Below are 106494 nucleotides of genomic sequence, written 5' to 3'. Positions count from 1 at the left end.
AGAGGGCACTGCAGGAGCTCTCAGCCTTCCTGGCTGCTCTGAGTCACGGCCCACGGGTGAGTGAGATGACAGAAGGGAAGGAAGGAAGGAAAGAAGGAATGCCCTTTGGAGCAGTGGCTGGGGCCAAGCCTGTGTGAGTGGCAGTCTCTGCTCTGCAGCAGGTGAGGCATTCTTGAATATGTCCTGATTTGCCAGCAGTGCTTGTGGGCAGCAGCTCACATGATGGCTTCTGTCTGGCCTTGGTTCACTAAGTCCCAAGGTGTGCAGGAGCCTGATTTCACTATTGCATTTTATACCAGTGATATTCCTACATGAACACTTACAAATTCTGGCTTAGGCTAAGCTTTTATCCCTTAGCCTAAAATTCACAGCCACTAGTTTTGTGGGTACATATTTGCAGAAATTGATCTGTGCAAATGGCAGTGTCCAAACCAGATCATTGAGTGAAGTGGATGAAGACCTGTCAGAGCTGGTCACCCACTTCAGACATAGAGGAAATTTCAGGAGTTGTAATAATTGACAAAAGATGTCTGACCTCTTCAGAAGGTCTTTCCCTCATTCCACAAGGGAGGAGCAAAAGCAATTGTAATTAGTCAGACTAATGATTGCTACTTATCAGTGAAGCTGATATATGTAAGCAGTGAGCTGATCCTCCCAATGTACAAACTCTAATAGTTTATTTCCTTCATCTCTGTCTGTTGCAAGTAGTGAATTGATGTACATTTTCACCCTTGCAGAGGAAAAGGTTTGCTGACAGCCTTCTGTGCCAGGTGAGAGAGATACAGGAGATTTCCTTGTTTCTCCTGTTGTAAGGGTTTAAGTTTTAGTCTGGACCAAGTCTTTGTGAGTTGGATGGGAATTTCTGAGAGTATTAATCCTGGCTGCATCTGGGTAGTACAAGCTACATCATAGGTCTACTGGAGAGATTTGTATTTCTGTTAGCATGTGTAAATTAGGTCAAGAACAAAAAATATAGACTGATTTTCATTTTGGGGGGAGTGGGGCAATAAAGATGAACCAGAAGAACAGCTTGAAGGCTTTATGTTTAGTTGTATTTCTGGTGTTTCAGCCTGACCCTAAAAAAAGCACCCAATCGTGTTGGGTTTCCTATTAAAAACAAAACCCAATAACAACTCCCAAACCCCTAATTTTTTGTTTTGCTGTTCAGAGTTTTAGGAATTCAGTATGGTTGTACAAAATATTGTTCTCTTTTGTGGAGGGGTATTTTTTTCATTTTGTATAGGATAAAGGAGGACACAACCCCTATGACTCTTAACTGTGTTGCAATGCCTCCGGCAGTTCAATTTGGCAAGATAAAACAGTGCAGAACTTAAAAGGTAATTAATGCTTTTGAGAAAAAATATTTTTAAATGCCATGCTGATGAATTTTATTATTTTTTTTAATTGAACCTTTTTTCAACAAAAACCACTGTTGTAGATCAGGTCTACCCTTTAGTGATGTGAGTGTACTAAATGGCAGATGGGAATGTTGATGATTCACTGAATATATTTGTGTCAACACTACCTCACCAGAAAACAGCTTACCCAGAGGGATATGGAACTTAAAATTTGTTTTCAGTGAAGCCTGCTCTGTAGTACAAATACAGTGAGCTCTTGCTGTGAGAAGACAGATGGGAGAGCCCTCTGTGATGCCTGTATAATCACCTGAGAGGTGCCTTTGCGCTGCCCTTTGTGCTTTCTGGGCACTGCCCTTCCAGTCATGGCTAATAACAGCACTTACAGGCTGTGCTGGTTTCAGACATCCACTGCCCAGTCAGCCCCTGCTCACCCCTGATGTGGTTTTTCTGATTTGTGAGTTCTCACCTCTGTGTGACCACTTACCTGCTTCTGGCAGAGATGAAAATCTGCTTCTGGCAGAGATGAAAATATTCTCTGCTATGAAAAACTGCCGAGAGCTTGACATCCTCTTCCTGCTGTAAATCTTTGACCACTTCCAGCCACTTCAAGGCAGCCCAGGGAGAACTTGGCATTGACCACCTCAAATACTCTGCTATGCAATCTGAATAAATTTGAAAAATGCCACTTTTAATCTCTTGAGCTTTTACTTCCAGCTGCTTCTCTACAATCATGATAGCCATAAATCATGTTTAGCCTAATCTCATTCCTCATTTTTATTTTTAGTATTTGACTCTAGGAAGTGTGGCTTAAAAAAATAAGTTTAAAAAGAGCCAAATGCTCAGTAAAATCTGTCCTTCCGAAAAAAAAAAATAAATTCTGTCCTTTCCAACAGTATTGTTAGGCAATTCAATTCGTTTTGGTTTGACCTTCAAATGCACACCCTTGCTGGCCTGTGCCTGACATTTTGCCATTCAAGGAGTAAAGGATTATCAGCACAGGAACTTAACAACAGCTTTACAAGCCAAGTGGCTGCCACTCCATCCTGTGAGTGGGACTGGGGCAGGACTTGTGTGATGGGCAGTTGATAAAAGTCGATGGCAAATTAGCAATTAAAAAATTTATCACTGTAATTATTACCTGGTTTATTTGCTCACCTCCGCCCTTTGGAAGAGATAAAAAACCCTAGCATAATCTGGCTGTGCTCACAAAAATGATTACAAGTAATAACATTACTTACTTAGTACAGTAGAGTATAGAAACGCTGAGATCACATGTAAATAAAAACATAACACGTTTTGTCCTTTATCTTGCCTTTAGCAGGACTTTGACCGGTGCTGTAAAGCAGTGGAGCCTGGGTTAGTCACAGCAGCTCAGCTGTTTGAGCAGTGATTCATTTGTACCCTTTCCTAGTTCTAGCTGTGCTGTTGATAATGAAAAGCTGACAGCTGAAGGACAGAGGTGGAAAGGACTTTGTCCAGCAAGAGAGCAGCAATCTACAGCTGTGCTGCCTGAGATATAATTTGTTCAGCAGTGATTTGATTACTCAACAGTCTACATGGGTTCACATGCCATTCACAGGAATTGAATTTCTAAACAGAATGTAGACAAAAGTTTCCTTTAATGTAGAACAAATCCCTGTAACGCTGTAGTAGGGTTGACACAGGGCACAGGATCTCTGCCATAGTTCTGTGTTGGACTGCTGTTAAAATGAGGTGCATAATTCATGCTCAGTACAGGCAGTTGAGACCATGACTCATTTGTGCCTCTCTAAAATATTAAACTTCCAGGCCACTTCAATTACAAGCCTGGCAAGACATACAACCTGATACAGTAAAATATTTATCTGTTATCCAGGCGATGGCAAAAGAATCCAGTCATTACAAAGAATGCTACTTGTGATTAATTATTTAATTTGTTGCTTTAATCGTTTGCTACCTAGGAGTAGAAGGAGCTGCAGTTGCATGGAAATTCCACTTCCTAAAGTATTTTGGAGATGCATGAAAGCTTTGTATCTTCAGGAATATAAGCCTTTAAAGTATTTGTGCATGTGTAAGCAACTGCTACTCTGAAGGAGGGTGGAAGATAAGAGAAACTGGACAAACTTACACTTCAGTAACAGCAAAGATTAAAGATGAATTCTAAAAGAGAATCTTAAAAAGATCTTCAGGTATTTGAGTTTTGAGGAAGGGGAATTACTAACAGAGCATTTAATAAATGCACTCAAATAGCATGTGTTAAGTAATGAAACTCTACTGATTAAAGACTAATTTAAATGTTCTTGATGATTAGGTCTAATGTAACAGAATTAGTGCTTCTGAATTGCTAAAAGGAGAACCCTATCCATGAGCATTCTTTTTAATCTAGCTGGTAGCAGTAGCTAGATTTTACATGCATTGTATCACAGATTCAGAATTCAATTTTTTTGTGTTTGTATCGGCAGCCCTGTTGAGCTCTGTTTGCAGACAACAGATGTACTTAGCAGTGGACTTTGCCTGGAACTGAACACATGCAAATGGCTCTATATGTGAAACTGTAGAATGCCCTGAAAAATCTGAGTATTCCAGCTCATGTTTCCCTGCATAATGAAGTCACTGAGTAGCATGATCAGATTATAAAAAGTCATCTCTGGTGTTTATATAATACCTAGGTTCAGCTGAACTATTTTTAATCAGGAATTCAAATTGTTTACCTTGTATGTTCATTTATATCCTTTCATCATGCATTTGCCTACATTGTGATGACCTTTTGTGGAAACTGCAGGTTTTTTATATAACAGTTCAGCTGAAATTCGATGTGAACTCCATCAGCTGTTACAGGCTGGGTAGGATCTCAGCAACACAGCTCACAGGGTGAAGAGCTTCTGTGAACAAGGGTACAGAGAGTTCTTCTGTGATACCCATTGCTCTTCTACTGGAACAGAATGTTAATCCATTTATTTTGTAAGGATATTTTATTTTTCATCCGTTTTTAAAGATGGTGTCCAGAGACTGTGGGGTTTTGGCAGCTGCTGATCTCTGAGCTGCAGCATTGGAAGACTAAAGTTGCAAGTCAATGTTTTTATCTTTTTGTTTTGATCATAAAGTCAAGTAGTGGTGTTTTCTAAGGCCTCTGGCAAATATTCCTCTGGTGAAGAATGACTGCTCCTGGGTGTGTTGGTTACAGTAGTGATTTGCAAATCTTCCTGACTTTCTGCAATGCTCAAGGCTTCTTCAGAGTGTATTACACAGTGTATTTGAGCAATCTTGATCAACTTTTTTTCCTTTGATTCTCCAAATTCACAAGTGGATTCTACTCAGTTCTGTCTTCATTCAGCTGCTAGCTTGCACTTTTTCATCCATCTCCTCAAGACATAATCCACAGCTTCTCACAGGTCATCCTGCACTGCAGTGCTTGCACCCAGTCCTTCCTAATGTACCTAGAGATGCTTTCTGTAACTCCCTTGAAGTTATCTTTGCAAAAGTTGTGATGCTTGTGAGTTTCTGTCAGAGAGGAGGAGGAGCAGAATGAGCTGGGCAATGCTGTGCATGTGTGTGGTGGGGCAGCAGTACAGATCACCCTGACTGCTTTACAGTCAGTGGCAGCCTCTCCCTGACCAGGTGTCAGGGCTGCTCCCTTCCTTGCTCACTTTTCACAGGGAAAACTTAGTGGCCAGGAGCAAGTGTGAAGGTGTCTGGCTGCATAATGAATGGCAGAGATTACCCCCTGGCATGTGAGCCTTTCTGCTGTAGATTTGGACAAGTGTAATTTATGTTTGCTCGCAGTCCCGGATGCTGCTGCTGCTGCCTAGGAGAGTGGGGCCCAGGGAATGTTTTTGTGCACTCATCTAATGACTGATGTTGGTTTAGGTTTGGGGTTGGTTGGCTAGGGGTGTTGTTTGTTTGTTTTTTTTCATGTGTACCACATCCTTAGGGGAGAGATGATCAATATTTAAGGAATGTAACAATTCCTATACTACCTCCACTTGGAGACAGAAGTTACCACAATAAGAGTGTGTGTTGTAGGGAGTGGAATGTGCAATATAATTTACATATTCCAAATTACTGGCCTCCACCCCAGCTTGAGACAGCAATAGCTGCTGTGGAACCAGAGGGTGTCAAACCTCTGCTTCCATTCCTCCCTGCCTTCAGGAAAGGAAAGATTTTATCACTGGGCATGGTTGATACTCCTGGAGATGCTTGAGACATTGCCCTGGCCAGGGCTGCTCCCTGCTAGGTTGTCAGCTGGTAATCTCAGGCACCAAGATAGTCTGGAATTCAAGTACCACCCTGTGGTATGTCCTGTTTCTTCACCAGTCAAGCTTGAGAACCCTTTCTAACAAGCTGTCACAAATGCAACATAATTTGTTCTTCGGCTGTTGTTTATTTTTGTGTTCATCTTTGGTAGCTTTGCCTTGGTAAGAAGCTAAGTCAGTCATCACTAATTATTAACAATGGAAAAGACGATGCAAGGCTGGGTTTGGGAGACAAGTTCCTTGTACACAAGTACAGAGAAGAGAACATTAAATAGTAGGTTAAATACTCAAGCCTACGCTCTGCTGTATCTAGCTCTTTCCCCAGCATATTGCTGCTTTGATCCACACTTACAGTTTGCCAATCAAGACACATTTTATGACAAGATAACATTTTACTTATTTTTTCACATTCTTGCTCTGACTAGGACTTTCTGCTTCTCTGTAAATGTTTAGCCTAAAAAGTTTGAATTAATGTCTTCTCTTTAGACAGAAGCTGCCATTTAGAAATGTTATCTGAAAGACATGCAATTAATTCTTGACCTCAATTAAGTCAGTACACCATTCTCACAGCTGAGTGTGATAAGCAGTTTTGGCTCTATGATACTGAATTTGCTGTGATGTATCTTTCAGCATTAACACAAGGCACATCTTGTTTGATAATTTTTCAGAACCTCAACACATCAGCCTGTTCCATCTTCTCCTTCTTCCCCCTCTACCCAAATCTAATTATAGTGGGTTCCACTGATGTCTGTCAGTCTTGACAATTTTAAGTGGAAGCAAGTGGAAAGATTTGAGTTCTACCAATAATGAGACTTCATTTATCAATCTCAAAACTGCATTTAATGCAATTCTTCAACCCCCAAAGCTGGGGATGGATCTCCACCTGGACAACGTGGTGAGTGTCCTGCTCAGAGCCTCCAGCTCCTACTGGAAACCTTGTGTTTCCAATAGGAAACTATTGTAGGGCTGTAGAGCAGAGAAGTGAAAGCTGGAATCTTAGAGAAACTTGCATTTCAGACAGAGTGAGATGAGGCATAAAACACTGGTAGGTCAATCAGCCTCAGCCTGGGCCACATTGGATTAACAAGGGCGTGTATGGCTCCAGAGGAGCTCAGTGGAACTGGGACTACTATTATTTCTATTTGGAGAAAAAAGGGTAAGAGTTGAGCAGATGGTTGAAAGGGTTTTTATCTTCCACTTGCATCACTTCTGTTTGACAAAGGGAGTTTCTGTTGTGTTTTTATTCCAACTTTTTTTTTTCTAAATACATAGTATTACAAAAATAGTATTACAGTTATATCTATCATTAGGAAACTGTATAATTTTGAAACCTTACTTTAGTTTTCTTCTGCCTTTTTGTTATAAGACTTAGGCTGAAGAAATCAAACTATGTAATCCCTTGTGGTCTGGCTGGATTCATCCATGCCATTAGGATTGCTTTTCTTAGCCACAGTTAACAATGGTGTAATGGATTTTACAACATTTTATTAAGTTGAAATGCATCAATAGCACTAATGATAAACAATTGTGGTATTTCAGGAAGAACAATTTCCAGCTCTTACTGCACATGCCAACCTATGGAACTTTTGGGCAGCACTTGACTGTGTGACATGAGAGGAGTAATTGTCCCTTATATACATGTTTGTGCTGTGGCACAGACTTAAGTCTTGGATGTCTGTGGTAAAAAAATATATGGCAGCATTACTGTCATCTAGATGAAAATTCCTCTTTGACTGATGACTGTTGCCTAAGTCTGTGCTGTTGGCTGGTGTAAATCAGGTTAAAGGGTTTGGATTTGCTGTGGGGAGGGTGGGAAGGGGCTTTATTGTTGATGCCAGTCATAGGACAGGGTGTGGTGCCTCCTCTCTTCCTCTCTTTCCCAGCACATTGGGCCTGCCCCTGGCTTAGGATGATAAACTTCATATGAAACTACAGGTAAGATGTAGAAGGATTTTCTGGAATTCAACTTTCTCCTGCATCTATGGAAAAAAAAAAAAAAAAAAAAAAAAAAGGCTTCAGTTAAGACCTAATTGTGGCCTTGCAGTATCTGAAGGGAGCCTATGAGAAAGATGGAGAGGGACTTTTTGCAAGGGCATGTAGTGACAAGACAAGAGGGAATGGATTCAAACTGAGAGTAGGTTTAAATTAGATACTGGGGGGAAATTATTTACTGTGAGAATTGTGAGGGACTGGCACAGGCTGCCCAGAGAAGCTGTGGATGCCCCATGCCTGGAAATGTTCAAGGCCAGGTGGGATGGGGCTTTGAGCAATGTGATCTAGGGAAAGGTACAGAGCAGATGGGTTGGACTAAATGATCTTTAAGGTCTCTTCCAATCAAAGCCATTCTGTGATTCTATGATCTTTCCCTAGACAAAAAAAAAACCCCAACCAACCAGGTTACCTTTTAATGCCTAACTGATAGTGTTGTCTACATTAATTAATGATTACTCATTAACCAGTGCCAACAGTATCTTTAACTGAAGTTTTCCAAAGAAATGATTAATTGCTAATTGTTAACAGTGGACATCAGTATTCTACATTCAGCAAAGAGATAGCAACAGTGTTTTTCAGCCTGGTAGCGAAGCTGCAGAAGACGTGGGTACCTTGAATGCAAATTATAGTGTGACTTCTCCTTTTGGATTTCCCAGTGTTGCATTATTTCTTCAGTCAGCTTGAGCTTGTGCAAAAATTGTATAAGCAGCTTGCAACATGGATGTATTTATGACCTTCTTTGGGTAACCAAGATAAACATAGTCTTGAGGAAGCTCAGCAAAACAGTTGCAAAGCTGCATATGGCATCATAAGAGAAGGAGGTTGCATGCTGTGCTAAACTGAGGGAGAGAAGATGAGGAGTTTTTTAATAGATCTCTGTCCTGATCAGATTTCAATGGTATTTATTTTACAGTACTTGCTTCCTGGAAATGCACAGTGGACCTTGGATCAGACCTGATTAGTTTGTCCCCAGGTCTTCAGTCAGCTCAAATAGGGATGGATCTTTGCACTTTGACCAGTGCTGTTTGAAATCACTGGAATTCAGCACATGGACAGAGTCCCCCATAAAGGCAGCTGTTGTTGTTACATTGGACTCTTTACTTTCTTTTTCAACTCAAAACTCCCCACTTTCCTGAAACATCAATATTAATTTTAGATTGTAACAATATAGAATTCAACAAACATAAGAAGGATAAAGTAGTGTGAATAACTCTTTAGTTTTCTAAGAAGCTGTTCACTAAGGATTTAAGAGTGATAATCACATTTAATAACAGTGATAAGTATTTATTTAGTTCTCTTGTATTTATGGTTTGATCTACAAACACTGACTTGGTGTTAAGAGTTTACTAAAACCCAAGTAGGTCAGTCTGGTAAACGTTGACTTGAAGTGAACTTGAAAGAAAATAAGAGCTTCATCTGATCTTTATGCAACATATGAACTTTATGATCAGGATCATACAGTGTAGTGCTAGTTTGCCAGTACAGATGGAGAAAAATATTAGAGATTAATTTAGGGCAGTCAAATTCCTGTTTTATATATATATATATATTTTTTTTTTTTTTTTAATGGCTAATCACAGAACAGTGTGATATCTAGAAAATGTTAGGAGTCCCATCTGTGTAAAGATGGGTTGGCTTCATCTCTGTGTTTGTACCATCCTTCCTTATGCAAACTTGATGGGCTTACCAAAAAATCTTGCAAAGTGCAAGCTTTTATATAATCAGCATGTTATCATTGCCTGAAATAATAAGATTCTGTAGATGGGATTGAATTAAGTCAATATTATGGATCAAAGATTTCATAACCAAGCTAACAAAGAGGTTAAAGATTAATCAGTTGGAGTAACTCTAGAATTCCTTTCTTTCAAAAAAGTCAACAAGCCAACCCAAAACAAGATGCCACAAAAATCAAAAGCAAACCTTCAGCTCAAACACTACCTTGGTGACAGCAGAGTCAAGGGGGTGAAGAAACCACCCATGTAACTGAGATGAGAACCCAGCTTTGTTGTGCTCTGTCAGCTGCCCATTGACTGACACACGGAGCACGGCAGAAACACGTTCCATACAGCAGCAAATGGAAGTGTTGCTCACTGACCACCTGGTTGCATTGTGCTGTATCTGTTTCCCATCTTTAATAAGAGGCCTCTGTCAAAGACTTCAGTTTAGCTTTAATGAGAAATCAGACACCTCAAAGCACCTGAATTATTCAGCTCACAATTACAAGGGTTGGTATGGAGACTTTATTACATTATGAAAAGATATTGTAATAGCAGGAACAACCTCTCTGGTTTTTAGGATTATATTGATTTGGGCAACTGTGAAATACATAATGAGTAACTTTACCAGGTCTGCATATGAGTTACAGAACACGAGGCTGCAATAAGAGGCCTTGTATTCCTCATATGCTGGCTCAAGGGTAACCAAAAAAATGATAAATATGGTGCATATATCTTATGCAAAACAGATTGAAATGGAAAATTCTAGTGGATTTGTGTGAAGGTTCACAAGCTCTGCCTAAGTGGAAAATGATGAAATTTGCATACAGCTGGTAGAAGAAGGGGAGTGATGGCTACATCTGCCTCACCTTCTGCTACTCTTGATTAGCTGGGAAATTGTTCAAATGTAATATATTCTGGGTTTTGCCTGTCTTACAAATGGTGAAGGTCAGAAACAAGATGACTGTACTGTTCCTAACCAGCTCCAAAATTCCTTGATTTGTTTCTGTTATGCTGTAGAAAGAATAAGTACATTCAGATATTAATGTACCCAGATCCTTTTGGGAGATCACAATGGCCTTTACTGAAGCATCATATGGCTTTGTCCCCCTCTGTAGCTTATAGAGCCTCTTTAGGTTCTTTGTGGAGGCAGTAGTACAGATGCTGGTTATCACGCTGCTCTTGTGCCGCAAAGGAAATAAATAGCTAAAAACAAACCCTTGACAAATCCTAAATAATAGAGTACATCTAAATATTAGAACATAATCTCCACCTGAAAAAGTTTATGAACTATCACCTTTTATGTGACCATGCCCAGTAAATCTATTTTGACACCACCTTGGACTCAGTAAACAATTGGAAAGCACATGATAAATAAAAGTTAGGTATTAAATGGGACAAAAATACCTTCCTATAGAGAAAGCACAACTATGCTGGCCAATTAAATAGAACAGCAGCAATCCACCAGATGATCTCTATCTGAGTGCAGAGCAGGAAGGATGGAGTACACATTCTTGACAATCTCAATGCATAAAGGCCACGTTTGATGCAGGACTTTGTAGATGGAGTGATGGGACAACAGCCAGCCTCAGCATTAGACAGAAGCTGTCTTCTCTCTTCCTCAATATTTTTTTACACTGATATTTTTTATATCCTGATTTTGTGTAGTTGTGTCTTCCATGTTGCACGGCCTCCTTGGCTGTGCTTTGGTTTGCTCTGAGAACACCCCAGAAGCTGTGTGCCAAACTTCATTTTTTACTTTATGTTAAATAGAGCTTCAAGCATTGCACTGGAGTTGCCTCACTGGAGCCAGAGTTTCTTCTCCTGTCTGTGTCTAACTGTATAAAATTCCCTTGGGCAAAATTACAAACGCAATAATGCCTGGTTATAAAACGTTTACTTGGTCTCATTTAGGCTTACAAAAATTTTAGAATGAAATATTAACTTAAAGAGCAATGTAACAATCCAACTTGCATCATATTTAATGATTCCTTTGTTAAAAAAACAAACAAAACAACAAACCAAGCAGCAATAACAACTAAATCTCATTTGAGGTCGAATGCTGCTACTTCAATGCTACTCTTTATTCACTCAGGAAAAAATACATTTTGTTTAGTCTCTCTTACACTAGTGATAAAAAAAAGGCCCTAAAACAATTCAAGACCTTAGCTTTGCATCCTGCAGTCTTGTTAAACAAGCACTGTCTAAGATCTGACGTCAATTCAAGCTAGTAGAAGGGAGAAGGCAAGTGTGCATTTATCATGAGCCTGAAATTTTTGGTCATGCTTGTGATGTTTTCTCTGAGGCCTATAATTCTTTTAACATGAAAAACTTAGCTTTTAATTCAAGGGTTTAAATATTAGAAAAAACTACCAAAAATGGCAATTCTGTATGCCAGAGCCAAGGGAACGGGCAAGGCTGCAGCTGGCTGGTCTTGATGAAGGGATCTGGAGGTGCAAGCAAAGGGAAGGAACTTGTCAGGGGGCTGAGATTCAACTCAATTAAAGCCTTTTTACATAAATTCAGGAATGTGACAAGTGTTAAAGTCAATGCCACAATTTACTTCCTTTTTAACTTCTGCTTCACGTTACCCTGAAGTGTCCTTAAAAGAATTAAAGTGCAAATAAAAGCATCTTTGACCAAACGGTCAAATAGGCTGATAAGATTTACTTCCTGGAAAGAAATTACAAAAGGCAAGTGGCCTGGGTTTTATGTTTTGTGTGTGATAAATGAAAGTGAGCCTTCAAAAGGAACTCATGTGTCTGAAAGATTACTGAAAATAGATCTTTTTAAAGCTCGTGTGCTGTTGGGTGACTACGGGAAAGAACATGAGATCAACTGAAGTTTGAGGGACTTTGACAAGCACAGTTCCTCCTGCGGTGCAGCTGGTGGAGATGGAGTAACTGATACTGTCCTTTAAATTTGAGAATTTACTTGGAGAATGGAAGTGGTTTTGCCTCTTTACAGAGGTTGCAGTAGAAGCTACTGTTACAGAGTATTTTAGAAGGTTTTACTGTTGTAACTAAAATGTTAAACGTTCTGAAGACAGTAATGCAAAAATCCTTCACACTGGGGTATTTGACACTGTAAAGCAGCTCAGAATTGAAGGTTAAATGTAATTTATTTTTTTCCAATTCTAAAACTTCCTCAGTTTTGTTTTGGGTTTATCTTTTTTCCCCCTTTCTTTATTGCAGATTATAGAAAACATAGGTTCTTGATGCTTCTTTAAACTGTGACTTTTCCAAATCCAATGCTAACTACTTAATTCACTTGAGATGCTTTCTGTATTTATGCTCCCCTGAGTATATTCCCTATTTCATATTATGTATCTTCCAGCAGCCTTTGCTCTGCACATTCCCATCTCTGTAGTTCCTCATGGCAGTTTAGTCTACTTTCATGTTTTCTATCATGCTCTTTTTTTTAAATAAAATTTTATATAATTCCCTAAGTAGCCCGTTGTTTTTTCTGAGAGACTGGAAGCAGTAGTTGTTTTCTGCTCTGTAGAATTTCTGAGATTTTTCAGAAAAATTTTCTTGTCCTTGCTCTCTGTATGATAATGATTTGTAAAGGCCACTTTGTTTTTACTGTCATCAGCACACGACTGCATCCTCCTAACCCTTTTTTCTCCAACCATATGACACCTGCAGCTTCAATTTGCTACAAGGAAGGCAAGCAGGGAGAGCTGATTGAATCTGGTCGTGACAAATGGGCAGCTTTGATTTGCCAATCTTTGACCCAGACTGAGGTTCAAAAGCATTCCAAGACTTGCTGTTTCCTAACTCCAGAAACCAATGCTTCAGCTAGCTGGTGTTTACAGCTCCAAGCCCGGATTCCATTATGGCTGTGCCTTGTGGACTGCCTGGATGAATGCGCTGCATTTCCTCCCCGCAGCCACGCTCACAGGCAGCTCTAATGCTACAGCAAAGCTGGGATGCAAAGGTGTGCCATTGAAGGGCAGAGTGTGACAATGATAGTGGCTTAATCACCTCTGGAAGTTTACTCAGGTGTGAGAAATGTTACCTTCTTCAAAAGGCTTTCGAGGAGTTTATGACTGACACCTGGCTGGAATCCTGCCACCAGATCCAGAGTTCAGATCCAGCCTATGCAGTAACCTGTGCACTCTCTAGGGTAACTTGTTAAAGTAACCAAACATAACAGGTGTTTGTTTATTACTGTGTCACATTCACACCTCTAACATGTTTTCCCTCCCTACTGGCAGGAATAAGCCTAACCTCCTTCTGTGGTTTTGGTATGTAGGTTTTTAGGAAGGTAAGTGGGGCACAACTCCAATATTTATTTATCCAGCAACCATTAACATTGGTTAAACACCTAATTTTACCAATGTTCATATCTGTAGCTACCTGTTAATAAGCACATTTAAATGTATATTTAGGATGATCAATAGTGACATCCCTGTAAGTATTTCTGTGAGGCTGGAAAGTTATAGGGGAGGTATTCAGTCAAAAAACATATAAAGTTTAGAAAAATTATTAAGAAGGCCATAAAGTGAGAACTGCTTATATTAATGCTTTGTCCCTTCTTTTGCATTTATAGTAGTAAAAAGACAAACTATATATAATGAAAGCTCATGAAGCTCAGAGATTGAAGAATGGCTTCCAGAAATTGGAATTTATTTTTTTAAAATCGAAACCAAAAATCACTTGTGATACTTCTGGGCTTTGGAGTTATTGACCTAATAAAAATTTGCCGCTTTTAGTTGTTGCCTTCTTTTTGTTTGCAGTAATGGCACAGATGTAACTTTGTACCGGAAAGGATTCTTCAGAGGCTCAGACTGGGTGGCACAGCTGGCTTGTCAAGAGCAGTAGGGTTATTTCATTTTGCACACTTCCTAGGACCTGGGTTGTCCATGGGAAGGCCAGGAAATGAGGAATAGGGGTGGGTCTTTGCTACGAGCTCATTCAGCAGAATGCTAAACCACAGCTTCCTAAAAGCTCTGAGGCAGTCACTGACAAAGAATGAATGCTTTGTACGGCTGCTTCCCTGTGTGCAATTCCTTTCTGCAGCATAAATTGCCTAATTCATTACTTGTCTAACATCATTTCTGCAGTCCCTCATTGGCTGCATCAGATTTCAGAAGAGTGTTCCAAACTGTGCAGTGTGAATAAAATTAAGATACATAAAAATTTCTAAAAATTTATTATAAATAATAGTTTTTAGTCTTGGAATGATCCATAAACTAAGCTTCATTTTGCTGTTGGATGTAAAAAATTAAAATGTATCCTTAATTATGGCCCAACAATTGTCCTTTTGCTACTTGAGAATTTTGGAGCAAAATTTTGCTGAGAATAACTTCAAGCATATGCCCAGAGTTGTTTGCATGAGATATATGGGGGGAAAAAAACAAAACCAACATAAAACTCAAATTCTACTGATGCTGGTAGCACTTCAGAACAGCTCAAGCTGACTGCATAATGATTACTGAAACAACTGTCAGGTTTAACCTAGGAATAAAAATAGCATAGGCAAAAAAAGCCCAAACTTGGAAGCACTTATGCAAGATGTGTCCTTTTTGTCAAAAAGGTCAGAAGTTTAGTGTTGTTTTGTTGTGCTCAAATAGAACATGACGGTATTATTTGGTTGTTTGCATTTTTAAGTTCTCAAATTAAATTTATCTGCAATAACAACTTTGTTTGCTTCCTGGAATGGAGGTTGGATTTAATTTTGTTGATGGCACAGTCATCTCTGAAGCCTCATTGTCTAGGAAACGGTAGACTAGCTTTACATATGGCACGGTTAGTACGTGAAACCGATATGGTTTTCAGTCCACATATTACAATTGGAAGTGGGTTCTTTTCTTTTTTCAGCTCGAAAGACCTAGCACGTCTCCTTGTTAAGGTGGTTTCAGCTGCTGCCGTTCCTTAAGAATGCAGGCAGAGTTAAAATCACTTGCAAAGCCACTCTGCCCAGTGTAAGTGTTTTAGCAGTTCAGGTAAGCTGAGGAAGAGCATGGTCAGGCCAGAGGGGGCTGAAGGAGGTCTGGCCCTGCTCCTCCATCGCCGCTTTGGGGGTTACAGACAGGACAGGAGCAGCCCTGTGTCTGACAGGCACAGTGAAGAGACAGGAGGCAGCAGTCCTGTATGGCCACAAGGGATAGTGCAGTTACACAGAAAGCAAAAAAATCCTCACCCTGGAGTGGTTTTGTAAAGGTTCTCTGGATGGGGCTGTAAAGTCTCTGCCCTCAGTTGCTGGTGGCCGATATTTGTGGCTGCTGGAGAGGGACGAGAGAGAAGGAAGAAAACCTGAGAAGTTGATCTATAAAAAGCACACACAAGGGACTTATGACTACAAGGACAAGACAAAATGCACTGTTGCTGTCTGGGCCCACAGGGTCTTTTCTGGTGGTGCTGAGGGAACCTGTGGCAGCATCCTCTTCTACCCTCCGATTGCCCGACTTTAACCAAAAAACAAGGGCGAGGGGGAGCCGTGGGGCCGAGCCGTGCTGCTCCCTGGTCACAGAACCAGGGTTATACGGGGTGCACAGGGCTCCAAGAGTCCAAGGCCCTGCCCGGGACACCCCCAGGAGTCCAGGCCCTGTGCCAGAGCACTGCCCACAGCTCCCTGCGCTGGGCCCGGCTGTGCTGTGACCTGCCCTGGGGAGCCCAAACACCCTCTGCGGGAACAACCTTTCCAATACCCATCTTACACCTCCCCTGGCACAACCTGAGGCCATTCCCCCCACAGCTCGTCCCACTGTGGCCCCGCCGGGCCTGGGGCAGCCCCTGCCCGTGTCCCCTCCACGGGGTGTCCCGGTCCGGCCCGGGATGCGCTGCGGTGAATAAGCTCCACCACCCATCCCAGGGACTCTATCTGTCTGTGTGTCTGTCTGTGGGACCGGGGCCGTGCGCGGGCGGCGGGGGCGGCGCTCGCTGCAGGGCCAGCCCCGCTGCCGGGCGGTCACGGCGGGGGCGGCCCCAGCGCCCGGCATGAACCCGCGGCGGGGCCTGGGAGGCGGCGGCGGTGCCGAGGTACGAACCCCCGCCCCCGGCAGGTGCAGGGTCCTCCCCCCGCCCGCGGCACCGCCCGCCCTTGCGGGGCCGGGGCCCGGCGCGGTTCCGCCCGCGGAGATCTGAGCCGAGCCGGCCGGGAGGGGAAGGGTAGGAGAGGGGAGGGGAAGGGAGAGCAAAGCTGCCAGGCCTGGCCGCGGGCGCGGGAGAACCGAGGTGAACCCGCGGTCTGCGCCTGCCCGCCCGGCCCGGCGCTCCCGCCTCCCCCGCGCTCACGCCGCCCGCCCCCCTCTCTCCCTCTCCCTCTCTCTCCCTCCCTCCGCAGGGAGCCGCAGGGCCAGCAGCGCTGCCGCGGCCGGGCCAGCCACCTCCGCGTCCATGAGGAGCCGCCGCCGGCCGCCGCCAGCCCAGACCGCCGCCGCCGGGCCCAGCTCCCCCCGCCCCGCCGCTTCCGCCGCCGCCCCGCAGCCCCGCCGGAGGTGAGCCCCGCCGCCGGGCCGGCTCTGACAGCCGCCGCGGGGGAGAGAGAGGCCGCCACAGCGCCCGCCGCCTTCCCGGGGAGGGGGAGATGGGGATGGGGGGCGGGCTGGGGGCCCCGGAGCCCGCGGGTGAGGGCGGCCGGAGGGTCGCGGCGGAGCCTTCGTGCCCTCAGGGTCGCTGCCCGCCCGGTGAGTCACGGCCGGGGCCGGGCTGGGGCTGGGAACACCCTCGCCTCGCCCCCTCGGGCAGCGCTGCCTGTGCCACCCTGTTCTCTCTGCCCGCAGGACCGTCCCGCGCCCTCCGCTGTGGTGAAGAGGAGCATGGCCCTGACTCTGGAGCAGGCCCAGAGGGTGGGCTATACCTGCCTCAAAGCACTCCTCAGGTTCGCCTTTATGGTCGCCAATAACCTGGTTGCTATTCCGTCCTACGTCTTGTATTTAATCGTGCTGCAGCCTCTCCGAATATTGGACAGTAAAAGCTTCTGGTATATCGAAGGAGTGTTGTTTAAATGGCTTTTAGCTATGGTGGCTTCCTGGGGCTGGTGGGCAGGATACACAGGTAAGAATGTCTTATTAATTTAAAACATACCAATATGCTAAAGTACTGTTTTTATAAGGGAATGCATAGGGGAATATCTGAATGTAGTAGATGTGCAGGATGTTGTTCTTTCAGGTGTCTTACACAGATGTGTTTCTGGGTTGAGATGCTGTGTACTGAAACATTTTTTAAATCATAGCTAGAAATTTTATATGGCTTAACTGTTTTGCAGTCAGTATTTTGTCCTAGTAAAATGGGAAATACCACTTCTCGTTAGTGTCTTGATAACGTTGTTTTAGTGTTACATGAAAAAGATACATCTCTTCAAAAGAGAGGTGATTCGTACTGTGCGTGTAGCTGGTAGAACTAAACTTTTCTTATATTAAGTGAGTGCATCTCTAAATCATCTCCCCTTAGAAGTATCAGGAGACAAGGCTAAGAAGTTGGACACAAAGCTCTTGTCAGAAGAGTAGGTCTTCTATTCCTTGCACCAGCGACTGTCTTTTCTGCCCTTTCAGAACGGAGGGAAACAGAGGGAACCTTTCTCATTCAAGTAGCGATACGGAATATTTCTCAACTGTATGACTCTTCATTTACTGTTAGCAGAGCTAATTACAGTATCTGTAGGGTTTTTCCCTCTGCATGCTTGCTTTGTGGTTATTACTGAACTTGTTTTTGCTCGTTTAGTATTCATAGGCTCATCAAGGTGATGGACTGAACTGAATTATTAAGGAAGGCTCTGGTCTTGTCCTCGAATGCACTGATTTTCATCCTGGCTACTGCACTTTGTGCAAAAAAACAGCCATCAGTTCTTTGTATGTGCTTTGGAAAGGGAAGAAATTAATCTACTGAGTGCGAACTATGAGCGGCCCTTCTAAAATTCTTTCCTTCTCTTCTGCCCAGGCTGCATCTGCAGGTCTTGTGTAAACAAGAAAAACAAGGAATGGCAGCACACAGCTCTGGAGTCTGGTCAGACTCCTGATTAGTCAGAAAGTCAGTGTTGACCCAGACGGAGTCTTGTTAGGCAACGAGAGCTGACGCCTCTGTGCCACTGTGGCTTTTGGTACCCTGTCGTGTGCCTTTCCGAGATGCACAAAGTTTCTATGGATACTCTAGGTGAGCTTCCCGTTCTTCCTAAGGAGATGGTGGCAGCAGCAGCAGCAAGCTAGACTCTGATCTGTCGGGCGAGAACTGTCGCAACGTTGCACTGCTTCAAAACTGCCTTGCCTGGTACAGCTCAAGCTTATCCAGATATGCTGTTTAAAAACCTTTTTATATGTTTGCTCATTAAAAGAAGTCCACATGGTGTTTGCAGTGGCAGGTACACTTGTAAAAGTCTGCTTTATGTCGTAAAGCACAAAGGCCTTCCAGAAGGAAGGATTGACTTTCGAGGTGTCTTGTGTATTATTAATTGGAAATGGGAAAGTTTATGGACATGATGATGATGATGTTAAAGTCATACAGCTCATGACCCCGAGGATTCACTGTGTGTACTGAACGTGCTGGTTAAAATTCATTGTTCCATGACAATTTTTGAAAGCCATTTCCTCAGGGTAATTTTACTGCTGACTGCAGAACTGTGTGGTTTCTTTTGCCTATTGCTTGGAAGGTGGTCTTAGCATGATCTGCATATCCTAGAATCTTCCTGAAGCATCTGTTGGTTGGTGTTGCTGATGTATCTTGACAACTTGAAATCATTTGTTTTACAGTCTCGAAATGTCTTAGTATATTTGTTTCAAGTATTTACAGACTGCTGTGCAGAAGTGTTTCATGGGGTGGTGTACGGGTAAGGAGGCCCTTTTTGCTTTTCACTATGAAGCATGGCTTTTGGGGAGGATTTTGAGCAAATGCTTGTATGAAAGTTTAGTTTAAGTGCATTTTATTTGACATGAGGGTGTTAACGTGTTTTATATTGAAAGCTGTGAATTAGCAAGAGCAGCTTATTTCTTTGTCCTTTCTTTAACCTCATCAGTGCTCACTGCTGCTTGCAGAACAAACCTGGAAAGCGTATCATTCTGGCTTCAACATATGCAGACAGGGTAATCTGTGTGTCTTTTTTCAGATTATTAGATTTATAAAAAACTGCCACTAGGTCCCCTGTTTTTCATACAGTATGACATAACTAACTCAAAACTGAAATGTTGCTTTATTGGAGTTGGTGTCCAAGACTTGCAGTGGTGTGTCTGAAAGAGACGTTGCTCCGGAATTCTTCTGTTTTAAATTCCAAAAAACTAAGTCAAAGGTAGGCTTCAGTGTGTTCTAGCTTTGCAAAAGTAAAGGCAAGACAGTAGGTATGCATGGGTTCATTGAAAATATTAAAGTTTTTTCTTTTGAGTGGCAGGGTAGTTGGGGATGGGATTTGTGTTGCTTTTTTGGTCTTTAAGAGGGTACCCGGATAAATAAGTTTACTTGTCTTTTAATTGGAAGGAGTGGTCTGCTTCATTGTGTTGTAAGTATGTTTTAGTTCTTTAGTTAGTTTATTTTTCCCTTTGCAAGCTTGGGTCATCTCTTGGGTAAGAAGCTACATAAATCATTTGTAATGAGGGACTTAAACTCAGCCTTGCAGAATAGATTCAGGGCAGACTTTTTTTGCTCCTGTAATTTGTGTGTAATGTGTAGGAGAAAGCTTGACTCCAAATGAAGAGAATATGGTGAGTGCTAGCTTATCCTTCTGGGCTTTGCTGCTGTTGCATAATTGTTGGTATATTTTATTGAATATAGCTGGAAGAACTGAGGAAGAACTCCTGAACTACGTCTGCCCTTCTCTTCCTCACCACTGTCTGAACCTGGGGTGTTTTGTTAGGATCGTAGAGGGTTTATTGCAGAAATTACCTGATCTGTGTCTATATCAGTAGCTCTAATGTGTGCTTTTTGATAAATTTGAGTGTTTCTGTTTGCAGATGCACTTGCTATTATGTAAAGAGATAGCATATGACTGGACAAGCAAAATAAAGGACTGGGAAGAGCAATTGTAAAGGTCACTGTCCTCTCCCTAATCTTTTTCTTCTTAAGATGCAAGTATGAGAGAGAACTTGTGCATAATTGGTTTACTTTGATTTTTAAAGGGCAGAGTATGATAAATGTCTCAGTTGTTCTCTTGAGCTCCATAGGGTTTCTGACGAAAATGAAAACTGATTATCTTTTTATGAAGAGTGTACAGGCAGTCTAGCACTGTTATTTTATTTTTATATTATTTCAGAAGGGCCTTCTTATAACTCTTCTAAATCTCCTTTTTTTAAGGCTTTTTAAAATAAATTCATTGCTCTTGTAGGAGCTGTTCAGCCAGGGCACTTGGAATCTGCATATTAGTGTGATTTGAAAGGCACCTTTGAATAATACTTCTGAATATTTTCCTGCGTTTGTTGGAAGATGCAGTCTAAAAAAAGCAAACTCAAGAGTGCTTGATCCTTTGTTGGCAAGTACCTTTTTCCCCTGTACTATAATTTGTCATTTAATATATGAGTACACCAGATAGCACTAAATAGTGCAGTAGATGGGAGGGAGGTGGAGCATGTCTGTGGTGGTGAATTTCTGATGACCTTTTGCTCACCTACAAAACTAGTTTCAGAGCAGTCTTACAGATTTCATCTCCTTTGGTCAGATATTGCAGACTAAGTGTAATACCCATGTACCTAATAAAATCACCAAAAATAGGACTGCTGTAGAGAAGCTTCCTTAATTAAAAACACATAGACAAACTGTTCTGTTGCCTCTCCTGCTGTCTGAATGGAGGAGTCAGTGGGAGCCTGTGATGGTGGTGTTGCAGTATTGCAATTAGGAGTCTCTAGGCCAGCAGAGTAATCAGCTGGCAGTGCAGTCCTGACACTCAGGGTGCTGATATTGTGCTCCACTGTGCTCCAGGCAGCTCATTCCCACCGTGAGGAGCAGTGCTTGTGTCCAGCTCTGCCGGGGCTGGCGGAGGGTGAGTGTCCTTTGGCTGCAGCAGCCATCAGCTCCTCTGTCAGCACCAGGGGAGAGAGGCTGTGGGCTCTGCAGGCTCGTGTGCACCTGGGGAGGGGACTTCTTCAGAACTCTGCCTGGAGTATTTCATACTCCAGCAGCAAAGAGGACACCTTGACAAAACCTTGTGTTTCAACACAGGATGTGTCAGTAGTATTGGATAGATCAGTGGGCTGTGGGCAGGTGGAAGAGAGTAATACATTTATTGCCACACACTAAAAGCTCCTAGTGCTGTGACTGTGCTTGCTGGTATAATGATGCAGTGCTTAATTAAAAGTGAACCAATCCTGTGGCGTTACTGTTCTGTGTCAGCCAGGATGGTGACTAATTTTAAAGAGTGTCTGTAAGAATTGTCAGGTTTTGTCGAGTGAGGAGAATTTCTCTTTCCTTATCTGTTCAGCCAAGTGAAGAAAAGCTGAGACTGAGATTTTTGATTTTTAATTGTCCTCATCTCCTCTCCTCCCAAGTGATTTAGCTTTTATTGGCTGATTTATACATGTGATTAGGATGTGACCACTCTGTAATTTTTTCAGCAGTCTTACCTTTTTTTTCTCCTAATGCAAAATCTTTCCGTTTTATCAGTCAACAGCCTTAATTCCTCTTGTCTTCTAAGAATGCAAATATTTTTGTCTTCCAGACAAGCCTTCCTGTAAAAGATACAGGTGGAGTTGCTGTGACAACACTTCCTTGGTGCAGACAACATTTGCTGTCTGTGCTGCTTCTCGTGACAGGTTGGCCCCTCTCCTCCGGCAGGAAGTGCAGCAGAAGCTGAAGGACAGCAGATGAGATAGAGTAAATTTTTTTGTCCCATATAAGGCAGGCAGTGTTATTTCAGGAGACCTATCTATGCCTCTAACCCTGCCATTGGTTCTACTCTCCTCAGTTCCTACAGTGTGATTTTTCACTGGCAGCGTTTTGCTTTTGGGGCTGGTCACTACTCTGGGGACTGGGCAGGGAGAGGCACAACTTCTGTTTTTGAGGCCAGACAGTGTGTGAAATGGAGAAGGAAAATTGTTCTTGTTAACGTTTTCTTAGAATGTGCCAAAATACCTCATGTGACTCAGTGGATTTGGGTAGCAACATACTGCACATAAACTCCTGGTTTGTGCGGTGGGTGTGCATTGAGTTTCTAGGCAATCTCTGACTTAAGTGAAGCTTTCCCTGATGTGTAGGTTATGCTGAGATCAAGCAGGAATCTTTGGATTTGTTTGGCTGCTTGTGAGAGGAAGTTTGTGTTTACCTTTCGAGCTGTTGATAAGAAAAGGTCAGAGTTGAATGAGTTGGGGACCTTGGGGCTGTTTCCACCGTGGCCTCGAGCAAAGGCCCATTGCAGCTTTACATAACAGGAGGGAAGGTGTGCAGTGAACTTGGTGTCAACTTCTTTGTGCATGTCATCTGTCTGTAAAGAGTGCTGTACAAAGACCCTTGTCCTTTTCTAGTGGCATGAGGAAATTCCCCATATCTCCTTTTGGGGGCGTGGGTTATAGTTATAATACTTCTTTGTAGTTCATCTAATGCCAGCAAATGTAATCTAATGTGTCAAAAGCAGTAAAGCTTATAATTCATTTTTCTATTGTATCATTTCACTGTAAAGGATCATTCCAAAAGATTAGATAATGAAATATTCGCTGAGTGATTTTTTTTTTTTTTTCAGAAGGCTGCTGCCTCCTGGCACAAAGCTTAGAGTAAAAGCACACACTATTGTTTTTGTTGTTTGTTGCTATTTAAGTACTTTTTTATTTTCATTTGTTTTTCTTCTTTTTTATTTTTTTTTCTGTTTTAGAGCAGGTTAGTCTCTGTTCCACCTACTCTGTATAATACAAGAACTATTGCAAGCCTACCAAAGCATAGTAAAGATGAAATTATTGATGAGTACATATGCAGAAAGGTGTGATTCTATAATTTTAAGTCCAGCAATGGCTGTGGAATGCTTCTAAATTAGCTAATATGCTCACAGCCAAAGGAAAAACTAAGTTTTAGGAATTCTGGGTTCTGTTCCTCCTTATGGCTGAGTTTGCTATTTTTAGCATGTGTTTTTATCCTCCCTGGTTCATCTGGGCCTTTGTTTTTAGCATATCTATTCACATTAGTCTTCTTACTTCTCCCTTCATTACTGAAGGGATATGACTAAGAATACCTGAGAGATGTGTGTCTGTCCTCTTTACCTTTTCCTGTTCTTTTCCTTGATGGTAGGCTTTTAGAAACCATGTGAAATAATTACAGGAAAGCTTTGGCCAGCTCTGATTTGGACAAGCAAAATCTTAGGGAGTTAAATACTTCGTCCAGAAATTCTTGCAGTGAAATTTTTTTTTTGCAGTTGAACAGTGTCATCATGTGTAGTGGAACGTGTCAGAGATTAAGCCTTTATGTTAAAGATGAAATTTCTCACGCTCATTTAATGTAACTGTTCTAAAGCCTGGAAGTTTTAGAGATTTTTTTAAAAAACTGGAGAAAAAAATTTGAATGTTTACTGTGGAGAAGAAAACTTATTTTCTCTGAAGTTATTTTTGGGAAATTACTTTTTTAGAATGAGGCTCAATCAGATTAACAGAATACATCACTTTCCCTTTTTCTGTCGTGTGTGAGAGGGACAGAAAAGTTTTGCCAAAGGTTAGTTTGGCAAGTGCTGAAAAATGGAAGAGTTGTGCAACCTTAATTAGACAGGGTGGTTAGTAAATCCTTTCTGGAATATAATCTTAGTGGTGTAACGCCCCAGTGTGAACTGAGCCAAAGTACAGCTCCAAGATACGTAATCTGCTCGTGTTTGTTGCAGTGGGATGTAAACTCTGATGCTGAGGATGCCATGTCAAGTGCATGATTGCATGGGCACGGAATTGCCCTGCTCTTGCAGCCAGCACAGCTCAGGTAATAGTGCAGCCACTTTGTGTGCACTTACTGAAATAATTAAAGCTAACATGTTTGCATTCCCAAAAGTGTTCCATGACACTGAGGGATTCTGTGTGTGAGGCTGTTTGGTGTTTTTCCTCTCCCCCTACAAAGCATTTCAAACAGGGAATGCCACAGAAGAAAGCCAGTCCCAGCCTTGCAGACTCATCCTACCACTGCTTCAGTTTTATTGGGCAAATATTTAATTATTTCAGGTGATCTGGATCACGGCCAGCTCTGGCGCATGTAAAACTACCCATCCACCCCTTTTTTTGCTGGGTAGGGTAGAAGACACAGTCCCTAACCCAGTTCCTTTTGTGGGTGTGGTGAGAGAAGGTAGGTACAAACCGCAAAGAGAAAGAGGAAGGAAATATATCTTCTGGTGCCAGTACCAGCTGTAGTGTATTTTTTTGACTACTTCTTTTGGCCTCAATTCAAAAGAGCAGTCCTATGCAGGATAGGGCTTTGGTATGTGAATGTTACTGAAGTAGATTTCTTCATCTTCTCTTACTATTTTCTTAACTGGTTGATGTTGTTTAGACTGGAAAAGTGCCTTCTGCCAAATTCTTTTAGAGAAGAAAACTAAGCTTAAGGTGAGAACAAAAGACTAGGATAAACTGAAAACTAGCTCATAAAGAAATGAGGAGACCAGTGGTTCTGGTGCAAGCTTGGCAATGGGGTTTCTCTGAAGTTTTGTATGTGTACTATTTGAATTTGTCAGCTACAGAGACAATTGTAGAAACCTTCAGAAGTACTTAAGCTGCGTGAATAGCTAACACAATGCAGAAGTTGTTTGGTGTTGAACAATATAAAGAAATAAACATTTAAGTAAAGTAGCAGTTTAGGAAATAGATGTGTATTATGGTGGAGAGCTTAGGGAAAGTTTTGTCCCAATGAACAACTGTACCTTCTGTTGCCAAATATGTAAAGAACAGAATGGAGAATAATATTCAAAAATACCAGTACTTCACCTTCACAGTTCAGTAGTTTTATCTCAGTTGTTCTAAAGCTATTGAAGAATTAAGACTTCTCTAAGAGGGTCATCAGCCTCATTCATGCAGACTGAAATCAAACCAGAACCATTTTACTCACAGCTGAACTCAAAGTAGAACAAAATTGGACAACTCAGTGATTCTGTTTCCTGGGCAGAATAAAAAACATTCAATCTCCTTGACTCTCTGAAAAGGAGAAGGGAATTTTTAGTGTCCCCATTAAAAGGTAGAACATTGCAAGTCTATGAGATTTAATAAGACAGCAGTACCTGGAGGTTATGTTTAATTTTTTTTCTAAATACTTCCATTATACCTTTTCACAAATGCTTTACCAGATAATGCTTATGGTGTTACTTCTTTTGATTCATACAACATAACCATAAAACTTCTTGTTTAAATGTTACACTTCTAAAGGATAAGGGAATTGTTCCTTTTTAAGGAGTTTAATAGTTCATAGCTTAAAGACTTACCTTGGTTTTGTAATTTAAGTAAAGGAGGAGAGGAAAGATTAATAGCTTTATTACTGCTTCTCACTTATGTGGAACTAAAAATAGAGATGGTGTTCTAAGACCAAGGGGCAGAGCTGCTGCTGTTTGAGAGGACATGGGTTCAGGAAAGTTGACTCTTCAGGACAGTGGCATGAGTGCTTGTGGATTTGGGGTTTTTTTTTGGTGGTAAGAGATATAACTTTGTCTGACTTCTCTTAACATTTAGTTTAATTCGTTTTCTTGCATCCCGTAGCTACAAGCACGTGGAGTTTCTGTGAAAGCCCATAGTGTCTGTGTTTGCTTGCCGGAACTGGGAGAGAAAAACCTCTGTCAATATTAAGAACAGACATATAATTTAAGCATCAGTTATGTTTGAGGGTGGTGTTTAAGGTGGGCCATCGAACACCATTTTAATGTAATTTTATGACTTGGGCATTTATTACCCATGTAGATAAATGCGTCCATGTTTAAGTGGAGTTTCTTGATGAGATTAAGCTACTTGTTTAACAGCTATTCTTTCTCTCACCTCTCCCACACTTTTGATTTGCTTCCTTGGAAATCTGTCTGTGATTGACCAGATGGTTTGGATTTCAGGCATAATTGTGTTCTCATGAGTTTGTGAAATTTGACAGCTGAGGAGGAGAGAGACCCGAGTTTGTGCCTCAGCTGAGAGCAGTGCCAGCACACTCAGCCATTGTATGTCTTGTTTGACATGTGCTGCTTGTTCAAACAATGCATCAATGATTCAGGGTTTGCCACTGTGTCAGCATATCTTGTCCATCCTGTTGGGGAGAAGGAGGTTAGACAGTGGATTTTTGGGAAATCAGCATCTGTTACTTCTGCTTCTGGAGCAACACACTCACCTGGCAGTGGCAGATGGTGCTGGAAGCAGCATCCTCTCCTGTGGGGTTTAGTACACCTTGCTTATCATAGTCTTTTAGATCCAAAAGGCATATGCAGAAAAGTCTTTATATTAGAAAAAAGGCTAACTAGTAAAATAACTTATTATATTGACTTAATGTATAATTAATACCTTCTGGTCTATATTAAACAGAAGTTCGTGTTGCCTTCTGAAAAGATGACTGGAAGGACATCAACCTATCTGAAACTCCATCCTGATTTTGTCTAGGATATTGTTAATTTTCCTCCTAAAACCACATCAAACTCTCAGTAAAGAGTAGTGATGGTCAGTACTGTGGGCAGCTCAGAGTCAAAGATAAAACTAGTTGTGAATCTGACCCAGGGACATGTACAAACGTGAAGGTCAAGGTATATTTGAGTATATTTGAGAAAACCTGGGAGAGAGCAATGGTGTGTGTGTGTGTGTTGTAAACATGAGAGTCTGTCAAGAAGGGTTTTGCACCACTCTTGAAGGCATCATATTAGAAGTCTGGCCTCTTGAGTTTTGTACCTGAACCTGTCCTATTTTGATATGCATAAATATATATAGATGGCCTGGCAAATGTCCAACCCTGATAGCTGCCAGTTTGCTTTCCAAATGCATTATTCTTTCTTACCCGTTTTTATTTCCTGTGGTTTTCTCTGGCATGAAATTCAGTTGTTGCTCCTGTCAACAGCATTACTTGGAAATAAATAGAACCATAGCTTGTGTATACATTAATAGAGAATGAAGGACCTCTGAGGTTCAGTTTACATTTGTAAAAATGTTTCCAGATGCAGGCATGGTCTATATAAATGCCTGTTAAACCTTTTGCCTAGAGTGAATGACATGAAATTGAACAGATGAATATTTTTTGTAGATGTAACTCTTCCATTTGTATTATCAAACCTAATACTTTGGTCTTCCAGTGTAGTAACAGAGGAGGGGAATGGGACAACAGCCAGGTCTTTGCCCAGGTAATTCTGTTCTCATGGTCAACACGTCTCGAAACGCTCAAGATCATTTGATGCCTGTGTTGGGCTTCTGGAGTTCGATGAGATTTCTGCAGGCTGAAGGAGCACTTCTGTTCCTCCTCTCTTTCGTAGGGAGAAAACACTGAAACATATTCCTTTTTCCCTTTATTGCTTACATTCTGTGATTTGTTTTAACATCCTATGAACTTTAAAACCTGAAATGCAGAGCTGAGTTCATGTAACCATGAGTGGTGTCACTGCATCAGTGTAGGAAGGCAAAGGGTTATTTTGGGTGATTGCTGTGGGAAGGAATCCTAGCAAGTGGCCTTCTGCCTTCTTCTCCAGTCCCATTACCACCCTTTCCTGATACTTTGCAAGAACTGTGTGGTAAATCTGTCTGTCTGGTCACTCACTGGATTTGATCTGAGCTTCTTTGAGCAAAGTATGGAGGGTTTGGTTGGATAGGTAAAATTTGATGTTTGAATGGTATTGACAAAAGCCCTTCCTTTGTGGGAGTGCTAGACTTCTGTAGCCTAATCGGTTTTTTTCCTTGTTTTATTTTTGTTTGAAGAAAAAGTCATTTGTTAAGACTTTTGGCAAGAGTTTCAGGAGTAAAGTAAGCCAAGGCACTGGTAGCCACAGATCATAACAAAGTTGTATTGAAAGTGTTTACAGTGCCCATTGCTACCCACAGACTAATGAGTATTCAAATTAATCATTTAATTGTAAAGTAGAAGTTTGAGAGTCATCATATCTTCTTTCATTTGTGGCATCCTTCTATATTTGAAATGGAGAAGCCCATTTCCACAGTCTCTTTCACAACTCATTTGTTCAACCCCTTTATGGGTGCTCTCCAGAGAAACTGCTCTGCACTGAAGTAGTTTTTAATTGAAGTACTCTGAAGTCTGTTATTTTTCTTTTTTTGTTCCCCAGCATTTTTCTGCTGTCATTTTCACCATTTGTTCCAAATCTATAGAAACTTTTTTTTATTTGGGCTATGGAATTGTTTTTTTAATGTGAGGAGTGAAAAGAGAAGGAGAAAGAGAATCCTCGATTACTGTCATTGCAGCAACATATTTCACAATTTGAGCCTGGATATTTCATTGAAAGATGCATTCAGTACTGGGCTGTGCACTGAGGATGAAGGATAGGTATTGTAATCATCCACTCAGAATGTTTGAATAAATTTGTTTCTAGAGAGTCACCATTTTATGTTAGTAAGAAGTACTACTGAAATTTCAAGTAGTGTCTGTTGGCCACAAATCCAAGGTACTACTTGCAGTTGTCAGCAGATGTAAGAAGATTATTTGTTTGTAATTGTAACAGATGCTAGAGATCTAAACTTTTTGTAAAATTGGGAACAGTAAATTTTCTGCTGCTGCTTTGAGGTACATCAGCTAGAATCATATAATAAGAGAGGCTGACTGGTTTTTTCCTGCTAATTACTTAATTTGTGATAGCCTGACTATGCCATTTAAAGGTATTACTTCTGATGTTATGATGAGCTTCTGCTTACTGTCAACCTGAAACTGGCCACACACTTAATTCTCAGAAGTCGCTGAACTGGTATAGGATAACCTGGGGCAAATGTAATAAGAGGTTTTGTTCTATTGAATCATTTGTTGTGTCATACCAACAAAAGTAATACTTAAGTTCCCAGCTAGATCTGGTGTCATAGACATTTCAGCATGCTTTTCAAACTTACTGTGGCCTCTTCTTTTACTAATAGAATTTGCATAAACAGAAACATTAAACTAAATATAGGAATTTGCTATTATATTTATTTGCATCATAAGCTTCTAATTGGTTTATGACTAAATTATTTCATCGTAATTGTGGTAACTGAACATCATTTCCCCTTTATAAAATCCATTATATGGAAAAAATTTAGCCTGGTATCTAACAAGTCCAAGGGACAGTGTTTTCACAGTTCTTGTTCATGTTATAACTTCCTTGTTGTAAAGACTATTATTTTTAGCATGGATGAGAAGTTTTTTAAAGTCCTTGAAACATAACGGTGGAAACATTTAAAGCTTCTCTTAAAGGGTTTATCCTTCTTTCTTGCATCTATATCCAGTTATTTTTTGGATTCTTTGCAGGTCTTTCGTTTTCAAGTGTCCCCCTCCACACTGCAGCTTGAGAATGTCCAGTGCCTGGGTGTGTTCTGTGGTATATGGCCTCACTATCCCACTGGATGTGGAGGATGGCACAGAGGTGTGTGGGTGGAGAAGAGAGTAATGCTGCAGCTGTTGATTAGTAGCCAGTTTTATGGCTGGAGGATATTGATTTTCAGATTATGCTACATCTGCATTCTCAGTGTTCTTGTGATCATTCAGGCGCTCAGGAGCTGTTCTGTCTGTCCAGACCTGACTAAGTTGAAAAGATTTAAATGGTCAATGTCCCTCAAGTGGAGACAAGCGCCTCAGTTCTGAGGTCACTGTAAGGAGACAACAAATAAAGGCACAGCAGGGCCTTCCGCCTTTCCCATGTAGGCTATTTAACTAAGGTCATCTAAAAGTAAAGGGTTTTCCAAAATACATCTGGCACTGCTTTTGTGTGGTGATTATTAGTGCTGGACAATGGGCTGGGCTGAAAAACATCAGCTGTATGACAAGACATCATCATGTCTTCTTGTGGTAACTTAGGCAAGAACTGAAGAATATGAAGAGGAAACTGCAAGGTGTCAGTTTGGTTTAGGTAAACAGAAGGTAGTGATCAGAGCCGGGATATAGGAGTGGTCTTACCACAGTTAGAACCTTGACTTCCAGTAATAGTTGTTTTCTTTACCTGGACCTTCAGCTAGTGATTAGTCATGCAGTTTGCTTCCCTAAGGAGGAAAAGCAGATTAAGATCTGGTTTTGTTTGTTTGTATTTAATCAATATTGCTTATTTAAAGGATAGATGAAATACCGTGTTTTTCTGAGCCCAGTTGAACACTGAGAAAATGGTTTCCTTGCTTAGTAGTGTAATTAGGGTTTTTTCAACATAGCTTTTATTTTGAAAAGCACAGTCTTAGTCCTTAACTGTTGTCACTCTGGCAGCTTTTCTTAATGTGCACCCTCTTGCTGCAACCCTTGCCTGCACCTGGTCCCAGTGGTGCCATTCAGAGCTAAGCAGCTCAATGCTTGGGGGCTGATCAGGCCTTTTCACCCTGCTATTAATTAGGGTTTGTATGTAGGGAGAGATGAGTGCAAATTCTCACTTGGAGTTTCAGGCAAGTTCCATGTCTTTTATAAAGAAAAACCAATGTTTGCTCAGTCTGATTGCAGTTTTCTGGTTCCCATATTTCATAAACCTCAAGGCACTTCAGAGATTTTCATGGCACTTCAGAGTTTCCGAAAACCCTTGATGAGTTACCTCTCTAACTATTATGTAAAAAAAGTGCGCTAGAATAGCTGTGTTTTATCAGTTGCCTATGAGAAATTGCTTTCTCTCTTCCTGCAACAGACAGTTTTCTGTATTCTGCATGCCTTTTACCTCAAAGAGCCTCTTGTGTAGTGCTCTGAAAAGTTTGTGGTCCCAAATAATTTAGTAACTTAAAACTTTTAGTGAAAAATGTGAATGAGACTTGCAATAAGTGTCTTTTCGTTGCTGGCCACCCTCTCCAGTCCCTCATGCAGTACATGATAACTAAATTTGGCTGAGTTCTGCTGCTGTCCCCAGAAAGACTTGGTATAGCATGGCCTTGGGATATTTGTTGGAAAATTGCTGCATATGTCATGTCATTTCTACAGCTGTGTTCTTTGGGAAAAACATCTGAAAAGCTTCAAGATGCCCTGGTTTCCTTGTTGTTATATTGGAAGCTTGCAATCTCCAAATCTTAAAAGGAGAGGAAGTGGCCATGTCTTCCTGGGCAGGTTCATTGCTATCTGCCACCAGTTAATTTGTTCTTTAAAGCCCTACTTTTAACTGGGCTGACTGGAGGATCTGGGTGAAGTGAGGGCAGAATTTTCTGTATGGCTGGAACTGTGGCTTTTGAAATACCTCAACTCTTTTTTTTTTTTTTTTTTTTTTTTTTTTTTCTCTAAAGAGTAAACCAGCAATTTTTGCAGAATTTTGTAGTGGTAGAGCTTGCTCCCTCTTAAGTAACAATGAAAACTTTGTGCAGTCTTTTACTAGGATTTGATTTTGAGCACTTCATCAGTTTCCAGCAAATATACTTTAAATTTCTGTAATAAATTCCTTCAAGTCTCCCATATTGCTCCCAGAAGCAGCCAGGACTTGAATCTCTCCACTTCAAAAGCAGAAAAATCTATTGTGGATTGCATACACCTATTTATCTATCTATGATAATAGATGATTCTTTATTTCTTTATAGCCATCAGACTTTGTTCATGTTTCATTTTCTTCTTTAAACAGCATTACAGATTTTCCCAATTATTTATTTAAAGCCTTGCTTTTGCCTTGCTGGTGCATTTTTTCCCAGTGAGTCTTTGTCCAGTTTACCTATTATTTATATTATTCTGGACTACACAGTGCAGACCCTATTTCTGTCATACAAAGAAGAAAACAGAGTCCTGCAGCGTGCACCTCTGCAGAAGGAGCTGAACAGTTGAATGGGAGCTGTGGGAGTGCCGTGTTCCTGTACGGTGACTCGTTGATTATTAGTTTTGGCCAGCTTGTTCTAGGCTGACCATTTTACATCAGGATTCTCAGAGTGAACAGCTGGGGCTGCAAAGCAGGTTTCAGCCTTTCCCCCCCTTTGAAAGAGAGAGTCCTGTCTCTGGAGGAAACAGGCCTACAATTTCACAAATCATTTGTTCTGCGTAGACTGTTATCTTAATGGGATTTTTCACCCATTTGGTTTGGATATACTGGTTTTTGGTATTGACGTCACAATCTGAAATGTATCCCTTTACTTCTGGGCTGAAAACCTCTCTTTTCTGGGCATTGTCTCCCCTGGAACCTGACAGGGTTTTATCTGACTGCTTTAGTCCTGTATCTATTAGCTTTTTAAGGCTGGATGATGTGTTAGCTGTACTTTTGCAGCCACCTTAACAGTTGAGGCAAGTGAAGTACCTTATGAATGAGTCTTTTTGGCATCACAGGGAGTTTTACATCTGGAAGGACAAGCAGCAGGATCAAATTAGTAATGCATACCATTGCTAGTGACTCAAAAGGAAACTGTAGTAATGGTATTGCAGTTTTTGGTACTGCCTCCGGGTAATTTCTGCTGTCTAGTCAGTTGATTCTGCAAAGACAGCTCAGGTTATTGCTAGGATGCAGTGCTTTAACTGTGACAAAGGGTGTGCTTTCAGACTGCTTTCTGAGGGGGAAAATATTTTCTTGGGTTTACTTTCCCCAAACAATTCCAAAGCCCACTAAAAATTAAGCAGCTGTCACCCTGTCTCTGCCTAAATAGTGATTCTGTAGTCTCTGTGACACGGCTACAAAAATTTCGTACCCAGGATGTTTAACTTTCTCTTGTACATAAACTTACAAAAAAAGAGTGGGGAGGTTGCAGGTTTTTAGCATGTTCAGAACATGTTCTTTGCAAGAACAAAACTCTACACCTGCTGTGCTTTAGAGACCACAACATGCCTAACAAGTTTGTTTCAAAAAGAAATTCACAGCAATTTTGAAGGTAACCTGGGACACTTGTACTGGTTATGCTTTTCTTGTTGGGCCAACCAGACTTGCCCAGCAGGTCTTCCAGCGTAGCAAACCACAATTCTGTAAGGATTCATCCTGGTTCAACTGGTGCTTGCTGCCCCATCATGCCATCTTCTGATAGCCCTGATTGTGCTGGCTTGCCTCTTCTAGTTTGTTTTTTTCTTCACCAGCACAGATTGTCCCATGATGTTGGAGTGACTCTCCTCTGCTTCTCAAGTATAAGAGCAACTTAGGTAACTATTTTAGATAAATATCTTGAATAAAGATAATAAGGGAAATAATTGGGGCCTTCCCACTTTACATGATGAGGTTTTTTGTTTACTTGTTATTACTCTTTAGGTTTTGTGTTCGAGTAGGTGTCACTAGCTGTATCTGAGTGTTAAGTAGTAATTTGAATATCTTGGTGTTCAAGTAACTTAAAGGAGCTCAGTTTCAATCTCGCTGCTTACAAGTGTTATGTTTGTCATGCAGACAAAACAGTCTCAATAGAGAAATTCACTTTTTCATAATATAGCTAGAGATAAAAATATCTAAATTAAGATCTCCAGATGAAGACATCAGGACTTCCTACGAGTGAACACAATGGCTTATTCTGACTAAATGCATTGTTGCCTCAGGCTTCTGGGGTTGGTCCCACTTTTTTGCCTGAGTTTGATGATCCCAGATGAGTCATACTCTGCTTCTTTCATACTAAGATTTGAACTATCTTTCAGATTTATGTCTTTGCTTCAGTTCTGCAGCAGTAAGACAGAAAAATGTTGTCAGATTTTATTTGCAGCGTGTGCTTCGTGATTGTAAAAGCTGTTCCTTCTCATGCTGCAGGATGAAGTTGTAGGTTTTGTTGTAGCTGTACATATCTACTAAGAGAGAGTTTTGTTAACACTGTGTTGTTCCTTCTGGTGTCAGGCTGAGTTGTTCAGCTTGGAAAGGACTTCTGAGGATCATATAGCTGAACCCCTGGCTCAAGGCAAGGTCATTTAGAACAGGTTGCACAGGTTCATGTCCTGTCAGGGTTTGAACCGTTCCAAGGATGGACATTTCACAACCTCATTGTGCAACCTGGAAACATACAATAGTAAAATGTTTTGGTGGTTTGGTTGCTGTGTTGATTTTTTTTTTTTTTTTTTTTTTTTTTTTTTTTTTTTTTTTTTTGGCCTTGTGTTGAAGTGGGATATCCTTTATTTTTTTTATTTGTCCCTATTACCTCTCAACCTGTCACTGGACACTGCAGGGAGTCTGGCTAAGTCATCTTTACACCTCTTTCTGTGCCCCCATCAGGAACTGACACATGGGTACAGTTTTCCCTCTGAAGCCTTTTTTCTTCAGGCTGAATAGTCCCAGCTCCCTCAGCCTGTCCCTGCTATGAAAGATACTCTGGTCCCTTCATCATCTCAGTGGCTCTTTGTTGTGGTTTAACCCAGGCCCCACACCGCTGCCGGGTCGCTCCTCTGCCAGCAGGATCCAGCAGAGAATTGAAAGTAAAAGTAAGAAAACCCATGAGTTGAAGCAAAGGCAGTTCAATAGGGAAAGCAAAAGCTGTGCACACAAGCAAAGCATAACAAGGAAGTCTTTCTCTGCTTCCCCATGGCAGGCAGATGTTCAGCCATCCCTGGGAAAGCACGGCTTCATCACCCCCGTATTTGCCTGGGAAGACAAACACCATCACTCCAAACATCCTGCTTCTTCCCTCTTCCCCCTATTTTATATACTGAGCATGAAGTCATATGGCATTTTCTGACTTGATTCCAGGAAGGAACAAGTTCTCCAGTTCATGCAGCAGATGGGTATTTTTTATAAGATAACAGTAGTTTTTAAAGGGAAAATAAAAGCACCATAGCACTTTTATTCCTGCCTGTTAGTGTTTGCTGAATTAGACCTGTTTGTCAGCTCCTCTTGCTGTTCCTTCTTGCTTAGTGATGGGGCAGATGAGTATGGATAAAGTACTGGAGCAAACTGCTGGCATCAAGTTAGTAAAAATACAGAGCCTCAGCCAACTGTTATTTGCTTGAAAGGGTGATAAGGGTAACAATATATAATGGGAAGCTTTGTATTTGTAGCATATTTTCCTCACCCAGCAACGCTGGTATGGTTTTTTTTTCCAGAGAAAACCAGCACTCTTCCCTCCTCTCTTGCTCCTCTATAGTACTTCACCTTTTGCAGACAAGCATGCTGGAAATGTTGCAGTGATGGTGTGTTCCAGAATTGCTGCTTTCAAAGTAACTTCTAGAAAAGCCAGGCTGTTTTTCATAAAGCAGCCTTACAGATAACAGTTTTCTTTGAGATTAGGATATGTTTTGCATCGTAACCTTAGTTAAATTACTGTAGTTTCAATGTACAGTACACTGAAAAGGACTTCTGAGATACCGGCTTAGGGTAGTCCAACATCAAATCTGCTTCTTGGTAAAAGTAGACATCAGTATTACGGGTGAAACCCTGAAAATTTGAATTTTGAACTTTAAAACAATGGAAAAGTATTACGTGGATTCAGTATTTAAAGTCATGTACTTAATTGGTGAGAATCCTTTTTCACTTGTAAACATTATTCCTGTGGACAAAAAGACTGAAATACAGGACCCTGTGTCTTGTCTGAGAACAGGTCTAGTTAAGCAGGTGCTGATCTCTGTGATGAGAGTCTGTGATGTTTCTTTCCATCATTGCCACTGACCTTGGACTTAAATCACAAAGCACAAAGTGGTAAAAAGAAGAAAAAAAGTGTGTCTTGGTTGTCTCTTGAAATTTTCAAATCCGTACTCTCTCTTTAAGGAGGAATAAGATATCTCTGGACCAAAATACCATGGGAGATTTTTTCATATGATTGGTCTTGTGGTCAGTGATTGTCAAATGAGGTTTTTTTCCATTGTGCAGTCTTAGCAAGCTGCAACTCTTGTCTTTGCACTGTGTAACAACTTAGATGAGATCCTTCTATTCAGGATCTCTTTGATGTTTGTTTTGTGGAAATACAATTCTTTGCTTCTGTCACTTACAGCGTTACAACTTTTTTGGTCATCCCCATTGTTTAGAGGCTTTTGACCAGGAAAAGGCAAAAATTCTTGTTTAGCTTACATCCTTTTTTTGGGTTATGGTAATCTTAAAGACAGTCCTGTAAATTGAGTCTTTATTTCATGTCGGAAATAGACGTTTTTGAACATAGGTTGACTTATTTCTTTCCACACTGTGACTGGGCATGGCCAAAATGGTACAGGATGTCAGCTTTGCCCATAAACTGAAGTGGTGGCAGTTAATCTGAAGTGTATTTACTCTTGGCTCAGGTTCACCTGCCTTTTTAGGGCCTTGGTGACAGTGTGTATACTTCTAACTAGTATGCGTACTTTAAAACTTGTCAGGATAATTTTCAACTTTTAGGCCTGATCATTTGATTGCAGTATCCCCTAGTAACCTTTACTTGTGCTGATTTTTTTTTTATTTTGAAATACTCTTTAATGGTGAGATAAACTTGCCAGACTATCTCATTGTTTTGCTTCTCCTTCTAGACTTCAAACAATTTTTTTTTCTCCTGGTCATTATAACATCTGCAGCATGTAAGGTATTAGAGCATTAGGATATCAGTTCATGAATGCATTGATGTTCTTTTGAGTAGTTAATGTATTTTATCTGTCACTGGGGAGGAATGTGCTGTTCAGCTCACTCCTTCTGCGGGTGCTCTGACTCATGAGCGTGAGGTACTTCAAAAGGATTTCAGCACTCCATCTCCTTCTTCAGTCTTGCAGTTGCTTTTCTAAGAATAGAAGCAGCAAAACAGACAGTGGAGTTCCTTCTCAGCTGCTACAGTTCATTACCACTGTAGTCAGGAAAGCTGACATCTGTGGCAATCTTCACATCCCTCAGTTCCCATTTGCCTGTGTGGCTACAAACACTGTGACTTGTCCTATTCTTTGAGAGCAGGAAAACCACCATCTACAGCTGGGCTTCCCATTTGGATGATCAAAACTATGAGCTGTGGGACTTGGGTGGCTCTACATTTCAAGCAGAGTTGTGGGAGCAGCATAAAATAACTGAAACCTCCAGAAAATGTGGAGGGTGTGTCCAGTGCAAGAAATACACTTGTATTCTTGTGTTCTTGTAATACTTAAGATATATTTGAACTCTTCCTTAAATATCTGCTGTGATCATAGCTGACAGTATGTGTATGCTGACAGTATCTGTTAATTTTAAAAGTTTCCTCATCATATGAACTGCTTGCCTAATAAATCTGTGAAATGCTGAAGCTCTTAAAATGGTATCACTGAAGTCAGTGGAAGAAGTTTGCTTCCTTGAGGGTGATCTAAGGTTTTGCTTTTGTTTTACTGATTCTCATTCACAAATGGGTAAAAGGAGCCCTCTCTTCAGCCACAAGCATCATCTCTTGTCCCAGCAAATTATAGAACTCAAGCGAGCTCTACCCATGAGGTCTTGAACATTGCACTCCAGGAAAATTAAGTCAGTATTCAAAAGCAGTCATTGCTGGAGCCTACTTCCAAAAGGAACTGCTGAGTTTTAGGAAGAACATGGTTCTTGGGTTGATTAGGAAGGTGATGGGGCCAGGGCATCTCTGTTGTAATTGTCTCCTGTTTTTAACACTTCTCTTGGTTAATTGAAGTAAGAAGGTGGGTTGACATAGAGGATAAATACTGTGACTACTAAAGTGCTCTTGTCTATAGAGCAGATCTGACTTTAAACTGCAGTAGGAGGGAATGGAAGCTAAGGAGAACTGAGAGCAGAAAGAAATTTGCGTTGTTTTGTACAAGGAATCGTAGAGGTGTGCAAGATAGTTGGTGGCAAAAAACCAAAGATAGTGACTGGGACATCTTAAAATTAGCATTGGCTTATTAACATATATTGTAGGAATAACCTCCCTTTATTTGCAGCCTTCCCTTCCCCAGCTGCTGCTCCTACTCTGAATTTTCTATTTCAAGTGTTTTTCTTCATGGAAATAAAGGGAAAAATTGTCAGTGCAGTCAGTTTATCATCATCAAATTCTGAATCAAGTTATCTGTAAAGGATGCTCTTTTTGTTAGCAAAATCTGCTTTGAAATTACATGTTTATAATCTAAAAAAATGGATATTGTGATAGCCTTGAAATCAACAATGCTTCTGTTAGGAAGAGTACATTCTTTAATAGAAGAAGGACAGTATGTTAAGTGAAGCCATGTTTAATGAGATATGACATTGTATGTATTTCTTTTGCTCCTTTTCTGTGCTGTGTTTTTATTCATCATCTGTACCTCTTGTGTATAATTAAAAATAAGATATGAAGTCTTCCTTGGAAGTAGGAATTTTGGAAGGAATGGGTGGGATAGGAAGAGCTATTTTTCTCTTTCCCATAGTACATGTCTGATTTTATGTAGGTAGTTTAAATACCTTCTGACCCTAAAATAAATGCTTAGTAAATGTAAAAGACTAGCTATACAATAATTAGCTTAGTCCATTGTTTGTTCTCCTTTTTTCTCACTGTAGACAAACAATTCCCAGAGATAAATACCTTAACCTTTTTGTGAAGGGTAAAAGAACATCTAAGTAGTATTTAACCTCTTGCATCACTTCTGGGATTTTGTAAGGCCAGCTATCGAAGAATCCCATCTGTAAGGAGAGACAAATGAGTTGAACAACTGTACATGGTTGTACTCCAGTTGAAACCCGCTTTGACGAGTCATTTGTGAATAACAGTAAAGCAGGATTGCAACTTGCCAGACATAAATGCTTGAGTAAGAGGGGAAATGTTTAAAACATAGAAACCTGGTTGTCAGGCATTAGTCACTGCTGAATACCTATCAATAACATTCTTTCTGCTAGATAGCAGGGTGGCTTTTGAGGAAGGCTGTTTCTCAGTAATGCTGTTTGTTTGTTGCTGGAGGTTTCCAAGTGATCGACTAAAAGTGGTTCTGTTAATTTCTAAGACTTTCCAGTCTGCAGCTTCTTGGAGCAAGTTTTCATGAAGTCTTGTGACATGGATGCAAGTGATCAGAAGGGAAAATAAACTAAGGATGGGTCTGAAAAGGCAGGGTCCTGTACCTGGGGAGAAATAACCTGTGCACCAGCAGCACAGTCTGGGAGCTGACCTGCTGGAAAGCATCTCTGCCAAGAATGACTTGGAGGTCCTAGTGGACAACAAGCTGTCCTTGAGCCAGCAGTGCCCTTGTGCCAAGAAAGCAGGCAGTGTCCTGGGGTGCATTAGGAAGAGCACTGCCAGCAGGTTGAGGGTGCTGGTCCTGCCCTGCAGCTCTGCTCTACTGAGGTCACATCTGGGGTGCCGTGTACAGTTCTGGGCTCTTCAGTACAAGAGAGACATGGAGCCACTGGAGCTGGTCCACTGGAGGTCTGCAAAGATAATGCAGGGACTGGAGCATCTCTCTTGGGAGGAAAGGATGAGAGAGGTGGCTGAGAGGGGACCTCATCAATCTGCTTAGGTTTCTGAAGGGAGATGTCGGAGGATGGACCAGCCTCTGCTCAGTGGTGCCAGGCAGTAGGACAAGGACAATGTGCAGAAACTGATGCACAGGATTTTCCACTTGAATATGAGGAAGAATTCCTTACAGCACAGTGGCTAAGCACTGGAACAGGTTGCCCAGAGAGGTTGTGGAGTCTCCCTTGCTGGAAATATTCAAGAACTGTCCGGACACAATCCTGTGCTATGGGATGACCCTGCTTGACCAGGGAGGTTGGCCTGCACCAGCCACTGTGGTGCCTTCCAACCTTACCCATTCTGTGGTTTTCTGGAAAGTTCTGGAGTGGAAGTTCTTAACCTCTCCCAATTTCTAGAGAAAGTTGTGAATATTGTCTGGACTCAAGTCTAAATAGCAAATAAAGTGGATATCCAAACCAGTTACATGTTTACATATACTGTAACTTTTAGATGATTTGTGTTTCAATAGTTGTGGCTAGAATGCTCAAGGTCAATTCCCTGACCTTGCCATAAAATGTCAGTCTTTTAAAACTCAGTGCCTTTTGAAATAATAAACTAGGACTTACGTCGTTATGAGGCCAAGGAGATCTATGCCAATTCTTATGGCACACACTGTAGTGAAACTGAAACTACTGACTGCTGTAACAAAGAAGATATGCTGAAAATTTCAGAGCATTTTTTAAGTTTTAAAATACAATATGCAAAATGAAATTGTTGATTTTGATTTCTGGCAGTTGCGCAGATCAGTAGACTGCCATTCTTCCAGGTGTATCCAAAACTATAAAATAAATCCGAATTTTCAGTTAGGTTAGGGGTCCTTTGCTCAGCCTAGTGACATACTGTAATGGAAGTGCTTGAGTATTTATTCATAGCATCACTTGCATGCAGACAGTTACATTAAGGACATGACTATAAAGTAGTCTGAGAACTCTCAATAGCTAGTAATAGTTCTGTAAAAATATGAAAAAAAATTATTACTTTTGTTTTCTTCTTTAAGCTCTATAAGGATTAAATTAGATTATAAGGATCTCGTAAAAGACTCGGTTGGCAGCTCATCAGATGAAATGTTTTCTTGATGTTCTACATCTTGGACTTCTTTTTATGAGAGAAGGATAAATATTTCTGTCTTGGGGCTCATGTAATTGCAAGTAAACTTGCTTTCATCCTTTTCTGGTAAAGTCTTTTGCTCACAACCTGACGTCACAAGTGAGATCTCTCTTATGGCAAAGTCACTTCTGTCTTGCCACACTGAAATGATTTCCTGCTCTTTCCTCCCTTTATGTTATTTTACTATGTTAAATTGCATTTGCAGAAACCTAACTGTTGCCAGGCTTTAGACTCAGAACTATCTTTAAAACATATGCTCTGGCAGTAGAAAGAAGCTGTGGAGGAAAGTTTGCTGCATCTCAGGCCCCCGAGTGACAAATATTTGTCTTAGAGCTGTTTTTTGTCGTCTTCTTGTGGAGCAAAGCAGTGTTGTTGGTTCTGCTGCCATGCAGCTGAGGTTTTGATTTCAGTATTTCCAGCTGCAGTGGAGCAATGTAATAGTGCAAGTGTTTCTTAAAGCAAAAGGTTCTCCTTTGTGTGGGGAGAAAATTGAAGGTAAGCATTTATTCCTCCCACTGAATTGAAAGTTCACTCTGTGAACTTAAAATTCTAGAGACATGAGGGTTTGTTTTTTTCTTCTTTAAAAAACTGTAGTAATGGCAATGGTTTTTCTGCACACTTTCGTGGTTTGCTGTTCTTTTTTCAGTCCAGAAATGCTCTGTGAAGGACTTGCACAAAGTGATTCTTTTCTCCCTGACAATCAGGTCAATCAATTGGCCGTAAAGCGTTATTAAGCACAAGAGACAGCGTGATTACCTGAGGAGGGATGACAGGGGGGAGGAAGCTGGAGGAAGGCCAGCTGATACACTGGGATTTAATAACCCACTACCTGTCAGCTGAATTGCAGAACTTGAGCTGTTAGCCTGGCTGGTTGATAGGTAAAATCAGTATAGTAAATCAGTTGAAGAATTAAATCAAACTTCATTCTTCTTCACCTTGCATTTGGAATGGGATCACAGAGCCCAACTTTTCCTTATTTCTCAGCTGAAACCTGTTATTGCATGGTGAGCTGCTTGTTTGTTTTATACCCTCTTGTATTTAACAACAGTAGGTAAAATGGGTAACAAGAGAAGGTTTTTTTCTCCCTGTACTTCTTTGGCTGGGCCTATCTGAAAGTTTCAAAATCAGACATTAGTCTTCACCTAGTATGTTAAAAGTGTACTTTTTTATAGTAATTTAAGCTTCATTAGTTCTTCTCTTGAGTTGTTTTCAATTTTATGTTGCTTCTCATGGTTTGTGTTTTTCAGTCACAGCCTTTATTTTAATCCATTGTAAAGTTAGATCTCTGAATAATTTTTGAAGAGCTTCATTTTAAACTGTTCTACAGTTTAAATTATTAGTATTAAATTGCTATGTTCCAGGGAAATATGTGTAGTAAAGGAATGCATTTATTTTCTCTGAGTGATCTACAAATAAAACAGTTTTATTTGGAAACAATTAGCTACTTGTGACAAATGTGATTTTGTAGATACTGGGTGTATTTAGTACTTAGTTTCTATTACTTTCAGAAAGCCACAGTTCAGTAGGACCATTGTATATTGGCTGCCTAATAGAAACACTGAAGCAATGATTTCAAAGTTAGTATGTGATTGATTCAGTTCCCTTTAAAACAATTCTCATTTCATCTCAGTTTCTTGCTCTGTGGGATACTGCCATAGTGAGATGTGTGAAATACCTGATAAGGAAGGTGTGCAGCCAACTATGACTGCCATGGCCAAGCATTTTACAACTTTCATGGAGTTAGAGAGAACATTGCAGGGAATTTGCACATAGTGAGCAGGGATAAAGGGGATCTTCCAAGTCTATGGTGAGAAAAATCAGAAAAGATCTGGGCTTAGCTTTCCCAGGGAAAGGAAAGGAGATTGAACATTATGGAATGAGTAGTCCTCTTCACTGTCACATCTCTAGTCTGGTTTTATCTACTTGTGACCAAATACTGCATTCTGGTTTTTTTATTTTGTATTCAAGTCTCAATTCAGTACTAATTTTGGAGCTGTTAGAAAGTAACAAAGTGCCTATTTTCAAAAGTATGATGCGGTTCGATTTCTTCAGGGACAGGGAAGCTGTGCAAGGATTATTGCTGCTTGTCTTCAATGCGTAGCCACCTGCCTTTGCATCAGTTAAACCATCTATTAAAAGACAGATAGTAAAGTATTTGGCCTGTGCTGAAAGTTTTTCACTGCTTGAAGAACTTCAAACAGTACAAGAGTCAGTAGTGCTGGCGAAATATTTCCTTTGTTGTCAGAACTGGAAAGGAAAGCAGTAGGAATCACTTGAGGTATGGAACAAACAAAGAAGTTATATCTTACATGCACAGGCAATGCATCTTATTTTTCTTCTGGAACTTCTTAGAGGCCCTCCGCCTGTCCATCCTTTCCCTTCACCCTGCACTGCAGCGTCCATCCCTCTCACTGAGGAAAGACAGACTCTACTCACTTGTCTCTTTGCCCCAGTAGCAGTATTAGACATGTTCTGGTCTTTAGTTTACAGCACACATTTCCTAGTTTCCCATCCTGTGTTCTTTGAGAGGCAGTCTTGTCTTTCTCCACTTAGATACTTCATGATGATGAACTATCAAATTTTACCCCTCTTCCTTATCTCAGCATGGTCTTGATAGTCAGTGTGAGTGTTGGATGATAAACAACTGCATCTTCCTTCTGACATCATTCTTGCCACTGGAGCATCTGGTCTCTGGTCTACAAAATATTGACTAATAGATTCTGTCATCTGAGCAGCGTTTTCTGAACCCACTTCCTTGCCTATAGCTAACTCATTTAGATTTGAATGAATGAGTTTGTTTAATGTAGCATTTTAAACCTAGTGATCCAAATACAGATTATTTTTTGTTTGTTTGTTTTACTGGAGTAGAATAATAATAGTGAGTGTAGAAATGAATAAACTTACTAAGTTTAAAACAATCAAACAAAGCCAGCCAGCAAAACCCACTGTTGACAATATAATTTTCTTTTTAATCTAATGAGGTGAGATAGATGAGTATGAAAGCTGGGTCAAAAAGCTTATGTAATTTTCAGACCCTAAATATAGAATGGTGTGATGACACAAAAAGATCAATCTCTGTGCACATGTTCTGGTATTTTTGTTTTGTTCTTATTCTGCGCATGCAATTTCAAACTAAGCTGGATACTCCCTGCTTGGAAAAACAGTCTTGCTAATATTCCTGCCTTAGCTATGTGCCAAATTTAAATTGACATGTAGCATGTAGGTTTCTTTGTTATTATAGTCTGGGTGTGGGGTGGTTTTGCTTTCTTTTGTGGACAGAAAAATTTTCTTGTGCTCATTGTTAAATTTACCCTTTTTTATTTTTTGTTTTATTTTTAATAGTAGTGGAATGGGGTGATGATGTTAAAGCAGTGTCAGAAGATGAAGCCATGGTGCTGGTGAACCACCAAGCGACGGGTGACGTCTGCACTCTGATGATGTGCCTTCAGGATAAAGGCACGGTAGGCTGCATCCGGGGCAGGGGGTGGCTGCTGTGTCTGCTGTGCTCCCTCGGGACTGCTCTCCTCTCTCTGTGGCCCTAATGCTCACTCTGGGCTGTTAACCCACCAGATCAGCTCAGCAGGGAGCTTTTGGGTTGGGTTTGGTCCAATGTGACAGCCATAGCTTGGAGCAGGTATAGACCCTGCTTGTTGTCTCTGGAGAAGGTCAGGTGTGAGCTGAGTCCCTGTGCCTCCAGTCAAGGTTGAAGCAGAGCTCCTCACAGGTCATCATGTACTCGACTTCTTCCTCTCACCTCGTGCCCTTGTGCTGTTCAGGCCAAATTTGCTCAGACCAACACAGGTCTGGCTTCTTGATTATGACTTTATTCCAGCAGGGAATTTTTCTCAAAGTTAGAGCAAGCTGTGTATGGGATTTTGGTAGGAGTGAGGGCATGCCAAAGTTAAACTACCTACCTAAGGTTAGAATTGCTTGAGCTCTTGTTTCACAAGCCCTTAAGCATTTCTTGATGTGAAGTGTAACTAATGTTAATTGTTTCATGCATTGCTGTTCAGAAAATTAATATCTAAGGTGTGGAAACCAGAGTATAAGATCTAAACAGGAGATCAAATTTATGTACAAATCAGGAAGAAGAGTATGTGTGCATGATTAAGCTACAAAAGGGTGGGAGGCATACTTGTCAAGATGAAAAAATGCATCAGCTGTATCTGTCTTAGTGTTGTCTTCTTTCTTCAAGTGTCTCAGTGTTGTTTCCTGCATCATACCCTGAAGAAACAAGGAAACAAGAAGTGCTTTTAGTTGCATCTGCACAATTTGTAACTGGCATTGTTTTCCTTAATCCAAATTAATATAGTTATGGGTACCCTTGCCTTTATCAGTGGTTTACCAATTATTAGGAAGTTTTCAAGATCTTGCTTATGACAGCAAAGCTGATTTAAAAAAAGGCAAAACAAAACCTTTTAAGCAACCCATCCTCACAAAGTATGAAAATTCTACTCAGGTGGGAGCAGAGACTTTTCTTTTTACTCTACCCTAGAGCAGGCTGTTTTAAAAGTACTTTTGATTGCTTTCATTTCTTTTGGAATGGAGGGAATCGGGTATATATGGTATTCTGTCCTGTACCCAAATGAGTAGAATGACAGAATAAATTCTTTAATTCCTTTCACTAAAATTGTACATAGGACAGTCTTGTGGTAAAGATATGACTGTGAGCGTGTAGTCCTGTGGAAGCATTTGGCATATGATCTTGACCACTAGTTTATAGATATAAATCTAAGTCATGTTTATCCCATTTGACCCCATAGCTTAAATGTTTGTCAAGACAGAGCAAGTTGTAATGAATGTAGGAGATGCTAAAAATGGAGTAAGGCATTGAGATCACAAATCATCTTCACTATGGAAATTATTAGGTTTGCATGTTTTCAGAAAAGCAGAAAATCCCTAAAATCACTGTTTTTTTCCCTTAAGTAGTTGCAGTCATTGCCCTTGGAATGTACATGTCCAGAGCTTAGTATGGCTTTGCTGTTTTTAGCTAATAAAGAAATAAAACAATATGAGCTTCAATACATGCCTAAAGTACAGCATAAGTAGTACAAGTGACTGAAAATGACAAGAAGGATCAGGATAGTTTATCTTTGCTAGAACTTGCTGGATCAGATACTTTTAAATAGCATGCTCCCTATTTCTAAAGAGAATTGTCTTTACTAAGTGTGACTGTGAAAGTACTGAAGGAAAAAATAAACCTACCTGTCCAGAAATAATCATTATGCTGTATGCAAATGCTTAAATTAGTCAGCTTCCCTTAAATCCAGTTTAAACTTAACATGGAGTCCTTCACAAGCTTAATACTCATCTGTCAGCAAGATTGTAATTTTCAAGATTTTTTTTTCTGTTGTTTGTTTGGGAGGATTAAGCTTGTGCCAGTCCAGAACTTCTTTTCCTTGCTTTTGTCAGCCAGTACAGACAAAACCCAGTTGTAATCTGCAAGAACATAGAGTTTAATGCTGCTTTTAAAAAAATGTTCCTTTAAGTCTTCAGAAATATTCAGTGTAAAGATCTGGAATTTTCTGTGTAGTGAGGCAAACTCATGAGGCAGTCTTGCAACTTGTCAGTGTTTCCCAAGATGGTGTCAGGAACCGTGCTGGAATTTTTTCCTAGTATTTTATAAATACTTATATACCGGTGAGAGTGTAGCCTGTCTGTTCTAAGTAAATTTAATCTCACAAAGCAGTAAGATCAAATACATGTGCTGAGATATTTCTGGTTTTTTAGATTCACTTATATGAATAAGAAAAAAAAAATTATCTCTTACTAGAGAAATGGAACTTTAGCTCAAAACTGGAATTTTAGTTGAAGGACTTGATTGGCATTGTTTGATTAATACATTATACCATAATATAAGCCAAACAGCAAAGTTTCAGGTGAACCAGAAGTGACCTTATTATACTTCTGTTAAAGTTTGAGAAATTGTTCCAATTTCTTTGTGAAAGTAAGAGTTAAAAAAATTCAGTAAGTAAGTTGTGGTCTTATAAATATTGAAGGTTATGTGTTTAACAAAAAGAAGTAGGTTAAATGCTGCTATTACTGCTTTCTGACTGGATTAGGACTGATAAATGTGGGGTTTTTTTCTGATTTGGAACAGAAAGCAGTGCCAGGAAGGGTGCAGTGGAGGCAAAGGTGGAGCTGGAAGTGGTTTATGAGCAGATTTCAAGTTGTGCTTTCTCAGGTTTCATTGTTAAGTTAGAGATGCTTGAAAGATGAAAGTCAGTCTGTCCAGGTTGCTTTGTTAGGAAATCTGTGGAGACTGAAGTGGAAGTGGGTCTGTGAATAGGAGGCACCTAGATTTTTAAAATATAGTTGGTAAAAGTTTTTTCTAGCTTCTGATCATACTTAACCAGGGAGCATGAAGGAAAAAGGACCTGAAGTGGCATCCAAAAGTTTTTTGAAGCCATCAACAGCTATGAATTTGTGTTCAAAACACTTCTGAATGTCTTTGAATGTCCTTGAAATGCAAGTGATAAGAGGCTCATCTCATAAGTGTTGTTCCATTCCTGAGGATACTAAGTAGAGGAGTCACCACATAGACGAATTATCAACAGAATTCTGCAGTGTCCTCTATTCTGCCCTTGGTAGCAGAATAAAATGAATATCCATTAATCTTGTTTGCCTTTTGATTGCAGACAAGATAACTGTGTCCTATTCTTTGAACTGCTATTTTTATTTGGTATGTTAGTATGTATATGTATTAATTCATACATATACATACTTTATCTTTGTACTTCTCACCATTGCCTAGGCTCACAGGCAGATTTGCGATCACTGGGCTCTGAAGTTTGTCTCTTTGTAGCCCACACACAGCAGACTGTTCGTGTCTTAGTTATAATTTGCATGTCATACTTGTCTTTGACAAAATCTTGTCACTCCTCAGAAAGCCTAAGGGAAGTTCAGGGATGTTAGAAGCCCTGTGTCACCTAAAAAAATGTGACATGGACTTCACATTCTGAAGAGCAGTGATCAATTTGCAGGATAAATCTAGCATTTTCTAAAGAAAAAGACAGTACCAAGTGGTGTGGTAGGGGAGAAGCAGTAGAACTGCTGGGCAAGAGTTCCTCATCCAGGATTGCCAGAGAACATATGGGACCAGTGTTAACTCCTCAAAAGACATATTTTCTTTTCAGGAAAGCAAAGTATTAAGCTTGCTTATCTCCTTCAGTAAAATAGATTATGTTGGTTTAACAACTTCCTGATACAATCCAACAATAGTTGTCAAAATGCCAAAATAGATGAACACTGGCAGGGCTGAGTACTCCTGCAGGCTAAATCATCATTAGTGAATTTTTGTTGGTGTTTTTATCAAAGGATGTGGTTCCCTACACCAGCCTGTCACCTTTGGGTGATGCATGGGTATGAGCTCACTGTAGTGCCTTGAAGAGCAGTAATACCCCTGAGTGATGCTTTTTTTAGCTCTTGCCCTTAGGACACACTTTTTCTTTGTTTTTTACCATAAAGCTTTTTAATTTACTAAAATGGAAAGAATGTTAATGTCTGCAGAGAAGAATTTGGCTTTAAGGTCCTCACTTGTATTTAACACAGGCCTGGAGACGGCTGTAGGATAAGTGGTTTCACCAATATCAGTCTCAAATAAGGAATTGTATCTAGGAATTAATTTTTCTTTTATCACTCACAAATACATTGTGTGCCTTTGGTCCTCGGGATGTGTGGGGATAATAGGGAACACCACTGGCAGACAGGAAGGGATACTGGCATGTTACCTTTATTTCTTAGGCTGCTTTCTTTTGTGTTTGCCTCAAAGTGCGTGAGAAAGGTGCAAAGCAGAAGGTGCTTGAATGATCATCTGACCACCAGAGAAATGTCACAGTCCTGCATATTCTATTTTGATAGTGGTAAATGGAAGAGTACTGTCTTACATGACTTCAGGTTCACTGAACTTGCATCAGTTGTGATGTGGCTTCATAACACAGGGAAAAGGCAGCCTAGCCTATCATTGGGAGCATGTAAGAGACACTGGATTTTCCAGTTTTGGAGAACCACTTCCTACCCCTCTCAAAAACTACATGTAGGAGAGGTAGAGGAAAAAGACCTTGTGAGAAAAGAAGGTTTTCCCTTCTGTTGTTTACTTTGTTGGGAGTAACTCTCTTATTTTAAATCTCAAAGGAGTGAACAGGTAAAGTTGCTGCCCTCACTGTCCTGTAAGAAGTGATGATCAAGTGAATCGGCTCAACCTCTGTTTGTGCCTTCCCAAGCAGCAGGATTTGATTAAACTCCCAGAGATACATGTGGCTGCTCTGCCATGGCTAATATTGTAGAACTGTATATTACATAACAAAAAGGAAGCTACTTAATCCTACTCTCCAGGGAGAAGCATAGCACCTGTGCTGCTTTATATTTGGGGCATAAAGGACTTTATTCTATTTATTTGCTAGTTTTATTGCTGTTGTAAGAGTGGCAAAAATGTGACCAGTGTATGCATAATTCATAATTCTCTGCACTTGATAATTTACTCACTTTTAAAATTTATTTCTACTTTTCAGGTTGTCCGTCAGATGATGTGGCTGATGGATCATATTTTTAAGTACACAAACTTTGGCATTGTGTCTCTAATCCATGGAGACTTCTTTATAAGACAGGTAAATGGGAACACATAATAGTGCTTTGATTTATCCTTGTATGTTATGGGACTTACTTATCACCTCCTGATTGGTTTGCATGATGAAATAGCTGTGCTGTAAAGTGTATATTTGGGGAGGTCTTTGTTCTGAAGCTACTTTATTTTCCAAGCTGTTTTTATTATTGGCATAGGCACAAATTATTATGGAATCCAGTTGTGAAGGGAGCTGATTATGAGAGGGGTGTACAAGCAAAATACATGGGCAGTCCTTTTTATCTCTGTTTCTTAGCACACCTCTCATCTTTCTCTAGTGACCTTGAAGCCATGCAGAGAGTCTTTCTGGTTAGGTCACTGTTCTGGCTGCAGATTTTCAAAAGAGGAAAGGCAGGACCGTCCCTTCTGAGGGTGACATAGTAGTGGATCAACTTGAGGTGGCATTGGACCTGTGTAAATAGTAATTAATTGATTCTTGAAGGTTAATTATTATTTGAGCATTAGGAAAGGATGTCTGTTGAGCTCAGCATCTCAAATATTAGTGAGTGAGACCCTCAGATTTTTTCATATAGTAGGTAGAGTTTTTTGTTGTTTGGTGGCTGTTGATCAAACTGCGCTCTCAAAGTAGAAACTCAGGAGGCTGATGAAAAGCCTGAGCCTGTTTCCAGTTATGTGAACTGCAGTATCCATCATACATGTTTCTTTCCTCTCCTTTTTCCTTTGTCTGGACATAAAATGTGTGGAGAGACAGAGAGAATTAATGAACTTTCACACTGCAGAGAACAAGTTAATTTACTCAGAATTAAATAAAGAAATGCCTAATCACAGCAGTACACAGCTGAAGTGAGATTTCTCACTAACACGAGAGGCATAGTTAGAAAACCTGAGGCAAAATTAGATAAAACAAAGGTCTCTAGAGGCACACAACTGTGTATTGTGAGAGGATGGATGGAAGGAACAGGGTTGGATGCTTTGTAAAATCTAAATCTGTTCCAATAGGTGGAATTTACAACAGGCACATTTTGAGGGCCGTTGCCTTGAAAGTTACGATTTCTGACTGTGGGGTTGCAATTCCAGTCACAAAGCCAAGCCATCACTGAGCTGCAAAAACGAAGGCTTTTCCTCATTTTTGTAAGGTGGCTGACCTAGACAACATCACAGATACAATGACCTCATTGTGAGTGCAAAGATACACCAATGGAAAATAAAATGTTTCTAGGCTGTTAGCCTTTGGGTGTGGCAAAATACTTCATGTGAGTGAGTAATGGTCCTTTGCCCAACTCCTCCAGAAAGGCTCTAGTAATATTTGGATGGTTATTGTTCACTGCTCTTTTAACTACTGTGCTATCCTGGAGTCCTGTGGTCTGGTAAGAAAGGACAGGGTCAACTGAGGACTTTAATATTGCATTATAATTGTGTTAATATGAGCAAGCAGAGCCTTTTCCTTCCCTCTGATGTGCTAAGTTGGAAGTAAATTGCAATCCTGAGACTTAAACGTAGGAGAAGCACTTTCACAAAGCTCACCTTTACTAAAATACTGTCTTTCATTCAACCCCACTCTTTCTCTCTTCCTTCCTGTGACCAAAAAACCTCAACTAACCAGCAAACAGTGCAATGTTTATGGCATTTTTTGTTGACATTTCAGAGGATTAAAATCCCCTCTGCTGAGGAGAGCTTTAATTTTGCCCTCCTGTGTCTATTGAGTGATTTGACAAAGTCACTTTGGAGCACTCAAACACGCTAATTAATATAAAGAGATTCCTCTGAAAATTTCGGTAGCTTTGGTGCATGCAGAGATGGGAAGAGGAAAGATTGTTCCTGAAGATATTTTTGCAGTAATTAAGGCTGTATCTTACCATTCTAATGAGGAAGTTGTCCTAATGCACCAAAGAGGAGAAGTGAGTGAGTCAGTGGGGCAGTGCAGATCTGAGTGAGCTCTGTGGTGACCCAGCTGAGGCATGGTCTGTAGGCCTCCAGTAGACATTCCCAGGAGAACATTGCTTTTTATTGTTTCAGGGGCTTATTTTTATCTCTGAAAAGAGAGAAGCCATAGAAATACAATAATTATGTCTGATGTTATCTCTTTTGAGCAATCATTTTATTTAGATTATGTTTTATCCTTACAGGGGAAAGCACACCGTGACCAGCAGCTTGTGTTACTCAAAGATCATCTAGAAAAATATTACTGGAGCCGCAATCGGAAATGGATTGTTTTATTTCCAGAGGGTGGCTTTCTTAGGAAAAGAAGAGAAACAAGCCAGGCATTTGCCAAGAAAAACAATTTGCCTTTTCTTAAACATGTCACCCTGCCAAGACTTGGGGCAACACAAGTAATTCTGAAAACGCTTGTAGCGCCACAAGAAAATGGAACTCCACCAGGTGGAGATGCTGTGAGAAAAGGTAAAGACCACTTCACTCTGTGGGTATAAAGCAAATTAAATAGCAAAGATTTGAGTTAAGAAAAACATTGTGTAGAATTGGTCTCTTCAAATATCAAATACATTTATAATGTGTTTTTTATAAATGTTTTCCTAATTAGTTTTAGTTCTATTAACTTTATTTTTGATGTTAAGATGAAAAAAACCACCTTAGTTTTAATTTGATTTAGTCTGTGGTGTGGCTGCATGAGTGTTTGGCTTGGCTCACATGATGGGTGAAACAGATACTCCAATAGGCACCCAGAGTGAGCCAGAAGGTGATCTACTCCTTTTGGCAAGATCCATGGTTTGCACTGGTTTGTGACAGCATGGAACTATAGTAAAAGCATTTCTGGAATATGCTAGCTGTGTTCATATATTTTATTCCAGGCTTTAAAAGGTTTTTTTGCATCCACTGCTGTATACTTTATTCCTCTTCTTGAACTATTTTCCACTGAGTTCAAGTTCTTCTGTTCTTTGTGTTGCCTGTCCCCTTTGTTGCTGGAGTTAACTGTCACTGATCACTAGATTTGAGGGATTGTTTTGGCTGTCTTGTCAGAAGAGTTACAAAAGAACAAGAATATTCCTGCAGCATTTTTGTTCTGGGATGCCTGGGCTATAGGGGAGGATATAGCTGGGATATAAATAATGCCTGTAGATACGGGATGTGGTGCTTTAGTCTCAGCTTTTAAAATCAGCTTCTTGGCATGTTCAAGAGCAGGGTTAGATCTTTATTCACTTCCTTGTGGATTTCTATTACTTATTATAGAAACAATGCACTGGGGGGTTGTGGTAGTTTCTTATTGATGGGTGGTGCTGGTGTTTCCATAGCCAAATTTTGATAATCATTTAGCAACTTGAAACAAAGATCCTTACTAATGAAGCCACATATGCAGAGGACTTTGGATTATTTTCTGTCTGAAGTTCAAATCTCAGGGTTAGCAAGAACCCTTGTACAGAAATTGTTTCCAGATTTTTAGTTTTGAAGTTATTCTTGTCAACCAACATAGGAAATAAATTGAGATTATGTTCTTGCATAAGTGAAGGTAGGATTTAAAATGAGCTGAAAAGTCAAGCTGTGGAAAGCATCAGAGTGTTTCCTGTCAGGCTACATTCAGAAAAGAAAGGCTGAAGAAAGCTCTTGTTGTCATAAAACATTTTAGGTTTAAAAGAGAGAAACTGAATACCTTGGTCTTTGTTAAAGAATTTGGGGTTTTTTGGGAAGTTTGGCCTGTTTCTGCTCTGTTTCTTGCTGTCTCAAAAAGGTATGGAGAATAAGAAGTTCCTCAAATTAATTATAAGTTGTCTGGTTCTGGAGGGAGACCAAAAGTGCTTGTCAAATATCAGTTTTATATTTTCCTATTCTTAGGTTGCTATTAACTTAGCTGCACATCAAACCTGGCTTTTTTTTTTTTTTTTTTTTTTTTTTTTTTTTTTTTTTTTTTTTTTTTTTTTTCCTCCTTGAATGGCATCATTCAGACTCAAGAGAAATGAGCATTTGATAGTAGTTGACCTAACTGAGTACTAAATAAAGGAATTCTCTCAGAAATAAAATGGAACCATATTGTCCATCCTACTCAAGGAAAGATAATTGGGCAAAAATAGGAATGGAATGTGTGGGTTTAGCTGTCACTCTTTCATAGTAATGGACTTGAAAATGTACTAAAAAGGATGGAAAAGAAAAGTGAAAGTAAATTTTATGTGCTAGGAAAAGGTAGTGTTGGATACATAGTGACATTGAGTTATTTCGTGTCCTCTCTTCTTTTAAGATCACAAAAATGTTTCTAGCATTGTAAAACTTCCCTTTCAGAGATGTATGAAACATTAGTTCTTCATTTGTGTCTTGTATAAAAAATTCTTCCTCAAATATGTTGCTTTCTGAATGCTTTTATTGGTCTCTTGCCATGTCAGAAAATGTTCAGTTGAATGAAATATAGTTGTATAAATTGCTATGGTTATATTATAAAGTTAGAAGTCTAAAAAAATTAGTGAATATCTTTACTTTTAATATCTTTTCCCCTTTGTTAATCACATGTAAAACCCATGTTAGTGAAACCAAGCTTCCCTCCCTCCTGTTCAGGTGACCACTGTTGAGCTGTGGGTGCTAGAGCCAGGTGTGGTGCATAGAGTAAAGGTTTTGCCAGTGGCCTGCATAGAGACTGCCTGTAAACCTTTTGTACATTATAACTCTGCTCCTTTGCTTGGGAAAGTGGTTTCTTTATCAGAAGCATCACACTTGAACTTCACGGTTTGCTGGACACACTTTTCATCTGCAGCACGTCTTGTGCTCTAGACTGTCTTAACAGTGTTCCTGGAGTCCTGGGTTGCCAAATTATTCAGCTTACTCTAATAAGCTTTCTACTCCATTATTTATTATTGTCCCTGTCTTTTTGTTTCCACCAAGCTTTATTGATACTCATGGGAATTCACCTTCCTCTCCCACAGGATTTTAGTTAAATTGGTTTATAGATTAAAAGAGTTCTCCTCATCAAAAATTATGTCCCTTCCTGTTGAGTTTCCTGGGTAGCTATTTTAATGTTGAGTCATGGTACACAGTTCTGTTCTTGACTGCTGTCATTTTATTAGTACTTAATTCATTTTAAATGATCCTTGTAGCTTTTATATCATTTTAAATTTGATACCATTCTATTTTCTCAGCTGGAGTGATGTGTAAAACTGGGTGAAAGAAGAAAAGATGACAAAGGCAACTATAATAAAAGATGGTTCGTCCTTAATCTACTGTTATCAGTTTGACACAAACCAAGTCAGATGCAGTTGTTTGATTGTGTCATGCCCCAGCTCATGAGCCCAGCTGGCTTTTGTTTGTCACATGTCACTGAAGCTGTGGCCTTCAAGTTGTAGTTCAAGAATTGGGCTAATTGTAGCTGAGTGCTGCATCATCTGTTCTGCTGTAAGGTCTCTAATCTGATTTATGACATCCCTTTGGTAGAGGTGGGTTTGTGTTGAGAAGTACAAGGTTCAGTAACCTCCCCAAAAATTCATTAGTCTTAATTGTGATACTAGTATTCTTAATATCCAATCCCCCTTTCAATTTATTTTTATACTAGTAATTAAGTTCCCACAGTTTAGTAGCTGATTCTTCCTCTGTAAAGTGACAGGAAGAACAAATGTCCCTGAGCTAGATGATTAATACTGTTTGATAATATTTGTACTTAAACTGATCGGTTCTTTATCAGTGGCTTTTCCAGGACAAGCAGCCTCTCTTGTCTGAATTTTTTCCTCTTAACAGTTTTTTTTTCATATGTAAAACTCAAGTACCACCCTTCATCATCAGAATGAATTTTAACTTCTTGCGGGTAAATACTAAATTAAGTTACTGAAATGCTTATTGCTTTTGCTGCCTTTTGAAACTTTTGCTTAATTTAACAAAATTATCTAAATGTATTCCTAAATTAATAGAAGGATGGGAAAACATAGGAAAGGCAGTACAGTCATTTGACAGCATGACCACTGTTGAAGCTAAATAATGCAGTGAATGTAGCTAAGTGCTGTCTGTTCCTGAAAAGGGAGTTTAAGGTACTTCTGGTGTCTGATGAAAGCTCCAGATGGGCCAGCACTGCTGCCAGCACCCACATTCCAGAAGAAGGTTTTGGTGCAGGAAAGAAATATGGGCAGTATAAAAATACTTGATGAGTAGCCATCATCACCCCAACCCTGTAGTGACCCAGGTGTGTGTTTGCAGGGGTATTTTACAGTTTTTTGAAATTTTTTTTTAGCACAATACTTAGTCTTTGACATGGATGCAAATACACTGTTTCTTCAATTGATAAGAATTGATTTTATGAGTTTCAGAGCTATCAAAATGTTCTAAATGCCAAAAGCTGACAATTCAAAGGAGTTTAGAGCTATTGTTCTTCAAAGATGCACATTCTAGAGCTTATTTTTGATCAAACTTGCTCAAGTGTGTTTTTAAAAAAATTCTGTTTTATTTTACCATGCAGCAATTTTTTGTCTGGTAAGAGGTTGCTATAGCTTAGTTAGAGCTGTACTGAAATCTTACCTTACTGTTTTCAAATGCAGCAGAGTACATTCAGTTCTGCTGCTGTTTCTCAGAGAAATTCAATTTTCACTTCTGCAGGGTTGTACTTTGAACTTCATAATTGATTTTTTTAAAAATCAAACTTTTTGATTCACTGTTATGAGGAATAATACTTGAATAACATGTGAGAAAGCTTTTGATGGTTATTTTTTCTTCCCAGTGGAAAAAGGCTTCTTGTTTCGTTCCAGGTGGTTTGTTGTGTCAAGATCTTGGAATGATGAGTAAGATGTTCAGTCTGAGAGTTAATCTTTGGAGAAAAAAGTTAATTCTGGGGTCAGCGATCCAGTTGATCACACAAGGACAAGTAGAGAACAAGGGACAAGTTATGAGAACAGATTGCTGTGCAGGGAGAGCCAGCAGCCTCTTTGGCTGCATTCAGAGTGGTGCAGGTGCTCAGGAAACCACACCTGAATACTCCTCAACGCTGGCAAATATTTTCTTTTTCAAGTGCAAGCTGCAGCCCTCAGGTCCACACCTGTCTGGTGCATTCTTTCCCACACTGAGTCCAGTCTGGCAGTGTGGTACCATCCAGAGCTTGGTTGGAGGCAAGCTTTCCTGCTGAAATCCGTCTGTTTGTTCTTTTTCTCAGTGGCAAACACTGACAGTTTGCTGGTGGGTTTGAGGGGTTCTGTACATTGTCTGACCTGGTGTTTAGCATGAGTTGACCCCAGGAAACAGCAACCACAGGGAGGAGGGACAAAGAGGGGGAATGAAGAGGAAGTCTGAACCCCCATCAGTTTGTGATTGTGGACTGTCAAGTATCTGCTGTGAAAGGAGTTCAGAGGATGACAGTTCAAGTGTCTTGAAGACTCTGATGATGAATTGCTTCTTAAGTAAATAGGGAGCAACTTAATATTACTTAATCCACAGTGAAGAAAATAGTTGTGAAGATTTGCCTCTGCCTGATGATTTGGGAAAGAACCCAAAACCCCAAACAACAAACAAGTTAAGAAGCTGTTTAATTTTTTTTTTTTTTTTTTTTTTTTTTTTTTTTTTTTTTTTTTTTTTTTTTTTTTGTCTAGGCCAGAAAGCTGCTTTTCCATGTGATTGTTCAGTTTAGTCATAGCACTCATAAGGCAAGTATGCACCATTCACACTAAGGTGCATCATTGCTGCGTGGTTTGGGTCCTGTTGTGTAGGGCAGGTGCCTGTGGGCATGTTCAAAAGGTTTATGTGCTATTTAAAAAGAATCAGTTAACATTTTCATGCAGTTTGAGAAATCTGTATCTTCCACCTGTGCTGGATGTGGCAAGCAGACTGACACCACAGAAGAAAAACCAGTGCTTGGAGAGATCAGCTTAAGTACAGCCTCTGCAGCAGCTTCTGCTGCTGGAATCTGTGACAGCCTGCTCAGTCTTTCAGCAAGTACTAGAAATGAAAGATAAGAGTGTCTTTTAGTGGTAGGTAGAGAGCTGGAAGAGTTTGGCTGTCAGAAAGGTGTGGCTGAGTTGGCCAAGCCAAGCTGTTCTTGAGCACAGGTATATTCAGCTCCCTGATTTTTCAGGTACAGATGCCAGGCCTGAAATTCACACCATGTTCTGACTAATGCATCACTGTTTGGTTTGAGCTCCTGTTCATATGCTCCATTTAAAGGATAGAAGGTTTATTCTTGGTCAAAGGTCTGCTTACACCTGAAAGCAGCATCCTTTGTGTTTTGTGGAGTTGTCAGTTTCTTTTCCAGTTTCAGGATCTGTCAGAGCTCCCTGGCTTTAAGATAAATTTGCTTATGAGCAGGTTGCAACGCAATATAAAACCCCCCCAACCCCCTCCCAAAAAAAGATAGCAAGATGTATTTCAAAATTAATTTTCCTAAATCCTTGGTGATGTAGGTTTTTTTTGGCAGTCAGATATCTTGGATGATTATGTAAGGCTTATTTTAAACCAGAGCATGCACAAATACTGTGATTTGAGAGCACGTGGAGGTAGCTGCACTAACACCTGCTTGCTCTAGAAGGAGGTTTGTAGAGGAGGATGTGACTGTCAGATTTTTTTTTTTTCCTGGCCTGGGGTTTCTGGTGGGCTGTCTGTATCATTTTCCCCACCCTGCCCTGAAAAGTGTTGGAGGTGAGTTTGGAGCTGGACTGAGCAATCCAGTGCTGCAGCAGCTCTCTCCACAAAAGCAGAAGGTAGGAAATCAGCACAGCAGAGACCTGCAGGAGTTTTCCCTTAATCAAGTGCAAACCATTATCCACTGAAAGAGCAGCTTTAAATACAGCTAAATATTGAATAAATTATTTTGAAACACTTTACTGTAAATAATAAGAAAATGTGCCCATTTTCATTTGGCACTTTTAAATTGCAATTAATGATCTTTGTTGCTTACTCACTTAGGCAATTTAACTTTGGCAATTTACTTGTTTTTGTCCATTCTTGCTTCACGTCTGGGAAAATAATAACTTGAATGACTTTGTTTCAAAATCTATTTCTAAATTAATACTTCTGTTGATTTAATATTAATTTCATATTGGCTCTTCTCTGATTCATTGCTACTTTTAAAATGAAGTACTCTGTAGTTAGTGCTTTTCTTAAGAGTGACTTGACAAGCACTCTGTCATGATGCTGGCAAGCTGCAGCCTCCAGTCTTCATTTCACGTGTCTGTCAGGGGTTTAAAATACTGAACTTCCAGAAGGTAACACTGAATGTTTCAGCTTGACTTATGCAGCTTGCCCTGGGTCACATTTTGGAATAACATGTTTCATGCTGCTGAGAACTCATAATCTAAATTTTAGGAAATGCTGTCTAGCCCTGTTGGAGTAGTGGATTTGTAATGAAGCAGCACAACTCCACTGATGGGCAGACACCAAGAAAACATTGTCTGCTTGTTAAAATAATTGATAGATACATGTGATAGCATTGCTGTAATTGTCTTTTCACACTTAATTAAATTAAATGCAAACTAAATGAAATTAAATGCAGGTAGAAACTCTCAAGCCAGTCCTTGCATGTCCATTCTAGCTGGAGCCAGTAACTGTGGCTTTCAGGGTGCTTTTCAGGCTGAGTGCTGCAGGTTTCTTCAGGTGTGTGGTAGATATTCTGTAAAATTAGAGTGGCCACTCTGGGCAAGGCCAGGCATCTGTCTAGCCCAAAGTCTCATCCCTGACTCCAGGTGGATTACAGAAGAAGAGTGTGAACACAGCAAACAAGCATTATACTTCTCCACATACTCTCCAAGCTTCTGACAGTTTCCTGTCAGTGATGGGTTCCTGCCTGGTTAGTTAACCCTCCATGTACTTACTCAGTTTCCTCTTGTTCCCAGCTCTTGACATCTTGGACATCCTTTAGCAAGAGATTGGGGTTTTTTTTCTCTCCCTCTGCACAAAGAATCATTTTTCTGTTTGCTATGGAAACTTTTCCTCTTGGCTGAATTTTGAGTGTCTGTTCTTATATGGGGAAGGATGGTGAACAGTCAATCCCTGTACATGTTCGTGGTGCCGACAGTGTTCTTGTCAACCTCTGTTACATTTCTTTTGTAGCTTTCTCAGCTGCAGGCTTGAAGAGTATTGTACTTTGTACTAAAAGCTAACATTTCTTACATGCTCTTGCCCATGGGTGGCTGTTTCTGATAGTCAGCTTGAGCATATTGTTGTACTGGTGTCTCAAGCACTAAGTGAGCATTACTCCCCTGGCTTGGGCATAATGTGACCTCAAACAAGACAGCTCCAGAACAGAGAGAAACTGACAGGCTAAACTCAAAGTGCCATCTTGGCAATGTGCCCTTCCTTCTTGGTTTGCTCTACAGAGCTGCTGCTCTCCCTCTGAGCAGACCTGTGAATTGAAGACATGCCAGAGAGGGATCATGGCTAGGTTGATTGATGACCTGGACTGTTGCTGGCTGTAACCTATATTCAGATTTTATAGGTTATTCTGTAGTCATGAAATATTCTGAGTTGGAAGGGACCTTCCAAGATTTGATTCTCTTGACTCCTCTTAATAGCAAATATTCTCACCTGCTTTGATTCTTTTCTCAGTTTCTAAGTGAGCTGAACAGCATGTGAACATGAACTGGTGTCAGCCTACCCTGGAACCTTGTGGGTGCAGTATCCTCCCCACTGTGAAAACTGACAAGTTTCTGTTCCTTGCTTTCTTACCCTGAGTATACCCTGAAAAGTGCTGTTTTTCCTCTTCATCCTGCAACTCACATTTTAAAGAACCTTTGAGGGATCTGCATGGCTGCTGCTCAATCAGTGATCTTTTAGAAAGGCCCAGGTGTAAATGTGCTTGAAGTGCAGACCAAGAAGCTTGGATGTTTATTTTGGGATTTTTCCTTTTGGTGAATGGGGGGAAGCACCTGACCTTGTGGCCAAGATGTCCTGTGACTGTACTCAAACCTGGTGAGTGAACTTGTTCTATTCTGTGTACCACGGTATCCAAGAACAGCAGAAATAACCATGAAATAAAATCTAGGTCTGGCTGAAGTCTGTGAAAGTATTTGTGTGCTCTGTAATGAAATCTGGATTTGATTTTTGATGGTCTTATTTGTGTTTCACAACTCATGAAGTAATATCAAAATTGAATAACTCTCAAATAAGTGACATGGAGTTTTCTCTTTGTTCCTAGAGAGCAAATCCAAAGGTCTCCAGTGGGTGATAGATACAACCATTGCATATCCCAAAGCTGAACCTATAGACATCCAAACCTGGATTCTTGGCTATCGACAACCAACAGTGACACATGTACATTACAGGTAGGAAATAAAGCTGCTCCTCCTGCACTGAACTCTACTATTCACAAATCAGTCATGCACTTCAGGATAGGGGAAATCAGTAGCAGTGGTGAGAGGGGGTTTTTTGTCTCACACAGGTGGGGAACTCATATTATTTAAACACAATATATCTATTTTTAAAAAGTTCAGGAACTATTCTGTATCTAAGGACAGACATTTAAGTTTTGGACTAATCTCCCATGGCCTTTAATTTTAAGGTGCTGGTAAACCCAGCTTGAATTTTTTAAATTTTGTTTTTTAGTAATGACAACTGATTAAAGATCACTGTTGTTAAATAAACAGATTTCCTAATAAAATACTATATTTAACTTTCTGACAAAGAAATACCAGCTTTTTCACTCAAACAATACTTCAAGTAGTTGAGGAAAGCAACTGGAAAAAGCAGCTGGAAAAAGTTGCAACTCTCATTGACAGCTGGGATGGGAGACTTTTAGAACTTTTCTCTTCAACAGTTCTTTGTCTCAAGACCTAAACTGATTGAGAGAGAAGTTGCATTTTGCTTTTAGTTTACAGTGAATTGCATGTCTGAAATCTCCAGGACTATCTCAACACTTTTCCTATACTAAGTAAGCTGTTGCATTTTATCCTAAAATCACATCATTTTGTCTTACTCCCTCTTGATGATTTGGAGAGCTTTTAGACTTTGACAAAAAGCTTTCAAGTATCCTTGTGTGGATCCCCTGGGTGGCAGTTTAAGTGAGAATGACCTTCTCCATCATCCCTGCAGTGTCAGTGTTGTCTGATGCAGAGTACAGGTTGCTCGCTGGAGCTCCTTTCCACAGCCCTGTTTAAATCTGTCCTTACTTTTTATAGAAAGCTGCCCTCCAAGTTGCCCTGAAGGTGAACATCCTTACACCCTAATTTATATAAGATAGCATTATATCTATTGTGCTTTATTCAGGTCACCTTAGTGCTCTCTCAGATCTCTGGGATAATTGCAAGTTGAATGTATTTAGAATTCTTCTGAAAAATATTTCCAAAAATACTTTCTTTAAAAACAACAGTAGGTTACCGTAAGTTGAATTAATTTCCTGCTTCTAAATGTGTATTTTGACCTGTTTTTGATCACAAGCATAAATATGATGTAACCTTTTTTGCATTGAACTTGAACGTTTAAGTTCTTGTAGTACTGAAATTCTAAGAGAAATATTTGAAATTAATTTTGGAGTATAAGTTTATTTTTTTCTTCTAGAGGGTCTAAGTTACAGGTTTAGACAGGGGCAAGCCTCTCTGTTTGACTACTTTATGTATGTTTTAATAACCTCTATGAGACCAGAGTGTCTTGGGTTTGGCTGGAGTTTGCCTGACTTCCAGTCCTGGCAGTTCTTGAGGCACGTGGCCTCTGCACTGTGAGTTGTGCAGGTTGGCACATGGATGTCCTTTGAACAAATTTATTTAAATGCACATCAAGTCTGTCTGCATTGCTATTATACCTCACTTGTCCTGCATTTAGTGCAATGAAATCTGGCTCATTTTTTGGTAATTTAGAATGTCTTGGGAGATAAGATGTGAAATAAATTGTAAGGGTAATTTTTAAATAACTGGGAAGAGGGCACAACAGTTTATCATGTCATTTCTTTCAACTGAGTTAAAAAAAGGGGTGAAAAAAAGCACCCCTTTGGAAAAAGCAGATAGTTTTGTCCAGATGCCATCTGTGCTGTATGAAAGAAGAATCAGGATTTAAACATGCTTATTCCCTTTTAGAGTAGTCCAGAGTGAGGTATTGATGTATGACAGCAGTGAGGAAAAAAGGAACATTTTCTGTGCCACTCAAACTGGAGCAGAAGAGACTGCAGAGCTGCTTTTGTTCTGGTGGCTCAGTCAGTCCCTTCTGCTGTGCCCCTTTATCACCACCTGCCTCTTTCTGCCTTACAGACTTTCAAATCTGGTGGTTTCCTTTTCTCATAGCCTGGGCCTTTGCTGCAGGATTGTTTCTTTTTCATCCTGCTCAGGGAGCAACAGAAGAGAACACAGAAAGGAGCCTTATGTTATCATTTTTAGGTGCTTTTCTAGCTAGTGGAAATGGTAGAGAAGACTTGGTTTTATCCAGTAATCTTTTTTTTTTTTTTTTTTGAAAGCTCAGTTTTGATAATGAGTTGAACCTTGCTTTTCAAACTTCAATTTTCAGTACAAATGACACAATTTTCACAAGTTCATAATTAGGCTACACTGTGGCCTGATTTTCCTCAGAATGTCAAAAGAAACTTCCCTAGAAAAAAGAACAATCACAAAGTTTGGATCTGCCAACACAAGGTGTGTGAACTTAACCCATCTATTGAATGGCTTTTTTGACCCTGACTGACTTATATCAGAACTTAATGGAAAGTGCTGCAAAACTCAGTTTGCCCCCTGAAATATAATACTCAAGGTTAATATCTAACTAACTTCCTCCAGGCCCAATGGCACTGGGATTTTTGTGGGAGATGTCAATCCATTTGGTGCAAGGCATGTCAAGCTAGAGGCACCACTGTAAGACCTGCCTTATAATGAGTCTGTTGGAAAGGTTTGTTTGCTCTCCTCAAATGGTTCAGGTGTATGCTTAGGCCATTGTGTGGTGTGTGTTGCCTGTAAATCCAGGCTCACTACAATTCCACTCAGCAGAAATAAGCTGAGGGATTTGGTGTCTGTGTAGCAAGGCCATGTACTGGCTGCTGTTCTCAGCTCCCACCATTTCTGTTCTATGAGTTGCGTTTGGGGGTTATTTCTTTTCTTTTTACACCAGGTACTTGTTTAGTCTGATTGGCTTTGTGTTTCTTAGCTGATCACCAAATTTCTCCAGCAGTAATTTCTCCAGTGCTGCAGTTCTGTTGGCAAAACCCAAGACCTGCAAATATGAAACACCCCGACTGTGAAGTTGGCTCAGTGTTTCGCATCCCCTCCATCAGGAATGGTGTGAGGCTGGGATTTTTGCCTTGGCTTTTCCTTGCAGGGTGATGCCCTTGGATGCTCACATCCCACTTTTGGGCAGTGTGACAGTGACTGTGGTGCAGCAGCCCTGACGTCAGAGCCAGCCCGAGTCAGCTCTGACGCAGGCTGGCCGTGCATGGAAGTGCCACCCAGGCTGCTCCCAGCTCTCTCATCTTTATTCCCAGCACCAGCTTTTGTGCCGTGCTGCTGCTGGAACAAGCTCTCAGCTGCTGAGGAAGTTCTATTTTTGTGCCTGCATTGATACAGATTTATTGAAATAAGCCAGGCTCCGAGCTATAAATAAGATGAAATGCATTGTGGTTGCTGAATGAATGTTGCAGAAGGGCATCCCGTTTGGCAGGGTATTTTAGTGCACTTTTTTACGCAAGTAACTTATTTTTGGTCGTGCCTGACATCTACCAGCAGCCTCCACTGTCCTGGATTTATTTAGAGCCATTGAAGCAGCAAATAATATCATGACTTCTATGGAGTAGTAAGTAATACAGAACTTCAATTCAGGGTAGGGCAGGTGATGAAAGACAAATAGTACATAAAGTGGTAGCCATGAACTTCAGAATTTAAACAGAGAATCAGAGGTTGTTTCTTCAATAAGGACCACTTAAAAGAGAAAAATGTTTCTAAATATGCCATATTACTGAAAATTCTTTGGTGTCTTCTGAGAAACAGCCTATCAGTAGCTATTTCTCCACTATTTCTCACAGATGCCAGCACGTCTCTGGCAGTTACAACTCCTGTTTTTAAAAATCCTTTCCTCTTTCACAGACTGTCATTTATTCCAATATAATGTGGTTTAGGACATGGACACAAATCTGTGTAGTAGTTTAAGAAGTCGCTGTCCCTCAGTCAGGTACCCAAAGTGTCCTGCAGCTGTTGTCACCTCACAGCTGCCAGTAGGCACCTCTAGCTGGAGGATAATGCTTCATTACTGAAAAAGATTCTTCATGGATTCCCACTGAAATGTGTCTCTATTTCTACCACCACTTCACTTCCCAGGGTGCAGCCTGTGCTGCCACTGCTGTTAGCCCCTTCCCCATTTTTCCTGGGGGCAGAAAATCAGCTGTTCCTGTGATATGAAGCAAAAAAGGTATTTCCATTCTGCTTGAATTTTCTGGTCAAGTTCTTATCCAGTCCTGTTAAATTCCTTGTTTGCCACACCAGGAATAAAGATGCTCTTACTTTAATGCAATGTGAGGTTAGTTTTGCCCAAAAGCTAGAAAGATCCAAGGGCTGCAGAGACTCCAAGAGCTTCAGAGGTTACATGTTGACCTTATTCCTTGCCTTGGCAGTTCTGTGTGATATTTTATTTTCCTGAGGAGATGAGCAAACTGTTTCTAATGGCATTCTTGGTGCTGCATAGTCCGAGGTGGGATAGAGCCAAGGTGATGCTCATGCCTGACCACAGAGACACCTGTTTACATATCTCAGTGAAAACAAGGAACTATTTCCTGCATCTTTCAACACTAGACCTGGCAGATGTCAGCATCCCGTGGCTGGGGATGACCCTGCTCCTGTTGGAGCAATGGCTCTCTGCTGTTGTTTTGGATTGCCTGTGTGGGGAGTTTTGTAACAGCAGACTGGCTCACTCACCTTCCTGAACCCGGTCTCCTTCAAGAGAGTGTTCTTGTAAAACACAGATGCCAGCTGAGCCATCTGATGGGCACAGAACCATGGCATTAGCAGTATGTTTAGTTTAAATATAGGAGGGTTTAGCTTTGCCTTATCAAGTAGAGAAAGGGCTTCTTTCCAGAGTTTGAGGATTTATTTTTTTTTAATATTTAATCTCTAATTTAGATCAGTCATTAGTAAGAATGTTCTGCTGGTAAAAATAACTCTGGATAATCTAAAAATACATTTGAAAATGCTTCTAAATACACTAGCACTTACCATTGCTAAGTTGTGGCAGCCAGTGCAGCATTATTGGCAAACCAGTTGTTTTTCACTCTGTTAATATTTGTTCAAACTGGGTGTAGCAGTGACTGCTTCTCAGACTTCTAAGCAGCAGAGTTTACACAGAGATCCAAACATTCTGGCAGTGTTATTGATCCACACGAGAGCCTGGATGGATTCAAGCAGGGAAGTGGTGTGCAGCATTCCATTAGTCTCTCACAGTGTTGATATCACCTGTGCTTCACTTCACTGCTCCGTTAAAGCGCCAGCTCAGAAATAGTTTCTAACAGGGATCTGGCAAGATCCTGTGATGTTTTCAGAGTGGGAGGAATGTTCTTGACAAAAAAGAGCTGTTAATAACCATTAGGTCAGGGAGAAGTGAAGGCAGAGGTGAAGAATATCTTGCAGTCTACAACAGAGACAGCATGTGAAGCCAGGTAACCCTACACTTCTGTCCTGAAGCAACACACGTTCTTGTAGTTCTGAACTGTCTTAAAACCTGCATAAGCAAGCATCTGTCCTTCAAAAATACTCTCTGAAACACAATATTCAGTTGCTGAGCCTTTTATCTCTTCACAGCAGATAGGCAGAAGAGAGTAAAAATAGTGCTTGGCAGCTTGGTTGTTTCTGGGGACACAGAGTAAGTCTTTCTTAGTGTTCTGCCCTCAACAAAATGGTCCTTGCTCTGTGGGTGTGTTTTTTACTTGCTGCTACGTGGTTTAATTTTAACCTGCTGTACAGCATCTGGGCTTCAAGATAAAATAGTTCTTTAGTTCTAGTTTTTGTCTTTGTTCTTAATATGCTGACTGAAAACTTGAGCTGCTTACTGAAGCATCATTTCATAACATTTGTCTTTGGCCAAAGACTTTCCTTCAAACTCTGTTTTATCTGAGATAACAGTTGCTAATTTCTGGTTACCTGGACTGGCTTTACTGGAGCACAGAGAACTCCACAGTACGAGGAAGATGTAGGTAGAATTATTCCAAAGGCTACAGAGATAGCTGAGATCATGTTGATACCATAGTGTGTAAATAAAGTTGTTCATCTTCTTATATTGTCTCTGTATGCCAAAGCATTGTGATTTGTAATTCACTCCTTTTCACTCAAGAGCAATGCTTTGCTGCTTGACTCCCTCACTTACAGCTTATTTTTTCATGCATCAAACTGAAAGGAGGAAGGACAAATGACAAATGAACAAAGCTGGCAGATGTTGAAAACTGTAACAGCAACAAAAGCATTTTTCAGAAGTGCCTTATTTTCTTATTCTGACATTCCCATGTCTGTCCAGACTGCCCAGATGATTGTGGTGTTACTTCTAATTCTTTGCAGTATGATCAGTTAAGAATATGTTGAAAATGAAATGAGAATCCAGTAATGAAAATAGAAGCATGGTGTAAATGAGAGGCTAACTGGGAGCCCACCTGGAAAGAGAAACCTACAGTAAAGGCTTTGCATTTCATAGTGTGAATTTTTCAGGTTAGCCTGATACACAAATCTCTTCTGCATTGGCCTGCCAGTACAACACAGTGGATGTGTAAGTTCTGGTATATATCAAAAGGCACTGAGGGTCTGCTGAGGAGGTTTCACAGTTACTGTAAGATTTGAAATTCTATTTTGAAAATAATCCAGTGAGGTATGGTGAGTTATTTGGGAGTTTCAGGTGTGTGTACCACAGTGAGTTCTGCCCTGAATGTCTATTTTTCTAATATTCAGCACAGAAGCACCAAAACACTAACAGTTCTTCCAGTGGTGTTTTTAAAATAGAGCAGGAATGTTTGAGTACAGGGTCAGTTTTCAGTGTAAAACATGCCTTGGAAATTTCAGACAAAGCTGCCAGCATCCTTTGAAAAGCACAGAGGGCTTGTTTTCTGGGATGTGGAAGAGCTACTGGTGCTTAGTGATGTCATTATGTGGCTTCTGCCTGCTGAATTGTTTCTTCATAGCTGTGAATGAACTTTCTCATTTTTTTATTTGTTTCATTCCTCCTTGGTTTGTATTCTTTTTAGGGATAGTAATATATTGTGGTGTTATTCTGTTAAAAAACAACCAAACCAGTGCCTTAGTAGCTTTGATGAAAACCTATAGTGCAGCATTTGATGGAGGCTGATGCCAGTGTCTTCTGTGTGGTTCTGGATGGCAGCCTGGCATTTCCCACTCTAGTATCCTTAATACCTCTGTGATCTGTGAGTTGGAGAGAATGCAGATCATGCAGTTAGATTTATACAAAAGTCTTGTTCTCTGTTTTGTGGTAGGCTGGGGCAGAGTTTTGTTCTCCACATGCAGAATACATTTGCTAGGCTTAATTTGTGCTTGTTTCTTTTCACAGGATTTTTCCAGTGAAAGATGTACCTGCAGAGCCTGAAGCTCTCACAAACTGGCTGTATCAACGATTCATTGAAAAGGAGGACCTCTTGACACATTTCTATGAAACAGGTAGGATGATTCCTGGCAAAGAGAACTGTGCTTTGCTAATGACTTTCCTCACAAGGATCTCAAAATGGTTTAAGAATGTGTCAGCATTCTTCACATGGGTACAGGAGATACAGTTATTGCCATTATTACTGCTTTTTATGTGGCAGAAAGTATGACTAAAGAATTATCTAGGAAAGATAAATTACCTGGGCAACATTAGAATTAGGGTAGAGTTTGGAAGCTGTCAAAACAGTAACACACAGTTTAGCTGTGAAACATGTTGCTGTGGGATTTCATGGCAAAGATCCATGATTGAAGGTATGGTTGGAAGGGCCTGTGAGAATTACATGGCCCACAGTCTCTGGAGCTGTGATCTGCAGCCCTGTGTCACAGCTGTTGATGGGAATTGTTCAGTGTCACAAATCAGCTGAGTTCAGTATTCCTGGGTGACTGTGCTAAATGAAGATGCTTCTTCCGTGAGATGATTTATTGCAAAGGCTGCTTTAATTCAGTTTTGAGTGCTTAATTTATCAATTCAAATGCTTAAAGAGATTAATAGAATTCTTTAACAACTCAGAGTTGTATTTTGTTTAATGAAATGTTACTGTCACTCAGCAGTCATTGATGGCAAAGTTCAGACACTGCTATATAAATCACATCCAAATGCATATAGTGGACTTTATTAGACAAATAACTTTCTGAATATATTTAAAAATACAAGTGTAGCAAATAGATTGTAAAGAATTCTTGGGTTTGTGACATTATTTTATGCTATTGAAATAAGTCATACCCATAAAATCTAACTAGTCCAGAATTTCTGAGAGTGTAATTAATATAATCAGATTTATTCATTAGAATGCACTTCCAAAATAGCATAATTGGTAATAATTTTCCAGTGCAATCAGTATGAATTAATAAAGACATGTTTTAAATGTAAATGCTGTGACATAGGAACTTATTAAGCATAAATTAGCATAATTTAAAGTTACTGCCATTGATACTTCTTGAGAACTTGCTTGCAGTGCTTTAGTTGGCCTACTGAAAATGTGCTGCTACAGTTTTTGGAAACCCCCTGGAAAGGTCCTGAGGTTGGCTGTGAGGGGAATCCCTGAGGCTGCTCAAGAGCCAGCTTTGTACTCACCTGGTACATGGTCACAAGTGGCTGTGGTTTTAAGACTTGGGGCTGTTTTTACTATTATTAATCATTATTATTGTCATCATTATATTATTTTACAATACACACTGCTTAGGAACTTCTCTCTCTTAATAAAGCTTACTTCATAAAGCTGGAGTAACTGCTCTATGGAACTTTAAAAGTTTGCATTGACAGTATCACTGGAATACATTTTCTTGGCTTATTTTTATTTGGGAAGAGAAAGAAAGCTCAGAGCACCTTTCTCCATTTTGCTGTATTCTTAAGTGTCAGGAACTTAAATCACCTGGGGAAAACCTGTAATATTAGACCTCTGGAAATCAAACCAAAAGACAAGTATGCCTAAAATTTGACATGAAACTATCCCGTAATTTTTTACAGGTGCATTTTGCACATTTCATTTATAAAATTAAAACCTTTTCAAGTTAATAGCTGTAGGTAACAGACTCCTGTTTTAGGCAGCAAGTGGAAAACTTGTATTGGCAAGTTCTTGATTTCTCTGAACTCTGCAGCAAGATAACCTTGGAGCCCACAGTAACACAAGTGAGATTACATTTATAGCAGGACAAAAACACTTGGGGACCAATTAAGGAAAAAACCATAAACTAGGAGCAGTTGGAAATGAGTGATGGTGTACTGAAGTCATCGTGCTCCTCATTCCCTGTGCTCGGAAGCCAAGTGCTGTGAGGTGACAAAAAAGTAAGGAATGGCATCCTTAATGCTATGGAAACACTCTTTGTTGTACCAGATCTGAAACCTCATTTGGAAAAGCTGCATAGAGGTCCATTATCCCTGTCAAGGAATACAGATTGAACTGGGAAGAGGGACAGATAATGGGAGCTAAGATTAAGGGGAAGGTGGAGTTGTTTCTGTGAAGGACAACTAAAAGTACTTGGCTTGCCTCAGCTGGGAAAGGGTTGGGTCAAAGATGGCTTGGAAGAGGGGGAGGAGACAGCTCTCTGTACCTTCCAGGGAAAAAGGAAAGGTATTCAAACCAGAGGTCAGTGTTGGTACAGAAAAACAAATGGACCATGGAAGAACAAATCCAGCATAGAGTGGGCAGATAGAAGCTTAGCTGTGAGTTACTGGGGAATAATGATGTTGCAAATCTGCCCAAGTATGAAATACCTATCAGGGAGAGGTGGATGGGGCTCATCAAGGGTGTTTTTAGGCTTTTTCTTTGTTTGCTTTGGGTTTGGGGGGTTTTTCGACTTTTTTTTCTTTTTTTTTTTCTTTTTTTTTTTTTTTTTTTAATTAAGAGCATTCATGCAGGAAGAAAAGCTTTGTCTCAAATGCTTGATTGCAGTTCCTCCAGTGATTGCAAATGTGAAGCACAGAGATAAGCTGCTGATGGTATCTAATTGCCCAAATTATGTGGTTCCTAAGATTAAAAATTGACATTGCTGCATCTTTACTCTTTGAATCATTAATTTCATGTTCTTCTGAGAGAAGCTGAGACTCCATAATGCTGCAGCAAGTATATCATCTTCTCTGGTATATTCAGAGTTTTATATCCCCTGTTCAGGATTAACAACAACAAAAGTGCTTCGTGTCATCAAGTCTTTGTGCATCTCAGTACAATGTAACACAGATGATTTAATATGCTGATGTAAATATATGCAAATAATTTGCTTATGATGATAAAGCTCTGATGTGTTCAGGCCCATTTAATTTAGTGTTGCAAGTCAGAAAAAGTTAAAGTATGGAAAAACCAAATTTTATTGTCAGATGAATCTCTTCCAGTCTTCCCCATCTAAGGAAGGATTTCAGTAAAGAATTTCTGGAAAACTCCATGGCAAATTATAATGTTTCCTTAGTAATTTCCTTAGAATTGAAACCATTCAATTTAATCATGGAGATACTAATAAAACCTCAGGAATAACACAAAACTTAGTTGACAGTTGGATCCCTCTGCAAAGGTTGAGTAACAGTGATAGCAGCTTCTAAGAAATGCTTTCAGGCTTATGCTTCAAGTTTATAAGGAAATCAGTTATTAATTAAGGTAAGGGGTTGTGTTTTGTTTGGGGTTTTTTATTTTCTTGAAGGCTTCTGGAGAATCTTTCATAAATTTGACAGCATTAGAGCACAGAGCAGTACCCAGTTAATTGTGTGTGGCCACCATGGCTGGGACAAGCAGTGGTAGTAAAGAATTGTGCATTAAGGCTGTAATTCTTGTGCAAAGCATTAAATGTGTTTTATTTTCTCTTGCAGGAGCTTTTCCACCACCCCAGGGTCAGACAAAAGCGATTTCTCGGGAGATGACCCTCAGTAACCTGTGGCTGGTTGCCATACAATCATTTGCATTTTTGTCTGGAGGGATGTGGTACTGCCTCTTTCAGTATTTGTACCATTGCCTATTTTAAAAGTGGAATGGGACCTGAGGACACAATGGGAATCCAGGCTCTTGCAAATGAGTATCATGTTGTATGTGCAAATGTGAATATTCCAAGAGTAAAGGAAGATACTGGATGGACTTTTACCTCTCTTTGGGGGAATTTTAAACTCCACTAAAAGTGAAGATCAGTAACATAGTGACCTGATGATGTATTATTTTAAGAATTGTCTGTATTTTTAAAAATGTATACTCTCACCCACACTTAAGCAAATTCAGCATTTGGACAAAAGGTGCAATCGTACAACCACCGTAGAAGAATGTCTGTGACAAGAAAGCTTTTGTCACCACAAGTATTTCTTGGCATTGTAGTTAGAGCTCAGAAAATTCAGCAACTTGTCTCTTCAGTAGTGTGTACAGCATTGGTGTGGTAGAGATTCCTCATTTGCACAACGTGTACTTTATTGCAGCTCATTGTGCTGGAGTCAGATCTTCGACAGAGCTGGTGGAGGTGTCTTTGTGGCTACACAGTCAGCAGTTGTTGTACCAGACACATTGATCTAAACCCAACACCCAAATAAGATCCCGTGTCAGGTCTGTCCTGTGAGGAGCTGCTCCTCAAACAAGCGTTGCAGCGTCACAGTGTGATTAAAAGCTGTCCACGTGGGATGAATCAGCCCATACCTACTGTGGTCTTGCCATCAGCTCTCCAAGTTCCATGTGCTACCAGTGTCTCGTGTTATAGGGAAACTTGGGAAATACAAAGTCACTCAGTTAAATTCTCGTTCAGAATGCAGCTCAACCCTCATCATCAGTTTTGAAAATGCACTTTCAAAGGTGAAAAGTCAGTGAAGGAAAACCATAAAACTTAGGGAACAGAGGGAAGCTTTGTTTGTCACGCATTGGAAGGCAGAGCAATTCCAGCTGTTTCTGAAGGTCTGCTGGTGCTGCTGGTGATTTTTAGCCACCTTTGTATTTTGTATACTGCAGTCCAACCAAGGTGACCTTGGAGTGGTTTATAGAGGCCTTTTTCTCCCTGCTAGTTGCAACAGTGCTAAATATACTTGTGGGAGAGTTTAAATAATTCAATGCCAACCATCTTAATGTTTTGCTAAGGAGTAATAGAAGAAAAACTAGTTTCGTAAAAAGAAAAAATAGGTGTAATTGCTATCATAAATCTGTAGGAAGATACTACTGAAAAAATAAGTATGGTAAATATTCTGAATAACTACATGGAGGGCAGTATTAATTAGCTCACCACTAAAATCTTACTGCTAAAATCTTATTGGAAGAAGGATGGGTTGAACTGAAGGGCAGATGGGAACAGAAGACACTTTCAGATGTGTAGTGCAGGATTCTTTTGAAAGGATGTCTGTGATGTACAGCCTTACTTCTGGCAGGTCTGGTTGGCATTGTGTTTATGTGATTATGCACAGATTTGCGAGAACTGTTCCTAAAATAAAACTAATCTCTCTAAATACAGGCAGGGTAGCCAGAACTTCAGATGTTGGCATACTGCCTTTTACAGAGTAATTTTGTTGAGAACAAAGTAAGCCCTCAGTAGTTTTGGCTCTGAGCTAGCAATATTGATTCCCCTTCTGTCTCCCTCTGCTGCTACATGAATCACAGGAGGTGGTGTGCAGAATACAAAACCTTGCCAGTGTTCTCTTTTGGGGCGGGGGAGGAGCAAAGAGCGTACCAAACACGAGGCAGAGCCAATTTCCCAGTCTTTGTGGAAAAATACCTTGTCAAATGTGCCATCCCTGCCCTTCCCCATGCAGCAGTGGTTGCCCAGTGGGGATGGATGCAAAGTGACACACCACAGTAAGGTCTCCTGAAGTGTGTGCTCCCTCCCTGACTCCACAGGTGGCTGGAGGCAAAGTACAGTGGTTGCCAATAGCTTCATGTTTGTGCAAAATGTTCTTTATAAATACCATCTCTGCACCTGTATTCTGGTGTAACCATTAAAAAGAGGTAGGTGTGCCATGATTGGGAGAGAGTCCATGGAGTATTCATTGTTTCACGTTGCTCTTGCTGAAGTTAAGCTGATGGAATGGATGTATTTAATCTGCCATTGGACAGGGGAGTGTTGGGGTAGCCCAGCATTGTTATGTGTAATTGGTTATTTCTGCTGCCCATGGCACTGACTCTTACAACTGCAAAAGGCAGGTGGCAAGCTACTCACTGCTGTCCTCCCCCATGTAGTTTTTGATCAGAACCACAGAGATGCCCAGAGTACAGCTCATTTTATTTTGAGCTAGGACAGACTGGACTGATGCAAAAAGGGAAGTTTCTATAAGCAGATTGCACAGCAGTTACTCACATCAGGAGACTGTTCTTTCTAGACCCTGTGAATTCCATGTAAGAGCATCTTGTTTTGTCAAATGCAGTATTGTTATTTTCTTTTCCTAGTGGGTTGCAAGTGTTCACGTGCTGCCTGGAGAAATTAGCACTGCGCAGTAATGTTTCAGACGAGTGTTTGATTGATCTGGTCCTGTTCATTTTCACTTTGTTCCTCTGTAGTTCTTACAGCACAGCAGTTTGTTTCCAAGCACTGGTTGTTGTTTCAGTAGGGTGAGGAAATAGTGTCAGGTCCCAGGCTTCTCTCCTGCCCGCACTGGGAATGTGAAGAGCACCTGGCACTGCAGCTCCGTACGGCTGAGCTGATGTGGGTGACATCAAATGAAACCATTGGAAAGCAACTCCAAAGGACCCCTCCCAGCATGATCCTGGATGCTGCTTCATGAAAGAGAATAAATTGGATAAAAGAAGTTTTGCTTTGAAGGGAAAAATATAAAATGGATACAATATGTAGGAAACTCAGTGCTAACAATACCATGCTGGTCCAGACTATGTGGATCTTAGCAGGCGAGTCTGTAAAACACAAATTCCTGTCGGCTGCAGTTCGGTTCTGCCTTCTGGCAGTTGGCCACAGTTCTGGACGTGGTGGGCATTTTGCCTCCTCTGGAGAGTTCAAAATGTTTTTTGATAGAAAGTGATGTTAGTGAACCATACAGTTGATCACAGATTAATATCACATTGAATTTATATTAGGGGAAAAATAGTGGACAAATGTATAAAATGATCAAAACTGAAAAATTCACAGAAAAAATTATAACTGAAAGCTGTTGCACACAGAAGTGAGAACAGAGCAATTTGAGTGCATTGCGAATAATAAGAATAAAGATGGTTCTTTGCCAGGGTTGCCCACAAAACATCTCCACGTTTCTATATTTAACTGTTCATAAAGAAGTTGTTACAGTTGAAGTTGTGTCAGTCCTCACGGTTTAGCTTTGCTGCTCTGTGAATCCCACGATGTGAAGAGCACCTGCCCTTCCATGCCAAGCAGTTTGCTCAGTGCCCCACGGTGCGTGTGCTCATTTCAGTCTCACTTGTGTTCCACCTGTGGTTCTCTTGAGTCTTGCAACCACGGTGTCTCTTTTTTTTTTTTTTTTTTTTTTTTTTTTTAAGTTGCTGTCAGCAGATGTTGAAAAGTGAGATTTCAGTTTACCTTGCTTTCCTGGAAAATTAAAAGCTTCTCTCTCCCCCCTCCCCCAGCATCACAAATAAGGTGCATCTTCTTGCAGTAAAAATAAAGCGTTCACTGTGGTACTGTTCATTATTCACTTGGTTTGCAGATGATGTAACTTTTCTTTGTGTGACACTGCCATAAAGTGCTGTTAACTTTTCTCACCTGTTTGTACAAGAGAATAACAGATACCGATCACTGTGTGTGACAGGATTCAACTGCTCCGCTTTGCCTTGACATAAATTTTGGGACCAAAGGTACCTAAAACTGGGATTTCCAAATCACGAGCCCAGGGTTGGATGCATTCACTTGACAGTCAGCTGGAGATTTTGTGGTGATCTGATACAATCACACAAAATAATTATACATCTGGGGTTCTGTATTTTTTGGAAATAATGGAGCCATACAAAATAAAGGGTTATTTTGCAAAATTGCATATTTGATAGTTTTTACACTTCTTTTAAAAAATACAAGGCAACAATGGGAAGAGCAAAATGGAAACCATACTCTGGTTTTAAATGTCTGGATACATTAGGAATGCTTCTGAGCAGCTCTGCTTTTTCTGTAAGAGCTGTAGACTGCCCAGCTGTGATAGAAGAAGTCATTGGAAGGATTCTATGCATTTTAAAGTTAGACCTTTTTATTTTATCATTAGGTAATGAAGTAATTATTCACTGAACAACTGTCCTATTAAAATGAGTTAGTTCCTTAAAATTACTCCACCATGATGTTCATATTGTATGATGAACAGGAGTTTTTTTTAATACCAGTTATCTTCACCTCCAGTTTTCACCTTCCCTTCTCTGTTACCTGCATTTTTGTTTTGTGTGATAAAATGGATGTGGAAGCCTGGAGTGATTGTCAGTAGTTTTGCAAAGGGCTGGTCATGTTTGGAATTATTTTTCTGAATTTATTTCATTGGGGTTTTTTTAATAAAATCTTCTCAGCAGCCAAGATGTCTTTCAGAAATGTAGACAGATACCAGAAGCACCATTTCTCTCTTTTGCCCTGGACTGTTTTGGTTTTGCTCGAGTTTTTTGTTTTGTTTTTTTGTTTGTTTGTTTTTGGGGTATTTTTGGGGGGGTGTGTTTTGGTGTTTTTTCACTGTGGCAAAAACAGAATTGATTTTTTTCAATTTTTTTTTTTCAAGACTATTTTGTATGCTTCTGATCCTTAATAGATGAGAAGATTTTCTTTGATGGTTGTATTTATTGTGCTTATAACTAATGGATACACAACCTTTACTGTGCTTACTATAAACACAACAAACAGTAAAGTAACGCTTTGGTTCACTGTACAGCTGCAGTGTTAATTTGTGATAGATAACATTGTTTATTAGGAAGGACACAGACAATGTTTCAGCCCCTGAAGTGGCAAGAGGAGGAGCGCAGCAGTAGGAGAGAGAGGGGACAGCAGCTTCTGCAGCTCTCACTCACTCACCTGCTAGAGGCTCTGCCAGTGCCCAGGCTGCAGAGTTCCTCTGCAAGTCACTGTAGCAATGAGTCTTCTTAAAAGTTTCTGAGAGCTGAGGGCGTGCCAAGAGCAGAACCTGAGCCCCCTTGACCCTGGATTGCCTCCTAGGAGGACGTGACTCCAGCCTTGTTGGGAGCAAGGCTGTCGTCATTGTGAGATCCATATAGTTTTAAAGAAGGATCTGTTTTTAGGCAACTCCAGCTGGGCAGAGCAATGCCAGGTGGGACAGCCCCAGTCATTCTGTGGCACTGGCACCTCTTGCTGGTGATGGCTCTTGGCTCCTGTCACCTCTTGAGTTCACTGCTGGGGCCCAGTTCTGCAAGGTCTGATGAAGGGAAAAGGAACTCCTTGGAGCACCGTGGGACATCTCGCACAATTTCCAGAACAGCGCCATCCATGGTTGTAGTGACGTCTACCTCTTCCTTTCCCTTCTGGGTTTTGTCTTGTTTTTCTGTGTGGTGTTTTTCTGTCAGGGGTGGGGGGAATCGGGGAGTGGGAGGGAAAACTTGAAATCTGAATATTAAGACACTGGTGGGGAATCCAGTGCTTACCAGCCGTGTTGTCATATTGAAAAAGCCATTGTTTTTAATTCCTGCCTAGTATGAAATGTTTGTTTTAAAAAAATCCTTCCTGCTGGAAAGAAAAAATGTATTTTTAAAAAGAAAAAAACATCCTTCTTGGCTATGACAATGTCAGCTGTATGAGTTGTGACCATATCATGACATGCTGATCAGATAAATAAATTTTTATCTCTCAGGACTCTCTTGTATTTTTGCTGTTCTGGTCAGCTTTTCGTAAAGGATGCTCTTCATTTTTAAAGACTACTAATTTCAGCTGAAACAGCAAATAAAAAAGGTGTGTGACTGTCATGTATGCTTACTCTGGTTTACAGAAAACCATTTTTTTCTTAACAAAAACTCATCCTGTGAAAAATAATGAAAGACTACAGATAAAAAACCAGAGGCGGTCGGGTATTATGTGCTGCAGTTACTTTGATCTCAAAGGCAAAGAAAAGGCACCTCCTGGGGGAGAAAAAAAAGGTTTTCTTGTCAATACCCTTCTATGACTGGAATCTGTTAACCTTAACTTAAACTTGCCATATGTTCTTGGGCTCTCTGGAATAAGGAAGAAGTCTTTTGGGTTAGTTGTCCTTTCTAATGCCAGTCTGGTTTTTACCAGGTTTGACTGACTTCACACCATGGTCTTGGAGAAGTGGTACATCAGGAATTTTAGAGTAGCTGGTGCTGGGATCTGGTGCAGCTGAATAAAGGCTGCCAATATTTTTGCTTAAAAATAAATCAAGTTTGTTGTAAATGGCGTTGGTTGTGTAAGTATTAAAGGCTGATAAGTTTAACAGATATAGTGGGTTAAAGGTGGTAGGGAGCTCGCTGGATGGTGACATGCAGATTTTTAAGTTTACCTTGGGAAACGAAGTTCCAAAAAAGTGCACGCTGTGAAAGGGATCAATAAGATCAAACTCCGGGTCTGTACAAAGAGTAAACAATAAGATAACCTCAGTAGAGCTCTTTTGTGTGGCTTTGGGAAAAAGCAACACTGGTCTTGCTCAACAAAACTAAATCAGATGGCAAATATGGCTCATTATTACATGCCACAATAGACTTGTTTTTTTATAATCTCACTTGAGAACCTGAAGGAGAAAAACTAAAAGGTCAATTTATACTGAATTACTTTTGAAGAGTAAATTTTTCATTTGCAGTTAGCTAGGGTAATTCTGCAAATCTGTTCAGCTGTGTACAATATTTTCATAAATTACATGAAATAAGCTACTAATTTTTTTATTACTGATTTGTTATTAATGAGGACAAGTTGCTGAATGGTCCAAGTCACTCAGTGCAGTGTATGTTGGATATTGAGCAAAAGGAAGGTCATCTAGCCACAAGGAATAGATATCTCCCAGGAAGAGAAATTATTCCAGAAAACACAAGAGTTGAGAGAGTCTGGCAAATGAGGGCTGCATCAGCATTTCTGCTGTAAATAAATACATAGAAGTAAATAAAAGGGCAGATTTGACCCTTTGAGGTTCAAGCAGGAGCAGAGGGCAGAAGAATTTCCCTCTGCAAGATCAGTGAGACCATATATTGAATATTGACTCAAAGGGGCAAGGCAAGATGGAAGGGAAGACCCTGACAGTGTTTTCCCCCAAAGTGAAGCTGTTGGATTTTCTACTCCCTCTGTGCTTTTGGCAGCACTGAAGATGCTTCTGATACTGTTTTTGTGTTCCCTTCTCTCTGCATTTGTCTTAGGCAGACACACTGGGTCTTCTTCATCAGTAAGGATTTCAAGGGGAGAAACCCAGAGCTGTTAGCTATGGGCTGTCCTGCACCTCTGCCTTGAAGTGCACAAGATGTCAGGAATCCTGAAAGAGAAAACTCCCTTCACTGGATGATATGGTAATTTTCCTGCACTGAAAATGCCAAACTTGGAGTCTGTTAGCATAGAACTGATGGTTTGGTTTGCTTTTTGGGTTTGATTTTTTTTTTTTTTTTTTTTTTTTTTTTTTTTTTTTTTTTTTTTTTGCCATGGCTCTGACTAAATACTCTCTTGCAGCTGGCAAAACCAGTGGAACATTTTATGTGCAGTGCTCTGCTCTGTTACACCATGGCCAAATAATTTACAGGACCTTGCCTGACAAGCAATTTTAAGAGCCTTCAGAGCTGAGCCTTGTAGCCTATAAGGTGGGTGGGGTTGATTTTCCAGGAAATTCCTAATCCAAAACTGATGGCAAAAACAGATGTGAATAATACTTAATATTTAGTAGAGTATTAAAACTAAGCTCTGTTAATTGCCCACGGGCCTGCAGTAATATTTGCTGAAGCACTGTTGCTTAGGTAAGCACTGGATTAATTTCTGTCAAAAAATTTTTCTCCCACTTCTGTTTATTCCAGTATTAAGTGTTGATTCCACTGTCACTTAAGGTGGTAGCTGATGGGTTTTCTTACTCCAGCCATTCCCCTGGGAAATACTCACAAGATGCAATTTGATGTTCCATATTTGTACCACAGCTGATCCCTAAAGTTCAGAACAGGCAGCTAAGGATTTGCTAAGTGGGCTGAAGCACCTGTAGGTGAGAAGAGTCATCAAAGGTTGCCTCTAACACCTGCCCCTGTGAGGGCCTTACCCAAGTCTCTCCGTTGTGCTGAGAGAAGGATCTAGGTCAAGATTGATTTTTAGCATTAATCATTGAATAAGCCTTACACACACAAACTGAAGTTGTACCAACACAACCCCTGAAAGATCCCAGGCAGAGACAATTAAAGCTAAAAAGTCATTCTGGAAAATTTTAGATAAAGAAGGAAGTCTTGTCTGCTTAGCTTATCCAAGGGTTAAGTAAAATACCACTGTGTTATGTACAAGTACTCAGCAGATGCTGTCAGTCATGGACTCCAGTCTGGAAAAAAAAAGGCTGAAGAGGCAGCAATTCCATGCAGAATATAATGAGCTGAGCTCAGGATGAGGAAGGGAGGGAAAGCCCCAGTTTGGGCATATGTTCAGTTCTCCATCCCTCAAGTCCTGAAATCAGAACTGTTGCCTTAAATGTTTTATTACAGAGCTGAAATAGAAGTAGGTACTGTTTAGCCTAATTACAGAGGGAGGTTGTGACCTACATTATGCAGGTAACAAGACTAAATAATTCATGGGCTTTGGCCCAAACGTCTGTGAAACTTAGAATTTTATTACCAGCTAGATGGCAAATTCTTCTTCTATGCTTTTACCTTCTCAATGTGGCATGGCTTGAAACAGTATCTCCCTGCTAGGACCTTGGAATTCTATAGAAAGGACAGGGACCCTTTTGTTTGCTGGCCTGGACAAGCTTTAACTCCTTCCTGACACAGATTGAGACTTTAAACCCTAAACCTTCCCAGAGATGAGAGAAAAGGCCAAGTTGGAGACATGTGAAGGGACAATATGGAGATCTCAAAGTCAGTAAAGGAAGAGTGACTTTTGTAAGTGACAGAGATGACGAGTTGCCTTGGTTCTAGGCTGAAAATCTCCCATGAATTTTGGTAACAGGATAATCTTTTAAATTGTGGACAATTTAGAGTGGGGAGATGATTTGTTGATTTGAGCAAAGGTATCTGTGAAGAACTGAGTGAATATTTTTGTGCCCCCATGAGAGGTTGAATATAGAGAGATGAGAAGAAGCCCTCTGCCAGTGAAGAAGTGAGAAGACCATCTCTGTTCCCTGAGTTGAAAAAGATCTTTTTTTGTTTTTGAAACAGCTCATTTTTAAAAGGTACCAGCCCAATTTGTGAAATCCACGTGATATGGGAAGTTCACAGATGCAGATTCTCTGAGGGAGGCTGCTTTTGTGTGAAAGTTACCAAACCACAGGAGTGACTTCTCTCTCTCAAAGACTGAATGAAAGACTGTTTTATAAGTGGTACTGACCTGGAGTTCTGAGTTTTGCCTCTTTACATTGTTTGTAGAAAAAGAACAGTTTGTAGTGAGAGGGTTGGTTTTAGAAATTAATTTGTGATGGGGTTTTTTGTCTTTTCTTATTTTTCTCCTCTTAGTTGAGCCTGCTTTAGCCTTTTTCTCTCAAAATCCTATCTGTCGGTTAGCAAACAAATTCGGCAAATGTAAAACCTCCACATAAATGGTGCCATGACTCAAATAAGCAAACTTAAACCACAACACAATGCAACATTTCTGTTTTCTGCTCCAGGCTTACAAACCCCAATTCTGCAAGAAGTAGCAATAAATACAATGCTAATTTTTCAGATTAATCATTTGCATCTGTGGAGTAACTACTAAAATGTCTTTCTTTCTTATATAAGCACAGATGATTGGAGCTGCATAGAGAATCAGGCCCCAGATATGTCTGAGCCATTATCCTCACACCCAGAATAGCCAGGACAAGTGCCTCAGAGAAAATTGTAAGGATCCCTGGAGTGGACAAGCATCAAATAACCTTGCTATAAATAGGAATTTTCTTCCTAACCCTTCCATTAGAAGTTGGCTTATGTCCTGGCCCACTGAAATTTACATCCCTGTTTTGTTTTACTTTTAGTTTACCTTCTCACTGTCAGGGTTTGTTGGTTCGGTTTTTAGTTTTATTTTGTTGACCTGATGATTTTTGAGCTTGGGAAGGTTAATGAGTCCTGAGGGCCACTTGGAAACTGACAGAAGTCAACTTTTTTTCAGAAAAAGCTTCATTCTTCATAAATCTTCAGGGTTTGCATTGGTTCTTCCTCTCCTCTTGTGTTATGAGAGAATTTAAAAAACCTCCAAATCCTGATGTAGCTTTTCCCCTCCACCTTTCCTGCTTTTATATCCTCTGTCACTCTACCACGACTGAGTATTTCTCTGAACTATTTAAATTTCTGTTCTCATTGTGGTAGATCCATCATCTGCATAGTTAAGTTCCTTCTGCTTTTTATTACAACATTCAGAGAATTGATTGTCCTATTGGTATAATTTATTTAAATACTTATCCATACAGCTTGATGGTGAGAGGATTAGATTTATTAATGGACTAGTAATTTCCTGACTCCAGTGACACATACAAATCAAACAATAAATAAGTTAGCAGCTACAGAACAAAAATTTGCTGCCAACAGTTTTAATTTTCTACACAAAAATACCCACGTTAAATTTTATTGCATAGTGAAGAAGACTAAAATGATAAAGCTGTTCCCTAAGGTAAAGTGAGAACAGGGTAGTTGCTTCCTTCATATTAATCTGTCTTTTAAAAATAATTTTTTAAAAACCCAGTCAAATGAGGTCAAGTTTAATAAGCTTGTGCTGGTATCTTCCTGAATATTTTGAGATCCTAGGAGCTGTTACAGAAACCAACAAACTGCTAACCTGCACCAGAGCTGCTGATCGAGAGCACTTTGGGGAGCTGCCCTGTCTCCTGATGGATCTATGAAAATTGGCCCCTGATTTTTATTTCTGAATTTCTAATTTGTTATATGGAAATGAATACAGAATATTCAATGAAGGCAAAGGATAAGGATGTGGAGAAACTCCATACAGGCTCCTGACCTCTATTTTCTGGTTTGCATTTCTCTCTGCAGCACTTTGTTGTGTAAGGAGGTATTATATATGCTGGGTATGTTAATGCAGGCATCACAGCCAACCTGAGTGTATTAAGGGTAGAAATCACAAGGTCAGAAGTGCCAGTTGTACTAATTAGTGCAATCCTGACTAAGAACAGTTACATGACTTTATTTTTAATGAGCACAAGGATTATGGGAATTTAGATAGAACAATAATCTATTTTTATCTGGTATTTTGTAAGCTCAGAAGATGAATCAGGAATAAGCTGCATAGTAAGACAGGCCAGAGCTGCAGCTAAATTATCAAAACTGCAGGAACAAAACATTCCTTACTTAGAGCACTGCATGGAAGCCTCCAGGTTAGGGCAATAACCCTAACTTGGTATCAAAAGTATGGGTTACAGTGACAAGGTAAATTACAAGCATGGCACCCAGCTCCATAGAGGAGGGTGCCACCTCCATACATAGAAATTAGTATGACAAAATTTATTAGTTCTTTTTTTAACACATCAGTGTTTGCAAGTCAGGAGGGAGAGAAAATACATTTTGCTAGTGGTTAATCATACTTACTTCTAATTGCTGCATCATCTGCTATTGAAGGCTAAGAAGGCTAAAACTGTTAAAAGAAAAAAAAACCAGCAAAAAGGAGCTGTTGGGGTGGGATTTTCATTAGGAGTAGGAATTGATTTATGCTTATGTAAAATATATGTTCTGTGTATGCAAAGACTCTGCACTGGGATTTGCTTACTCCCTTTCCTGCCTTGTGCCCTGGCTGCTGGTAGTTAAATCAAACATTAAAGGTGGGGTCTCCTTGCCAGGAAGACATTTGCATTGCTGCAAAGCTGGAGGCAAACAAAATCAAATCAGTGCAACAGTCAAAACAACTTTCTACATCTTGGGAGATGGGAAAGGGGACACATGGTGTTTAAAGGATTATTAAATCAGAAAAGGATGGGAAGAGCTTGTTTCTCCCACTGGGCTCTCTCTAAATGCAGCCTAGCCTGGAACCTGTGACCCACTCAGTGGGTAGGAACAGCATTTGCACTTTATCAGCTTTACACCTGCCCTTGGAAGTGTCCAGGATTGGGTTCAGAAAAGTAAAGTGTGACTCTTTGTCCTGTCCTTACAAACCACAACAAAACTTTTCACACTTTTTGCCACTGCTTTTATCTCCACCTGAGCAAAGCCACATGTATTTTTAGGATGACCAGATCTCATGAGTGTACCATCTCCTTAGATATGCAATTCAACAAACTGGTACATTCTGGTAGGTCTCTGTATTCCAGCACATTTTCCAGAAAGCTGAAAAGATAATGAAGTGCACCCTGCTATCCTACATGAGCTGGTTGAAACATCTGCAATATAAACATTACTGTGGACAAAATATTTTCTGGTGATTCACCTTATTTGGGAAGGTAGGGTGAGTCACAGTATCCTGTGGGAATTTGTATTAACAGTTGATAATTTAGAAATTTTAAGATATTACCTTTTCAGATAGGACATATAACAGGATTTTCAGAATGTGGCATTAATGTCAGAAAAACTTAACTTGGGTCAGATTTAAATTGTGCTGCTCTTAGTCAAGTAAATTCCCATGGTACTAAAAATCACTGAGTGATTTAACTTTTGGATTGCTGTTTCAGGCCCAGGATCCTGTTTTAGGTTGAAAACAAGTTTAAGAGCACCTGGAGAAAATAAAGTTTAACCTAAAGGATAAAATTAATGTTTCTGCTTGTACAAGGCTTTGGGCTGCTCACTTTTTTTGCTCTTTGCAGTTTAAGGATTTGTCACAAACAATTGCACAGGCCATCCTCTCTTGACCTTGGGCAAAGCCCAGTTTTCTCAAGATGATAAATCTCTGCTGAACTCATCCCAAATGCAAAATCCTTCCAGAAATTATCTTCCACAGCTGTTTCCACCTAATTTCCACTTGAAGGCAGGAGAACATTCCTCAACATCCCATAGGCACCAGCTGCACCCGGATTGCTCAGTGCCTTTTAGTCTGGTAGTGCAGCCTGACAGTGTTACCTCTCCTGCTGTGGTTCTGCAGAGGCTCAGCTACCTCATTCTTCAGTACACTATCTTTCTTCCAACTTGCATCACCAGTGGAAGTTTCCAGTACTGAAATGTTAACAGTCCTTCCTCGCCTCCAAAAGAAGATATCTAAGTAAGAGGATTATTACATCTGTGCTGAGATTTTTGGACCCGACTTGTTTGTTATATAAGATCTGTCAGACTGGTTGCTGTCCTCAGTTTTCTCTGATGGTGCAGCAGGTTACTAATCATGTTGCATTCTCCTGATCCCTGGCAGGTATCAGGTGTTTGATAAACTGACTATCAGAGAGATTTACTAGGAAGGCCTGGGCTTCTGTGGCATTGGCTTAGTGTTGGTACCACTTGCTGTGCTGTGCTGGCCCAAAATAGGAATTTCTCAGGCCAAGATCTGTGGAATCATGAACTTCTGCTCAAGCAGTGACTGAAATATTTACAATAAATGTTTCAGATAAATAGCCAGTGAGATGCTGCTCTCTTCCCAGCCCTACTTTCTCCCTGCTTATCTGTTGTCCCAGAGCTGGGTAAGAACTCTGCTGTCAACATTCCATCTGGACTTCTGGCTGAGTAATGGCTCACACTTAATCCTCAAATGATGAGAAAGCTCACTTACTTATCTCAGGACTGCACCCTAAAACACAGAAAATAAAGAAGCTGGAAGGTGCTTCTATTCAACTGAGTCACAAGACCTACAAGAAAGAATTAAGATGCACAGAGATTGAAATTTGCTTTAACATTCAGACAAAAGTGGAAAGAAAAGACAGTAAGTGCATATGTCAAAATTAAAAAGAGAAGAGGCAATTATAATGATGAGTAAACATGATGAGAGGGATGCACTAAATTTTTGCACTGTACTAGAAAGTCTTTTCTTCCAGCTCTATAAAACATGAATTCTTATATTTTTATTGGAGGGAGTGAATTACAAAGTAAATGCCTGAGGCTGCAGCTGGGCCAGATGATTCCCTCACTGGAGTGAGAAACCCTGCGGGAGAGAACTGCTCAAGCACTATCTCTCAAACCCAGTCACGTCTTCATTGCTGGGTATTGCTTAAAACACAACCTGCAGTCAGTTCCTAGTGCTGCATGCAGTCCATGAAAAGCTGCCTCTGGAGCTGCCTGCTCATAGCAGTGCCTCTCCTATCTGCAGTACTGGCTCTCCCAGGCTTCCCAAAGGATGGGAGCACTGGAGCATCTTAATTCACAGTCATTTCCTGATTCATTTGTGGCAGATGCAGACCTTACCTCCTACACCTCTCAGTTTCTCTGCCACTGGTGACCACTACATTAAAAAGTGTAGGCAGTAGTTCTGCCTTCAGATGTTCCATCCAGAGTGGGGCTTATTGGTTTGAACGGGCTCTGATTTCAGTCTGTGTGAACAACCAGGCCAAGAACCAAGGCAGCACACGGCTGACTAATAGTGCTCCTTAGATCTCAGGGCACTGCTCCAGGAGGTTTCCAAACAGAGAGGCAGGGAAATAAAGTTCAATGAAAGAAACAGACTTTAGGACAAGGGTCTGGTGAGTTCACCACTGAAGATGAAGTTATGGAGCAAGTACTCAGCAGTACTCAACATTCACCCTGATGGGGGTTGGTGGTACATTCACCAGCAACTAAATGCCCCACCCTTCCCTCTTTTGAACCGTTCCTAGTTAGGGGACTCAGTATTTTTATTACAATTTATCTCTTCCTGCCTTTTATTCTTTTCTGATATAAGCATCTTTCTTCTAGGTTGTTCTTTCCAGAAAGCTGAAGAATTACTTGGCTGCAGCAGTTATTTTGAATGCTAAACATAGGAAGCAGCTTCGTCAAAGTAATTATCATAGAATCATTAAGGCTGGAAAAGATCTTGTGTACTTACATACTTGCCATGTATTTAGCTTGCCATGGTTTAGTTAATTGGCTCAAGCATGTGCAAGCACACTTATTTAGCTTCCTCTTAGGTCCCCAAGTGCACCAACTGTAGTGTTGTCAGCACTGCCATGAACTGGGGCTGCTGTGTGGCTCAGTGTGTAGGCCAATTTCTCCCTTTTCTCTCCTAAATCCATTGCTGCAGGAGTAGCACCCCGAGTTCAGAGTTTTTATAGCAGTGAAATAGCCTGTTCTGACAAATTGTATTAAGCTTTGAAAACAGATTAGCATAAGCAGAGATGATTTCATTCTTACTTTCAGGAAGAATGAGAACAATGCCTTAAGAAGCCCAGGCTACCTGCTCCTGGGATCCATTTCCATGGGGGTGTGGGCTCACCCCTCTGATGCCATGTGTTAATAGGAACATTGATCCCTCTAAGCATATGCCTCTTGTCCTTGTTGACAAATGCACACCAATAGATGCTGTGGGTGATGCATCATTATGTAATTGTGCTTGTGGTGCAGACATTGAACCTCCCGTGACATTACAGATCCTGTATTAAAGACAGAAGCAGCTTTATCCTAAGTATTATTGCTGATGTGAACAGACCCAAACACGAGCAGATGCACTGCTACTACATGCAATGTTAGACAACTGTGACATTAATCATTTTCAATTTAAAAACTGTGTCTTGTTTAATATGTTCATAGAGAAAAAACAAATATTTGGCTTCTAAAGATTTTGTAGATTAACATCTGTGGGGTATAGAGTTGGTATGAGAGAACTGTAAGATGTAAATTAAGAAACATATTTTGACCTTGACTACTCAGACTTTGATTATTCAACCCTTCCAGTTTTTATAAAAGGGGTCAGGTCCTCTCATGTCTACTAATTAAAATGAAAAGCTAAAATGTTCCAAATTTGTCTGAAGCCTCAAAACAAATTTAGTACACCAGCAGAGAGAAAGAGATTAAAAATGTAGGAAGGGGGGAGGGAGAAGAAAATGAATGTCCCAATTCATCAGAATGCTATTGATTTTGACACTGGAATGTTGGAAGCCATTTCAATATTTTAAGCAACACATGAGGCCTTGTAGTCACTTTACTGGACTGGCACTGGAAAAGTGTTGGAAGTCATTCCCCTCTGGCCTACCAAGTCACTTTGCCTCCCTGTGCTTTTGTGTTCCACACAGAATAGCACTGACACAAACCTTCTGCCCACCCAAACCAAAGCTAGCTATTTTCTGCCAGCACAATTTCTGCTGAATTAGCTTGTGGTGGCATCAAAGAGACACCAGATTCTGTGATTCTGTCTAAAGTGAAACTACAGAGGTTAGGTGATCGGTCAGCATTTCCATCTGGATGTGACCAACACGACTTTCACCTCAGAAACACAGGATTAACAACTCCATTTCAAATTAGGTTTAAATTGGGGTCCTGCACCTTGTAGTATATCTTCTAAGATTCCTCTTTTCTTCTGGGCGTCCCATGCAACCACAAACTGTTGTCCTCAGATCATCTAATCACAGAGACCTTATTTGGAGTTAAAATTACAATTGATTTTACTTTGATTATCACTTTAGTACACCAGCACTATTCAAACAATGAATATTAAAGGACATTGCTATTTTTCACAGGCAGTTGAATCACAGACAGCAGCAATCTTCATCTGAATTTTTCATTTAAAAAATGAAACCTCTCATGGAGCTGACTAAGCTGTCTGTGTGAGCCACCAGGAGACAGGATTGATGGATATCACAGGGACTGTGCAAAGTCAGTGATCTGAACCACTGAGAAGCACAGAGCACACGGTCACACCCTTACTGAAGATACTGAGTTCAAGCTGTCAGTTTAGAGCTGTGCAGGCCAGCACATCTTAAACAGAAGATTCAGAGCCAGGTCTTGTTAATCAAGAATCACATAATTCTGTAGCATGTTTTTAAGACATTAGGGAAGGCCTTTTGGGAAAAGAACTGTATTTTCTGGACTGAATAAGAACAGATACAGTCTCCTCATCTAATCCAATCCAGGTTGTCATATCCATGTAGTTGCAATATAGTTGGTGTCCTTACAGCTGTCAGCTTTCCTGGGTGCTTGTGTTAGCTTAGGTAAAACCACACTCAAATAAAAAACAGAGCTTACCTATGACCTTGCTAGTGCTGGTGCTGTAAGCACAAATGGGTGACACTGTAATTCTCCTAACAGAGCAAGATGTGCTAAAATAACTACTTGGACTGTCTGCAGTTAGCCAGGCCAAAGAAAAGGCTGCTGCTCCTCCAACTACCTACACATCTTTCATCAGCCTGTAATTTAGTGGAATACTGATCTTAAGGCCAAAAAACTAAATTCAATTGTAAAAAGGACAGCTTTAGATTAGGCTCAATAGTTTATACTTTCAAGGCATTAGAAATACAGTTTATCCATATGTGACATTTTCCCTCACAAAATTTTAGACAAAATTACAGTCTCTATTCACTCCATCATATTAGGAATTTTCAATAAAATATGCTGTAAGAATTATCCCCAAAACCAAGAGGTTTGAAAATCTATAATGATTAATTAAGATATATTAAGATTATTAAATGCTTATCTAGAATATGAAAAAGGATTTAACCCTGTCGTGACAACATAGGGAAACTATCTTTAAAACATGAAAATGCCCTAAGCTAATTGTATTGCTCTTTATTGCCATAAAACAGAGGGTTGTCTGGGAGTCTTGATATTTCCAACCCACACATGAGGGGTGGGAGAAACATCCTCAGTTTCCTAAAAGGAGATTTTTGTGGTCAATTCAGCTGTTGTTACTCTGCCCTACAGATTTCAGGCCTATTGGCCATCCTTGGCTTCATTTAAATCCTGCAAGTGTGATTCTAAGAGGGCATTTTACTCAAAAAAATAATAGCTACACAGAGGGCAGACTCCCCAGCTTAACAACCCCCATATGAGAAAAAAAAAAAGTGGGGTGATCAGAAGCATTTTATTTAACCTGGTTAGCTGGCCAGCCTGTGATGGCTGTGGTGACTGCAGTGTGTGCTCTCCACACCCAGTGGGAGTTGCAGGGAACATGCAGCAGAGCTGCTGCTAAGGGAGGAGGAAGTAGAGTTCAGGTGGAAAAGAACTCAAATCTGTAGGAATCCAGCATTCCCTGGCTCTGTCACTCATAGAACAGCTTGAGAGGATTTATCTTCTACACTTCTTTGAGGAATAATTCTTTGCTTGTGCAATAAATTACTACAAGACAAATGTATGAGAATATTAATAATGAAAGCATCTTGCTCTTCTATGCTGCAGCTCATCAAAAGATCAAAATTTGGATCATTACCTGTTTCCTGAGAAGCTGATAGCAGAGCTCATTTCATTCCAGAGAAGCAGAAGTGACACACAGCCCCTGCGCCTGCCTTGCCCATGGCTACACAGGAAACCAGCAGGGAGGGTTTCAGAAAAAACAAACCACCCAATTTTTATCAGCAGCATGTGGGATAACTAATGTTCCTTTTGTCTGTGTTTAAAGCAAAGGAAGGACTTGACTGTGTTCTGTTTGAGTCTACTGAGGTATTTGCTACCTGGAACTGGCAAACATTGTTTATTAGATTAGACCAAGTAGGCGGTGGTGTTATTCTTGTGGAAGTTACATTTGCAGATCTCTCCTGGAATCATCTTGTTTCCTGAAGCTTTCAAAGTATCATACTGATAAAAATCATAAAACACATTGTTACACAGGATATCTTTTTATGAAAGTTGCTGTGATACAGGGCTAGTTACTAAAATAAACCTACACCAGCTATTCAGAGTGAAGTCAGAGATGAGGCTCCTATTGACTTGAATGGAGCTGAGATTTTGTGTTAATACCTTAGTAGAACATTAAGTTCTGATTTTACAAATTCAGCTGCTGAGACATTAAAAGTTAAGGAAATTTCTTTCATCAGCTAGATAGGAACCTGTCCTTGTAATGCCTGTCCTCACACATCTTGGCATTTTTGCCACGTTTGGGTTTCTTCAGTGCCCAGCTCCAGCATCTGTCTTTAGCCTGGCTCTCCACAGGAAGGGCACAAACTCATTATGTCCAGCAGGTTGGGATCAAGGAGAGGCCATGTCCGAGTCCCTGGCAGTGAGCCTGGAGCAGCTCTGTGCCATGCTTCCTGTGGGTAAGTGCTGCAGGTTGGGGAGAATGCAGCTCTCTGCTGAGCAGGGATATCCGGCATGGCAGGCCCACGAGGCAGGTTGAAATCACATTTAATTTGAGAAATGGGAAGAGAAGTCCAAGGGAAGGGAAGTGGTTTTGAGTGCAGTATAAAGAGACTGCTGCTCAGTTTGTTTCACCCTATCCCATTCATTATTTCAGGACTTTGCCCTCATTCTCAGGGTTCCATACACCCAAACTACAATGTACAATTAATACATCAAATCATTGCAGATAGGGAGAGGATCCACTCTGATATTGTGTAGAGATTGCAGCCAATTTTGTCTGTTTTTATAATTATATTGGCCTCAGCACTATTCATCCTGCACAGATATCTGTGTTAGAAAGAAAGGAACTGCATATATTTTAAATTTAACCTGCACTGTTTTTTCTTGTCATGTTTTTCTTGTCATATTTTTCTTGTCATGTTTTTCTTGTCGTGTTTTTCCAGCCTTCCACAGCCATCTTCTTTTGGGCATTTTAATTAGAAAGAGAGCCAGAAAGAAAATAATTAGCATTTTTGCCTAAGATATTCTACAATTTTAGTAAGGTGTTGGACCACACGAGCTCCAAAAATGCATTCCAATCAAAATTAGTTTATGATTCTTGGCCTGACTCCTGTTTAGAAGGAATTGCCCCGTCCCATGGACCTGTGTGTGTTATGTAATTTGAAGCCCCTTGCTGATGGGGCTGTTTTGTACCTCCAAGCTACAGCTGCTGTATCCAAAGAAGCCAAGTCCAAAGTTGCTGCTGTGCCTGGACAGCAAGGTATGTGTGTGTGCATTGTGTATGGGGTTATCTGCTGCTCAGAGATTCCTTGTAACACCAAAATTTGGGAGGGGGGATGTGGGGATGTGTGAAATGAGGACAGGATGACAATGTTCATAGCAGAAATACCTCACAGTAATAGTTGTCAACTCCATTAATGTCAAATTAATTCTGAATTGTTGCCCATCATACACTGCTTAGCTTGAGGGAAGTGAAATGGTGGCTTTGCCTCCGTGGCAGAAATGAGAGTAGCTCAGCCCTCTGAGGAGCCTTGAAGACTGGCAAAGGAAATGTCAAATATCATTTGGTCAGAGAGTGTTTTCAAAGTCCTCCATGGAATAGTCCTTGTTCTGTACACTTTATCTCCACTAGATATTTGAAACAGAGGGAGCTCTTCATTTAGGAAGTATCAGCTTTCAGATAAAGCAGGGGATGTTTGAAGTTGAGGCTACGTTTGGAACGAGACAATGTAATTTGATTTTACAGGCCAAATCTACACCTCCAAGCAGCTAAACTTCTGACTTGAGAGCAACAGAGAACAGTAGATGGAACACCAGACTGAAATTCAGCATTAGCAGGCTCAGTTTCTGGGTCAACAATTAACTTGGCATGTCACACCAGGCAGGTCCATGGCATTATCAGCACTCCTCCTTTAATCTGGCACAGTGAGAATCAGTGCAGCAGACCTTCTAGTCCAAACCAACTATCTCAATATTTGAACTCTTAGGCAATATCTCAACATGTTTACACACTCTGGTAAGTGAGACTGCATGACAACGAGTGTTAAGGACCTGAATAAATGAAAGATTATCTATTTAGATACAAAGTTAGAATTTAAATTCCCAAAGAAGTTTGTTTCTCCCTTTGTATTGCAGTACTGTGTCTATGAATGGAAAACAAGGGAAATTTATACCTCAGTGGATCTGAATAATTCTCTCGATGCTCTTCTGTTGAGCTTCTGGTTCATTTAATTTTTTTTCCTTCCCTCATAAGAAAAGATCTACAGAAGCTTTTCTTGAATCTCCAGGCTAACCAAATTCAAATGTTGTGGAAACACATTGAAGGAGACACTGGGAAGGTGCAGTGCAAGTCTGTCTCTCTAAGCCAGGTAGAGATTTGAAAAAGCTGAGGGTGCTGAAGGAGTTGAATGTGACGGTCTTGTCTGGAAGGCCCAACAAATCTGAGTGCTACCAGACCTGTACCTTAATACCAGATGTATAGAATGTATGTGTTAGATGTACAGAGTGTGAGATAATCACAAGACCTTCTGATCTGTAATGTTACTGATGAGAATGCTACTGGCACAGAGAAAACTAAATGTTTAAGAACCATATACTTGAGGTGATCACACAAAATCAGGATTATTCTCTGGGGTCAAGCAACTGCTGTTGTCACTTAGGGCTTCCCAGATTAATGATCGTTCTCCATCTTGCAAAGTGATCTTAAAATTGCAGTCAAAAAGGAACTTAGAAATTACAATGACAGTCTGCACTAATTACTCTGTTTGTGTACAAGCATTTTGCTATCCATGCACTCCATGTGCCAGGCTAACAACAGAGCAAGATCCCGGCAGGTGCTGATGAGAAAACAGGTGTAACTGGTGGAGTAATCTCAAGGAGAGAATAACCCCTGTTGCAAACTCCTCTGGCAGACTCGACAGATTTTGCCCTCTCCCTTGCTTTCTTTTCTGGGCTCACAGCGGTGGCCGTGTGGCTCCCTGTGGCCAGAGGGAGAATTGCTTTTCCTGTGCAATCCCAACGACGATTTTATTTGTGGGGTCACTTTGACATAATTTTAAGAGGAGGCATTGTAACTTTTGACTTTTAAATGCTTCAGTCTTATCCATATAAAGCTTTGGAGCATGACTAATTAATACAATAATCACCTCTTGCAGAGAACACATTAACTCCCTGAACTCTCAGGAGTTACAGCATCAGAGAGAATGCTGGAAGTCGCTGAGAAATTGAATTAGCAGATTCTCAGGATGGCAGCCAGTAAGGGACTTCATGCACTCATGTGTGCTGAGGGATGAGCACCATGCCCCAGGGATCCAGGCAAAGCTGCTGTCTTCAGTAGGATTACACCATGTGGGTACTTCCCTGAGGACAAAAGGGAATGTGCTCCAGAGAGCTCTGGAGCCTTGTATTTATTCAAACTAATATTCTGAGAATCAAATGATCCAATTAACTAAACATGCATTTGACCACAAAAATGTTATGTTATTTTTAGCTGGCATTGCAAACCTACATCAAGGCTGCATCTTTTTCTCACTGAAACTCTGCATCTAGTTTCCACAAAATTCCCCTATTTCTTCTGCTTTAATTCATCAGTGATCTGTGTGACTGCTCCTGAATTTTGATTCTCAGAGCCTGTTATGTTTCTTCATGGTGAGATAAGCTTCTAACAGAAAAATAGACAGAAGTAATCAGGGTGTTTGAAACAAGTTTTACCCAACAATACAAGTAATGTTCTCTTTCTGTTTTTAAGTAGAAAAAAGCAGGCAATTACAGATCAATGTGATCCATAAAATTCATTCCAATTTGGATTTTAATTACAGATATCCAGGCTTCAAAGTAAATTCAAGATGATACTGAAATCACCAAGATGGAAGCAAAACAGTCTCAGATTCTGAGCTTCAGCCCCTCCAAAACTGAATGAGATATTACATTCCACATTCAGAAAGAGCAGTTCTCCATGGATTTAAGCATTTGTTTGTCACATACCACAATAATTGTTATCACCCTAATTTTTCAGGCTTGGGGACTGTGGACTGCCTGAGGTGTCAGCAGCCATTACCCTAAACTGTTTCATGTATACTGTAGCTACTCACAATGTATCATCCCACTGTGTAGCATCACTGTAACATTTTGTCCCTTTCTCTTTCTAAAAGGATGGTAGAAATCTGGAAGAAAAAAAAAAAATAATCAAAAGCTGCACAGATGGCTGTGTAACAGCTGATAGGTGGCTGCAGTTGCTGATGAGTATTTCGGAGGTGGCAGACAGCAAGGGCAATGTTACTGCCAGCATTTAAAGGGATTCTGCCAGGCCATGAAATAATCCTGATAAAAGAAATACTTATCAATTCCTTCCTTCCTTCCTTCCTTCCTTCCTTCCTTCCTTCCTTCCTTCCTTCCTTCCTTCCTTCCTTCCTTCCTTCCTTCCTTCCTTCCTTCCTCTCCTGCTTTGCAGAGGCTTTCAGAAATTCTTGCCCTGGAAATAGAAATGTCCCAAGTGTCTTGCAAAAGCTTTTTGCTGTGCCCCACTCTGAATAAGCTGTGGTGCCTTGTAGGAAAGGGCTTGGGTTGTGATAATAACCACAGATCCATCCCATCAAGTCAGCTTCTGATGGAATGTCAGTCATGTATCACTGCAAACTGCAGAAAGGACCTACTGTGTAGTTTGTTTGGCACAGGAAGGAGATCTGGGTTGTCCTTTAGGAAAAGCCTTGGCAAGCACCATGAGACCAAAATGATCAGCAAGTGGCTGTTCATACCCCAGAGTGCTGGCTCAAGGCACGATCAGCCAGACCAGAACTGCTTTTCATGTTTCCCAGTCACCCTTAGCAGTGGGTCTGGAATGTCGTGTAACAATCAGATATGATTCTGACATAATTCTCTCTCAAACATTAAGCCCTGAATAACAAGGACTAGTGTTGGTTTAGGCTGCTGTGTAAGCAGCTTGTCCTCACTCTAAATTCAGTCATTCCTGATGCATTTAGCTTCTTTAGGCAGTCCTGCTCATTTTATAGGTGTCCCTGCTTTGTTTGAGGGTCCACTCTGTGCACAGACAAGTGAAGCACAGCCATAACCTGTAACTGAGTTCTGTTCCTAGTGGGCATTTTCCTTAAGCACTCTGAGGTGCCTCTAATTTCTGATAATGTAGTCCAGCTTTTCTAGGAAAGGGTGACAAAAGATAGCCAGACAAAAATATAGAACCACCCTCTATTGCAGTCAAGTTTTTATCCCCTATGGGCTGTCAGAGGACTGAGGGCAAATAATCCAACTGACAGGTAATTCCCCTGGAAAATCCTGAGTGGAGATCTTCCATACAGCAGGTTCTCCCTCTGCTCCCAGATATTTCCAGGTAGCTTTTGACATTTTCTTTGCTGGATTTGCTGAGTGTCAGAATAACTCCCCTTTGAACATGACAGGAACAGCTTCAGTGACCTGGAAAATCATGATCTGTTTCTTCTCTTCCACTTGGAAGATTAGCCTTGAACTTCCTGTGCTGCCACCAGCATCTGAGTCTCAGTGTTTGGCACATGGTGATAGGCACCATGAGCCACAGTGCTGTGACCTTAGTGCTGAGCCTCCTTGCTGCCTGTGGCTACACAGAAACTGCACAAGTTCCCCCATCTCTGATCATAGGTGTCCTTAGCTTGCTCACTGAAGCATTCTGAGCCTGGTTTCCCAGTCCCAGCCTCACACCTCTCCTCTGCAGTGTAATGTGTGTCTAGTCAGCACATCAGTGTGGGCTCTGAGGGGGTAAATCAGGCAGTTGCTACAGGATGGCATTCAGGATCATGGGTGAAATATAGAAAAGGCAAATACACTATGAGTATTGGAGAATCCTTCAGGAAAGGGCTGTGCTAGATTAAGAAACAGCCTAAATGACTCCCACTAAATGCAAACAAATTTATGCTTGCACAAAAAAATTATGTGTGTGTGTGTGTGTGTGTGTGTGTGTGTGTGTGTGTGTGTGTATACTTTTGGGGTTAAAATTCCTTTCTCAAGGTATTTCTATATGAACAAAATGTGAAGCAAAGGACAAGCTTTCATAACCATATTGGCTGTATCAGTCCTGCAATTGCTGGCTCCCTGCTTTCTCCTACTAACCTGAATGTATTGTGCCAGTCTTTTCCATAATGAGTTCCACTTAGAAGCTGGTGCTGCCTAGGCAAGAGGTCATATTGATGTCATTAAGTGTTTTCTTGGAAGCCTCCTACAGAAATAAAGCTTAAAAGCTGTGAGAAAAAAGAGTGGCCACCTTGCTCTTCAAATACATATGTCTAACCACAGTGTTTGCTGGTGGTTTCAAATAAGGACAGCTGAAAATATTTGAACATATATGAGCAGGAAAGCAAAATTTGCTAAGTGTAAATGTTCTAGAGGCATAGATGGGCCCTGCCTTACAGAAGGGATGTGATTAGACAGTGAGTTTCTTAAAGAGTTATATGCAGCCAGGTTATTTCCCTTCTGCTATTTCCATTGATGACAGTGTCCCTACAAGCCTCGCTGCCTACCTCTTTCTTGCTCATGAAATTTAAGCCAGAAAGAAACATTGCTGCCATCTGTCTTAACTTTCTGATGAGAAGATTTCATCCTGCTAATATAGATACAACTTTGGTTAAAGTTTATCTTTCAAAAAGAAACACTGTCCTGATTAGTAAACAAAAAATCAGAGAATGTCCACTCACATTAATTGTCTGCTCCTAAATTTACTTGCTCAATAAAGATCTGTGTCTTTCCCTCTAATCTGTCTGACTTCATCTTCCAGAAAGCAGTTCATGTGGCACCTTTCTCCAATTGTCTAAAGTAATGGAGAGTCTGTAAGTACCAGGCATTTTCTCCACATGAGAGCACTTACTCACTGTAATCACCTTACTGTAATATCAATAGAACTGATTTCAGTTTTGTTTGAGAATAAAACACCACAGATTGATAAAACATGTGGTTCAGGAAGTGGTAGAGCTAATGAAGTTCATATTCCCGAGGACTTGTAACTCATAGTTAAATTCTCTGGTGTCTCAAGAGCACACAATAACCAAAGGTCTTCCCAGCAGTGAACCCATCCACCATCATCATCATCATCATCATCACCATCATCATCATCCATGTGAACTCTTTGGTATAATAATATAGTTGAGCACATTGGGATGTTTCTTCCCTCTCTGCTGAGTTATTTTCTTGGAATTTATAGGAAGGCAAGAGACATAGAGACTAAGAGAAGTATATAGGTGATATGATCAGTTAAGGTATATTTCCATAGGGAACTAAACAAAAGAGAATAATTTCATGCAAACAAAACGCCAGCTTTTAAACCTTTGCACTCCACATGCTTCCATTTGAACTGTCTTGTTTTCAAAACCATTTTTTGTTATTGTCATCAGGAAACCCACATACCAAGATCCTCACTAAGGCTTATGGGTGTTACACTTGTACGGCAGCTCCAAAATACAAATCTTCCCTGTTGAAAATCAGGCAGCCAGTTTCTTTTAATTTGAACTTTGCAACAACACAGACTTCTGCACTATATGGTACCAGAATATTTGCCTTCTGCAAAACATTCCTGTCTCCTCAACCACATGGCCTTTTTTCCCTAATGTTCAGTTGCATCAGATATAACTGATATTCTTGGCTTAAGAGTTTATTCATTCCTCAAAGCAAAGAACTGTTGTGAGGTTTTTGTATGTTTTTACAAGAAGCCATAGGATACCACGTACTTGCATTGTCAAGAGTACCAGCAGTGACGGGTGTCTCCTGTTAAAACACTGCTACAACTGTTTATGGATCTTGCTCCATGGAAAGTACTGTCTCTACCCATCTGTGTCACACATTGGTCACCTTTAACATTGCAAAATCTGACCATGTATTTTGGCCAGTGCCCAATTACATGCGGCATTGCAATTTGAGGTAAGTCTGGTATGAAAACCCATTCCTTCAGTATCTGCTACCAAAACCCACATCCAGAACAAGTATTTCACTTGTAATAGATAAGCACCATTTTCTCTTCTTTTGCTACTAAGCAAGCAAAATGTAGGACTGATGAGGACTAAACTCTGTTGTTGTCCAAATAGAATAGGAATAGTGGTCACACTGTGTTTCTGCTGGCAGTTGTTCTTTTAAAAACATTCAATCAGTTCTTGGGCTGAGAGATGGCAGTCATCCTGTACGAAGAGAAATGTGTTTCATTTGATGCTTTCTTCTGGTGTGTGCAGGTAACACAGGTTGTGAGACATTTTATGTTCTGCTTCACAGCATCCTCCCTTGACAGCAGCGGATGTGGAACTTTGAAAGTTAGAATATAGACAGAACTACATGGGGTGAACCAAACCATGGTCTTCATAAGCAACATGTGGTAGCACTTCCATTTCTGCTGACAAATCTTCATGCCTCATTAGAAGGTGGACTTGACCATTATAGATCATCAGTGATGATCTAAATTCCTTAAAGACAGGAATTTCCAGTTGCTCTCTAATAGGACTAAGCGATAAAAATGTTAACACATTCTTTCAGACTTATTCTTGGTATCAGTGAGTGACTTCAAAATTTCTGAAACAACAGTTAGATTACTTTACAATAAGAGGAGAGGATCTTGCTGTCTTTCTGTCTGGCTCCTCTTGTGCAGCCTCGTTCACTGGGGTTATTTGGGAACATTTCTCATCTTCAGTTACATCGGGATCAGAACAGTGTCTTGTTAAGTTTGGGTTGCTTTGTAGCAAAGATTTTGGAAAATTGTGCCAAAAGGAGCTGTAACTCTCTTCCATTGTTATTTCATGGCCATACATAAATTCCAGACTGTGTTTCTGTGGCTTGCCCTACTTCAGAGACACTTTTTGCTGTGTCTAATAGTAGTTGCTATAGTTTAGATGGGAAGAAGGATAATGGTATTGATGTGATTTGGGCTTGATGTGGTACCTCTAGATCAGGCTTTAAAATCTTTGCCTGAGGTTCTTCAGTAACTTGAAGAGGATGAAAGATTTCACAAATGGATGCCTCGTCCTCTTGGTTAGCCCGAGTCAGTGAGAAGCCTCATTGCAGAACGTGCTTTCCAGCTGAGGTCTCATTGCTCTGACCATTAAAGTCTGCTGAGAACTTTCCTCTGCCACCAGAGGTCATGCCCCTATTTTCCAGCATGTTGAAATCTTCCTCACTGTTCATTTGATGATCCTCTGCCATCAGAGCACATGTAGGACTGGTATCCATGTCCAAAAAAGATACTTCCAACCTGGATTTAAACTGGCAGGGAGTTTCTACTTGCTTCAGTAGGAATTTACCCAACTGTGCAAGCTGCTGGTGGACAGTACCTGTTTTGTTTAGATGTAGCATACCCTCATATAAGAGAGAATCTTCTTAAACACAACACCAGTAAACTCAATGCACATTTTTAATAAACATGGTCTTAACTAAGACCTTTACAATCAATTTTGGACTTTTCTTGCAGAGTGATTTCACTTCAGCGGTCAATACTAGCCTGTATGACTCTCTGCTGTAGCAGAATCAGACCCAGTAGCTTTGTCATGGCTTTTAATAAACATGTAACAAAAAAAAAAATCAAGTTTGGATGCTTATCTGATACATATTGAAACCTACTAAGCACCTGTGCTAGACAAACATAAGAACAGAGATGAATTTACTGTAGAAGGAAATGTGAAATTCAATGTGTATCATGAGAGAAAGGCAAAGACTGAGATGAATTAAAAACAAACTAACTTTGAATTAACTGCTGCTTCTCCAACGGTTATATTCTCCCAGGAATAACCTACTCATCTTAACACTACAGGCTTGATTTTGTAGAAGGAAGACACACACTCACATTACTTGCATGTCAATCACACAACTCTAAGGTTTTTAACTTTCATAAATATAAAAAAAAAACCCCAGTGAATTTTGCCTCCCTAACTGCAGAGGTTCTACTACTTAACTTACAAAAAGAAATGTAATAAAGATAAGTTAAGTGAACCTCTGTTTAGGATCATGAAAATTAAACTTTTTGAATCTTTTATGTAGTAAAAATTAATAAATTGAAAAATAAAATGACATTTTCTCCTCATCTAGGCTGTACCTCCTGCATTTGTGATGCATGCATCTCGATGTAATCACATAATTCTACGACTCTAACCAAGAATAATTAGAAATAAATATATCAAATTTCAACAAGTTATTTCAATAATTAATTGCACGTATAGGAGGAATGAGGCCTTCTGCAGAAGCAGATTGTAAATCATATGTTTTCCTTTGATTTATCTGATGAGTGGGAATTTTTTGTTTTGTTTTCCACTTGTGGTTTTAGGGATTTTTACCACATCCAGCATTGTGGGGTGATAAAGCAGAGATTGGTCTACTAAGAGACCCAGAAAGTCTCTTAGTATCTTAAAAACTAGAAAGTCTTAGAAACCCAAAGACACTGCAATTAAACTGAAATTAAAAAAAAAAAAAAAGGTGTGAAAAAGATCATGAAAAAGGTTTTGAGATAGAGAAATCCTGGTTAACTGTGAAGCCAGCTTAAAAAGCAGCAAATACAGCTGCAGAAGAGAAAGTCTTCTTGATTCTTGTAAGTCACAGCTCTTCTGTGAAGGCTCTGAAGTGACTGATGTACTGACATGGCTCATTTGCCATAGTCTCCAACTTTGCTCTCTAAGATCCTATGCACCACTTCAAGACTTCTGGCCAGCTGTCACTGTCAAACAATCCCTACAGAAAGCACAAAAAATCAAACAAAATATGTTTTGACAAAGAGGCCAGCAAAACAGAATCTGAACTATGGTGTGTCACTGTGGTAGAAAGGTTTCCTGAGTTCACAGACTGAGGTTGACTCGGAGAGGGGCAAGCTGCCCCACTCCTCTTGAAGGTGAATAGAAAGAAGCCTTGTGAGTATCAGCACTGCTAAAGCACTTCAGGGATGCACACTTGGTACCACTGCCATCGTGCAGAGGATATACTTTTTGCCCTGTTCATCACAGAGGTGCCAAGGCCCCTTTGGGGATTTCACCTGAGAGAGCAGGGAACATAACTGAGAGCTCTGGCCAGACGTCCTTGTACTGATGGTGCTGAACTTGTGGCTCGTGAGCTCGGTGTGACTCACCCAAACAATCCTGACAGAATCACAGAATGGTTTGAGTTGGAAGGAGGCTTAAAGATCATCCAGTTCCAACCCCCTGACATGAGGAGGGGCACCTTTCACTAGACCAGGTTTCTCAGAGCTCCATCCATCCTGGCCTTGAACACTTCCAGGGATGAGGCACCCACAGCTTCTCTGGGCAATCTGTGCCAGTGCCTCACCACTGCCACAGGAAAGAATTTCTTCCCAATAGCTAATCTAAAGCTGCCCTCTTTCAGTTTAAAGCCACTTCCCCTTGTCCTGTCCCTATATTTTGTCAGTTCCTGAGTTTAAGAGAGAACCCCTTGTGTCATGGATCTCAAGGTCCTCAACAAAACTGAAAAAAGACTGACTATATCCACATAAATTAAAATGTTGTTATTTATACACCAAAAAAAAAAAAAAAAAAAAAAAAAAAAAAAAAAAAAAATCAAAAATCTGTAAGAAATCCTTTTTTCTTCTCCCACCTTAAAACTCACTGACTGCAAAGCAGAATCTTGGATTTAAGAAATAAGCAGCCCAGACTCCCCTGTGACTTTGAGTCCATGGATATAAAGCTTTGCCATCTGAAGTGGTCTCAGGTCTGATTGTTATGACTGTGGCTCACCCTTTTTCCAGTGCAAGGCAAGGCAAAGCAGATTCTTGCAGGGCTCCTCTGTCTCCTCTGTGGACACTGGCTTTTCGCAGCACAATTTTCCACACACTACTGAGGCACATGACAGATTTTGATTTAACAACATTTTGATTTCGGAAACCCACAGAGTTTTTGTGGATTTTAGGCAGTGTAAGTGCTTCATTTACTATATACTTTCCTAAAAACATAGGTTGTCAACATAAAAGTACTAGAAAGCTTTCTTTCATTTTTTGTTCCTCCTACTCTTGCAATTCTCTCTTTTATTTATAAAGCCTTCCACTGATGCATACAACAATTTATTTGGAAGCTTAATAACAGAGACAGCATAGTGCAAAAGACTCTTTAACTAGAGGATTCTGAGAGGCAGAAGAGAGTAACAGAAGGATGAATATCAGTCTTTGTTTCCTGGAAACAAATAAAACCCTGGTGACAGTCTCCCTGACACTGCTCTGCCACTTGTGGAAGCAAGGACAACAGTCCTTTGCTAAGTACACATTTTTGTTAAAAATATAAAAGGCAAAATACTGTGCATAAAATATCCCATGACCTGGGAGAGAACCTGGAAGAGATTCTGCCATCATTGCTCATGATGCGGCTTTAATGCAAATTCTGTGCATTTTTCTCCCACAGGAGAAACGTGGCAGGGAGGAATTTTATTATTGGGATTGTATCATGGGTTTGTAGACATTGGGAGTTAGAGAAGTAATGACTGAGCTTGAAATGAAAATATCTGTGACAATAATGGTGCACAGAAATCTGGTGATGGCCATATTTGAAAAACTTCCTCCCAATATATCTGAAGGGATTGTAAGTACAAATAAATTCATGGAAAAACATTTGAGATTGGCTGTTCCACAATAAGAAGCTCTAATATTATTGCTTTTAAAAAAATTAAGCAGCTCAAGCAAAATATTTACTTACTGTATCACTTGAAGCATTTTTTGAGCATTTTGAGAGCTCCTAGATATGAATTTTAATCTAGAAGGTTTTCCTTTCAAAAGAGGATAAGTTGAGGCACAGATCCTAAACTTGTCTGCTTTCCTAAGAATGACTCAGTGAGCAAGCCAAGAGAAATCATGGATTATCATACTAGAACCCTTCCTTAAGAGACAATCCCAATTCTTCAAATTTGAACTTATTAAGGATTTAAGGACACTCCGTAATTTCGCTTTTGAAGTTCTATACACATCAAATAATCAGTCTTTTAATCAGTTTAAATAGTGGCCTTAAAGATCAATTCAAGCACTTTCTGTTCTTAAGGTTAATGAATACTATCTTGAAAATTAGCATATATATGAAGACATAAATAACATATAGGGCTGTTAGTTTCATTATAAGAAAGAGAGAGAAGTAATTACACACTTTCAAAATGGCCAGCTGGGCACTGTATTTAAATATTACTTTACAGAACATAAGGAATGGATAATAAAAAACCCTGGAGTTAGTAGAATTCATATGCTCCCCTCTCTGAATGCAAAAATGTGTCTTTTCTCCTCATTCTCCTCCTCATTGACTCCCATCCTCTTAGCCTGTCGATTTTACAGTCCTTTGTGTAAAGACTTGACCACCTGCTGAATTTATTTGATGTGGGTTTATGTTTTCCTCACCTGAATGATTTGTAATGCAAAACCTTCAAGGTACAGCTGCTGCAACCAACACTCTCACTGGAGCTTGCCCTGCTGCACACATTGCTCTTGGAGTCTCACTCACCTTTGAATCCAAGCATTAGAGAAGATGAAAAACAGCATGGTCTCAAGCACTGTAATTAATCCTGCTAAATTTTGTTCCTTTGCTGTCCTGTCCACGGCTGTGTTGTGCAGAATTTCTTCAATGGACACATTCTTTGTTTCCTTCACAAAGCAACAGTGGGAAATTTTATCCTCTGGTACTTTTTAGAGTGTTTCTCTCTAATTTCCCAGTCTTTTATGTTTTTGTAGATCCTGTGTATGATTTTTGCCATTAAAATCAGTAGCAATAACATTACCGAAAAATAATGTCACCTGTGCAAAACAGTAAATGTAAAATGTCTGGACATGGATCAAATGAGAGAAAGTGAGGGGGGAAAACCAATGTACATAAAGACATGTAAGGACAAATGCAATTGACTGTTAAAAACCCCAAACTACTTCTGTGGTGAAAATGAACTCAAATAAAACATCCATTGTCTCAGTCACTCCAGTATTTGTAAGTCCTCTTGTTGTCATGTAAAAATATTTCTAAGATCTCTACCTGTCTGACACTGAATACTCAACTCCTCCTTTTTTTGTTAGAAGACTTTGGCACATTTCTGAGATCCTGGACTATGACTTTACATGTCTTTCACCTCTTTAAAAAGAAAAAAACCCAATATTTTTGTTAGCTGTTTTTCAAATTATTTTTATAAAGTACATTTATTTTCATTATTAATAATTTTTATGGTTTTATATTCAGTACTTTTGCTATTGAGCTTACTTTCACTTCCTGAACCTGCGGATTGTTTTCCAATCTTCTCTGATTGGAAAAGAAAAAAAAGGCTACCAGGAACATAACTTAATTTCCTTTAGTACTTTACCACACTTTTTTTGCTATCAATCTGTATGATTGTATTGTATTGGACTTTCACAGCAACGTGTTACACATTTATTTTTACCTATTTCCACAAAAGAAAAAGAATGTATCTTTAGATACATTACAGAATGTGCAAAAAAGAATGTATCTTTAGAGAAATATCAAATTGGCTACCATACTATTTATCTTCAGCACTTAATATTTTCTCAGATAACTGAGTCCTGGAATAAGAGAAAATGTACTCCTTACAGCACAAAGGGCAGATGTCATCAAAACTGAAAAACTTTGAAGGGCAACTACCATAGAGTACTTTTATTTTGTTTAAAGTTTGGGAAATAATTTCTGAAATTTGATGTTAAAAAGAAAATAAGGAGAATATAACATTAGAAGCAATATTATAAGCATGTTATTAAGAACTATTTGGAGGCTTTTGAGAGTCTGAAGTCAGCAGATGTATTTTCAGGACTAGAAATCTGAGAGTTGCTCCTGAACTAGAGACCAGAATTGAAAATACAATACATGACAAAAGAGGCCCCCATTTCAAACTTGATACATATTTTTGGAATTATTCATGTCTGGATTCACTTGTCTATATACAAAAGGAAAAAAAATTCTTATCATTTTCATGAGTGTGAAAATCAGAAAGAAAGAAAATGGAGTGCCTGTTAAAAATTTTAATAACCACTTTTAGAAATGCATTTTATTCAAAATTAGCCAGCCCTTAATAAGTATAATAAAAAGTAAAATGACTCTGCTGCTGGCTTTTGAAGCATGACATTTTGACATTTCTCTGATTCAAACCAACATTTCTAAAGAAACTTTTAAGATAGTCTCTAGACAAAACATAGTATTGAAATCCTACTCTATTTCTTTTGAAATATAAATAGAAAGGCTCCCATTGATAACAGTGGGAATGCACGATGACCTTTTGCTAATTTGAAAGTACAGAAGTTTGAAATGGAGGTATTTGAAACCAGTAATGAAAGTTACAGTCTGAATAATACATACTGTACTGATCGTCATTTTTATTGTGCAATGCCATAATTTATTCACTGTGCTAATGGTGCATGTGAGGAGTTTCTTTGAAAGTAATTGAAATTAAAAGTAATTGAAAGTAATAAACACGAACCCTTTAGATCACCCAGTTACTCATTAATTACAAAACTACAATGTCTTTACACTGTAGAATTCATTTGCTCATTTTTTCCTGTAATGACCATATATTCTCTACAGATGGAAGTCCATACAATTTTTATAATGGGTAGCAGGAGTTTTTGTGCCTCCTGATGATAGAAGTAAAGGTTTCAATTTTTCTAAAGGCTAATAGAAGAATATTTCATAAATATTCAGTCATAGCATGACACCTACTCAAACTTATTTCAAAGCTGAAACAAAATTGGGAAATAATTGAGACCATGTGGAGATGCAAAATGAGGAACTACTCTGTCCCGTTGCTGAATTTCTAGGTCAGGACATACAACTGTTCCCTTTCACACTTGATTCAGGAAAGCGTCCCTGCCCATGGCAGGAGGTTGGAACAAGATGATCTTCAGGGTCCCTTCCAGCCCTGGCCATGATGATTCTATACTATTACAAGAAGTTTGCAAAGCTTTGCTGAAGGAATTCCTGTTCCAGTCACAGCTACTGCCACACGGATAGAGATCAAATTGAATCCAGAACTGCACCTTGACATCATTCCTTATCATAAATGATGCAAGAAAATACACATTCTTCTTAAAATTTATATAATGCCATTTAGTATATTGTGGTGATACTCAGTGCCACTTAATGTAAGCACAGAATCTGCTGCCTCAGTGTTTGGATGTGGACCCACAGTTTGCTGTTTCCAAATTTTATGTTTTAAGCCATTTTAAGTTTTGGTTTGTTTCCAGCAGGTGGCTTGTGTATGATGTAGCATGGGTGTTAAAGCCATTACAATTTTTGGTTTCTTTCCAGCAGGTGGCTTGTGTATGATGTAGCACAGGTGTTCATATGTGGTGGGACAGGAGCGCAGCCATGATTTTGGCAGTTTTTCATGAGCGAGTTTTTGAGTAAGAATTTTTCCACACTGCTTTTAAAGGACGATTTTCACAGCACATGCTGAGCTGGAAGGGACCTGCAAGGATCATCGAGTCCACCCCTGGCCCCGCACAGGACACCCCAGGAGTCACTCCCTGTCCCTGAGGGCGCTGTCCAAAGGCTCCCTGCACTGCCAGGCTGTGCTGTGACACCGCCCCGGGGCCCGGCCACCCCCTGGGTGGAGAACCTTTCCCTGATACCCGCCCTCCCCCTGCCCTGACACAGCCTGAGGGCATTCCTTCCCTCGGCTCCTCTCACTGGGCCCCGCAGAGAAGAGATCGCTGCCTGTCCTTCCCCTTCCCCTCACCAGGAATCTCTAGACTGCAATAAATCCAGACTAGGTTTACATTATTTTAAACAGTTTAAGTTCTTCTCAGCATTTCTGAAAGATCAAAAAGCTCTGCTAAGACGTTCCAACTTTGTGTCACTATCTATCCAACACAGGTGAGCATTTCAGGAAAGGCGACAA

General features: G+C 40.2%; 1 protein-coding gene across 1 annotated transcript; it reads left to right on the top strand.

Annotated features, from left to right (window-relative positions):
* The first annotated feature begins 16724 nt into the window (after positions 1-16724).
* On the top strand, positions 16725-75532 carry LPGAT1 (lysophosphatidylglycerol acyltransferase 1). The gene is made up of 8 exons (XM_083857685.1): positions 16725-16741; positions 17027-17300; positions 43922-44040; positions 49090-49185; positions 51287-51560; positions 60196-60322; positions 67503-67609; positions 70953-75532. Exons 2-8 carry the CDS (start codon positions 17063-17065, stop codon positions 71102-71104), a joined length of 1113 nt encoding a protein of 370 aa, XP_083713811.1. The 5' UTR covers positions 16725-16741; positions 17027-17062; the 3' UTR covers positions 71105-75532.
* Positions 75533-106494: the final 30962 nt, after the last annotated feature.

Source organism: Zosterops lateralis, assembly GCF_965231275.1.
Source record: "Zosterops lateralis genome assembly, chromosome: 3".
NCBI classification, from domain to species: Eukaryota; Metazoa; Chordata; class Aves; order Passeriformes; family Zosteropidae; genus Zosterops; species Zosterops lateralis.
Note: the sequence above shows the minus strand (reverse complement) of the source record. Positions and strands in the feature narration are given on the sequence as shown.

Bases quoted from the DNA above. Each gene is read 5' to 3' on its own strand.
- LPGAT1 (XM_083857685.1), top strand. From the start codon at position 17,063: ATGGCCCTGACTCTGGAGCAGGCCCAGAGGGTGGGCTATACCTGCCTC. The intron at 17,301-43,921 runs GTAAGAATGTCT...TATTTTTAATAG, and splicing joins CTGGTGGGCAGGATACACAG to TAGTGGAATGGGGTGATGAT. The intron at 49,186-51,286 runs GTAAATGGGAAC...TTATCCTTACAG, and splicing joins GAGACTTCTTTATAAGACAG to GGGAAAGCACACCGTGACCA.